The sequence below is a fragment of the Meleagris gallopavo genome, chromosome 1 (genome assembly GCF_905368555.1).
Source record: "Meleagris gallopavo chromosome 1, MGAL_WU_HG_1.1, whole genome shotgun sequence".
Classification (NCBI taxonomy): Eukaryota; Metazoa; Chordata; class Aves; order Galliformes; family Phasianidae; genus Meleagris; species Meleagris gallopavo.
In genome coordinates, this window is record NC_139404.1 from 176696337 (window position 1) to 176840515 (window position 144179).

A 144179-nucleotide genomic window follows, 5' to 3' on the forward strand; every position below is an offset into this window, starting at 1 on the left:
TCTCCATACTCTGCTTCAGTCAACAGTGTTGACATATGCCCACACACTGGAATCTGCTCACTTCAGGATGCTTATCTGCCTTCAGTAGGAGCCCAGTCACACAGGCACCCTGTACAACTGTCTCTGGTCAGATTTTCTGCTATCTGTATGATGGATCTTTTTACATCTTTCCCCTGGAGCAGCTGGTTATGGAGTTGGTCACCTGGGATCTTACACTTCCCTGGAGTTGCAGAATGCATCCATGCTTTAATTACAAATGATTTGTACTAGAAAAATAACAGATTGAAATCTGTGATATGCAAAGGGAACTCGGTTATGCTTACAGCTACGAAGAATAATAACTTTTGGCCACTGGGAGTCCCAGCTGGGCTCCTTACCAGGATTTTTTCTCTTCAGTACTGCAGAGACCTTTCTTCTGCATTGTCACTGGCACCGTGGCTAGCCAGCTGGTCTTTTGCCAACAGTAGACAGTTGAATTTTTGGAGCTTTGTTTTTCAGGCTAATGCCTGAATTTTGCAGGTAAGAAAATGAGATAAAATTCTATCTATAGGTGTCAAACTTGTAATTCCTCTATGGTCTTTAAGTACACATTAGACACGGGTAACCCTGAAGAGTAGAACTAAAGGGTTAAGTCTAAAATGTAGTTTAGTTGCCAAGCAACTCCTTTGCCTTCTGTATACAACACTGTGTTATCATTGCACTGTTCAGAGATAGGCACGAATGGCACAGTGAAGTGGGCCTGAGAAATGTAATCAGTTTCATGTCTTAGTCCTGCAAGCTTGGGTCTGGCAGTGGGAAGGAGTCACCATGCTGTGGACGTGACTCCATCCAGCCCGCAGTGACAGAAACAGTGCTCAGCTCTCAATCTTCCCCTCCTGTGCAGATGTTTACACACCAAAAGCTACTGTCACAAGAGGCAACTTGCTGACAGTGCAAGTTGGGGATGATTTCTGATAGAATGGACTTGCTATAGATGCTGCCCACATACAACATATGTGTGCTGCAACTACAGGTCAGCATGAAAGATAAGATATTAGAATATTAAGAGATACTTAGAGATGTAAGAGCTGATGATGCAAAGACTGAGAGCTGTAAAGGTACTGAGAACTATGACAAAGAGAGGTGCGGAAACAGTGACAAATTGGCTGTCAGCACATGAGGCTGGGAAGTTATGCTGTGCTTACTTTCCAGAAAAGAAGTTTCTGATGTCAGCTTTATTTTGAGTGAAAGGCAGAAAAAAAAATCCCAGTGAGATAAAAACAGGACGCTGTCTTTTATCATTTTTCTTGAGTCTCGTTGAAAATTTCTGATTTAACTACTATTGCCCTCATGCAGGTTCTGAAACACATGCCTAAATCTGTTAGAGGTAAAGCAGGCAATGTCATTAGAGAACTTATCTCAGGCTACCTTTGGCATCTTGAACTTAGTTACACATCAGCATCAGTGCATTTGTGAGAGTAAATCTTACACAGGCTATTTACTTCCACGAAGGTATCATAAAATGGAGCAAGTTATTGCTGTCTTAGATGAAATTATGGCAAAGAAATGAACAAACAAACCAACAAACAATCCCACAGCCCCAGATTTTTGAGAGAAATATACTTGACCTTCTTCTAAAGCACTGATATTTTTCAATTTCACATATCTTTTTTGTCCTATATACTCTATAATAACAACCCTCCAATGAAACCCCAAATTCTTCTTTCGCTTGAAGAAGCATATGAGGCCGTGCACAGCTACAGTAGGATTTCTGTATCTCCATACTGCATTACTGGGTAGAGGCACATAAGAGTCATTTCAACAGCTCTTGAAGCCAGTCAGGATCCTGTAAGGAGGCAGCTACACCTTCAGATCTGCCATGCTCAACCTTTTTTCAATGTAGTCGTTTACATTTAATTTTAAGCCTTGAATATCTCAAGTCTTACCAAATCAGCCTCTTAGAGGTTCAGTTGTTGGTGCCACTAAATCTGATTTACCACAAGTAGAAAAACTAGAGAAAAAGTTCATTTACTAGTATTTGGACTTATATAAAATTTAGAATTTTAATTTGTATAATCCTGTAGTATCTTACAAAACCAATAGAGACAGATAATTGCAGGAGACATTCATTTAGTGTAAAAAAGTCCATGTGATGCAAAGTTCTTGGACTTGATTCTCCTTTCAAAAATTACCTGTATAAGAACAGTGTATTTGAAAACCCAGGGCTTAAAGCTCTTTCCTTTAAGAGTGTAAATGTCTTAATAAAATCACAGAATCACAGAATCATTAAAGTTGGAAAAAGAACACTGAGATCATCTAGTTCAACCATCAGCCCATCCCCACCATGCCCACTAATCACGTCCCTCAGTGTCACATCTCTAAGTTTCTTGAACACTTCCAGGGACAGTGATTCCACCAACTCCATGGGCAGCCTGTGCCAGTGCATTACCATTCTTTCTGAAAAGAACTGTTTCCTGTTACCCAACCTGAACCTCTCCTGGTGCAACAACGTAAGGCCGTTACCTCTTGCCATGCTCAAGAGAAGAATGATTCTCCACAACTTTCAATTTAGGTATTTTTTATGGCTATAAGATTTTTATCAAAGAAAGAAGAGTGGTTCCTAATGAACTTCTCAGTCATTGCTCTGTGCTGGACATAGTTTGCTTCTCAAAATGATACCTTTCATAGGACACTCCTTTATGGGAAGTTCCAAAATTGGCTATAACCATGAGGAAGGCTAGGTTTGAAAACACTGGTGAACTGCATTTAAATGGGAAATATCATACAGTTTATGTGTTTTATCTAGAAGTCTTGAAGGCATTTCTCACATTCCTACAAGCTTGGGCTCAAAGCTAAAGATGACATCCTAAAAGAGTGAAGCTCCTTTTAAAATACAGCTACATTCTATTTCTATCATTTATATTCTGATACTTTATATTTTTTCATATAGTCGCTTTCCTGAAATACTGTGTGCTCTTCTCTCTCCCTACACAGCTGATAACTCCTGCTGCAACTTCTGAAGGAAGCACTTCTAGGGACTGAAGCAAATTAATGCCCATTGAAGAGCAGGGAAGATTGTTTGCAATGAGAAATGCAAGTGCAGAAATAGGAAGAGGCGTTTCTGGTACTCTGCTGGCATAAATTGGTGTCCTAGAATCATATTGTGACTTGGGTTGGAAGGAACTTCTCAGAATTACCTAGACCATCACCTTGCCTTGGGCAGGGACCTCTTTTTCTATACCAGGCTGCCCAAAGCCCAACTCAACCTTGCATACTTCCAGTGATGAGACATCCACAACTTCAGGGGGTTGGACTCAGGCCAAGGGCTCAGTGGGTTTTCCCAAGAGAGAGGCTGAGCATCTTTCTATTGGGAAAGTCTTCCAGTTCTCCAGTGCATGACAAACTCTTTATTTCTCCCATGTTTTCACATGGTGAATGCTTTTGTAAAAAAGCTAGGGAAGAGGAGGGCAGAAAGGTCCTGGGGCTGGTGAGCCATAGGTAGGAAATTCACCCAGCTCCCAGCACATGGATGTGGGACCTTAGCATCTGTCAGAAGGAACAAAGTTCCTTTCTAAGGACACATATACCTAGTTAAATAATAAACTTTTGTTACGTTCTTGCTTGTTGTCATACAGTCATTCCAATTACAGCGCTTTGGATGAGGCTTTATAGGCATCCTGTCTGCCATTTCAGTTATTCATACGGATTTTATTAATTGCTGTTCTATGAAGGTCAGAGGTTGAAAAGATACTGAGGTACATAATAATCCACATTCAACATCAGCAGAATACAGCTGCCAAGAGATGCTGGATCCAGCATGGATGTGGAGGTCATAGCTGTGCTATAGACATACTTGTGAAGTTACCTACGGAACAGTGAGAGGTTTTTCCTCTAAGAACAGTATCTGCCAGTGTGAGAAGACACCAATGTTCAATAATCAGGCCAGTTTTTACAGGTTTCCCAGGGAGTGACTGGGTTTCCGAGCTTCTGATCACATGTAAAATCATAACCCTTGATCTTGGGGAGGTAGCAAGCTGAAATAGCCTGCTGTCCTCTGACATTTTTCTTCCTCCAGCTTCAGAGGGCAACACCCTGCCTTGAACCTTAATTCTCCCGGGAGCTTTAATGGAAGGCAACATCCCGTGCTTATTACCCAGTGAAGAACAAACTGTTGCTGTGATCTGAAAGAATTTTGAATTGCTTAGGGATGTTTTCTGTTGCTGGCAACGAATGCTTCTAATATTGTGCTGCAGTCCCAGACTAAATCCTTTCCAGCATGCTATTCCTTGACTGACTTTCCTTTTAAAATTTCTTTTTAACATTGTTCTTTTAAAACATAAAAAATCTCCATGTTGAAATCTCCATGTTTAGATTTTAGATAATTTACATTGCACTGTATTGCAATGGTCTAGCATTATTGTGTTAGTTCAGCAGTAAATCTGGCAGCTCCAGGATATGGGAAACCATGGACATGATTTCTGATAACACACAGAAGCATTTCTTTCTTGTTGACCTTAATTTCCCTTTCCTTCCAGCAGAGCTGTGTGAAAAGGTTACTGTCATCAGTAAACGAATGCAGAAACTGGGCAAGAAGAGAAAGTGCTGTGGCCACACAGCAGTCTGCAGCTGCCTTTATTGTTTCTCCTATGTGCTTTGTCTTGTTCCTTAAGTGTCAGACATTGTGCTGGACTCTTGCCAGATATTCAGAGACTAAAATAATAACAGAAAGGTGTTCAAATCAGAAAAAAGCCTGTGTGGAAAAACAAGTGATACTAGCAGACATATGAATCTCAATTCATCGCTGCAGTCACCAGACTAGTGTCAGGGCTACAGAAAGTTTTCTGACATACAGCCAAGTCTACATCTGTCTTCTTCAGGAATTCCTGGTTCAACACAGACATTAGCACTATTAGCACTACCCTGTGTCCAGGGTAGACAGTATTTGGGCTCAGAGATTTCGTATGTTAACAGAAGAACTGATGTAATAATTTTCTCTGTGAATTTTGGCATGTGTGATGCTAATTAGATGCAAACTTTGTAAATATATATTTAAAAGATAACTTGATTGTAATCACCATCAGAGACATTCTTCATCAAGAAATTCATATTTTGTGGTTGTGAAACCAGAGAAAAACTAAGACACAGTTTCAGATTTCAGCTTTGCCAGGGATTTCCCATCCAACCTTAGCTGAGTTATTCACCCTCTTTTGCTGCCCCCATGACTTACAACCTCCCCCTGCATTCTGGATTCCCCAGTACAAGAGAAACGTGGACATCTTGGAAAGAGTCCAATAAAGCACCGTAAGGATGATGGAGCGTATTTCCTATAAAGAGAGGCTGAGAGAGCTGGGACTGCTCAGCCTGGAGAAAAAACTTATGAGAATTCCAACAATGCTATGAATACCTGAAGGGAAGGTGCAAAGAGGATGAAGCCAGGCTCTGCTCAGTGCTGCCCAGAGCCAGGACAAGAGGCACAGGAAGTTCTCTCTGAATGTCAGCTGTGCTGTGTGTGTGAGGGAGAACTGGCACAGGCTGCCCAAAGGCTGTGGGTTCTCCTCCTTGAGGATCTTCCAAAGCTGCCTGGACATGGCCCTGGGCACCCTGCTCTGGGTGCCCCTGCTGGAGAAGGGCTTGGGCCAGAGAGATCCAGAGGTCCCTGCCAGCCTCAGCCATCCCATGATGGCTGGTAATTCTGTGAAAATCTGCCATGCAGAGCAAAATACTGTTACAGTTTGTCACTGCAGTGACAAAACATTTTGTTGTGGTCTACCTATTCCAAATTTAAAATTCACATTTCAAAATCTTTCCAAAACATTTTATACCCCAAGTCAGGAAGACTTTTTTGCTACTCGTCGTCTAAATAAATACGTTTTCAATCTGTAAAACCAAGAATGTTCTGTTTCCAAGGTCCCAAAGATAATACAGGGTCATGAGAATTGCTTTACAGCTGGTTTCCAGGACCCTGTCAGTGACACATATCTTTTTAGTAATGTCAAAGTTTGACAATCAAGGTTTGAGGTAACCAAACAGTGCATCATCATAAAATCATAGAACGGTTTGGGTTGAAAGGGATTTTAAAGATCGCCTAGTTCCAATCCCCTGCCATGGACTGCAGGGGACTCTTCCACTATATAAGGCTGCTCAAAGCCCCATTGAAAATGATCTTGAGCACTTCCAGGAATGGGGCATCCACAGCTTCTCTGGGCAACCTGTTTCAGTGCCTCATCAGCTTTAAAGTGAAAAAAGTCTTCATTATATTGAATCTAAATCTACCCTCTTCTACTTTAAAACTGTAATCTTCTATCTCTTCACTTTGTGATGAAGAGTTCTTCCTCATCTTTTCTTGCACACCTCTTTTAGGTACTGGCAGGCCACACTGAGGTCTCCCTGGGCCTTTTCTTCTCCCAGCTGAACAACTCCAGAACTCAGCCTGTCTTCACAGATGAGGTGTTCCAGCTCTCTGATTACCCTTGTGACCCTCCTCTGGACTCCTTCCAATAAGTCTATGTCCTGTTCTGGGGTCTCAGAGCTGAATGCAGTATTGCAGGTGGGGTCTCAAGAGAACAAATTAGAGAGGGAATTACCTCCCTTTCCCTCTCTTTTGATGTAGCCCTGGATACAGCCTGCTTTCTGGGCTGCAAGTGTATAATGCTGTTTCACATTCAGTTTTTTACCCAAAAATACCCAAAGTCCTTCTCCTCAAGGCTACTCTGAATTCTCCCAACTCCCAGCTTGTATTGATGCTTGGGATTGCCCTGACCAGGGTGCAGAATCTTGAACCTGTCCTTGTTAAACTGAATGAAGTTCTCATGGTTCCCCTTCTCAGGAGACAAAGATGTCTTGTGGGAGTGTCAATGTTTTGCACAAGTTCAGGTAGCTGACATCACTTGCTCTTCCCTTACTCGCTGATGCTGCAACATAGAAGGGCGCCAGATTTGTCAGACATGATTTGCTCTTAGTGAAGACACCAGTTCCTTTAGGGCGCTCCGATGCATCTCATCAGATCTTGTGGACATTCAGGTTCCTCAGATGGTCATCCTGTTCCAGAAAACTGAAGAATTAGAGATGCTGTTTAGCCCAGAAAGGCAGCATGATGGCCTGATTTCTAATGGCAGAAGCCACCAGAAAGCCAACAATTCCTTCATTCTCATGTCAATGATTTCCAAGGAATTTAAAATGCAATTCAGAATATGTCCCCAGTTTCACTATTAAACAAGCTTACCTGGCTGCTGGCAGCTCAAGTGATTTCTTCCCTGCTGCTCTCACTAATCCCTGATGACGTTACTGCCCATTCCTTACACTGTGACGTAAACTAGGTAAGGAGTGAGCTCAACTAGTCACATACATCAGAATATATTCAGAGCCAGAGAGGAAGCTTACTGCTCCTACTGAGTCCTTGACAAAAATATGCCTTATGGGTCTGTCAAATTCTGAAGCAGATTTTCCTTGTTGGTGTTCAGAGTTGGTGGTCTCAGGGCAGGCAGGCTGGTACAAGCACAAGATGCACTCTGAGACTCGGTCCCGTCCTTGCAGACAGGGATTCTATGAACTCTCTCAAGCAAACCATGCATTAAACATTTCTCTTGCGGCTTTCCTGACAAGTAGGAGCGCGTGAAGTCGCAGCGATCGTCCAGCCACGCTTCCACCGCTTCCTACTCAGGAGAGGGGGGCAGCTGCGCTCCATGCTCCGCTCCGCGGCCGCTCTGCCTCCTCTCCCGGCCGCCGCCGCTGTCGCCTCCCGCGTGAGCGGGGCCGGGCGTGCGGGGCTCCCTCCCTTCCTCCCTTCCTTCCTCCCTTCCTTCCCCTGCCGCCGGGGCTCTCGGCCTGCCGGGGCCGGCTCCCAGATGCTCGGGCGGCAGGAAGCCCGCGTCCGGCCTGGCCCTGGGGATGGGATGAGTTTCAACAAGACCAAATGCCAGGTCCTGCACTTTGGTCACAAAAACCCCAGGCAACGCTACAGGCTTGGGGCAGAGTGGCTGGAAGACTGTATAAGGGAAATGGACCTGGGAGTATTTATTGATGCTTGTCTGAATATGAGCCAGCAGTGTGCCCAGGTGGCCAAGAAGGCCAGTGGCATCCTGGCTTGCATCAGAAACAGTGTTGCCAGCAGGAACAGGGAAGTGATTGTCCCCTGTACTCAGCTCTGATGAGGCCACACCTCCAGTACTGTGTCCAGTTTTGGGCCCATGGCTGCAAGAAAGACATTGAGGCCCTGGAACGGGTTCAAAGAAGGGCGACAAAGCTGGTGAGGGGTCTGGAGCACAGGCCTTATGAGGAGCGGCTGAAGGAGCTGGGATTGTTCAGTCTGGAGAAGAGGAGGCTCAGGGGAGACTTTATTGCTCTCTATAACTACCTGAAGGGAGGTTGTAGTGAGCTGAGGGGGCCTCTTCTCTCATGTAACTGGTGATAGGACTAGAGGGAATGGCTTCAAGCTGTGCCAGGGGAGATTCAGGCTCGTTAGGAAATACTACTTCCCTGAAAGAGTGGTCAGGCACTGGAATGGACTGCCCAGGGAGGTGGTGGAGTTAGTGACCCTGGAGGCGTTCAAGGAATGTTTGGACATTGTGATGAGGCATATGGTTTAGTGAGAGCTATTCGTGATGTTGTACTGGATGATCTTGAAGGTCTTTTACAACCTTGGTGATTCTATTCAACTCTTGGATCCAAAGAAAAGAGAGATGGCTGGGCAGACTGGCGCCCACATGGGTGTCAGGATTTTAAGTGGTCCCTGCTGTCTCTTCAGGTATCATACCTCTTGATCATCTCAGACACCAGAAATATTTTGTGATATTTTTAACTAGAGGATTTGATGGAGGGTTGGAGACATGTCAAAATTGATGATAGTATTTTCAGAGTTTTTTTTAATACATTTTGGCTTAAAACAAAGTCTTAAGAAAAGGACAAGAAAGCAATAAGTAGAAATAATTTTAGAACATTTTCACATTTGTACATTTTTAATACATGTACATTTGTACATTTTTAATACATTTTGAATAACATATATTGAACTCATTAAATACTTAGTTAATATTTTACCTTATTAATCAACTTCAGTTTCCAACTTGAGTTGAGAGGTGGAGGTGGAAACTGACTGCTCATGCGAGTCATAAAGAGTACTGAGTCCTCATCCTCTGAAAAGATCCATGTTCTAACCGAAACTGGCTGGAAAGACTTGCACTTAGAAAATTTTAACTTCAATTTTTCCTAGCTGTCTAAAAAGATCACACAGTACTTGCTTAAACAAAACATTTGAAAATGCAGTTGTCATCCATTCTATTTCTCCTGCAGCTGAACACTTTGTTTTTTTTATAATGAACGGTGACATTTGTTCATATCATGTGATTAAAAAGGATTCATCGCACATTAGAGCCCATAATCGCAGCCTATAGTCACAGTTTAACATTTCTCACTGGCATATCCTACTTGACCCTGCTTACTGCAGCAGTTCTATTATGCTGTCTAAAAGGACAAGAGGACTGAACTGAAACAAAAATGCAGGGGTGAACATTGCTTTCACACTCACAGCTATGTGTTCAGTACTATTATAGCTCCAGATGAATAGAAGAAATCTGGAGTCCGGCCAACACTGCTTAATAGAAATCTCCATCTTCCAAAAAAAATGTCCTGATGCATTTAAAGTAACTGGAATAACTAAAACAGTGAGCAAGAACCTTCTTTCACAGAAATACAGGACTCCACTCAAGACAACCAGATTTAAAGTGATATCAGCTTTATACTTCCTGCACTGTTTCATGGCATTTATTTTCTTTCTAGGAATGCTGGTAACATGTGCTGAGGATAAATATCAAAAGGTTGAAGAATACTGATTAGGGAGGCTTATCATAGGTAGAGTAGTGCTGGCATATTGCTTAGGAAATAAATCAAGATCAAAAGTTTACCAACATGGTTCAAATTCGTTACATATATTTTGCTGTTAACATCATAAAAATTGCTTTCATATTTCTAATGAGTGACAAAACAAGCCAAAATTCTTTGGTTTATTGTGTTTTTTTTTTTTTTTCCTGTATTCTTAATATTACAAGTTTTGCATATCAGAACAGTGTGAAAGCAAAAGGCAGCAAAGCACTGCCTGAAGATGAGTCAAATGAGAGCAAGCTGTGCTCGAGCTGAGATGCTGACAGGAGTGGGGACGCATCCCTTCCAGCCCTTTGGGCTGGGTGCATGGTGGTGTGGTGCCAGGGTGAGCTTCTCTTGTGTTTTGTCCCAGGGCTGAGGATTTGATGTGGACTGATCTTTTTTTTTAATGTCATCATTTAAGGAGTGCCCTAGAGAGCAGCAAGCCTGAATGAAAGCTCTTGGGTTGGTGCACAGTGTGCTTGGGGCCCCCTTGTCCTTGTAATCCCACTTCTGGGTCCTGCATGCATCTACCTGCACACATCCAAGCTACACACCCATGGCTGAGCTAATTTAATTCATCTCCTTAATTAAAGCTTCTCCAGCTTTGCTGAAACCCAGGTGTGCAATGATGGATTTCTTCTACCCAGCAGCAGCACTTTCTTCCAAGGGGAAAAATAATCCAGAATAATGAAAAAAATATGGATAAAGTGACCTACTTCTCCATTTTTAAACCCTCTTCCACCGTGCTCATAGCTCCTCTGTCAGTTGCTCATGTTGTCCTGTCACACCACAGACTCTGTCTGTTCCAGTGAACAGTTTTCTTCTCAAAATCAAGCTGGACTCAGGCTTTCCCCAGCTCTTCCATAGCCTTCAAACAATTAATGTGTACAAGGTCCTGTGCACAGAAAAACCACAGAACACCCTACAATCCAAAGTATTTTACATTTTCACTAGAAAAAAATTGCTCAGGTTTTCAAAACTTAACAAAATTTTCCCTTCATTCTTTTGAGGCTGATTATTCTGACTGGGCCTTTTTAGACATAAATATATATTTCATTTTATCTTCTAAAGTTCAGATTTTAGGGCTGTTGTACAGTGGATTTCTTTTCTCCCTGCACTGTGGCTGATGATGTACTGGCTTTCCACAGCCATCTGTGTCAACCACTTTCATGGTCCTGTTGCTTCTTGGCTCTCCTCTCTAGGTCTGGCCCCATGGATGTCCATCAGCCACCATTTCTTTCTTCTTGCAGTCATGCTTCTGAGCTCTAACCTGTGAAAAGAGTCTGGTGAGGGAATTGATGTGAGCATTTCTGCAGCTGTCAGTCTCTCTCCCCACAGAATGGGAGCTCTTCCTTATCTCCTCCCACCAAATCATATCATTGTAGAATCATAGGATTGTAGAATCAAAGAATCACAGAATGGCTTGGATTGGAAGGGATCTCAAAGATTGACTAGCTCTAACTCCCTGCCATGGACAGAGCTGCCACGCACCAGATCAGGCTGCCCAGCGACTCATCCAACCTGGCCTTGAACACCTCCGGGAATAGAGCATCCACAGGTTTTCTGAGCAGACTGTGCCAGTGCCTTGCCATCCTATCAGTGAAATTTTTTCCTCTGACATCTAATCTAAATCTCCTTTCTTTTAGTTTAAAACCATCACCCTTTTCCCAATCACTGTCTATCCAAATAAAAAGTTGACTTCTCTCCTGTTTCCTTCATGTGAAGCTTTTCATCTCCCAGGATCCCCAAGTCCTTCCTGTCAGGGCTGCTCTCAAGGTGTTCTTCTCCCAGGCTGTGTATATATCTGAGATTGCCCCAGCCCAAGTGCAACACTTTGCACTTGGTCCTGTTGAACCTCAGTCAGTTCACTCAAGCACACTTCTCAAGCCTGTCTAGGTCCTTCTGAATGACACCCCTTTCTTCTATGGTGTCGACTGCATCACTCAGTTGATGTAATCAACAAACTTGCTGAAGGTGCGCTCAATTCCATCACCTATGTCATTGACAAAGAATTTGAAGAGCACTGGTCCCAAGACAGATCCATGGGGTCATCACTCATCACCAGCCTCCATCTGAATATAGAACCATTAACAACAACCCTCTGCCTGTGACTTTCCAACCAATTCAACGTAGAAGTCCTGGTGATGAAAAATTTAACATGAGTCTGCAGTGTGCATTTGCAGTCTAGAAGACCAATGGTATCCTGGGTTCCACCAGGAAAGGGGTGGCCAGTTGGGTGATGGATGGGATTGTCCCTCTCTACTCTGTCCTTGTGAGGCGCCAGCTGGAGTACTGTGTCCAAGTTTGAGGTCTCCAACACAGGAAGGATGTGGAGTTTTTGGAGAGGGTCCAGAGGAGGGCCATGAGGATGATCCAAGGGCTAGAGTACCCTTCCTATGAAGTCAGGTTGAAAGAACTGGCTTTGTTCTGCCTGGAAAAGAGAAGGTTGCTGGGAGATTTCATTGTGGCCTTCCAGTATTTAAAGGGAGTTTATAAACATGAGGAAAATCAATTTTTTACATGGGTAGATAGTGATAAGCAAGGGGGAATGGTTTCAAATCAGAGGAATAGAGATTTAAATTAGATGTCGGGGGAAGTTCTTTTCTAAGAAAGTGGTGAGGTGCTGGAACAGGATACCCAAAGAAACTGTGGATGCCCCGTCTCTGGAGGTGTTCAAGACCAGGTTAGATGGGGCCCTGAGCAATCTGACCTAGTACTTGATCCAACAGCTGGCAGCTCTACCTGTGGCAGAGGGGTTGGAACTTGATGACCCTTGAGGTCCCTTCCAACCAAAGCCATTCTATGATCATATGTTTACATATTTACAACTTTTATATCTAGAAAACAAAGTACATGAGGCAAAAGAAAGACTTTGAGAGTTATTTGAGTCACTTAAACATGCTGGGAATGGGGATTCAACTCGTTTAAATTTAGACAAGAATAAAAATACGCTGTCTTAAAGTCAGTGGCAAGAGACAGTCGCTTCTGCATGTGTGTAATTCATCTGTTTTCCTTTGTCCCATACTGAGATCTGCGTGAAGAGCTGTACTCTAAAGCTGCTTATTCTCATAGTGAATGAGAAAGTAGCCAAGGAAAGATCCGATAGTAGAATCACAGAATTGGAATGTTCCAAATTGGAAGGGCTACAAAGAGGGTGAAGGGTCTGGAAGGCAAAGAAAAGCACGTAACGGGCAGCTGAGATCTCTGGGCTCGTTCAGCCCAGAGCAGAGGAGGCTGAAGGGAGACTTCATGGTAACCTGCAGCTACTCACAAGGAGGCTACTGCTCTCGGACACAGACTTTTATTTTTGTGTGGTCCTGTGTGGATTCAGGAGCTGGACTCAGTATGGTGGGTAAAGCTGTAATGACATTACTGTGCATCTTTAAGTAAAGAAAAATATCTGTAATCCAAGTATCTGGCTCTTCAGACCTGGAGCAGATGAGACAGAAACTATGTAGTTTGGAGTTTGAGACAATGTTTTTGCTGGAAAGAACCTACTCCTTAGTTTCACTGTGGAGCTCAAGGCACCAAACACCAAACAGCTCCAGGAGGGATCCCAACTGTATGCATGCTATTATTTTTTTGTGATTTTCTTGATGAAAAACACCTCCCAACAAGTCACGTTCTCCATAAATCTTAGAAGGAAACATGGACAGGCATCTGTTGGCCTGCAAATGTTACCTGCCATCAGCTTTCCTTCCTCCTCTCAGGCCCAGCCACCTTTCCCAGACTACCAGGACACAGTGTTGCCTCCCAAAACGTCTCCTTCCATACCAGGGGGAGTCAGCTGTTTCAGTCAGCCCTTCTTCAGGCCTTCTACCCACACAGCAGGATTGCATCTTCTCTCTGTCAGCTGAAAGGCCACAGGACTCCTCTGTTGTCCCAGGAGAGGAAATCCTACCTGTTGTTCTTGGATGGTATCTCAAGGAGGACCCATCGCTCTGATAGTGTGCCTTGCTCTGTGCTGAGCACTCAGAAACCCACGTGCCTGATGGCTACTGCTGGAGCAGGTTTATACTAGCACACCTCAAAGGTATCAGGAAGGCATCAGATTTGTCATCTATTTCTTGCTTCATCTTCCAAGTGCAGAAGATCTGTTGGGTCCCAAGGTGTCAGAGCCACAACAGTGGTACTTTACAACAGGAAACTCCCCAGGAGTGAGTTGCAGCCAGGAAAACAGTGACACTGAACTTACTCATGGCTATATTTTCAGTCTTCAAGTACCATCTGCAGATGGTGATCACAAGAGATGCCAGTCTGCGTTGCTGAAAAGAGGTTTTTTTTCCCTCAGATATTACGACAAGATTGATTTTAGATGTTGATGTCCATGTTTACACAAGAAGTATGGCAGTGAGCCCCAGAAAAAGTGTGGTGTTCCTATGTTTGTTGACTCAAAGCCTCACACAAGTGTGATGCTCTCTCAAGGAAGATACACTCTCCTAAATATCAGGTTGGATGTTAGGAAAAAATTCTTCTCAGTAAGAGTGGAGAGGCACAGGCTGCCCAGGGAGGTGGTGGAGTCACCATTCCTGGAGGCATTTGAGAAAGGTGTGGATAAGGCACTGAGGGACATGGATAGTGGGTGTGGTGTTGAGGGGCTGATAGTTGGACTGGATTATCTCAGTGGTCTTTCCAGCCTTTATGATTCTGAGATTCTATGAAACACATCCATGGGGAGACTTTGGGGAACTGCAATGCAAACCATAGAAGACCAACATCCAAACTCTGTTTTACCTTGAGGAGTTCCCATGCCCCAAGGCCACCAGCCTACGAGATTGCCTGGTGCCACATCTCGGGGAACAGGAGGGAAGACCAGCCTGAAAAGCTCCTGGCCAAGCAGGGGTAGCTCTCTCCTCTCTGGGAGGTGTCCTTGTTGGGCAGATGGCTGAAGGTTGTAATGTTGTGTCTGGAGTTAGTGAGGTCAGCTCAGCAGGTACATATGGGCTAGAAAGGTGGAAACATCTGCACTGAGGGACTTAGGGCAGACAGGGTCTCCTTCTGCACTCTGAAGCCCCACTTCATTTATCTCTGATCCGTCAGATAGGAAAAAAAAAAAGAAATGTGCAGTGTGAAATTCTAAATGTTTATTTTTGTTTGAATTTGTCTGGTTAGCACTGGCTCTTTCATGTCTGCTTCACTGTAGCACATCTGTGTTCCCCAAACCCAGCAGTAACAGCACACTATTCAGTGTACAAAAGAAGAAAGTCCATGCTTCAGTTATGTCAGCTTGGAACTGTTTGGATACATTACATGCTGAAATGGAAACTTGTAAAAAAGAGAGTTGAAACTGAATTACTCTTTCCCCCTTCGTTATTAGAAAAAAGGAATTATGAAATCGTTTGCTTGTTAAAACTAATATGCATTTAGTGTACTTCTTTTCAAGCTAACATGAAACTTTGTGAAACGTACATTGTTAACATGCCTGATTTTTCACAGAGTTAACAGAAATGTGGTTACATCAACCTTTCATTGTATGCGGTCTCAGTTATGCACGGCAGCCTTTGTTATGCACTGACCGTGAGCTCGCTCACGTGACCGTCTCAAACACCTCACACAATGGCATAAAAAGGCTCTCTTCTGGTCAGCAACACCAAATTTGGAGTAAAAAAGAAAGGAAAAGATTTCAAATGATTACCTTCATTTGCAAGAGGATGTATTTTAGTAGAAATAACTCTGATACATCATTTATCATTTTATAGAATCATAGAATCATAGAAGCGTTTGGGTTGGGAAGCATCTTTAAGATCATCTAGTTCCAATCCCCCATTTTATGTAATAATGCAATTTTAACTTAGAAGCTGACAACATCAGGTACTGTTCAAATAAGTGATTTTGATCACCCAAATTCCTACTTCAAAAGAAATCCATCATCAACTTCCACAGACAGTGATCTGCTGTCACTGTTGTAACTGTCACGAGTTAGAGAGATTTCTGTTTATCTGGGAACTTTTACAACACTTAGAAGTCTGAACAGTTGAAAATTATGTTGAAAATGAGTACAGGTAACAAATGAGTATTATATATAAGGTACATGCCTGCTGACACATACTGTTTATTTTCTGAGTATAATTGCTGAAGTTCTTCTGACCTAAGACATATGGAAATCAAACCTGGCAGATACTACAGCAATATATAGTCAATGGTGTTAATGTTCCCACCTGCAGAAAAAAAATGTAACTGATTTGCATCCTGGCTTGTATCTGCAAGAATGCAGCCAGCAGGAGCAGGGAGGGGATCATCCCTCTACAGCTGGCACTGGTGAAGTCACATCTTGAGTACTGTGTTCAGTTTTGGGCTCCTCACTATAAGAAAGACACTGAGGCCCTGTAGGGTGTCCTGAGAAGGGCAGTGAATCTGTGAAGGGTACGGAGAACAAGTCTTATGGGGAGCACTGAGGGAATAGGGATTGTTCAGTCTGGAAGAGGCTCAGGGCAGATACTGCTCTCTGCAACTGCCTGAAAGGAGGTTTTGGTGAGGTGGGGTTTGGCCTCTGCTCCCAGGTAACAGTGATAGGATGAGAAGTAATGGCCTTAAGTTGCACCAGGAGAGTATCAGGTTGGATCTTAGGAAACATTTCTCCTCAGAAAGAGTGGTGAGGCAGTGGCACAGGCTGCCCAGGGGGGTGGTGCAGTCACCATCCCTGCAGCTATTCAAGAAATGTGGAAATGTGGCACTGAGGGATGTGTTCAGTGGGCATGGTGGGGATGGGTTGATGGTTGCAGTAGATGATCTTAGTGGTGTTTGTTTTTTTTCAACTTTAATGATTTTATGATTTTCTAAGTGTTACAGTAACTGAGAAACATTATCACCATTGAGCTGTGCCCCAAAGCTCCCTGAGACCAACATCACCACTTTGATTTTCTGCAGCTACCTTTGGACCTTCCAGCACCTACCAGCAGCAGGTGACACAGCTGCCATGAGATGTCTGCTTGCAAATATTAGAATATGAGTAACATTTTTGTACTAAAGAAATACTGGCTTATATTGGGGGAAAATACAATTATAAGGCAAAATACTTAGTGTTAAAAGAATGTTACCTGTTAAAAAGAAAAGTTACTTGTCTCCAAGCAAGTTACATGTACTCAGAGATCACTAATGAACGTGAACCAATGAGAAATGCTGCTTGTATGACAATTTTCTATTGTGCCTTTTGCTGGATTCATGGATGTGGTCACCATAAACACCCCTTGTAACTAGCAAATGAGCAGAATCATGGCAGGAACAGACTTGTATTTCCTATCTGGCCAAATAAGCAAAGGCAATTTGAGGAATTTGCACTGCAGTTCAAATAAGAGCTCCCTGCTTCTCCCCTGTGGGATGCTTTGTTTTGCCAGGTTTCCAGTACTCTTAATCAAACATTTGGTAACTTACAGAAGGGGTCTGTTTCCTACACCCTTTGTTCATTGGTCTTACTTGAAGGCCTGTCTCTTGCACTGTTGCCACTAGCAGAGGTGAGGATTAGCCATTCCAGACTTAGAGTTGGAAAGCAGATGCATGATGCAGAACTTGGCCCCAGCAGGAGCTGTTTGCTGCTAGCCATGCTTGTGGAACATGTCAAAACTCTAGAAATCACAAAAGGCTATTTGGTTCTTGTATAATTTAAGGCAGCAGCATCACAGATGTTTCTCAAGAGGAGATGTGGGAAGTTTGGGTGGGCTAGAGGAGTGCAGAACATCTCCACAGATGTGCAACTCAGCAGCAGTTGCAAGTGAGCTCAACAAACCTTGGCCCTTGAGGCAGACAAAGCAGCTCAGGTTTTCCATCTGGAAGTCTTGCCATGGTTGACCAGAAAAATGCCAAGAACTGTAACTGTTTCTAATACGGTTTCCTGTCTAATGCTCCTTGCTCTGACTACAGAGGCTTCCTTCTGAGAAAAGCAGTCTTAGTGAGACTTTCCCAGCAAATGAGTATGCACGTGTGTCTGCCCTTGGCAAGGCATGCTCTCATGGTGAGAGCATATATCACAGAATCATTTGGATTGAAAGGGACCCTTGAAGGCCATCTAGCCCACCCCCTGCCATGAACATGGATACCTACAGCTCTATTAGGTGCTCAGAACTACATCCAGCCTGACAGTATCTCCAGGGACAGTGCACCTGCCACCTCTCTGGGTAACCTGTGCCAGTGCCTCACCACCCTTATTATAAAAACTTTTTCTTTAAATCCAGTCTAAATCTCCCCTCTTTTAGTTTGAACCCTTGTCCTATCATAGCAGATCCTTCTAAAGTCAGAATCCCTTCATCACTTCGTGTGTTCATAGGAACTCAAGATCTCTCTTTTGACCAAAAGCAGCTGCTCATGGACTGAAAACAATTTATGAAAAGTGTAATTTCATGCACTTGATCTCCCTTTCTGTACCAAAGGAAGTTTTTTATTCTCAGGTATTAAACACAATGCTGATGATAGCATTGGATTCTCTTTAATTTGACCCAATTATTTGGGTATCCTTGGATGGGCTTGCTCTTTCTACCCTAGCCAATTCTATGTTGTCTTTCTTAATGACAGACAGAAAAAAACCAGACCTTTCACAAAGTCCCAGCGAAGACTTGTTGTAGCCTGTAGTTTATCACAATCTCAATGTATGGAGCTGGTGAGGCTGTTTCAGCCTTTGATACTGTCTAAGCTTCTCTTCCTGAAACAATACGGTTGGATCTATTTATTCTTCTAGCAACAATTCAGCAAAGTGATACTCATGAACCAGAAATGTACTACAAAAGCTCATCTTCAAAATCTCCTCAAAGAAAAGATTCTGTAAGGCAGTTTAAGCCCTTAAAAGATTCCTAGTGCTCTCCTTGGTACCTGCTTTTTCTGATAGAGTTTAGGAACCTAAATGCTGATAGAGAATCACATAAAAATCTAAGTTTTATCAGAGCTTCCAGATCTGCATTCAAACAAGTCAGTTTATGACAAATTCCCTATTTCTCACATCACAGAACAGCAGGGACCTCTGGGTCCCTCTGCCCAACCTTGACCCAGGAAGGACACCCAGAGCAGGGTGCCCAGGGCCACGTCTAGGTGGCTTTGGCAGATCCCTAAGGAGGAGACCCCAGAGCCTCTGGGCAGCCTGTGCCAGTGCTTGTGTGCACTTCAAGGGTCTGCCAAAAACACAGTGGCTGGCAGGTTATGGACTTGCATAGGATGCTCTTTTATTTAGGTGATGTACTGAAGCTTAATTCACAGAGTTGTTTCTTGTGGTTTCTGGGATTTCACTGGTATGAGGAGTTAGCATGCTGCTTTGAGCCTCCTCTTCTCCAAAGAGCTTCCCTTATGGGATTCTCCACTGAAGCTGGAAGAGAAACCATTTTGCTTCACCATGAAGATGACACCAATACGAATGTTGTCCCTGAATATTAGCACTTTTTTTTTTTTAATGTGAAAATGAGTGGTGGACCATGTCTCTGGAGATGGAGTGGGATTTTGGTATAAGAAACAGATGCAAGATGCAATGAGGAGGGAAGGCTTTTAGGAATTATGGTTTTTTCAGAGGCAAAGAGGCCAATAGTTTGGCAGTGGTGGAGGACACCTTCATTTGTCCCAAGCTGGAAAGCTTCTTCTTCAACCAGAAGGGACTGCAGAAATTCTTAAGGCTAGAAATGCAAATACTACACTTACATTGCCTTGCATAATGAATACTGGAAGCAGAAAAGATCATCTTCAAGACTGCAGGGAGTATTTTGTTTACTCTGCAATCACACCAAGAAATAAAGTGTTGCATTGTAAACCAGTAAAGCACTTTGAGTGATTTGACACAAATGAAGTGACTGTGGTTTAAACTATACAGATGATAAGGATGTGCCTGTTCTTTTCTGAGAAAGAACATGGAGGTTTACTGTTTTATAAAACAGAATTTTAGCGCACAAAATAGAGGATTTGGAATTATTTAGCCACAAGTACCCGGGAGAAGGCTCATCCTTGAGGAGCCCTTCTGAGAGGAACTGAACCAGCCTGCTTGTGCTGGCAAGGCGTTCAGGTCAGAATAGGCCACCAAAGCATCATTTGGGTTTTTTCCCCTCCAACAACCTCAGCTCAAAAATGGAGCTGGTTCAGCACTAGGCCTTGTTCTTCTCCGATCTCTCAGACACAAATGCTGGCTGCCCTTTCTGGCATCACTCAGCCTTGTTGTCAGAGGCCTCCACCTCCTGCACACCTGTACCTGGCAGGCCGCAAGGAGGGAGGCCTGCTCTCAGTATTTGCCCTGATCTGATTAAACAATTGAAGTATTGCAGCTTCTCTCTGATATCTGATACACAATCCAATGATTTAAATGCATTGGAAATGTGCTGTGGCAGTTCTGCCACTGGCTTTACGCCATGAAGGCATCAGATTCCTACGAGAGAAAATACAGAAATTTCCTAGATGTATGAAATCAGTAATGGATTTGGAAACACTAAAACAGGTATCCTGAAAATACAACTAGCCATACAAAACACTTAAATATGTGTAATGTTTCCACATTCATTAATGACATACAGTAGAACCTGAGTTAAATCCTTTGAGACAGGCTATGCGGGAAGTATAAGCTTTGAAGGGATTGTCAGAGTAAAAACTAAATTGAACTCGTAAATCCTATTATCTGTTCAAATAGGATACAATCAACCTTTTCTGTTCTTTCTCCGTTTGCTCACTCTCCTTGTGAACTAACAGCTTATCCAGTCACAATTTAAATCCTTGGAGCTCCTCACAACACCAGCATCTCACGCAAATCTTTTCTGCTATTCTGCCTTTTAGAACTGCTTTGGGGAGAATGGAGCCTTTTGCAAACATAACATTAAATTATGCCCTATTGAAGGATAAGGAAGAGGTAGAATTATCATTACAGCTCCTTCTCTGTCCATGCTTCATTCAAAGGATCACAGAATGACTTTGGTTGGAATGGGCCTTAAAGATAATCTAGTCACAACCCCCTGCCATGAGCAGGGCTGCCATCCACCAGACAAGGCTGCCCAGACCCCTGTCCAACCTGTCCTTGAATGCCTCCACAGATGGAACATCCACAAATTCTCTGCTCAACCTGCTCCAGTGCCTCACCATTGAGTAAAGATTTTCCTCCTAACATCTAACCTAAATTTCCCTTCTTTTAGTTTAAAGCCATTTCCCCTTGTCCTATCACTACTAGACCATGTAAAAAGTCCATCCTCCTCCTGCCTAATAGCTTCCTTCCTGGAAGGTCATAGTTAGGTCTCCACATAGCTCTCTCTTCTCTAAGATGAACAAGCTCAACTCCTTCAACCTTCCTTCACAGGAAAGTTGCTCCAGCCCTTTGATGATCTTTGTGGCCTCTTCTGGACCGGCTCCAATAGCTCCACTCCCTTTATGTGTTCGGGGCCCCAGACCTGGATGCAGTACTCCACATGGGGCCTCATGGGGGCAGAGCAGAGGGGGACCTCTATCTCCCTGTTCCCATCTCTCTTTTGATGTATCCCAGGATACTGTTGGTCTTCTGGGCTGCAAGAGCACACTGCTGGCTCATGTCAGGCCAGAACTCCCAGGTCCTACTCCACAGGGCAGCTCTCAAAGAATTCTTCTCCCAGTCTGTAACACATATTTGGGATTATCCCAAATACTTGCACTTGACTTTCCTGAACCTCAGTAAGCTCTCATGGGCCACCTCTCAAGCCTGTTCAGGTCCCTCTGGAGAGCATCCCTTCCTTCTGTGGTGTCAACTGCACCAGTCAGCTTGGTGTCATCAGCAAACTTTCTGATGGTGCACTTGATCCCACTGTCAATGTCATCAATAAAGATGTTGGAAGAACACTGATCCCAAGATGGTCCCCTGGGGCACAACACTCATCACTGGCCCCCACCTGGACATAAAGCCATTGACAACAACTCTTTGGCTGCAAATATCCAACCAATCTTTATCCATTGAATAGTCCAGCTTTCAAACCCACCTCTCTCCAATTCAGTGATAAGAATGTGGTGCAGGACCATGCCAAAGGCCTTGCAGAAGTCCAGGTCGAAGACATCCTTTGTCCACTGATGCTGTCACTCCATCACAGAAGGTCACCAGGTTGGTCAGGAACAATCTGCCCTTGGTGAAGCCATAGTGGTTTTCTCAGATCGCTTCTTCATCTCACGTGTACCTTAACATCTCTTCCAGGAGGACCTGTTCATCATACTCCATCCTGCTTGCAACAGAAAGAACATGGATTTAACTGCCTTTCCTATCAGCAACTGACTGAAACAGGACAGTGAGTATTACAACAAGGAGGAACTTCATATACTAAAACAAAGTCTGCTAAAAAGGAAGTGCAGTGTATGTTTACTTCCACTCATGCCTTTGATCTTCCATCCCAAAGACACGTCTGACACCCTTTTATGATTGCCAGCTTTATGGGACACCTTTCCTGTTTTCCCACCTATTTACACAGCTTCTCAACAAGACAAAGTCATAGATAATAAGAAAACAAATTTTTCTGCATTATAGAATCATAGATTCACATAGTGAGCATTTTCAAGGCAATTAAGATTGTAATTGCCCTACAACCATGACTTTCTTTTCAGTAATTTATTCTTAGTTCAGCAATTACAACACCTAAGCTGCCTTCTTCTCATATACCCAAAATAACTGCACATTTATTTATATGAAAAAAAAACCAAAAAACCACAAATGACTTTTTGGAAGAATGCATGCATTTATCACACCAATCTGTATTTTCTATGCAATTTGCTCACCAATACCTACTCATTTTCCCAGTATCTTGAAGCTGTAACTTCACCTGTGAGTTATTCAACACCAGAGCTCCAACTGAGGAGATGCAGAGCACTTTCCAGGTGTATTTCTCAGTTGAGTTATGCCAGAGGTCTGTTACAGAGATGACCAGAACAGCCACATTGCTCCTGCATACATTCCTCTCAACTTGGAAAATGAAGGTGGGATTCAGATACATATCACTAGCTAGGGAGCTCTATGTAAGGCAGGACATGGCACATTTTTCTGTACAGCAATTTGTCAGGTAGCACCTTACACTCTGGCATGATTCTAGTCCAGCTACTGGCAATTCTCACTATATACATACATATTTGTTCTAATCATTACAAAATTAAATGCCTTTTGTTTTTCTTCTTCCAGAAAGAAGGCTTTTTATTGCATTTTGCATTATTGTTCAAATTTAGGAATTACAGGTATACATTCAGCCTTGACTCATTTTTTACTGCAGTACTTCAGTAGTTTACATTTGGTTGAATCACACTATGCCCAAGAAAAACATTACTGCTGGTGGTGGAATAGCTCCATCTTCTGGAATAAAACTTATTTTCTTGTCAACCATCTTTATGTTTCCAACTTGGATCCATATTTAAAAATTACTTTAAGTTATAACTTAAATATCCACTGATGGAAAGTGAATCCTGGATAGAAAATGTGAGGATTTCACAATAATAGTATGATTTCTAATAAAATTCAGGAATTATTCGTTATTTTCTAACCAAATTGAAAATGTAGATCCATTTTGAGTATACCACACTAAAAACTGATCTTATCATTTAAGGAATAGCCATTATCTGATTCTGAGAACAACAATTTAGTTTCTGTTTAAGACTAAACAATCAACATGCTCACATTTAACTCTAGTTCTGATTCAGGATACTTTAATTTTCACATTAAAAATATGTCATTTTACAAAAGTATGTTTGTGTTTAAACACTGTCCTAAATAGGGAGAGATGTTCCCCGGGGGTTGGTACGGGGGCCTGTCCTGTTCGATATTTTTATTGATGACCTGAACAAGGACACTGAGCGCTCTGTCAGTAAGTTTGCAGATGCCACCAAGTTGGCTGGAAGCGTCGATCTGCCTAGGGGTAGGAAGGCCATACAGAGGGATTTGGACAGGCTGGATAGCTGGGCTGAGGCCAACGGAATGAAGTTCAACAAGATCAAGTGTCAGGTCCCGCACTTTGGCTACAACAACTGCAGGCAACGCTACAGTCTTGGGGCAGAGTGGCTGGAAGACTGCATAGAAGAAATGAATCTCTGGGTAATGGTCAGTGATCAGCTGAACATGAACCAGTAGTGTGTCCAGGTGGCCAACAAAGCCAACAGCATCCTGGCTTGCATCCGAAACAGTGCAGCCAGCAGGAGCAAGGAGGGGATCGTCCATCTGTACTCAGCTCTGGTGAGGCTACACCTCGAGTGCTGCGTTCAGTAGAGAAGGCTTGGCGGATACCTTAATGCTCTCTACAATTACCTGAAAGGTGGTTGTGGTGAGATGGGGGTCGGCCTCTTCTCCCATGCAACTAGCAGTAGGAGCAGAGGGAATGGCCTCAAGTTGTGCCAGGGGAGATTCAGGTGGGATGTTAGGAAATACTTCTCAGAAAGAGTGGTCAGGTGCTGGAATAGGCTGCCCAGGGAGGTGGTGGAGTCACCGACCCTGAAGGTGTTCGAAAGACATTCAGATGTTGTACTAAGGGATGTGGTTTAGTGGGGGATAGTGGTAACAGGTGGACAGTTTGACTGGATGATCTTTTCCAACCTTAGTGATTCTATGATTGAATCTCACACTGAAGTACTTTAAATCTGAACTATGGAAAATACAAGTGATCCTCTCTTTTCATAGCATTTGAATGAAAGATTAAAATAAATATTTCACATTAAGCACAATGCATTTTAGCAGGTAAATGGTTTCTGTACTTAAAACTTAACTTATGATCAAGTCAGGTGTTCAACTGGAGCAGGCAGAACAAAATGGTGATAGTGATTCCTTATTTAACTTATTCTGTGTTACGTGGGCACATTCTATGGCTGTTGCTTCAAAAATAAACAAACAAACACCAAAAAACACCCTTAAGTTCTTATTGCACTCACAAAGGGAAGAGTACTGAAGTCAGAAGTGATCTACTGAGTGTTTCCCTGTGCTACTTCTTGATTTCACAGGAAGGACAAAGCCACCAGAAAGAAATGAAAAATAAAAGATATACATCTCCATCTACTTTTGAAACACTGGTATATCTAAAGTCAATACATATTCATGGACATACAGGAATAGTAAAAATTTAAATGAACTTGCTTTACAAAACAAAGCAACCGAAGCTTTATTTCTCTGTATAGAAAGATGAGTATCCAAGTGCATTCTTCTTAAGCTAAGGAAAACGATAAAGTCATGCAGCCCTTGCAAGAAATCAGCCCTAAGGTGGTATGTGTACACACACACACATATATGCACATATATATATATATGCACATACATACACAGACAGAAAATTTCCCCCTTTCATAAATGATTCTTCTCAACACACTTGAAGTCAGTTAAGAAAGCAAAACTAATGACTACTTTTTGTAGGAGAATATTTTACCACATTTTTTTTTCAGAACAATAGTAAAATCATTGCATGAGCCACCACAATGCTTGCATCAGTTCAACAAAAGCAAGGAACAAAACTTGAGCAGATCTGGAAATCAGATTCCTTATGCAGAATAAGCACAATGAAAGGATACAGAACATATGAAAGGCATTTTCTTCAAAAATTTATCAGCGTTCTGCAACATCTTATGTGTCATATGGCTTTTGTATGGAGGCATTAGTTAAGAGAATTTTCCCAGCCATTGTCAAGTACTGACTGTATTTAAGTACAGCAACACAAGAACAAACAAGTTCAAATTTAGTATACCATATTACTTTATGTAATACAGCATCAAAATTCATTTTGCTAAGGCTACAAAGGACAGATTTACAGTGATATGAGGTACCAGCATTTATGGTCAGAAAAGACAGAAAAGAATTATATAGCATTGTCATCAGACATTTTTCTCTTTTTCTTTTTTCCCCCGCTTTTTCCTTTGGATTTTTTTTTTTCTTTTGTCTCCCTTTTTTAAACAAAATACATGTCATGATGATCACATGCTTTAAGCTTATGTTCATTTATTTATATATGTATATATATATTATTTGTAGGGGCAATTGAGAGAGAGTCACAAATAAGGAAAGGACACTAAGGTTTTAATAAGGGCAACAAAAAAAAAAAGTTTTCACCAGAATAGATTCACATTACAGTACACCAATATTGACAGCATTCTCTTTTGTCTATTTTTGGTACATAAGATGGAATCTCTCTACATAACCTTATAAGGCTTCAGTAACTAAAAAGTAAAAAACCTATTAGTTTACAATTTATTTAAAAATTCTCAAAGACACAGCAAGTTCTAAACTTTAGTAGTGCTACCCATACACAACCATTCGGTTTAAGAACCCATTAAAAGAGAGTGTCCTTTCAAGGGAGCTTGCAACAGCAGAGTTGTGCAATATGGATGTCTCTTACTACGAGAAAAAAAATTACACATGGCACATTCTCATTCATATTTTGCAATGTAAAAAGTTACAAACATACCTAGTCAAATAAATAATAATAAAAAAAAAGAATCTGAAATGTGTTTGTTAGGTATCCTAGCATCACTACGCAGAATAATGGAAACTCACTCACAGACTATTTACATGTTAATACCCAGGTGAGGGTACACAATGCTACAAAACTCATAAAACAAAGGGTAAACTTGAAATGTTCTCCATAATAAAAGTCTAGCAGCATGACTATATCTAATGCTGTTTTTTTCTTGTCTGTTTTTGGAAGTTTGTTTTAATCTATGTCTTCATCCAGTTCATAATTGTCTTTTTCATAAATATCTTTTACTAAAAGAACCCGTACAAGCATATTTTCCAAAGTGTTGCGATCCAGTGAGGTGGAAGTGTACCAGACAGAACTATCTGAGGAGACAGAGCATTCTGGCTGCAAATAGAACATGTCCGTCCTCTGATTCAGATTCTGTGGGCTACAACGGAGAAAAATAAGGGGAATTAGGATAACAGTTTTACAGGATAAATTAATACATTAATATTTCTCGCATACTATGTTAACAAAACTCTACTTTTACCTTGACCTGCTACAAAATGAAGATTACTATGGAGAAATGCTATCTTGTTCATAGAGCTGTGCAGCCAGCCAGTCCTGCACCCTCAGGACTGCCCAAAGCAGATGCCTAGGTGTATGGGAACTGCTGAACCATCGCCTGAACCTCTGATTGATCACCTGAGGTGAGCAATGAGTCAGCCATGGGAACACAGGAGAAGGCAATTCACTTGTGCTGCTGGAAGGGGTGGAGCCTGGCTCTACCTCTCCTACACCCATTTAAGAGCTGACCACCAGTGGGAAAGGATCTCCTCTGGAGATCCCTCCTCTATAGAGTTTTGCAGTGAGCCCAGGACACAGGTAAGCTTTCGATCTGTTCTCTTTTTGTTATTATAATCTGGTTTGCCAAACTCTCTTGTTTATTTCATAATTATAGCATCTTTATATTCATTGACTATACACTAGGACTGAGCAAGAGTATATGAGACTGAAGGCTCTTCCAGTTTTGCAAAACTTTACAACTCTAGGACTTGCTAAAACAGAAAATATTTTCTGTTTCTGAAGACAGAGATTGGGCTTCCTTTGGAAATCAAGGACGGTAGTTCTGAGCTGCATGGAAGTGCAACAAGAAGCTAAACTCCCTCCTCCTCCTTTTATTTGAAGAGTTGGTCACTAAGTCTTAAAATTCCTTAATTCTCAATCCGTTATATCTTGCAGTTCATATACTTGCTAAATCCAACTCAGGCATATCTTCTAACCTACTAACAAATACTTTTATTTTGCCCATTTGGGCAAGAAAATATTTTTCAATCCTGCATACAGGTATTCACTCATGCTGTCTCTTCCATGAATACTGCGGACTTCAGAAATCAACTGTAAGTCATGTTACTTTGTTAAAACTATCAAGGTCATCTTCCCAGATTGGCAGATAAATACACAGGTGCTGCTTTTCACCCACTAGGGCAAATTTTGGTTTCTTCTGCTCTTACGTAAATCAGATTGTCAGATTAGAAGGCAGAATATGATGTCTTATTCTAATATTATTCTATAGTCTATAGAATATTATTCTAATAATAGTTAAACTATATTCAACTCCTTCCTACATTTTGGACAAGCCAGTATTTTTATAGGAACAACCAATGGTGTATTGCGTACAGCTGTGAATGAGAGGACTCTCACATTTCAGCTGCAACTGTCTACTGGTTGGCACATGTACTTCAAACAGCTGGCACTACCTCAAACTTTACAACAGTTCATATATACATACATTCATACATACAACACATTTCAAAATATTAAATACTTTAACAAAATTATTTCAAAGATGCAATGTACACATTGTAGAAGTGGAACCAGAAGAAACAGTCTGCTGCTCTAGGCAGCAGTAGTGACCAGCATCTGTAGGAAAGTGGGACTAGCTGACAAAATTTGCAATTTTTGACAGCTTCAAGGTAAAAATCAACTTATCTGCGCTATGTTTCAAACCCTAACAGGGTTCAAAATAAAAATTAATTTATGGTAAGCTGAAGTTATGGCAAATAGTGGTATGCATTTTGATACATTGGCTAAACACAGCCCTGTGAACAGCAAAAAATATGCAGCTATGCTTTCCATTTTGATACAGGAAATTGAGAACAGGGTTCAAGATTTCTGAAAAAAAATATCAGAAATTATTAGTTTCACAAACCCAAGGTCAAATCTCCCACTACCTTTACATTTTTGTTGCCCTTTTTTATATGTTTTAAAAAAAACCTGCTACTTAAATACATCAGTTATATATTCTATTTGCACCCCAGGTCAATTCCTCTTCACTCAAAGTGACTCAGGGAACAGAGTAAGATATTACTTCCCAGTAAAGGTTGGATCTTATACTTCATTTGATCTATTGTGCTGCATACACAATGTAATTTTTCTTCTCTTGTACCACTTGCCTATGTTCTACTTACACTTACACAGATTAAATTCCACTAAAATCAGTTGATGCAATGGCTGCTCAATATTGACAAAAAGAATATTTAAAAATAATATTTCTCATGAAATCCTGTTCTCAAACACTTACAAAACATTCAGCTGCTAAATTATTTTTTTGCAAGATCTTCCTAAATTTTCTTCTTAATGTATTAATACATTGTTAAATGCATTCATCTCGAAACCAATAGGAAGGAAACAAGCTATTTCTAAATGCAGAGTTAATTATGATTATATTTTTTCTTCTGCAAAATACCTTTAGATATGTTATCAAATTGGTTACCTTAAAAGTATCTATTTTTCAAATTTGTTATGACTTAATATGAAGCAAATCTTTTTCATACAATCAGAGAATTAAGGTTGGGAAAAACTTCTAAGATCATCCAAGTCTAAGTGTTCACCAATCAGTAATATTGCCCACTAGACCATGACCCTAAGTACCATCTACCCTTTCCTTAAACACCTCCAGGGACAATGATGCCACCACCACCTGCCTGAGCAGCCTGTGCCAATGCCTCACCACTCTGAGAGAAAAAAAAAAACGTTTCTAATATCCAACCTGAGCCTCCTCTTGTGCAACTTAACCTCCCGTAATATTCTGTTTCCCAGGAGAAGAGGCCAACCCCACCTTGCCCCAGCCTCCTTTCAGGCAGTTGTAGAGCATGATATGCCCTCCCCTGAGCCTCCTCTTCTCCACACAGAACGTTTCCCATTTCCTCAGCCACTCCCGCTAAGACTTGTGCTCCAGACCCTTCACAGCTTCGTTGCCACTCTTTGGACACATTCCAGGGACCAAATTTTCTCAACAAAACTCTTACTGGAGAGACACAGATGTCACAAACAAAATTCCAGTAGCAAAATCTACCAGATTCCTTGCTGGTAATTCTTAATTGGTAATTCTCTGCAGAATGCTTGGGAATTTTGTGTAAGAAATCATTCCCAGATAAAGCCCTTGACAGTACTCTGCTTCCACACTTTGTGCAGGTGTTGTCCAGTTACAAGACTGGAGATTACAGTGCTTTCATTTAAGAGATATTTTTTAGAAGAATTCAATATTTCCCTTTGCTTGAGCATATTTAATGCACCATCAAAACATTTCCTTTTTGTACCAGGTCTTCTCTAGAACTCTTCCTTTTTACCCAGTATCATACATACCTTTTAGACAGATAGCACTCAAACAGTTTCACAGGGCATCTAGTTGGATCAGATGTGTTTTCAATTTGTTCAAATACAGGTTCATCATCTTCATGTTTCCTTTTCCCAGTAGTAATTTTATCTTTAAGAAGAAAACCAACAACATCTAAGCCATAACAAAGTTACTTCACATTTTTCAGTAAATATCCCAAAGCAGACTGACTAAAATTCAACCTAAGCACTGCAACACAGTCATCACATCTACATTTATCTATGCACTGGAAACGTAACCCATAGCCACATCAGAGTCTCAGCGCGTAGCATGAAGACCAGAGGGCTGAAAGCGATCATTTAAAGCAGAGACACTGCATTCCCAACAATACACTCCCATTAAAGACCCAAGAGCCAAGAACTGAACTTTACGCAACAGCAGACCTCTGGCTCCTGGCAAGCTGCCCAGATGTCCCTCAGATGAGTGAAACGTGGATGTTCCTGCAATACTTATTTTGGAACTGTCATAGTACCTTCACTATCAGCTCTGCACAGGGAAGACACCTGATATCGAAGACAAGCTTTGCTTTCCATTGTTAGAGGATTTTTTTTCCACTGTCTAAAAACAGTGCCAAAAGAAAGTCTTAAGTGCTGTTCCACTGTTTTCAGACCAAAATACTTGGTGTTAAAGTAGAATAGAGTATTCAGAAGAGCAACTGGCGAATGTGATCCTAGCTGTTTGATCCTCCATAGATAATCCTCTTCCACTCGAGAGAATATTGATCCTTCAGAAAAAAATATCAGAGAAAGTATAATGGATTATCCCATAATCTGTCCAGATGTAATAGTAATAAAAGTTTCTGTTTGCTGTAAAATTTAGTAAAATGTTCTTGACAGAAGCCTGTCATATTTAATTATATGCCTATAACCCCTGAAAACCACCCTGTAAAGACACTGGACCCCACAGTTTCAGGAAAAAACAGACAACAGGAGATATGCAATTTCACAGATAACCTATTTCTTACATGCAATTCCCTCACATTATTACATAAAAGCAAATGTTCACGGGCCAATCTCTTAGTCCCTTCACAAAAAGCATATTTTTGAGTTTTCTTTATTCTGCTCAGGCAAGGCCTCTGCATAGGTACACCTTCTTTCTCACTGCTCATGGATATCTCACTTGGAAAGAACTTCCAGGCCATGTGGATGCCCGTAAACAGAATCCTCCTAAGCTATACAGATAAAAGACAATGTCAAGTAGAGAGAAGAAGTGCTGGTAAGGAAGAGCCCTCATTCACAAGTTTATGACAGAAATGGAAGAATGGATTCTGTTGTTTAGTGCCAAAATGGATTGGCTGGAAAAAATTTTCTAGTATACCACACTTCTGTTTTCTCTATGAATTGACAACACTCTTGAGCAAAATGTTCCAAGCAGACACTTCTCCCAGTCCAAGTAAGACTTAATAAGTTGCTCATCGGTCCAGCATTTACCTGGCTTACTCCCATTGGAGACTCAGTTGTGCAAAAATAAACTCAGCTCAGGCAAAATCAAGTAAAAAACCAGCCATTTCTGCTGATTTTCTCTCCTATTGAAGATCAGTAGTCAATTTAAAATAAACAGGTGGTGGCAAAAGTAACTCTTGCTGTGTGGATTACCAAGAAAAAATATTTATAGGTAATTGAACTCTTACATGAAATCTTTATGATGTTTAATCAATTACTACCACAACATATAAAATATTTCTATATAGCTACATGCTTAAGAAAATAAAGCTATTAGGAGATGAAAAACATACATGACCAAAAAGGAAATTACCATCTGGAAGTATGCTTGGTTGCCAACTTCTAAGGATTTTATTTAATTCTTGTTCAAATGTCTGGTAGATTGGATCAATAAATATGTTGTCTTTTCGATTACTTCCATATAAATACTATAGAAAAAAAGTAACAGACAACATTTAAACATCAGATTAGAACAATGTGCTACAGTGTTGTTTTTCAGCACAATCCTACTAAAAGCAGTATTTGAAGATACAATGAAATCCTGCTACTTACTGGAAAAGCTTTTAACTGCAATGCTGTAAATTTCTAACTAGATGTGAATCATAGATTAATTACAATCTAACAATTCTCTTTAAAATATTCCTGTATCCAACACTGTATCAGTGAATGAGGAGTCATTTAAATATAAATGTATATATTAATTTATCTTCTTCTACAGCTAGGTCATCAAAGAAAAGAAACATATAGCAAGAAACTGCCATTTATATGTGAAGACAAAAGCATCTGCAACAAGTCTGAACAAAAAACCCACTCCCATGTATTTGTAGTAATGACATCCAGCAGTGCAAGAAAAACGATAGGTTGATGTGAGGCACCTGCCTACTGTGCAGTCTATTTACCCTCACTCTCTTGACCTTACAGACAAACCTTCCCGAACCAGGAATTAATGGTGGAGGGCTACAATAGTATTTGATGTTATCCTCTCTGGAGACATTTCTAAGAAATGGAGGATTGGCTTCTTAACATTTCCACTTCAGTGTTATCTCTGAGTGAACAAGCCTGTTAGTGAGCACAATAAAAATGACAGACACAAGAAAACGTGCTCAGTTCTGGAAATGGCATCTATTTCTATCCACGTACTTGAAATAACATCACACAGCGCTCATTTTTACTGAACGGTTCAGCACATCTTGATTTTCCTATCTCTGCACTTCAGTTTTAAAAAGAGGAAAATTAATTAATACATTTCCAAGAAGCTTCCAGCACATCTTCACTGGGATGGGGAGCAGGCAGCACAGCTCCAAGCACATTCAAATACCTGATAAGCCCTACTGGCCTGAATTTTCCCAAATCACCCTCGTAATTAGACTCATTATTAAATTACACACTATTGTTTCATTAGCATTTTGCTGAGCATATGGAGGTATAGATTGTGGAGCAAAGGAAAAGGCAAGCAGCTGAAGAGGCTTCAACTCTCCCTCTCCCAGTGCACCCAGATCAATTTTCTTCCACTGCTGCAGACATGACAGACCCTCCCCCTCAATGCAATGTGCAAAAAATCAGCCTGTGCTGGAACAAAGAAGGAAGGCCACGATGCAGCAGGGCTGCCAGACAGGGTAACGCCTTGCTCTAGAGGAACCCTTTCCACTCAATGCTCACCTCATCATGCAACAACCTTTATTTTAGGCATGATATTTTTCAGGAATAGTACTTTGGGTTTACCAAAACCATTACTGAATCAATTCTGGCTGCAAGTGTAACAATTTCAGCTTCAAATGAACCTGAACTGAATATGGCTACTGGTTTCATTTGGGGACTATTTTGCTGAAAAAAGTTTTTTCGCGTGTTTCATTTAAGAAAAGTAATTATTGTACAAAGTCAGAAAGACAGCTTCGGGCTTGAAGGACTTCTGAGCACTTCCTCTGGGCTCTAAACCATGGCACATGCAGGAGGAAACACCTCAGCTTGAGCCAGGGCTTCACCACTGAGAGTGAGTGCAGTCTGATGCAGGAGAGAGCTCTTTTTCAAGTCCACATCTTCCACATTCCATTCCTTTGATTCCTTTGATTTCCTTCTATTTCTTTGACTTATTCATAAGTAAAATATCACTGGTCTTGGCATCATTTGATCTCTGAGCCCCTTTTGAGTTAAACAGAGCCAACACCCTTCATACAGCAACTGGCAATTTATCTCATTTTCAGGAGTACCTACATGGGAGCCGTCAGATGCTAAGAAAGGGTAGGAAAATACTGGAAGGCAATGAAGTTTTGTTGCATGTTGCAAAAACGACATCACATTTAGTGTACCACTATCTTGTTTCAATCTCTTTCCGAAGACACACAGTTTGCCTTTAGCACACAGGAGCTGGCTGCAACCCTTGACAGATCACATGCTTATATGTTTCTGCTCCTCATGCCTCTGTGAAATACAAACTCATCAGAACAGGGAAAATCTTCCTACCAGCCTGAATGCCAAGGCCATGAATGGGCCATCAACAGGCAATGAAATGAGGCCAGTAACACCACCTGAATTAAATACCAGACACTAAATACAAGCAATACTTAAAATAACATGAGTACAAAGTTCTTCCTTTAATGTTTCAGTGTTTGTGTGTGTGTGTTAAGGGTCCTTATATTTGCATAGTACCACACACACTGGTTCTGATGAAGCAAAAAATCAAATTTTATGTACCGTTAGTTTTCATGACAGACAAAATACACAGTGTCAAAGGCATGAAGAAAAAGGTGAAAAGAAAAAAAAATGCTATTAGTTAACGTCCATTTCCTAAATACAGAGCTCTCTCTCTCTGTTTATCAGCTCACTAAGACTGTTTTCAGTTCCACAGAAAGGCACAGAGACAGTAGATCATGCGAGTGCAGTGGCAGAAAGCTAGCTGAATTGAAACATGCTTTGTAGCAATACTGACTAAAATGCCAATGGATGCTCACTTCTCATATTTCAACCATGTGGAAAAATAACAGCCACCTCCTTAATTTTGTATATTCTTAATACAGAAAAGTTATTGGAGGTACTGATTTCTTTTCAAAAAGATTTTCATTAAAAGCAGAGCAGTAGTTTGTGAACATCTGGCTTTCCACATCCCATGCATTTTTTTGTCTTTTAAACAAAATTTTCCATTTGTCAGTTCTGAATATGGTTTATTTTATCTATGACTTTCCTTATGTACCAAAAATTAAAACATCCGCTGCTTAAAAGATAAACTAAAGAAAAGCTTTTTAAAATATCTAATGTTACTGCCTTCACATGCATCTAAACTGACTCCCTTTTGCTTTGAAATATGAAAGAATTGCAATTTGAGGGAGCTGGGGAATGGAAGGCAACAAATACAGCACAGTTTCCTACATTCTGGAAAAGAAAACTGTCTGTCCCCAGTTTTCAGTAAAGTAAGACTCTCAAAACAACACTTTAAATAGCTTGTTTCCACTATCTGCTAAGTAACAGAGTTAGTAAAACCTTTACACCTCATTCCTCATTTCATTCTTCTCTTATGTCAGCAACCAAAATGAAGTAGAGCATGGAAAACATCATTACAGATTACAAATTCCTTCTTTTAACCCAATGACACGCTTAAAATTGTAACAGCATACCAGCTTATATTTCAGTTTTCAAAATGGGTCTGTAAAGTCATCTATTATATAGATTTCTACAATGTCATTTATATAGCAGCCTGAGTTTCAGACCATAGGAGATATTAACAATATCTCCTAGCCTCCTCTCAAACAAATTCGCATTATCTCCATTCTCCCACTGAAATAGATTACACCCAAATCAGCAGCTCCACTTCCCATCTCTACAGCCTCTACTAACCTCCTGAATCCCAAGACACAGATAATAGATGCTGTCAGGTGCATAGTTCTCTCCATTAGGCCTTCGAATTTCGTTGACAAAATGGGCCAACCCATAGTTTAACTCAGCTGAAGTATGTGATAATAGATCTTCCTTTAATTTCACAGACTTTGCTGTAAAATAAAGAAAAAATGCTACATTATACAACAGTATTGTTACACAGCGGGGGTGGGATGGGGTATTTTTGGACTGGAGTGGGGCAAACTGGTTTGACATCCTCTACACTAACCAATGAATGAGTTGAAATGTATGTAATAAGTAGTTCAAATGTTAGGTCTGCATTAAAATAAACAAGGCTACCAGAGTAAAGTCCAATTAACCAAACGCAGACCCACTGCAGAACTTGGATTCATGCACAGCTGAGGATGACACAGAGAAGGCAGTAGCCCAAGATACTGAAGTGAACAGAGTGGCAGAGGGAGACCTTCAGGAAAAATGCAGCTTCCAAAGATCCAACAGCATAACACAATGGTGCTAAGACACACGTGGGAGCTGAAGGAGATCAAGAGTAGCAGAGTCCCTCTTCTTCCCCTCAATGTAAATAACTCTACATACAGAGGAGCTTGGCAGAAAGAGTAGCAAACCCCACAGGAGTGGAAGCCACACTACGCCAGATCTCCAAAGCCACATAATGCCAGACTCTGATGAAGATCTCTTCATCCTACAAAAAGTAGGATGCCTCTCCCTCGCAATTTAGAAGCTCAGAAAAAGTGCAAACTCTGAGAAGAGTTAGGATACAAGGAAAATCAGGATGCAAACAAACAAAAAAATAGAAATAGTCATGAGAAGTCAGAAGAGCTAGAAAAGCTTTGTCCTGGCTTGCACTAGATATAAAAGTCCCAGTGTGTTGAGTAAAGAAAATTCTTTTAGGAAAAAAAGAGCGTTGCAACTCTGTGGTAAAATAATCCTTGTTATTGTGGGAACTAATTTCTAATGTTTATTAGAAATTCTAGCTCAAAATCAGACAAGATCAACAATTCTCACTACCAAATAAAAAAAAAAGGATGCCAGATTTTTAGATATACTTACTTGATTTCAGTTCCTCTAATTCTGGAAGCTCTTCATCTAAATGCCGAGACTTTACCCAGTGCTTCCATGCATTCACACCATACGTGTATTTGAATGGAAAACTACATTCTGAGTTTTCAGAGCTATCATCATGTGATTGGTACTCTGACACTGCTCTCCTCTTCACTCCCTGCCATTGAAACAAAGTGCTTAATGCAACTTTAAGGCACATTCATTCTTAGAAGTTTTAGTATCAGCTTTGTGTCGTACACCAGGAACTCTGTATTTCCTGTTAGTTTTCATTCTAAATGAAAGAATACGGCTAATTTGTTTGCAATGTCTAAACTAAGATTTTTGACTAAAACTCTGGAGAAATTAGAGTCAAATTAAAAAGGACTTTTAAAAATATTTCATACAGCAGGTGCTATAGCTCCATTATAAGCTACAGTGACACCAACATTCTGCTATTTCCCTCTGAAATGAAACTGAGAGTTTTGTTCCGTGTAGAAAGTAGAGAAGCATAACTGAGAGCATAAGAAGTATATAAAACACAGTGGGTAAAATACTTGGGAATAGTTCTACCACTGTGTGTCTTCTATAGCAAAAATGGGATCAGAATTTAGAAACTGCACTCCTATTAAAGCTAACAGTTAACTGCAGCAGATACAGGACTTAACTATTTTAAGTATATCAATTTACAACAAGGAAGATTGGAAACCAGGTACTGGTAAGCAACTAAACATTTTAGAGCAATAAGAGAACTAAGAAAAACTGACATATTTTTGCCCACTTAAAATTTGTGAGATTTTAATAGCTTGATATCATTACCTTCTTTTTTGAACGAGGCCTTGGCTGCTCCTCATATTCTTCTCCAAAAACAGGAGGCAATAAAAACTCATTTTCTGTATCAAGCTCTTCAGTTGCTGAAAATACATTAAAAAAATAATTATTTTTAAACTCCTTTTAAATAATACTGGTTTGACAAAACAATTAATTATATCAGAGTGCATTAATATAAAGATTCTACACAAAAACACACAGATGAAATGTTAATTACAACTGGATTCTGGCAAGAGGGAATAAATGTATTTGTATCTTGAAGGTAAGGCAAAACCAGAGTGCTTTTTCTACATATGTTGCAAAGAATGCAGTGCTGAACATTTTCAAAAACCATCTCACATCACTAAGTCTGCATTTCTTCCCCCAGATCCTTACACAATTATTCCTGTCTGGGCAGGCTTTGATATGAAAATGTTTAAGTTATGGTGAAAATGTAAAGCCATGAATGAAAAAAATACAAAGTAGCTCAAGACAAGTACTTCGTTCATGGAACACCATCACTTGTATTCATTCTTTGTATTTTACACAGCAACTGTTCCTGTTTAAACATGTTGGAGCATCAACTCTTTCAGACAAACTGTTCTTCGTCCATATTTACAAAGGCAGAGGCCTAGCTTGTGACAGATGTTACAGAAATGTAGATAAACAGATAAATGCTATTTTGATATACTGCCATTTAATATTTCAGGCTTAGGATGAAGGACTATTACTTCAGACAACAAAGCAGAACAAAGAGATTTAATTCTCTGAGTTCTAAATTTAATTACTTTACTGAAGATACTTTACCTCTCACGTAACTATCAACGACTTCACTAAAAACAACTAAAAACAACACTCTTCTGAAGATTATTCCAATTTCATCACCTTGCTACTCAACACATCATTCGAAGTACTACCAAGTTTAAGGAGGAAAAATGGTCCGGATAAAATAGAACACATATGCAAAGATTTAAGAACTTAACCCCAGACTACTCACCGGTCTTTCTTTTGCTATCTAATATCAGAAGCACTTCAACAGAATTATCATACAATCACAGAACAGCTTGGGTTGGAAGAGACCTCAAAGATCATTTAGTTCCAACTCCTTGCCACAGGAAGGCACTACCATCAGGCCAGGTTGCCCAGGGCCCCATCCAACCCGGTCTTGAATACCTCAAGGATGGGACATCCACAACTTCTCAGCACCTTACCACTCTCTCAGTGAAAAATTTCCCACTGACATCTAATCTAAACCTGCCCTCCTTTAGTTTAAAATCATTTCCTCTTGTCCTATGCCTATCTAAAAAAACATTGATTTTCTCCCTGCTTATAAGCTTCCTTTAAGTACTGGAAGGCCACAATCTTTATAAACTAATATTGTTTACTATTCCACTTCAACTTCTTCCTTTTTTTTCCCCCACTTCTCATGTACCAAGTCCTGACTATGAAGAGGATTCACGAATACATATCTTGCTAGTAGTCAATCCTTTCTCCTAATCCCAAGAGACAACATTGAAATTAGATATGCAGCAAACTGAGCAACTCAGTCTGAGTGAGTAGTGTGGTTTTCTACAGCACAAGGAGATTTTCAACAGCAGATACAGAAGCTAACCAGGGAAGGTATGAGTTATCCACCTAAGAGAAGCTATGTCAAGAGAGGTTCTAACCATACCTGAGAATTTTTTTGGATCTCAGATTGATTAGGATACACTGAAAGGCAACAAAGACTATTTGCCTGCATTATGTAGAGAGCAGTAGAAACAGCCAAGAAGGGTTTCAAAGTAGGGATTTTCATGATATTTCAAATATTATCTTATTCAAATACGTCATATAATATCTATTTCATAGTATTTCACAATGTTTATTAAAATGACAGAAAAAATACCTCTTGGAAAGTCTATTTCAATATCGAGGTCAGGTTCGTATGGAACATCTGGCAAGCTTGTCTGTGCCTCCGTTTCGGAATTTAGTAGATTGGATTCAGCTATCACACCTGTAAATAAAATTAAATAAATTTAAAAGGAAAAATTCTTGTACTTTAACTAATGTGGAGTAGTAAAAAATGGGCAGATACAGAGAATTATAATCTTAGTGGTTCTAAAACTGCTTTTTCTGCTCATCACCATCCTTGTTTTTGTTGTTTTTAGGATATCAGATTTACTTCTTCAATCTAATTTCCCTAAACAAAAAAGATACTAGCTCATCTCTCCTTCATTAAGATGAATTTCAGCGTACAGAAAATCAAGTACCAGATAATCTGAATCACATCAACCAATCACGAAATACAAATTAGCTTGAAAAACGCAGCTATTTTTCTACATGATTTTGCCAGCAACAGAATGGACTTTTAAGTCTGTGAAACAGATCCTACAAAAGCAAACAAGGAAGGCAGGCTGATGAAAAACAAAAGCTTGACCTCATTACAACTTCTGGCAAGGATAGATTTCCTCAATTCTCTGAAAAAAGCAGGCATATAACTACTTCGACAATGTTGACAAGCAGAGTTGGGAAAGAGGGACAAATAGATGTGTGCACTGCAAAAACAGTTTTATAGGATACGCAGGATTTTTTAATCTTTGGCTGTAAAATTGTCCCAGAGAGAGTTCTCTCTTTTTAGGTGACCTTCTGGAATTAGAAAACTATTCCAACATCACCACCTCACTGATGTATAAGATAGTAATACATTAGCTGAAAGGGAATGACAAATGTAGACAAGGATTAATGAAGAGCCAGAGCAGCACTAGGTAATCTGGTTTTGTTGACCACAGTTCCACTTGTGAAATATATATTCCTCTAAGTTTTAGCAGCCCATGTGCAAAGTAAAATGTGCCCAATAAAGTATTACCACAAAGAGGCTAGGTCCCTGTTGTGCTCAGAGAAAGCTGTGTTCACACTTCTAAGACTCAGTACAGAAAACACTTCCCCTAAAGTTTTGACCGAGTTTCTGGAAGGAAGAGTGGTCTGGCTATGGCTTGTTTTGAGTTACACTCAGGAGAAAATGTGTGACAAGCAAGGAGTATGTTGCAGTTTTAAAAACAAAGCTATGGGTACAGCACATCTGAGTCACTCAGCAGACTTCAGAAAGTTTTCTGTATTTTAACTTTGCTAAAATGCTCTAAAATTACTTAAACAATTAGAATTTCAACTTAATGTAAGAGCTCAGTAATAGCACTGTTGTACAGAAAGAATCTTCCCTAACGTCTGAAAGTATTTCTTCCTATTCACACTCATCTCAGCACTCCAGAGAGCCAAAGACATGGTAACTAACTCACTGGTGGCATCAGAAACTTCTGCTTTTCCTTCATGTTCAGGCACCATCCCTGACAAGGTCAGCAGTTCCGTTTCCAGAGGATTTGAGGGAACTTTCCCCCTCAGGTCTTCTATTGCTGCAAAGATTTTCTCAGTGCTGTCCAGAGTAGTGGGCAAGAAAATGGGAACTGGCACCTGTGCAGACACAGAGGAGAGAATTAGAAAAAGAAATAACAGCTGCAACAAAGAGTCAACTGCAATCAATACAGGAACACTAACTCTACGCTCCTGTTCTAAAAGAGGGTTAAAACAAACTAACAACATAGCACTTCAATATGAGCTCAAAGAACTGATGACAGGTTAAATGATTCAGACCAGAAGGGAGAGCAGTAAAAGACACATAAGAAATACAACAAAATAAAGTGCGCATAGTAAAAGCAAAAAGGACTTTGGAGCTCTCCACCTCGATGTGACTGCAACACCAGACTAACAATCTGGACACATCAACATCCTGTCCTAGACTTGTTTATGAAATATGGAACTTCAGGAACTTAGGGTTTCTTTCTACTGTTTGGATAAGATTTGGTATGTAAAAGATAAAAAAAATCAACTTAAGAGTAATTTTCTCAGCGCAAGATTCTTTTCTTGTTTTTCTTCCTTTATCCTGCTCTGCCATCCCCCTCTAACACAGTTTACCCATTACAAACAAGAACAAACCTTCTTGTTTAATGCTTATACAGAAAACAAAAGCATCACCCAGAATTTTCCCTAACAAGTTCAGCAGCACGAGATTTTTACACTCAAAGAAGATAGAGGATAGATCCTAAAGAGCAATCAGGAAATTATGTGCCACTGTCAGATTTCTGATTCTAATTCAAAAAGCAGTGCAGTGGTATCCTTGCAGTCGTTCAGATGGAGCAGAACAGTCAGCAATACAAAAGCAGTCCCTTGCACGCATATGAATGGTCACCAGCATAAACATAAGGCTGAAGTTTCACTTACAGGAACAGGAATTGAAGTAGGAACAGGAACAGTTTGGCTATACATGTTCATAGGCACCGGGACGTAGATGGGTACAGGAATAGGCACTGGGACATACTCTTTTTTCCAATCATCTTCTATTAAAAGAAAAAAGGAAAAAGTAAACACTGCAGAAACTTAGGAATATTTTATACCTGCAGGTTAGGTGAAAAAGATCACTTATTTGCAATATCTTTCAATAAAGTAACAGTTAGAAAGAAGCCTGCAATGATGAAATTGGTGGTTCGAGCACAAGTCAGGAGTTACCTGTCTGACAGGATTTTGTCTGCATATGAGGTTTACAGTATGTGGCTTTTGTCATTGTCAAAGGCTTGCACAGAACAGCCTTGTTCTTCATCTCCCTGTTAGGGGTTGGGGAAGGTGGTGGTGCTGACCCCTGCAGACAAGCAAATAAGAGAATACGTTGTTGTTGCACTACACTGATTTCAACACAAAGTTTTTTAATTTAATGGATCAGTCGATACTCTCCATGCACAAGATACTAAAGAGGAAGCTCACAGCACTCAGCAGCACTATGTTTCTTTCTTTAATTGCAAGCTATTCTGCATTCTAGCAATGATCTGCCATTACCAGCAGTGTCACATAGCTGTGTTTGCTTAGTCTAGGCTAGCACTTCAATTCCTAGCATTCCAATTCACAACTTCTGCCACTTTTTTTTTTTCCTCAATTCCTTGTCTACATGAAAGTACAACTTAAACTATTTTATAATTTAACAATAACTTTAGCTGCACTATAAATAGCAAAACAAACTTTTGGCTCAAAGTCTGATCTCCTTAGGTAGGCCACGATCCAAAATCACCTACCAAAAAAACCCAGTATTTCTAAATAAAACATTGTTACACTCTTTACTATGCAAAGGATGAATGGCGAGCTCCCCCTGCTGCCTCCACAATAGCATCAACATACTTGAAAATAGCACATAACGCTCAAATGGTGTTCTTACAGTCAACAGGTAAAAATATTTTGCTCCAAATACATTTTTTGACCACCAGTACCAAGCCTGCCACTTTTATTTGATCATTAAGACTAGCCTCACATGTTCTCACACGGAAAGAATGTGAAGTCACAAGAATGGCAGGCAGCACACCTTCTAAAATGTGAACAAATAAAAACTATTTGTGATTCAGTTATCTGATGGCCCACCATTTTTTTTAAAGATATTAATATCATTGGAAGGTATTAAATCTGAAATACTGTTTTTAACATGATGGTGTAACATGCTATTAAATATGTCTCCAGTTACTCAAGCAATCTTATTTTGTGTTTAACATTATAAAATGCCACCAAAATACTTTCACTTAAGTCTAAGATTTAGCTTACAGCCTGTTTTCAGGTGAGACAAATTTTTCCACTGAGAAGTAGCAGCTATTGAGATCTTCTGTGTGAGAAAACAAAGCCAAGTTTTAACAAAAAACACTAAGCTTAATGTTCAAAATTATTACTAATAACGAGATTAGGAAGAAATTCTTTACTGTGGGGGTGGTGATGCACTGGAACAGGTTGCCCAGTGAGGTTGTGAATCCCTCTCCCTGGAGGCATTCAAGGCCAGGCTGGATGGGGCTGTGAGCAAGCTGGTCTACAGGGAGGTGTCTCTGCCTATAGCAGGGTGTTGGAACTAGATGATCTTAAAGGTCCCTTCCAACTCAAACCATTCTATAATTCTGTATTTATGACAAGCTGACAAAAACTGATGGACTCCAAAGGCAAGCTGCTGCCCCACTTAGCCCTCCTCCTGCAAGGAGCTCGCACTTCCCCTCTCAGCCACCAATCCGACCCTGCGCACCTGTATCTAACCGTTCTGCTCTCTGGAACTATAGTTCAAGAACTGAAGCTTTGTTTTCATCCTTTCAAAGCTGCAATACAACTTCATATTCCAACTGGCCAAGGAAATTCCCTTCCCTTTCTACACTCAATAAGCACATCTCATCAGTCTAAAGAAAGGAGATACACACATGGTTTGTGAACTAACTTCTAAGCAGTGGGTTCATGCAGACAGACAAAATACATGGCTGCTTTCTCCAAAAAATGTTGAAAAGAACATATGAACATTTAAAAAGTTAATTTCAGCTATTGATATATAAAGAGTAACAAAACCCAGTTATCAGTATCATTTTAAGATACTAATTTGTGGCATTTTTAATAGCATCACTTGAAGCCACCAGCAGCTCCATTTCAAATGCATCTAATTAGGTTATATACACATATAATATAGATGTACTTACTGTTATTTTTGTTCGGGGAGTTTGACAGCCCTGATCTAAAAATGCAAGAAAACATTTTTTTAGATTTCTTCTCCCTCTTTCAGTATCAGAACAAATGTCAACATGTATCACTGAGTACCATTAATTGAACAGTGCTGCTCAGCACTATCTGGCAGGTGAGAACTGAACTTAACACTTCGCACTCAGGCATACTTCTCACTACTCCAGCACTGATCCTTACACAAAGCCAAAAGTCAAATCAATGCTACAGTCAGCTGTAAGCAAAACTTGATTCAGAAGGCAAATACTAAAATATTCAAATATGAAAACAACCATACAAATAAGCCGTGATAATTAAATGAGAAGTTGATTTACTTGCATGCTAACATGTTATTTAGATTCCATATAAGCACACATTTTTCTCCCACCAGAAAACTAAAGGCACCTCTTGTCAACAAAACAAAAAAGCAACACATCGCCCATGCCTGGACACTTTCATTTTGTTTTATTTATAACTGCACTTATTTCCTTTTAATTCCAGGTGTGTATATCTGCTATCTGTGACCAAAATATGCTTTGAAGAGAAATGTTCCCACAGAGCAACTAATAACAAACTGGAGCACAATGAGAGTGGAAAACACTTGGCATTCCCATGACCAGAATGATGCATAACCTAAAGAGGTTTGCTTTCTATAAAAAGTCATCTTGAAAGAGTTCGATTACAGACAGCATTTCAACTCTCAAAAGAGCAACAAAATAAAGGTTAAGAAATACAGAGCAGATGAGTAAGTTATACCTTATGATCACATAAAAAGGGCGGTCTCTAACGCAAGCAAGTTTGTTACATCGAATAAATAACTGAAGCAGTTTTCAATCTTTGGTTTAAAACAAGTATTTTATTTCCGTTTAGCAGGCACAAAGCAGCACTTACCATATTGTAAGTTCTCCGGTCCTTTTTGGGTTGCCAGATTTGGTTCATTTTGCTGACAGTAGAAACGGAGCAAACAGTGCTGATCACAAAAGTGTTTCATTTCTCCACGCCACTGCACTTTCTCTCTGAGAGTTCCTTGTGACTTACAACAGTCACACCGTGCAGCCTTAATGCAAAAAAAAAAAAAAAAAAGATTTGGACATTTTAAGAAAAGACTTGTAAAAAAATTACATTTACTTTTTGAAAGCTTACGTTTTTAGAAGTACTAAAGCACTGTTACTGCTACACAGTTAATTCTCATTTGTGTAGGCCCTACAATATTTACACGACCCTCTAACCTGTGTAGACCAACACAGTCATCACTTCACTTTCAACTGTTTCCTGGGGCTTAATGCCTACAGTGAGTGTGCTGGTTCCACTTACACATTAAGTCCTTAAAAACTGTTCATTTCTATACGTTCAGAAGAAAAATAAAAATTGTACGCGATTGCTTTCATTAATTCCACTGAAACATTCTGCAAAACAGGAGCAGAAAGTAACTGAGATTCCTTCACGACTTGCTTGAACCCATGACACATGCTGTCTGTCCCCTTACCCCCCCCAGAGTTTTGTAGCTTTTTTTTTTTTGTTCTGCTTACGATTTAAACAGGATAGGACTAGAGGACTAGGACTAAGTAAGACTAGAGGGAATGGCCTCAAGTTGCTCCAGGGGAGTTTCAGGCTGGACGTTAGGAAATACTACTTTTCCGAAACTGTGTTCTTCTGCATTCCTAACTAAACACTGAAGAAATGTATGCTGCACCAGGCTGGAGGATAACTTCATGAGGCATCACTAATAAAGACATTTTTCTATTCAATTGGTTCTACTGAATTTAATCGGCCATGATATAATCTATCTGAACAGCACTAGCCCCATCTTCAGCAGGAAAGGGCTGTTTGCATTGCTCCTCCCCTTCGTATTTGCTTTCAACCTCCATCCCAAAGTGGTCTTTAAAACTAAGTGGAAAAAAATAAATGCTTTATGGATGCTTAGGAATCCAAAATAATTCAATCTAATAGTATAGCCAGGAGAGGAAGAGGGAAATTGTATGCAACACAAAACATTATTATGTAAAACCACAGACAACACTGGAGTTAGGCACATGGCTCTGATGGCTAAAAAAGTGGTCTAACTGTAGTTCTCTCAACTCCAAATGAGTGTCAACAGGCCAATAGCTTCACATTTAAAAACTAATTAAACCTGAATTCCTTCTCTGTACTTGACCAGTTCAGCCCCATTTCCTGGCAATGCGGGAAATTCAGATCTCAGTTGTCATTTTCAAATATTTAAAATGATAAAATGAGAGACTTGTTTCTAACAATATAAGAAGATTCAAGTATATTTCATTTATATATATATAAAATATACTTATTAATACATGTTTATTTGAAGGAAATATGTATGTTTTAATCTGTCTGGCAGCAATTCAAACAAATAAAGCAATTAAAGGTGCCACTGGAAGGGGAGGTGACACTTTTCCCTTTCTGTGGTGCAGGCACCAGCAGTAGTGCTCATGCACCTGCATGGTAGAAGGTCAGAGACCTGCAACACCCCATTCCTCCCTCACTTTGTTACATTTGTCACTTTGACTTTCTGCTGATGCTGAGCAGCAGCAGAATTTTGCAGCATAAGACGTTCTCAGAAGGACAAAAGAGCAAGTAAATTGCACTCATGGAAGTGAGAGTGTAAAGTGTTGCCAGAATATCCTAGGTTTATCAGTTAGGGAAATGGTGAATTTGCACCTTCAGTGCAAATGCATCTTTCCAAAGCCACCAAAAAGCTGAAATACTGGTGGGAAAAAATAAAATTATATAATTTACTTTAAAAAAAAAAAAAAAAAAAAAAACATTTCAAGCCCATCGAACAGTAATCATTAAGAATGACTGCTGACCCACACATGGAAAAGTCCACTTATCCTGAACTGCTGCACACAGCTTCACTAACAAAGCACCACTTCTCTGTTCTCTCTGTCCTATGAAGAAAAAAAGGTGCTAAATAATGTAAAATGCAGGAACTACTTGTAGTTTGTAGCTACTAATTGTTTTCTCCCCCCTCCTTTGTTTGCTCTTTCATTCAAGTTTTTGAATAAGCCAATTACTGTCTCTCAGTGGCTGCAACTATGGTATTTAGCTTCAAGATGGCAAATCACCATTCCTTAGCAAGCCCAATATTCCTCAGTGAGGATACTTTAGTTCTCATCTCTACGTTTAGTATGCTAATTCTAAATATTTACATAATGATTTCTGTAGTCAATACTATGAACTTCTTCATGCACTGAAGTTTCCTATACTATTTGCTTACTCTGTCAACTTCTTCGACAATGAAATTACTGAAAGGAAAACTGAATTCAGGATGTTCTGCTCTTTTCCTTCTATACCCTTTCCATTTCTTTTCATTTAGAACACTGACAACTGTACGTGAACTGAAACTCCCAAAATGCCTACTTTCAAGACCTTCTTTCTGTGCTCTATCCACACTTAACGCCTTCTCCACTCATGTCTGGTTTTTGGTACAATTCTTTCCCGAGGTCTGACTTCAACAAGTTCAAATTACCAGCACCAATCTAAAAATGTATAAATCAACACTGTTTGCCCCAGAGTTGGTTCAAAATCTAACATCTTACATGTAGAGCTCTTTAATTCTTCAGTGACCCATTCCCAATGTTCTCCAGTGACATGGACTGACACTCATTTGACATTATCTTAGCTATCTATTTTGAGCTACTCTGGTTCAATCTACATTAAGCAAGAAGCAAGAGGTGCTTCCAGAGAGTGACTGACTATAAGAGAAAGGAGATCAAGTGATCTAAAAGCGTACCTCATTGAAATTGAGATGCCTAACTATACAATGGTTGAATTTGGACAGGAGGAATTCCACAAGGTTGTCTTGTTGCCTTTACCATTCAGATTAATACTGGCTGCACTATTTCCAATCTTACAACGGTTGCCCATTATGGTATCTGCAGCTCACTAGCTATAATAATTTCGCTTGTGCTCCCCACTTTCACATTTAGTCTCAGGTACAGACCTCTGACCTCTACTGAATATGCAATTATTACCAAACACATTCAAGTCCAATCACTATTCCACTGTAGACCTGAATGATTTACATTTGCACTTCAGCTGTGGTACTTTCAGCAAAACATAAATTTCACAACATAAACTACAAGAAACAGACTTCCGCAGTTCTCTGCATACAGAATATTCTTTTTCAAAGGTACTTTCAGTTCTCTAGTATGAGAAACAACAAATGATCAATATCACCATCAAACAGGCTAAAATATTTATACTGACATCTGAAAAATGACAGAAATTATCATCCTAACTACAGCATGCAATTTGAGTTTACAAGATTAGCTCCCATTGTGATTAGAGCTTCCGGAGGACACCAGAAGTTTTAATTCTATTCTTAGAAGTGCACTGTACGCCATACTACAGAAACTTCCTCAGAATTTGGCACCAACTGATAATTTCAGCTGTCGTTCACCGGATGGTGATGGTTGAACTCTTCTTCAACATTTCAATCACGCAATATTAAGTTGAAGATTACTTCTAGATAAGTCTGATGCGCTTCTACCACTGATAACTTTTTCTAGCCTTCTCTGATGAGAACTTTGTCGCTTAGGGAAGCTCTCACATAACTAATTAAATATTTTCAAAAGTTAAGATGTTTTACAGATAATTATGTGAGAAAAATGTGTCCAGAAAAAAAAAAAATAGACAAAGAAGATGGAGACAAACACTTGTTTAATGAACACAGCGCTAATGTTAAAATATTACTAAGCTATTACTACTTATTTCTCTTCATGTACACATTTATTGCAACTCCAAAATAACACTAGACATTGCATAAATGAGACAAAGCTCATACACAGATATCTATTCTTTTAAGAAGTTAAGACAAAACAGCAAATGAAGTACAAGTTGAGGGAGGGATCTATATCTCATCTGTATTCCTGTATTTTAATCATTATTTACGTATGGTTAGGCAAGAATGTTCACTAACCATGTACTGAAAAACTCAACATATCTGGAGTGACTGTTATAAAAGAGGTGAAAGTTACCCACAAGAATGTAATGGAAAAAAGGACAATTCTAGCAAAATACACATACCAAACCGATTACAGGTCTTCTTTGTGTAGTAAATTCCAAACTCTTATAATCAGAACTGAATTAGGCAAAGACTAAGAAGTATTTGGGAAAAAAAAAATAAAAAATTAACCAACAGTTCCACTAGCAAGCACAAAAACATGTAACACTTCAGTATCCTCTAGAGTACCAAAAGTTAACTGTGCTTAAATTACCTTTCCAGAGCACGTCTGATTTTCCTGTACCAAAGTACCAACAGCATTTCTAAAGCACACTTTAATGGGCCAATTAAATTACTGCTTTATCCCATAGATCTGAAGGATAATTTGAAGTGTTTTCAAAAATCTGAATCACAGTACAAACTTCCATATCAGTTTACAGCATATGAAACTAGTTGGGTACACTCAACCCCAGACTATTATTTGTTGAATCCCTAAGAGATCTCTAAAGCATACAACAGCTTTATTAGATTCTCTATTAGAAGGCACTTTTTAAGCAGGGTCAAATTTTATCCCAAACCTCAAGTTTTAAGGTGTACTGATTAAGTATTATTGCATGGAATGACATTTTAGTACGTCTAAGAACTTTGCAGCCAAGGTTTTCACCCTGTTTTTGCACATGAGAGAGAAGATTCTGGTCTTCAGTAGTTTTCTTTCAGGAATTCCTACAAGGACGCTATGTACATAACTCAAAATGAAGACTTTACAATGTTGGGTGGTAACACTTCTGGAACATGCCATTCCAAAGTATCAGATACGTCTTCAGACTCAGTTCTATCATGGTAGGTAGATCATCTTGAATTACAGGACTAGAATCTAGCCCTCTAACAATTCTAGCTTTTTATTGCCTTTCAGGCTGTGCCAAGAGTCTTGGTAAGGTGATGAATTTTGTATCGTTTCTTTTTGCTACTGCATCCACAAGTGTTGTTCTTGGCTTGATATTATCAGCGTAGCTTTCCAGGATGTTCACACCAGAGATCAAATATTTTATCCACGTTTCTAATCACAGGTTAAATCCAGTCCAATCTCACCCTTCTTTCTTTCAAAAAATAAAACAGAACACTACTTAATGTGAATTCTTTGCTGATTGTGCTTCACAAGGTAATTAAACGTCCAGAGATTTAGAAATAGGTGCCATCACATTTGACTTAAACTTTTATTAGAAATCCATTTGGCCTTGCTTTTCCCCTTGCCATCATTTCCACTGTGAAATAATGTAAAATCAAAGGCCCTGCAGTTCATACTGTGGTAGAAGGGAAAAGGCAAAAGTGGAAACAAAAACAGGAAGACGAAGAACCACCAACCTAGTTTATCATCACTCAACTCAAGTTATCATCCAGCTGCTACTAACATTGTTTTCAACATCCTGAATACACATTTAAATAACTTTGACAAGAAAAATATGGTATCAGTTGAGGGGGAAAAATTGTGACTGTAAAGTACATAGTAGATTTTTTTCTGTACAAGACTTCCTTGCCAAATGAATCAATAAATCAGATGGTAGAAACTCTGCTCTAAGTTCTAACAAAACTCAAATGATGAAATTAATACATCTGCTTTTTGTGTAGCAAATGCTTTGCTGAAGTAAGCCATACTTGCTGCACAAGCCTTGAGATATCCTCACATGTGCATATTTGATTATTTTATTTTATTTTTTTTAACCTTCGGAGCTCTTTTCAAAAATTCTGAGTTACTTGCCTTGTAGTACCAGTCCTGAAATTTTTTACAGCACTCTTCACTGCAGAAATCTCTCACTACACCATCAAGTTCCTTAGTTGCTCCCTTTTTGCACAGCTGTGAGCAGTAATTACAAGTAACACATCTCAGTCCTAACCGTCTTGCAAAGTCTTGTTTATATAGCAGCTTGCAGCCTGAAAACAGATTTTAAACATTAGGAACAAAGTAATTTTGACAGAGAGATATCACAGTTAAGAGTTAAATATTGAAAACAATGGCTAACAATTGGGGCTTTAGAAAAATTCAGGTTGCATAATACACTGTATTTCGAGACATTTTTACCTGAAGATCTTTCCTGCACAACTCTGGTTTCATGTGATATCTGCATCTCTCACAAAACACTATGCTCGAATCTATGCTTATCAAATTCCTGAATAAACAGTCAGAAAAATTACATAATTTGTTTTTCAGACAGACCCCTGCAGAAACATTGTCTTGGAATGAAATTGTTCAGTTACATATTCTCAGAATGCTAGGTATCCAGACAATGACAAGCAGAAATTGTAAGCTAGGCAGCACTATGCACTAAAACATTTCCTATCTTCAAGTATCTTATTTCTATTAATACTTTCATTCATGTTAGCACAACAAACCACTTTGACAACTCATTCGTTTTTAAGAACACAAGATGATGATGTAAGAATTGAAGAGTTTCTTAAAAAAAAAAAAAAAGCAACTAGAAAGTAAACTATTACAAGTTCTGAGACTGTTAAGCTCTAAGTTTACAAATTCAATTTGTGTAAGATCTGTATTCAACGCATCTTACTTTTTGTGCTCACATTAGGCGGGTTGGTTTTTCTCATCTGCATTTGCTACGAAGTTGTAACTCTAAGGTCATCATAATGAGAACTACACTCTTCAATAATCTGATCCTCTCTCAAGCAAATTGGAAAAGATATTCTAAAGTACTAAATGCATTAAAAGATGAATACTGCAGCTATTACATAGCCTATTTGAGAACATAATGTATTGAAACTACCTCAAATCTGGTGTCTGTTCAAGTTGACGCTTAAATCTCCATAATTGTGCTAATGCACAATTGTCCACGCATTTCTAGAATTGTGCTACTTTTGCACAGGAGAACACTATGAGAATATGAAGAAACTGTCTATATTAAACACTGGAGGGACAAGATAACATCTACACAGATTACTAATCTAAGGCACTTCTCCTGTTTTTACGATCTCCCAAATATCAGAGTACCACTGAGACCAGAACTTAAATTTTCCAAGCACTTGCTCTGCTGAGGTATGCTGTCTACCACATGCAAACTTCTGTACTTCTGCTAAATAAGGAAATCCAATAAATAATATGTACTTCCTCTGGTATACAGAATATTGAAATATCATTTGAAATACTACTCAGTAATTTCAATTATCTGTCTTGTGCTGTTGTCTATTAGGGAAGAATTTGGTGTTCTGAATTTCACTGAATCAGATACCAATTTCAAAATCACTAAAAATGTGAATACAAGTGGAAACTGCTGCAGACAGCATTTTTCAAAGCAAAAAGTTACTGAGGAATTTTAACTTGCAATGCTACAAATTCTGCTAAAGAATTGAATTTGCTAGCAATGTCAAAGCAATAAAATTACAGAATACACTGTACATAATAACTGTGTTTTCAGTTGATTTTTTAAAGTTATAACTCAGATCCCACAACAACAGAACAAAGAATATAATTAACACACAATAAGCAGTGCAAAAGCCAAGAGCCAAAGTAAGCAATCATCCTTACAGTGTAACTAATCTGAAAGTTAAATACACTGCTCTGAAGGAAATTGTAATCCTGAAGGTTACCAGCATGTGCAATGACTTCAAAGTACTGGTTAAAACACAGAAAATTTCTTGCTAGTATCTCTGATGGCCGTATTTCTCATTACTGTATGTGGCATCAAAGTCTTACCATACTTTTTTTTTTTTGTCGCAGAGACAGCTCAGCACCACTTCTCTTCAGCTGAGCCTTCCAAGTGCCATTCATTGCAGCATCCACTTTTTAAGACTAAAGCTAGTAAAAGTACTCTACCACCAATCAGGTACACTAGCTGACTATACGGCCTACAAAATGGAAAAAATTTACATTTTTCTTGACTGCTAAATTATGGAGAGTAAAATTGAAGACGACACTGCTGTTACACTAGAGGAAAAAAGAAAATCAGGAAAGAAATTTTCCATTCTACAGTCAAGCATCACCATGACTGATGAAAAAATAATGAGTAGTGAAAACTAAATAGGGAGGGACAAAAGTTCTAAATTCAGCCCTCGAGAATAAAACTCTGAAAAACTTTTATTTATTTTTAAATCACTGACTGCAGGACTTCTTGACGAAGGACGCCTCTACGAAGGATAGAAAATCTATCTTCATAAAACTTCAGATGTTGATAGAAGATCGTTACATCTCTGAAGATTTCTACCACTGAAGCATAGGCTTGTCTTTCTGCATCATCATAAGCAAAATTCTTCAGGAAATTCAGTGCTTTTTTTTTTTGTTTGTTTTGTTTTGTTTTGTTTTGTTTTTGTTAATGTCTTTGTAATACTTAACACAATCCACTTATCAGGAAACTTTTGGTTGCTTCAAGCTCTCGTCGATTCCGACAAAGGGAAAACAAAATGCCTTTTTATAGCAACATAAAAGCTCTTTCTTTAGGACATATTTTAATTAGGCCCTTGGTATTCTGTGCATACCTAGAACGTAACTTTTTATTTTAAGGTTATGGTTCTGATTCAATTGTTAATATTTTCCTTGAATTATGGAAAAAAGTGTTCCCCTTTGGCAAAACAGGCTGAGTTCATTCGAACAACTTAATCTCCACAGTGAACAACAAAATCCCAAACTAACAGAGCGTAGCACCCACGCTACCTTTGAAGATGTGACCAAGAAGTGGGCCTTAACTGACAGACCATTGTGGATGAGAAAACAAAAGACACTAGTTGTCTGATATGTCCAGTATCAACACCAGAATCATACAGGTTTGGCCAACATTCCTGTTCTTGGAACTTGAGGTTCATGAATAAGCACTGCTTAATACAGCTGCTAGCCTCATCATTTTGAATGAAAAGGTACATGTAAATTCTAAACCATTCAGGATTTCTTCTGTAACACCAGGTACACCAGTTCAAACATGACTAGGTGGAAGCCTCTGGAGCTGTAAGCAATTCTAAGAGATTAGCTCTTAGTCATTTTAAGGAAAAATTTTGTGCAGGTCATTTGATTACAGCTATACAGGTAATTGATTATATTCTTCAGCAAGGTTTTAACACAGGACCTAACCTGTGTTAGAGTAACCTGAGACCAATACTCTATGAGAAATCACTTAAACAGCATTTTATGATGTCTCTCCAACTTGGAATTTGAACCAGAAATGAAAGAAGTTGCTAGTGTCTGCTAAATCAACATAAAATCATGGCTGCCAAACAAAATCCAGACCCAAATCCATCCTTTATTTAAACTCTAGACTTCAGTTTTCCACATCCAACTGGAAGGAGAATTAAGCATCTGAGCACGTACACCACAGCTTACTGGCAGGATGATACAGTAGTTCTTCCAAGCCTGCACCTCAGACAAGCTAAATGTCAACAGAGCTTCCTCAGATCTTTCAGATCCAGCCCTACAGAGTTATTCACTGCAGAAACATGCTTCACTGGCCTGCCTGCAGACTAACACAAGCAAGCTACCAATGACCTGGTCTGATTCTGCCAGTGGCAGCTACTTCAATTACTGCAAGTTGAGTACACCCACACATCAAGAAGCTGTGAAATAGAACTACTTCCAGAGTCTCCACCAGCCCCTTGTTATCTCAAAGAATAACATCTTTTATACAATGTAAATGTTCCACCCTAAAAGTAAATAGGTTTTTTTGTTTTGTTTTGTTTTTTACGACGCAAAGGCTGTACTTGATTACCTCTCCCTTCCTTCAAGCAACATAGCAGACTCACTGTTCTCTGCAAGAACTGCAACTGTTATCCATAACCACTTCATCTAGTTATGAACAGCAACAAACTTGCAATACCAGAAGTGAGGCCTCTGAAGCTGTGTTCCATCCATGTCATTATGCTGCCTTCCTCCGCCCCCTTCCTCTTTACTGATTTGTGTTCAATAGCCATCTTTTCCACACTCTTGTTTCTATCACCCCCATTCTCTGATTTCACAATAACCATCACCATCCTTATGAAAAGAGATGCAAAGCATCCAGCCTTGGGTCTTGCTGGAATTACCATTAAAATAGACTCCCTTCTGTCTGTGTAACAGGGAGATTGTGAATCCTGCTTCCTTCCATGTCTTCTGCTGAAGAACCTTTTATTACTTTACCATGCAAATACAGCTTACTTTCTAAATCTTCTAAACTTATCCTACTCAGTATTTCAGATCTTAAGTTCTTTTCTTTCTTCTCCTCCCTACCCCCAATTCAGTTACTCAGTTCCTGCTTGTTCTTAAAGCTTTCTAAATTTATTATTCTCTCAGGTTAATAAGAAGCATATTTATCAGCTTTCCTCCTTTTGTGCTTGTAATTTCAGCACCTTCAGTTGCCATCATCCCGTATTTGCAATAGTCAGTGTAGTCTTTGTATAAAGAATTGTTTGAAACCTCTGCAAAGACATAACAGAGGAATTAATACTGAAGAAAGCAAAGCTAATGAAGACTTGTCAAAGCACAGATAAGGTTTGACATTTCAATTTTATATTATTACCGTGTTAGAAATTAGCCCTACATGAACTAAAAATTTCAGATTCAGCATAACCTGTATGCAAAATTCAAACACTATCAATGTTCTCCTACAGATAGACAGAAGATAAACATAATAACCTCCTCTTTAGTGCATCTCTAGCACTCAACATTTTCAGCTGTAGGAACGCTGTGAGAAGTATCAAAATTCACAGTAATACGTACAGTAATATTCACAGTATTCACAGTAATACATAACTGTAAATACATATCCAGAAGATACATATACAACCAAGCTCTACTTGGAAACTACATCCACACAGCCAGATTCTTCCACTCACAGCATCCCACAAAAACTGACTCTTCAGCTTTTCTGCATGCATTTGTCTGGAAAACATGGATCTGTTTTCCCTCAGCACAGACAACAGCCTTCACTTGATGCTTCTGCAGTGAGACAGCCTATTAAATATTTCATAAGGGACTTTCCTGGTTTTAATATGTTCCTTTCTACCTTAACTTCCCCTTTCCTCCTTTAATCAGTGAAAGAATATCTTACAGTAACAGAAATTGTAATAGTCATCTGCAGCTCAAAAATGTAACACCAGACTACTAAATAAGAAAACGTGGCCTAAACAACTGCACTGTGCCAATCTCAGCTTGTTAACAAAAGCTGTCATAGCTCAATTTGATGTCAGGGACACTCCATAACAAATTTTGTTTGTAACTGTCAAAGCATATTGTACTCTCTCAGGAAAACGCAGGCACTTCAAAATCCCTCTGAAGATGGCTTCCATTTGTACTAACCAACCTGCTTTGTGGAAAAGCACTGTTTTCCCTCATTAGCAACACATCTCCTGTGTTAACAGATTTTTGAGAATGATAAATTCTACAGGATATTTAAGATATCCTGTTCTTTATTTGTTCCATTTTGACATGATATTCCAATTCATCAGTGAATAAATCCTCAAAAGAAAGCCACAAGGAAGCCAACACTTTGGGTTAGTTCCTAGAGAGATTCATCATGCATTGCCAAAGGATGCAGTCAAAAGCAAAAGCAAACTCTAACATAGCTGTCAAAGCTGAAAAGATGCCATATTTTAATACGGTAGGCCACTGTCAGAGCTGCAGTGCAGGAGATAACAGCTCTGTGAAGCACAAACCTGAAAGCTTGTCAAAGAAGATTATTATGCAAAGTAGTTAACTGGGATATAAAATTTTACACATACTAAAAAAATATCACTTTTTTCTGTCAATACAATGTATACTACTTACCAACCTATGATAACTTTATGAGGTCCCTTTGCAAAACAGCATGCAATTAGGAAGTTGCAACTAACAAAAAATGGTCATAAAAACTTGTGCTTTGTTACCAGATTTTCTATGCACAATTTCATACATCAGTATGAAATAAATAGCTGACAATGTAAACTTAATTTTGGTTGTAATTTCTTAACTAGTTATGAGATTTTCATATATAAGCATTTCTAGGTAGTTTAAAGCATCAGTATTTAGGCTCTTTTCAGTATCTGTAGCATTTGCACATAAATGTAAAAATCAACTAAGCATTTAATAACATATTTAACGAACTACTCTGCAGAAATGTCTGAAAAGATGCCAAGCTCAAATCCACAATTCTGTAACTAAGTAAGTATCTTTTCTAGACATACTAAGATTAGAACGCACAATCCTCAAATCCTCAATTTTTTTTCCACTTGTCAGCTCTGCAGTATTTTAAAAAGGGTTATATCCTATTTAGATGAAATGATAAATCTTGCAGAATCCTGGACTTAGATGCACATAATTCCCAGAAACAAAGTAGCATACTATCAACTTTATTGTATTGTTGTTGGTTATCTAGTTGAGCTTTACCTATATTACCCATTTGAAAAGAACTTTGAAGCACTGAATAACTGAGTTACTTGACAGCTTATTGACCCTTATTCAAGAAGCAGACTATTGCATGTGAATCAGCGTTACTAAAATTAATACTATACATTATTGAAATGTCTGTGTTATTTAAATCACAGCACTTAGATCTATGGAGAACATGAATTATATGCCAAATAAGTCTATGAAGAAGAAAGTGAGGGAGACGCTCATTATAAAATATTTCCTTTGCTGGACTGCCAAAGACTGACTTCCTCTTTAAGATCTGTAGAAAGGATCCCATCTTCAATTGCCTATCATGTGACTATACACATACAAAAATTCACAAAGACCTTAGATCATCCTGTTTTGTTTTAGCATATATCTCATTTAATTTAGATAATGCTATTTTGGTACACCTCCCTAATGGCAAAACACTAGGATAATTTAATTCCAAAAAGACAGATTAAACTCTTTCAACAGGTCAGTTCAAGGTTGCTCATCTTCCGCGCAGCATATGAACTTTGGACAGAACCAGAGAAAGTATACTGTCCACCACAGAAGATTAAAAACCACCTTTAGCATGAATAATAGGTTAGCTCTAATTATACCTTATTGCAATGGAAGTTTCAGCTGTTTGCTGCACATATTTTCAAGCATCTCAAAAGATGAATTACGAAACAGAGTTGGAATCAAGCTGCAGAGAAACACTGATCCCAGAGACATCATAGAATCACAGAAACATAGAATGGTCTGGGTTGAAAAGGACCTTAAAGACCACCTAGTTTCAACTCCCCTGCTATGTTGGCAGGGGTTGCCAACCCTGCCTAGAGCCCAGGCTGCCCAGAGCCACATCCAGCCTGGCCTTGAATGCCTCCAAGGATTGGGGCATCCACAACCTCCTTGGGCAACTTGTTACAGTGTGTCACCACCCTCTGAGTGGAAATCTTCCTCCTTATATCTAACCTAAATCTCCCCTGTCTCAGTTTAAAACCATTCCCCCTTGTCCTATCACTATCCATCCTCGTAAACAGCCGTTCCCCCTTCTGTTTATATGCTTCCTTCAAGTACTGGAAGGCCACAGTGAGGTCCCCCTGGAGCCCTCTTCTCCAAGCTAAACAAGCCCAGTTCCCTCAACCTTTCCTCATAGGAGAGGAGCTCCAGCCCTCTGATCATCTTAGTGGCCCTCCTCTGGACCCGCTCCAAGAGCTCCACGTCCTTCCTGTACTGGGGGCCCCAGGCCTGGATGCAGTACTGCAGATGGGGCCTCACAAGAGCTGAGTACAGGACAATCACCTCCCTCTCCTGCTGATCACCCCTTTTTTAATGCAGCCCAGAACACAGTTGGCCTTCTGGGCTGCAACCGCACACTGCTCGCTCATGTCCATTTTCTCATCTACTCGGACCCCCAAGTCCTTCTCTGCAGAGCTGCTCTCCACATCTTGCCCCAATTTGTACAAACACGTGGGATTGCCCCGACCCAAGTGCAGCACCCTGCACTTTGCCTTGTTGAACCTCATTAAGTTCTCATGGGCCCACTCTCCAGCCTGTCCAGGTCTCTCTGGATGGCTTCCCTTCCTCCCAGCTTGATGTCATCTGCAAACTTGCTGAGGGTGGACTCGATGCCATTGTCTATGTCACTGATGAAGATGTTGAAGAGCACTGGTCCCAGGACCAACCCCTGAGGAACACCGCTTGTGACCGGCCTTCCCGACACAGAACCCTTGATCACAACCCTTTGGCTGCGTCCAGCCAGCCAATTCCTAATCCATCAAACAGTCCGTCCTTCAAATCCACACCTTTCCAATTTAGAGAGAAGGATGTGGTGAGGGATCGTGTCAAAGGCCTTGCAGAAGCCCAGGTAGATGACATCCACCACCCTTCCCCCATCTGCCGAAGCCGTCATTCCATCATAGAAGGCTACCAGATTGGTCAGGCATGATCTGCCCTCAATGAAGCCACGCTGGCTGTCCCAAATCACTTCTTTATCTCATACGTGCCTTAACATAGTTCGTAGGAGGATCTGCTCCGTGATCTTCCCAGGCACAGAAGCGAGGTTCACCAGCCTGTAGTTCCCCGGGCAGTTCCCATTCTTAAACTGGAAGTAACGTTTTCCTTTTTCCAGTCACTGGGGACTTCACTGGACAGCCATGATTTTTCAAATATGATAGAGAGTGGCTCGACAACCACATCAGCCATCTCTTTCAGAACCCTAGGATGGATATCATCCGGCCCCATGGACTTACACATGTTCAATTTCATGAGGAGGACTCAGACTTGTTTCAGTGTTACAGTGGGACAGAAACCACTCCCCACACCCTCACCTAGAGGCTCATGGTCCTGGCAGACACAGGAAGCCTGACCACCCGTGCAGACTGAGGCAAAGCACTCATTGAGTACCTCAGCTTTTTCTACATCTGAGGAAGCCAGCTCCCCATTACCTTTTCTCAGAGGGGCAACACTCTCCTTGGCCAGTCTCCTCCTGCCTACGTACCTGTAGAACCTGCTGTTATCTTTCACATTCCTCACCAAGTTCAGCTCCATCTGTGCCCTGGCTTTCCTAATCCTCTCTCTACACAGGTGGACATCAGCCCTGTATTCCTCTCAGGCTACACAATCCTGCTTCTGCTTCTTGTACATTTTGCTCTTTTCTCTCAGTTTAAGCTTGCAGATCCTTGCACAGCCCCAACGGTTGCCTGCCTCCCCTTGTGGGATAAAGAGCTGTTGTGCTCTCAGAAGGATGTGCTCAAAGAACTGCCAGTTCTGTTCTGTACCTATGCCCTTAAGAACAGTTTCCCAGGGGATTGTGGGTTGAATGTGGTGCCAGAGTTTACCCATTTTGTAAGTGCGTAGAAATAAAGAAATGCGTGCATGTGTAAAAAAACCTCAGGTCTGAAAAAATACAAGCAGAGAATGATGGCACTTTCAGCATTCTACTAGGTAGGCATCAGCAGTCAAGTGATATTTGTGGTTTCCCATGAGTTTGCTTGAAGATGAATAAGCACTCTTAAGGGAATTTCAACATCATCTGTTTAGCTTCTTCTGATTTTACTTAGAGGCTTTTCTTCTACAAACATAGGTTTGAAATTGGCCAGAATTTTCCTGTTAAGAGTTTGATTTCTTCAAAAAAGGCAGTATCTTTTGTGACTTTGGTATTTCTTCTCAAATCGTAACACAGCATCTTCTGATGAAGAATAACTATATGCTCACTGAAATCATCTTTGCTGCTGGAGTTTCTTGAACAGTTTGCAATAACAAAACTAGCATGGGCAACCTTTTTCATGACCTCACTAGTCTCTCACTGAAAAATCTCCCCATTATCTAACCTAAATCTCCTATTTTTTGTTTAAAGTCATTCTCCCTTGTCCTGTCACTACCTACTTGTGTAAAAAGTTGGTTTCTCTCCTGTTTATGAGCTCCCTTTAAGTACTGGAAGGCCACAATGAGGTCTCTTCACCTCCCCAGCCTTCTCTTCCCCAGGCTGAACAAGCCCAGCTCCCTCAGCCTGTCTTCATAGGGGAGGTGCCCTAGCCCTCTGATCACCTTTGTGGCCCTCCTCTGGACCTGTTTCAATTGCTCCACAATTTTCTTGTGCTGGGGGCCCCAGATTTGGACACAGTACTCCAGATGAGGCCTCATGAGAGCAGAGTAGATGGGGACAATCCCCTTCCTCTCCCTTCCTGACCACTCCCTTCTGATGCAGCCCAGGATGCTGCTGGCCTTCTGGGCTGCAAGCGCACACCACTGGCTCATGCTCAGCATTTTGTCCACCACAATAACCTAGTTCTTCTCCACAGGGCTGCTCTCAGTAAGTTCTTCTCCGAGTCTGTACACATACCTGGGATTGCTCCAACCCAAGTGCAACAGTCTGCACTTGGCCTTGTCGAATCTCATTAGATTGACATGGGCCCACTTCTCAAGCCTGTCCAGGTCTTTCTGGATGGCTTCCCTTCTTTCTGTTGCATCAACCACACCTCTCAGTTTGGCAATGTCTGCAAATTTTTGAGGGTGCATTAGATCCCATGGTCTGTGTAATTGATAAAGATGTTAAAGAGCACATGCCCCAAACGGACCCCCTGGGGGTGCCACTTGTCACCAGGCTCCACTTGGACATATAGCCACTGACCACCATCCTCTGGTAAATAACTAGTTTTCCTACAGAAATCAGGGTGTACTTAGTGGTGCTTTTTACTACATTATCTCTGTTATTCAGTGGTTCTGATAGCCACACCAAGCCAATAAACTCTGTTTTAATGGTAACATTTGATGTATTTGCCCTCAAAGATCATCTCTGCTCTCCAGATGGTAGTCCACCATATGCAGATTCAGGACCAAGACTAAGTCTTCCAACAATTGACTCCCTGCATCCAGTAACTGTATTTATGCAGAAGAGAATGCGTCATTCCTTCCCCAAATTTTCCAATAGGAAATACAAATCCCTACTCATTCTAAGCCTCCTCATAAAAAAATGTCTCTATAGAAGTAGTAATGTTGTACAGTTTGGCATTATAAATCTTACTGACTTCATTGTGACAGTTGCTGGGATTTCAAATTAGGAATTCCAAAGAGTCCACAGTTATGCTAGTGTATTCTGTAATTTACAGGCTCAAAGAAAGTTGCTCTCATATTTGAGTGTATTCTGTTGAATTGTTATTCACAGAAACAATTTCTAGCTAGGTGTTATTGAGTGTTGCAATATAGTGTGAAACCGGGCCTTTCGTCCTTTTTCCTCTCCAGCTATCACTTTGCAATTCAGAACACAAGAATGTAGTGATGGTGAAGACATCTATGCCACCACCACACTCCATTCAACAGAAACAAAAGATTCCAAAGTCCATAGCTATAATAAATACAGGAAGGAAGATGCCTTCAGCCACAGACTCCACTCCTCTCCAGGCTAACAGGATTCTTCTACAAGTAAATTGGAAGCTTATTAAATGACAGTGAAAACGTTATCATTCCATTTACTTGAAAAAAAAAAATTACTACATCCTCAAGATGTAGTTACAGTCCTAAGATCAGGATTAAATACCAGTTATCAAAGGACAGTTTGCCAAAAGTGGAAAGGTTAAGACCATTTTCTGTTTCTATTAAGGCAGTATTTTGATGCAACTTTAAAAAAAAAATCTATGCAATTTGTGTAGTTTTTTCTTTGTATAGTTTGTTTTCTTTTAGAAAACCCAAATAATTATTCAGGAAAATTACAATGACACTACTCAACCTACATCAACAGGCATCACAGAAAGGTTAATTAAGGAATAATTCCAATGTTAACGCAGAAAGAATTTCCATTGTTGTATTAAATTTAAAAGATGTTAACCAAACAGAAATCTTCATATTACTCAGTGTAGGTAGAATGGGTATAGGCTCTGCTGCACACATTTCAAAAAAAAAAAAACAACAAAAAAACATGCTGTAAATCTTGAAAAATCTCAACAGGTGACCACAAAAGCAGCTCAGATGAATTAATAGGCATATATACAATAATAATGACAAAAGTTTCTGATTCAGCCTCAGTTACAACAGAATGAGCTGGTAACTTACACTTTAACATTAAATACTGGTACAGTAAGTCAACTGCAATAAGACTACAACGACCAATACCTCAGGAAGACATACAAGCCAAAAAAACCCGCATCTTAAATACATACATACCTTCACTACAAAATGGTCTTTTGATGCCAGAGAAATTCACAGTCTCATGCAGTGTTTTCTCCTCTTGACAGTATTCACAGTATGTAACTATGCAGTGCAGTTTCTTATAATCATCAGAACATGCTCTGCTGCAGAACTGATACACTTTATTCTAAACACAAAATTGCAAAGCATTGCAAAGAGAGTTAACATAAAATCTTAAGATCTGCTAAGTAGAATTGCAAATTTTTACATGCTGTGTAAATAAACACGAAAGCATACAGTTAGGGCATGGCTTCTAATGCTAAAAATGAGCAATACTTAAGTGCTACAAGCAGTCATTAATTTATATGAAAATGCTAAACAGAAAAATATAGCAGTCACTCTTGGCATATTCTCTTTAAATTCCACAGATGTGTTTTTATTTGTTACATGAACAAATAATATGGCTAACATGTATCCATATCAAAGTTGAATTACATTCTACAGAACCACAGATTTTATTAATTAAAAGCCTCCACGCTTTATAAAATAGCTATCTAGAAAAACCATATCGCAGTTACAGGTTTAAACTTTTGTAAACATTTCACCATTCTGAAAATGACAGAAAAAAACCTTACCTCCCATTCTAGCACTTCTGGCTTTGAACAAAAAGAACTCTTGCAATAATTGCATTTCAACTGAATATCACCAGGAGACACAAACTGACCATTTGTTGAAGACTGATCGCTGAGAGCCTGAAAAACAAAAACATACAAATATACATCACTAAAATTAAAGTTACTTTCAAAATCTACTATTTGATTAAGCCTACACTGTTTGAAAATCTGTGAGTTTATCTATAAACACAGGAGCATTTCTAGGCAAAAGCACAGCAGGTTAGTCTTGTGCCTTTTTCTCGCCATCTTAGGTTTTCCACACTTGAACCTTTATCCTTGCTTTACCCTTGCATTTTAGGTCATATTTCTTTTATCTTATGCTTCTACTGTCTGTTATTTAAGAAAAAACAAACAAACAAAACAAAACAAAAAAACATCCTCCCCAAACTGAACATCTGTTAATCACAAAATGCTTGCCTTATTTTGGTCAAAGAATTTCAGACCAAGACTTACAAAAATATTTTCAAATCCACACCAGACCAAAGCAGATAATCACTACCTTCCCTAATAATATCACTTTAAAAAAATAATTTTTAAGTAACAGGTCTTTAGTGATAAACCCGTATCTATTCAGATATGACAGAACTAGCTAATATTTCCAGCTGGCTTCAATGACCATGGCTGGAAGACACAATCCTTCAAATAGCCAGGCCCTAAACAATTAGATTGTTTTAGATTGAGAGAAATATCATAGATTTCATATGTAGGAATAAGAATTTAATTTTGTAACTTGATAATTCACTTCGCGCATTTCTGCAGCAGTCAGTAGGTAGAAAACTCTATAGCACTAGTAGTCTTCCAGTAGGTCTTGCGTATACTTCCTACGCAATCTTTTGTACGTCCCTAAATCAACCAACCATGGGCATATTACTCACAGAACATTCAAGACAAGGTTTTTAGTGATCATGTACACCTGAAAAATCCAGAGTACAAATTTCTTATACACATCTTCTCTCAAGTTTTCTCATACCATTCCCAACAAGATAGATCTATTAAAAAAATAAGATCTCAGTACACACATTTGTTACTACCTCTCCACTTCAAACATGAAAGACTTCTGTGAACAGAACACTACGCTTCAGACTGCCATGTTACTAAAACTTCATCTACGCTAAGACAAATAAGAGTGGTTATTGACACATTCTCATGTAATGAGGCCAATACTGCTGAGTGCTACCCAGCATCACACAACAGATGTGCAACTTCTGTATCAGGAGTTTTACAGACACTGAAAACACATCATCTGTTTCCCAACAGTCCATTGTTCCACAGCAACTTTAACAGTCTAATGTACACACACAGCATTGCCAGATTTATCCCTCTATCTCCAGCAAACCTCCCTGCAGCTGAGAGAGGTTTCCTAGATTTTTGCTGCTCTAAATATGTAGCCTAAGAGCTGTACTAACGCAGGAGTCACAAAGGCATTTTGAGGTCAAGGTCCAACCTGTGTATTTGTGCCCTTGCAGGTTTCCTCACAAAGCAAACATCAATCTCAACATAGGCTGCCACGTAGATTACATAATCGCAACGCAAAACCCTGTAAGTTCTGGTTGAAAACAAAGAGAAATCACAAAGCAAATAAACCTACCATATCCAGTTCATGAATGAAGGAAATGTTAAAGAACTAGTAGATGTGACAATCTGTACAAGAATACTGAAGAGAAAGGAAGGAATGAAGATTAAATACAGTAAGTGCTTACAAAAAAAAAAAAAGTAAATGTATTTTTGATGTCTGTAGTTACTATTAAATATGGCACCCCAAAGCCCTACCTAGAGGGCTAAAGCATAAAAAATAAAATAAGGATTTTTGTTATTTTCTGATGTGTGGCACCTCTATCTCCTTTCATTTATTTTCCCAACTGTTTACCGTGGTGAAAATTCAAGCCCTAACCAGTCCAGGGGACTGGCAGTTTAAAAACTAAAGCTGAAGATATGAGAATCATGGAGTTTTAGACTGTCTTAAATATTTTAAAGTTTTTTACATATTTATATAAATAAATATAAAATATAATATAAATGTAGATAAAATCTGAGTGATTAAGTATTAATGATTCTAAAACAAAGTGTGGGCTGGTTTGTTTTGTGTCTTGTTTTTTAATCATAAACACGATTTTTTTTTTTTTTTTTTTAAGAAATCAGAAATCAGTGAAGAACTGAACTCACATCATTAGCAGCTCTTAAAAAAGCAAAAAAAAAAATTGCTAAACCAAGAACTAATCACAACATGATTTAGTACATCTCCTTGAAGTTCCTATTATATTGCTTACAATTAAGGACTGTTTCTGCACAATGTTGCCAGTCAAGATGGAAAGCTTGTAGTATTTTCATCATCTTGTCTTCCCCCTAAATTACAAGATGCTTGGAACAGAGACTATCTTTAGGAATTATCTGGAAGCATTATTACACATACAGAATCACTGAGATAGTAAATTCATTAAAATCTTTTACAGATCCCCCTGAGCAGCAAGACTTCATTGATGTTATGCTTTATCAAATACATACTTGAAATCACATTCAGGTATGTGTGTACATCCCTGAATATACTCTTAAATTCTTGAGCCTGTCCTGAACAAAAAGGCCATGGGAAGAGCCAAGCAAAACTAAAAATCACTGTACAGCCCTTTTCAGGCCTCAATACAACCACCATCAACTGTTGTAAGATGTCATATCACAACTGAACGCTAGGCAGACAATGCGCAGGAGCGTTCTGAGAAGACCAGTGCAGCAGTACAGCTTCTGGCCTGCCCTTGCAGTCACCCCAGCAGTAAGTGATAGAAGGGTTATTCTTGCTTATAACAATGCAAAATCAAACTATGGAAATATTTACGTATGTAAGTGTATACATAGAAGGTACAGCAGGCAATCTAACAGCGGTCATTTTCTTTCTCTAGTTCAAGTAAAAAAACTTTAGAAGAATCAAACTGTTCATTAACATGAAAGAGAAGCAAATATATACAAGAAATCTTTTATGCAGAAGCATAATGTCACACATCAGGACTACATACAAGCAAAATTAGATACTAGAAGTTAAATAGGGAAGGAACCAAACATCCTCCTTACCCTCACACACATGATCCTTCCAAGCTTAGCATGGAACCCTCAATTATTTTTATCACGATCAGATGTGGAACATTATTTACCTAACATGCATGCCAAGCATCAGCTACATGCTTCCACTTCAACAAATTCTTTTTTGAGAGAGAGTAAGAGTGAGAGAGATATAAGGAGTGCAAGGAAGAACACTTGCAGACATCACCATGATGGTAATAGAGAGCACGGCCAACTATGAAAATAGAGTAAGCAACCAGCTACAAAAGTACTTTTAACTTTTACACATACTGGTTCTACAATTCTTCAAATATATCCACTAACTGAAAAATAAAAGTTTTAGCAAGAATCTTCTGAAAACTTCCTAAGTTTTGACAAGATAGTTTTTTTTCCAAGGCATTTATACTTCTTTTGTAAGGCATTTGTACTAAGCCTCCATGTTCACAAGACGTAAGTTAGCAGTGTTATGCTTCCTTAAGAGACAAGTTCAGTACAGGACGTTGAACTGATCCAGTAAAGTTACTGATAGCAAAACTGAGTTAAAACAATACAGCTTTGGAGCAGTTCTGCCCTTGCTTTCCAACACCATCCTCCAATAGGAGCACAAAAGAACAAGATACAGTCACACTATTCTACTGCCAACTCCTTAACAGCAATCACATCAATCAGACTATTTTCCCTTTCTTTACACTCTTTATTACAGGAATGAATGCATGCTACTGCAAACTATCTGCATGGAAGAAACACAGATATGGATATAAGCTGCACAACAAGCAATTTGGCTGAATCTACAAGTATTTTAATAGATTAAAGCAACAATTAGCTAAAATCATAAGGTTATATATAAAATAACCAACCCTAAAACACTGCAACCAAAATTAGGAATTTAAACATTCCAATCCATCCGTAAACCAAAAGGACTAAAAGTCTTTGCAGAAGGGAGGTACAGACCTTGAATAGCAATTATTTTGCTTTGAGAAGAACTCCTAACACATTGAAGACTATAGGAAAAAATAGCACAGTAAGAAAAATGGATTAATATAGTACCAGAAATGTAAAACAAAAGTTATACACATTAGTAAACAATGAAATGTATGGAGAATCATCATATATCAGTTATTTTTTCAAAAGATCATTGCAGAAAGTATTCCAGCATGACTGAATGGAATAAACTAAATTTAGATTCAGCCCCTAGTGTGTCTGATACTTACGTATCAGACTTGCCATGAGCACACACATGCTATACAATTCCCTTTACATCTAAATACTAAATGAACAGAAGAAGCTCTTCCCATATGATCAATTCTTACCTAATGGTAAATACATTTTGTTCTTCTAGACATTGGATACATGGCAATTATCAAAAGTTAGAATCTGATAGACCATCTTTCTGTACCTGTCTTACTGAGAACTTACTGACACAATATTAGAGAGACAACACATAGAGCTGAAACCACATCAGAAGCATTACCAAGGTCTCAGTAAGATCAAGAACCCACAATAGAGATCTACAGTTATATTAAAAATTATTGCGAGACACTGATCTCTCTGCAGATCTAAGAAGGCCCAGGCTGCATTTGCTATTCACTACCTTTATTTTTCTCATTCAAATAACACAAAGTTTTCATTCTGAGAGCTCTTTGGGCTGCAATCAATTGTAAAACCACACAGAATGGAACAGAGGTTGAATGAGTTTGCAAGTAAAACTAATTTGTCTTTACATCCTAGGAATATAAGCACAGTGCTCCATGATGGAAGTTAAGGAAGCAGTTAAGAGATTGGTTTACAGAAAACTCCAAAATTTAATGACAAGTGGGAAACCTCTGTATGGGTGTAACCATCTCTTCACAAGCTGAACAATTATCAATCACACACCATACACTGTTTTTTTACATACAGAAGATTAAAACAGTGTCTTTGAATTGTTCATTGATATCCTAGACATTAATCATTACAATGCATTGTTACATATGCTTTAAATCATATTTACATAGGACACTTTGAAAAAGCTCAACAGCCTCTTACAGTGTGCTTACCATTAGGCTTGCAACACTCTGGTTTCTGGACATCATTTAAACAGCTAGTTCCATCCACGGAAGTTCTAATGACTTAGATCCTACCTTCCATTTCAGAGAGTCACTATTCCTGATGTCACACACCTTTGTTAGTATATATATATTGTTCAACATGAGATCTCATTTTGTGACTGCAGTTAGCAGAAACGAGATGAAATGTGTTAATTATCAATGCACAATAGCAAAACAACCTCCAATAGAGGTTGGAGTGGGAAAAATAAGGTGGGCAGTGGTACTGGGTTGTGTTCTCTTATAGCATCAAGGAGAAATGCATTATTATCTTTTAGGATATTAGCCAGTGTTATCATGAAGCAGTAATTTCAAAAGAAATTGTTAAGAGCCATAAGCATCTATGTTAATCAAAAGTCATAAACATGTATATAAAAGCAAATTAGTTTAATGTGCAAATACTTAACACAAACACAGGTACACAAATATTAAGGGAGGAAAATATTTAACACAACAGCTAACCTGAAATTTAGCTACACAACTGGAACTGCAAAAGTTGTACAGTTTTCCATCAGGCATTGTGGCTTGATACTGAGGTAAAGAGTTTCGTTTACAAAAGTGGCAAATAATTTCCATACCTAAAAGAAAAACGTAATTTACAAACAAAATTAATACAAAATAGTAATGCAAGAAACCCTGGGTTACAGATCAGCTTTTCAATGCCAAAAGCTAATTTTCTGTTTTCCAGCCAGCTTCTAAGTCACGTAACACAAAAAATCTTGGAGAGTTTTTTTTTTTTTGCTGAATTCTTCCATTAAAGCTCAGCACTAAATGTGAAGCAGTACCACCTTCTACAAAACTCAGTAGAGCATTGTGAACTTAAGAGTCTGATGAACCAAGATTAGGTCTCCTTTGTGTACTGAAGAACACAGGTTTTGAACTTACTTATCCATTTCTTTCACCCAGGTTGAATATCTTTCTTGAGAATATCTATACACATTATAACTACTTCCATCCTTCACCAAAAGACAAAATTTATCAACAACTGCTTGAGGAGATAAAATAGAGTGACTCCAAGTCAAGAAAATATTAATTAACAAGCATGGTAGATGCACTGTCATTCTGTGGCAGACCAGAATACATTGTGTCTCAACCTTTTTCTATCTAAGATTTAAACCTGCTGAAGAGTTCCAGAAATCATGCAACAAGGTTAAAGAGAAGTATCTTTCACGGGTTCCTCTACCCTCTCTTAAATATAACACCATCTTTTTTATAAAATCTACATTTAAAACCTAAAGTCACTGAGCATCTTCATAGAATCATTCTAAAACAAGAAACCCACTCCCAGTGTTCAAACAGCAACAAAAATCCAGTCTACACTTATCAGTGATGAAAATCTATCATCCTTGTCACTTACTTCGTGATTCTGCATATTTTGATTTGTGTGTGTTCATGCATGCAGTTGAGCAGTATGGCTCCAAATATCCATTAGGTCCTATGCACTGAGTCATGTCAAAAAACCTGCACTGAGCTCTGCAGCCAGTACAAGATGTTAATTTGCCATATTTCTAAAACATAAAACAAAGCAAAACAATTCATTAGTTAAAACTATGTTTGGCTTTTAGTTTTACATTTTAGTATAACAAACACAGAGGAAAACTTATTTACTTCTGCAGTTCTCTCCCCCATCAGAACCTTCCTATATTAACTGACTCTCACAGTCATCTTCTCAAGTGCAGATGGCACTACAGTTGAGTCTTTCCCTTCCGGAGGGAAAATGGTTAAATTTCCGTGTAAAAACAAAAAACAAACACACGAAGTCTGAAAAAATAAAATAATAGAATAACCACCCACCACCTACAAACTGCAAACTGTGACAGGAGAGTACAAGTTCTGATGAGCTAGAGAGTTTGAAACAACAGTTTCTCTCTCCTTGCTGGTGGGACAATGATTGTATGACAAGAAATAGCAGTTTGGCATGACGTAAATAATAGTGATAAACCCGGGGAAAAAGCATTCTATTCTTCACCCAAACACCCTAATATCACTGAGTACAAGTAAGTTGAAGAGGCTGCTTAATAAAAGCTCTCACTGGAGAATTTCTCTAGCTTCTAAAGTCTTTCAGTTCTGGTCTGCCACACAGAAAATAAACACTACAGAGTCGCTGTGCTCCTCATCTGACCAATGAGGAACTGCAACTCCTCACACCCCACAATACATTGAATTCTGGCGTCTCTCAAAAAGTTCTCCACAGAAAAGAACAAATCCTTTATAAAAAGCAAAGAAAAATACTACAAGCAGAAATACCAATGGTAAAGTAGGAAGACAAAACTCAGTAATTCTAACCTGCCACTTGCACTATTTACCTATCATTGAAGTATGCATCTCATGCACCATAAAGAAATATCTAAACAGCTTCCTTGGTCAGAGAACTCCTAATTTAAACTATGATGAGTCATATCAGACAAACAGACACCTTATTGATATTAGAAAACGCTCTACTGACACTTCTTTCACAGAGTGGGTGTAGCACCTTGCAGAGAACAACAAAATTCCAAGATACTACAGTAACTTCAACATTTGCACAAGCCACTAAAATGAAACCTTTACTGTGGATTTCCTCCACAGGAGTCTGTGTCCAGATATCAAGCTTCTCCCTATGGGAGAGTATTTTACACAGCTCCAGTATTCTGCCTTCACATCTTGCTTTATTTTTTGTCTTTAGAAATATAGCCAGTATCTGATAATCCTCCTCACCAGCAACAATACTGGAAAAATTCATACCAGGTACCAAGATCAAAATGCAGCCATGGACCTATGAATTGAAGCTACTCTCCCAATACATTTTTTATCTTCTCTAGCATGCTGAAGTGACAAAGCTGGAAGTTAAGAATACTTTAAGTTATGTCAGTGAGAATACAGGTGATCACACTTTACATTGAACTTCACTTATTTGAAAAAGTTCAGTGAAAAATGACCATCAGAAACCTATGTGCATGTATGATACTTCTAGAACAACACAAAATACAAATCTAGAAGTCCTGGTGGAAATATGATGATACAGCTTAACAAACAGCATTCAGGAATATAACCAAAAAAGAACACAGAGTTAAGTGGAACTTTCACAAGTTCTTAGTCTGAAATAAAAATCAGACTATAAAAGATGGCAAGATAAAAATATTTTAAAGAAGAAATTATGGTAAGCTGCTCAGTGCTTACTATACTTACTTTGGAAGCAATTGCTTCCAAAGACTTGCCATCATCTCGTTTAAGCTGAAATTTGCGTATTTTTATTACTATTGACAGCATTCCCCAAATTTCTAAATTTGAATATTAAAATTATTCAAAAAACAAATAGATCAATGCTGTTAAAGAGATTCAAGTGCATCTGAAGCTGTTAATTGATCAGCATTATATAGCTGCACTGAAAATATATTTTAACAGTTCTACACAAAGGCTTCCCATTTACTTCTCATGATTCTCAGATACCATTACATTTGTACTCTCACATTCATCACAACAGGTTGCCTTTCACCTCTGAGAATCTGCAGCTATAATTTCATGCTCTAGGACTAAAATTTGAGAACCCTTTCTCTAAAAGTATTCTCAAAGCTCCAGTAAGCAGACAATTCACTAAAACTAAGAAGAATCACATAAGCACATAGGATAGAAGAAGATCCCTGAGGCATGTTTCTGGCCCAGAAGCAAGACAAATGATAATGACAAATGTACAGTATCAAGAGTAGTATATTGAAGGGCATTACAAATCAACTGTTGTCTTTTTTAAGATAAGAATTCACTTGACGTTCAACAGAAAGATGCTGAAGACAAATAAAAGGGGGTGGCTCTTCATGTACCAAGGTCATCACTTCTTACTGAAGAGTGTCATGGATGCTAACACTGTGAGTGTATTTACTGGGAGTCCTACAAGCACTCAAAAGATTCACTAAAAAGAGGAAACAGCATCCTTTCTTCTTGAAAATCAGAAACTCAGGAGAAAATATCATCAGCACACCTGTCCTGTTCTCACTCTTCCCTGAATGCCCACTTCCATGCCCTGCAGCTGTCACGATTCCTGATGTGAATCAATACACCCCTTCTCATTCTCTTACTATGGAATATTTTTCTTTCTAATTGACCTTGAATAGTTTTTGCCATACACAAGGAAAAGGAAGTTTAGAAAAGAAAACTAAGAAAAACAAAGCTGTATCAGCATTGTTAATATTTCATGGACAAAAAAACTCTATTAGTAGAGATAGTAAGAGAACAAGGAATAGTGAAATCTTCATTATTGACTGAGTAAGGAGGGAAAGAAACAAAACTCAAAACTTCCTGATTTCATTATAAACATCACTGCTTTGTTCCTTACTTCAGAAGTACAGAATCACAGAAAGGACTTCCAGAGATCTCCAGAGGTCAACTGCAATGCCCTGTTCAATGCAAGTCCAAAGCTAGTTGCTCAGGTCTTGTTCAGACAAGTTAATCATCTCCAAGGACAGGTATTCCAAAATCTCTTCAAAAAAAAAAAACCAAAAAAAAAAAACCCTCTCTGAAGTATTTCATCAACCTCACAGATTAAAAACAAATGACAAACAAAAAACCACCACTTTTCCTTGTATCTAATCAAACGCCCCTATGTTTTAAAATAGTGTCTGCCATCTCTCAACCTTCCACTGTGCACTGTTACACTTCTATGTAATCACCCTCACCTCCCTTTAGCCTTTTCAAACCTGAACTCATATCTCAAAGCTTGTCATCCCTGGCCTTTGAGAACATCTTGGTAGCTTTCCATTGGACCTTGTTTAATATGCCAGTATTTTTCATTATGGAGAATCCAAAACTGAATACTTTGCTCCAGAATCAGTCTCTGAACTGTAGATAAAGGGGGAAAAATAAGTTCCCTTGACTTGTTCATCATCCTCTTGCTAATACAGTAACAAGTTGTCTACAGAGGCTGTGAAGTTTCCATTCCCTGAGATACTTAAAACGAATGCTTTGGTTCTTGCAACCTGCCTCTAGGTGGCCTGCACTGAACAGAGGGATGGACACAGATCTCCAGAGGTGTATTCCAACTTCAATCATTCTGTGATTTTGTGGTATTGAATCATAGGATGGCCTGGGTTGAAAAGGACCACAACAACCACCTAGTTTCAACCCCCCTTGCTACGTGCAGGACTGCCAACCACTAGACCAGGCTGCCCAGGTATTGCCCAGGACACAGTTGAAAGACTTTACTGTAAAGGCATACTGTTAACTTCTGTACAGCCTGTCCATCACAATACCCAAATCTTTTTCTCCAAAGCTGCCTTCTTGGCAGTCATCTCTCGTTCTAGAAGAGAGACTGACTTCACCTGGCTCTCTCCATCATACCTCAACAGTGGTAAAAAATGTGTAAAATATATGCATTTCAAATTGGTCTCAAAGCTTAAAGATGGAAAGAACTTGGTATCAATCATCACGATAGAGTACTAAGCATTTGCCTTCCATGTACAACTTCCCACAAATTCAAAAAGCTCCACCTCCTTGCTATGCCTATGAGTTTTCACAGTAACCTATGAAAAATATAAAATTACCATCCTTAAACGTGCTTAAGAAAATTTAAGTAAAAACACTGTTACCAAGTTAGTAAAGAAAATAGTATCTATTAGACTGTTAAGCAGAAAAAGATAAGCTAATAGGCAAGATTTCTAGAAAATGGTAATGACACCCTGAGGGGAAAACTGATGCCCAAGTACACCTCTCTCTCACTCATCCACCTAGATTTTAGTTAAATCTCATTAGTTTTTGGCCTCTCACAAAGCATGAAGTTTAAATACCGAAATAAACATTCTTATTTTCATACTTTCATTACACGTTTGTAAACATCAGACTTATTAGACTTCTAGATCTATTCTACATTATAGAAATCAGGTCTATTTCATGATGTGTATCTCATGGTTGGTAATTTCAGGAAAAAAAATATGAAAAAAACATTTCACACAGTTTCCCATTCTTAGATTCATTACTTCAGCATACATTTAAAATCTTCATTCTGTCAGCTAGGATAGCATTCCACTCAAATTGGCAGCTACAAAAGTCTATCGAGACAAAAAAGAGAGTAACTGGATATACTCCAGAAATAAAGGTATACTGCTACAGCAGAAATGCAAATTTCTGGAAATAAAATTCATTTGGGAGGTGTGTAATTTATGTTCCTGCCATTATTAGCAATAATCCTTTCGAAGTAGTCTTCCTTAATATCATACTGAGAGGTTCAGGTTTTGAGCTCTTCTCACATACGTCCCCCTTAAAGAAACATCAAGCCCAAGAATAAGTATCAGAATAACATTACAATCTCACAGCACTTTAAAAGTAAGCCTCACTTCTGTTTACAACTAAAAATAATTGAAGTCTCCTTTATTGGCCTTTTCAGCTGCAAGAGCATCTCAATAAAGGATATTAGTGCCTAAGATCTAGGCACCTGTGCTACAAGCTATTATTCTCCATTAAGAGCAGTATTATCTCCTTTACATTCCTTCAGAAGGATGAAGAAAAGCTGCAATGTAATAGAGTGTTCTTGTCATAATCACTCCCATGTGAGGGCCAGGAGACTGAGAACACTAGAAGACCAGTTGATTGCTAGACTGCTATACAGCAGCACAAAGATTTGTTTAGAGACAGAGGAAGTGCTCTACAATTGATCTCATAGGTCCACATAAGAAAGATCTGTACATACTGTAGCTTTATGAAGTAACAGTTAAGTATTAGAAATAAGATTAAAAACAGGGAAAGCTTCTAGAAAATATTCTGGTGCAGAAACAGAGTCAACTTGTGTTCAAACAGAATGGTAAAGGATGGAGAAGAGAAAAATTATTTAAGTAGAACAGTATAGATATTCACTACATGGAATTCTAGGGTAACAGATATGTATTAGTAAGGCAACCAAGGAAGCAGCAGCTAAACTGCTTCAGATTTATTCAAAAGAAAGATGGTCCAGATGGATCCAGAAGCAGCATACACATCTAAGAAAAGAACCAGATGTCAGCAGAATCTGTAACAGCAAAGAAACAAGGACTATATTATATATTCAGTCTTTTGTAATGCCACACTTAAACTATCTAACAAGAACAGCTGTAAACTCTTCCCTGCTCCAACTGAAGACTTCAAGATTACTAGCACCTCAAAAGCATTCACACAAGCCTGAAGAGCAAAGGTTGAAGTACTTGCTTTTGTGGCCCTTGAACACCAAGCAATTTGTGTTTCAGCTGAACAAGATGAACAACCAAGTGAACAGCGTGTGCAGTAACTCTTCTCTGGCACTGCTGGTGCTTCCCTCTCTTTTTGTCAATTTCATTTCCACTCTCCAAACGTTTAGGGAAATCAGAGCTGAAAATCCCTTCTTCCCTCACTTCAAAAAGTTACTGTGTGAAAACTTCTCATTTCAGCTTTGTGGTTTGCCTTTTCTCAACCTTCTTCAACAATCCCAGGTGCTGCAGCACACTGATGTGGCTATTCCCATTCTAACATCAATACCTAGACACACCACCTCCTTGCTTCTTCTCCATAATAGCTTCTTGTGCCGCCCTGCAGAGCACATCTCAAAATTCTGTTGGAAGTACTTCTCTTCAAAAACATACTTCTGATGTTCCTACTTCACTTTATTTACAATACACGGGAGAGGGGAGAAATATTCTGAGCACTTACTACCAATATATCTATGTAGAGTGCTTTGTTTTGGTTTTTAATTGAAGAGCAACAGACTTCGCATTTGAAGAAAGACATTTGAAATGGTAAAATAAAGGGTATTAGAATAGGATACCTTCCAGAGCAACTCGATTTGTATCAGAGACACAAGAAACTGGAGGTGTAAAAACCAAGTGGCCTCAGAAAACTATCCAACAAAAAGCCCACAAGAAAAACAAAATCTGAGCAGGAAGGAAGTGGAAATGACATTAGTCTTTATTTGTCAAGAAATGGCCATCTAAACTATGGGAGATGAGATAGAAAACCATCCGGTTATTTCCAATTGTAGAGGCATAGACAGTATCAGATTTGAGATTATTTAAGTTGAGTGATAAATCAAGCAGATTACTTAATACCAGACGAAGTATTACTTTAACTTTAGACATTGGGAAAAGTTTTTCCACTGAGGGGGTGGTGCGGTGCTGGAACAGGCTGCCTAGAAAAGCTGTGGATGCCCTGTCCCTGGAGGTGTTTAAGGCCAGGTTGGATGGAGCCCTAGGCAATCTATTCTAGTACTTGATCAAGCAACTGGCAACCCTGCCTGTGACAGGGGGATGGAAGTTGATGATCCTTGAAGTTTCCTCCAACCCAAGCCATTCTACGATTCTACAGTCAAACAGAAGTAGTTCGCAACCTGAGAAAGAGAGTCTACCATTAAATCAGTTTGACTGAAATGGCTGAAACCACAACACTGTCTCTTTGAAGAGACCAGAAATAAGTGGGGGGGAAAAAAAAAACACCAAAAAAAAAAAAAAAAAAACCACCCTGAGAAATCAGTATTTCTAGGGGCTGCTCAACTCCCACAGCTACTAGTTTTACCAGTTGTACTTGCTGAAGCACAGCCATTTGTAACAAGAGGTTAAAGAGCAGTGACAACTGCAGGAAACAAATTATATAACTATTTGTACCACCAAAAAAAAAAAATCCACCAAAACAGAAAACCACCCAACCAAACCCCCCCCCCCCCCAAAAAAAAAAAAAAGAAGTACAGATCAGTCTTAACACCCAAGAAATATGGAAAAATTACAGATGATGCATGGAACAAGTTAAAAACTCTAAACACTTGACTATAATACTATGCAAAAAGACATTTTAGCAAAGCACTGAATACACTTTAAACTAGTAGATATCAGTACCTTCTGTGAGAGTAAATATGAACTTTAATAATAATACTGCGTTGCAGAACAGGTATGTATGTAATAGCCTACACTGAAGGCTCCTAAACCTCTGTACACTTAAAGCAGATGGAACAAGTTTTAAGGAGACTTTCACAGAACAAATTGTTAGGCAAAGAATAGAGTCAAAGTAAGAAAACACAGCTGTCTAGGTTGGGCTTTTCCTATTGTTTTTCTGTAAGTGAATAGATAGCTTGAAAGGAGGCACAGCTTGGTTAGTCTTGAAGCCCATTCAGGAAGCCTTCATCTAAACAAGCAAGACAACCCAGTATACTTTCATTCAGTGCTGAAGGAAAATTTTCACTAGTTAAAAGATACTGCAAAGCTATTTTTCCTGACAGCACATGAAGACCACTACTTTTAAGAGGCACCCAAAGCAACAAAGTCCAATGATATTTTAACAAGAATTTTAGTTACGGAAACAAGAAAAGCAAGCACCAAAGAAAGGAAAAGGTAAAGAAACATTAGCAAAGCATCAAATGCCTTTCACACCAGAAGCAAGAGCACTGTACTAGGCCAGTAAGCAAAGCAGTTAAAGAATGCAGCCAAAGTCAGAAGTTGTAGCTGGTAGCACAAGCCAAGTCATGGAATTCACTTGTTCCTTAGAACAAGGTTGTCAGATCCATACCTGCTCCAACAAACGAGGGCATAAACAAGATTGAAACTACCTTGAAAATGAAAGTGATTATTTTTCTTGGTACAGAGTATTACAGTATTATCTGGAGTAGAACCACTGGAACAGTGTATGTAACTGCTTTGGTTAATGTCTTCATTGCAAGCGTATTAGGTCTCTTTCAATTTGTTGCACGTACACTGATTTTCAAAATGGGTCATTTCTTGTTTTAATGATGGGGCACTTACTCAAAGACATCAAAGTATTTCAGCATTTGCACAGTTTTGTAGGCAATATAGTCATTCCCTTGCCAGATACTAATCTCATTCATCTCCAGGTTGTTTTTTGTTTTCTTTTTTGCATCTTTAAGTCCTTGTCACCCTAGATGTGAAAAGCCAGAACCTCAGCTCAATAGCTCAGCTCAATACAATTAAGTAGTAGTAGTTGTTTTCAGGTTTACAAAATAATAATAATAATTAATAAATTCCAGTACGGATTTTCTCTTGACATCACTTTATCTAAACTATCATAGTGACTGTGTCTTTAGGAGGAAGGATTTTAATGTCATTTTCTCTCTCTTTTTTTTTTTCTTTTTTTCTTTTTTAAAATTAAACAGCTTGACTTGCTGTTTCCATGAATTGCTACTTTACTATCAGGAAACTATCTTGTTCTTGCATATAGTCAGTGATCGGTAGTTAGGCTATGACTATCTAGGTTTTTCTCCCTTGAGAGCACAATATTTTCCATAGTAAAAGAAACTTCAGCTCTGCAACTTCATCAGCTGTAGGCAAGAAAAGAGCCATCTCCTATCAGGAAAGCAGAAAACAGCACATAGTATTCAAGATCATTTGTCTCACAGTTTTAAAGCAGATTCTGAAATAGTACATAGGAAGCTACAGGCATCCATGGCTTTTAAACATGATTCAGGCACTTCAGAGAAAGACCTACTCCCCATGGCAGGAAATACTCTTATTTCCCTGCCTCCCACCAATGCAGTCTAAAGTAAAGGAAAGAAACTCTTCATGAACAATGGATCACTTGAGCTCAGTGGCTATTCCAATAGCCACAGTAATTTTTATTATGCACATCTTAGAAAAGAAGAAAAACTGTCCATGATAAGTTGATAAAAATCGATTGTTCAAATCAGTGTAATATTTATTCAAAAAATAGGGATGAGGTATATAGATAGGTACAAGTAATAAAAACCAGTTTTCGTTTATTGCTGCTACAAAAGTAAAGCATAGTGATAGTCTTATGACATTTACAATATAAACTGCTTAACACAAAGCTCATACCAGCAAAACCTATTTATTTTACAGTAACGTAAGAAAACATTTGCTGAAACTTATGTGACACACAGTAACAAGTTGTATAGCACAACGCTGTAATCAAATGACATCAACTTTTCCTACATTATTGACTCCAGTGTTTATTTCAGTACAGCAACTCTCCCATATTCTCTCCTTCCTTAACAGCCAGATCTGAATCAAAAATTTCCAAGAAAATACTGTTACTACTGAATAAAGAAATCTATAGTTTACCCATCATGGCCCAATGAGTTTTCAGTGACATTTTCCAAAATCTAAATTCCTTTTCAAAAACAGAATTCCTTGAATACATTCAGTTCAAAAACCTTAATGAAAATGGAAGCTTAAATGAACCTCACTAGACAACTAGTTACTTTGAAATTCTAACTGCTGTACCCTGAGCAACTTTGGCACCTACAACAACATAATAACAAAGCTCCTAATTCAAAATTAGTTTCCTTAAAAACAGCCCCAAACTCTCATGCTCCATGAGCATTTGAAATCTACCAGTGATTAATTACATTTAATCACCAGTCCAAACAAGATGTACATAAGCACTAGAGTTAAGCTTCGCACAGCCTGTTACAGTTTCCCAGCACCAAGAAAAAAATATTAAGAACTTGTTTGAATAAAGCCTCCTGTCAGAACTGAATGCACCAAAACAAAGTGTGTTTCTGAATTTTAAAAGCTTCTCTTAAGGATCTGGACAATAATATGCAATATCCACCACTACTTATGAAGATTCCAATGTTCTGCAAACTGTTCCTCCTCCCCAAATCAAACTAGAATATGTGACTTGCTACCCACACCCTTCTCATTCTCAAATACACATCTAAACACAATGTAAAAAAAAGCATCTGAACAGAGTACAGTCTGTAATGGAAGTACAGATTTATCATTCAACCTCTCAAAATTCCACGTTCATTTCTTAATTCCATATGCAGTGCATGTTATACTGGTTGTGTGGGAATGTCTCAAGTTCAAAGATAATCTCATGCCTTTTTGTTTCTTCGAGAGAGAGTATTCAACGTTTCTTCAAGTCTTCCCATGGCTTCTGGGCATATGCCTATGTTTTTAGTATCTTGGAAACCTATCCTGTCCCTTTTGGATTAGCTGTGACAAAAGAACAATGCTCATGTTATGTTTTCAGTTACGCTATTCACATATGCATGTTTCCAGTATTGCTGTTTGCAATTTCATATACATAAGAACAGACAACCTCAAAAGTAGCAAAACTGAATGTCCTAACAGAAAATACAAACATACATGATGCAACATTATGGAACTTATAAACATCCAGTGCTGGTTTCTTGTTTCTCTTGGGTCACTGGTTTCTTAAAAACGGAAGGAGATGAAGAACGAACCTCAAAGCAACGTGCAGCACTGGGGCCGCTCACATAGTCAAGTGTATAGTGTAAGCTTAAAACCAGGTAAAGAAATTAATTCCTAGTAAAACAGTAATTTCAGATTTCACAGCACTATTACTAGGAACTCATAGCAGTATAGATTGAGAAAAAAAAAGATAACAATCTCCAAATTGCACATAATCCCCCGAAGTATTTAATATTTCAAATATTGTGATTATCATTTAAACCTTCCAACCCATATTAGCACTGGTTCAGAGCTAAGTTGGCTCTGTAAAATGCAAAGTGCATCACTACTCACCATCAGATTTCTTGATTTGGAATTATTTTTAAGCATAAGAGTAAATGAAACCCAAACCAAGTAGAAATGAAAACAGAAAATTTAGCACACAGAATAACGAAAGTAACTATCAATTTAAAAATCTTATGCTGTACAGTGAAGGAGATTAGACATAGTATAGGTATACAGTCAACGTGTTAAGACTATTCTCACAGCAACATCCAACCTACGTGCCCCGTGTATTTTTCAAAGTTTCAATTGCATACAAGCCAGCTTTTCTGTCCAGAAAAGAACACTGCTTGGGGACTAATAAGCTTGCATGACAGGCTTGTTATTAATACACTCCTAAATGATGCATCCATTAGAAAGAAAGAAATTAAGAGAAGGGTTAATTGCAACGATATCTGGTTTATAACAAACAGGTACTGTTATTACAGTAACATCAAAAGAAAGTCTATAGTAAAAGATCCACTGGGGTTAGTTTGTCCCTATTTGTATTCTTGCACTCATTTCATTCTTAGAAATTTTTGTTACTTAAGACTTGAAGATTAAAAAAACATGTTACAAATAACAGCATACATTTAATGAGTATTAATGCTTGTTTCACTTAAATTTATAGGTTAAGAAATAATTACCTGCTTGTATTCACCAACGCAGTTCTGACAGCAGAATCTTTTCTGCTGACCATCAATAGTAAGAGTATTGTTTCCAGCTCCTTTACTGGGCAAATACTCTCCACAATGTTCACAGCAATTCATTATTAAACCATTTGCCATCCTGTATCTATTGAAGCAGTGGTCACTGCACAGCTTATGAGTCATATTTTTAAAGCTAACTTCATGACGAATCTAAAAAACAAAAATAAAAGCACTCCATCATCACACAAGCACAAAGTTGCCTCAGAAAAGCCAGAAATCTCACATTCAAGCACAATAACTAAAAACAGATTTTATTAGCTCACAGAATAATTTAAGGACAGATCATATAATACTGAAATAGGAATTTTCTTTCTGAAGTTGTAGAAAAAAACACTTTGACACATTTGTTCTTAGTGCCTACTAAGCAAAGATGAGAGAAGAATGTAATAATTGGATGTCTAGAAGAATTACAATTTTATAAAATATTCCTATAGAGAATGGTTTAAAAGTTGTGTATATTAGTAATCTGAACTACAGTGGGTCCAGTAATGGCATCAAGGAAAAAAAATACATTATTAAGAATTTAAAACTGAGTATATGGTATATGGTATTTACTCCAAAGTAACTGCATAATATTTCAAAATACAGGGTAAAAAAATTCATCTGTATATCCTGACTTCTAAAACGACAATTCTATTTGCCACCCTGGTCGCAACTGCAAGGCTCAATGACTCATAAAACTGTTGAAAGTAACCACTTCATTTTTCTTACAAGTCCAACAAAGTCAACAAGAGTAATTTTAATCTGAACTGTTCTCTCCCTTCATTCTCTCTTCATGAATGTTAAGCCTATCTCATTGCATATGAATACACTGAATCATATCTTGCACCTCATTATTTTCAATTCTCTCGTTTGTAAACTGGTATTATTAAAACTATTAAAACTATCCTCAGTAATAACTGAAGATAAGAATAGAATCAAACAAAAGCAATCAGACCTCAGTTAGTTTACCACAGATAGTGCATCTTGATTTATTCAAAGCTCCTTTTGAAGGATTCTGTTTATCTTCATAGAAGGATAAACATGACGTACTGCAGAACTCCTGGAAAGACTCACTTGAATCAACTTGAGCAACGATGGTACCTTTCATTGTTGTTATATCTCTGAAAGACAAAAAATCCTCTAGAGTGTACATATATAAACATGTATGTCCAAACAAGAACCCTTTACCGCTTGTAACATTCATTCTTTCTTTTAATGCTTTCATTTCAAACCAGTTTTGTGGGTGTAGAGTTGTTAGTCACATGCCAAACAAATATCTTCTGTTAACTAAAATGATTAAAACTCTACCACAAGCTTGCCCAGAAGCCTTCTCACTTGAAATTTCAAGAACAGTTAATAATACCACTGAAGTTCCAAATCATTTGAACAGTTCAGCTGTCCATAAAGCTGCACCTATTTAATGCATTAAACCAAACACATAACCATCAGTAATATTAATCTGAAATACACAACACAAATCCTCTTCTCCTCTCTTCCCACCAAAGTTAATTTCAAACTTTGATTTTCCACTGTGTGCTGCACATGTAACAAGCACCACATTCATCAGCCAGCCTTTCTATTCAGATCTCTCAGCTTTGTAAGGCCATCCCACTGGTAGTTTCACTCTTAATTCTAAACTATCATATTCTATGAATTAGAAGTAAGGAAAAGAAACAGATGTCTTCTCCTGTGCCCACTAATCCAAAGAAATATTTTATTGTTGTACAGAAGTGCTACTAGGTAGAGAAAATAAAATGTGGACTGGCTAAGTTTGGCTCTGTATTATAAGTGATCAAGAGCTGCAAAAGACATGCTCCACTCATACGTAGGAGCTCTAAAAGTAGGATGAGTGAGAAAAATGCTGTACGCCTCCCTAAACAGACTCCTCTGAAAACAGGCCTACAAGAAAGCTGGAAATGGACTCTATCTGGAATTGGAATGGCAGGACAAGGGGGAACAGCTTTAAACTAAAAGAGGAGAGATTTAAATCAGATATCAGGAAGAAATTATTTAATCAGAAAGTGGTGAGACACTGGCCCTGCTGCCCAATGGATGCCCCATTCCCTGAGGCACTCAAGGTCAGGCTGGATGGGGCTCCGGGCATCCTCAGCTGGTGGGTAGCAATCCAGCCCATGACAGGCAGTTGGAACCCAATGGGCTTTAAGGTCACTTCCAACCCAAACCACTTCATGATTTATGCAAATATACTCATACCATCCTCTCAGCATTACCACTTGCAAGTCTGTCTCCCACTGAAGAAAACTCAGCAGCTTTTGGTTTGCCTTTCAGCGAGCTAGAAGAGATTCAAGTTAGGGAGCGACACACTTCTGATCTGCAAAAGAAAGCCAAGGCTCCTGCCCTGAGGATCTCAGAGTTTTTGGCAGGATTCTATAAAGATTTATAAACACGATTAGCTCTCATCAAAGTAAATGAGTCTGAGATCAAAAAGCAGTATTTAAGGGCGTTTTAAACTGCATAAAAGGAAAAAAGTTTTGTTGTTGTTGTTTTTTTTTTTTTTTTTTTTTTTTTTTTTTTTTTTTTTTTTTTTTTTTTTTTTTTACAATAAGGGTAGTGAAGTAATGAAACACATTGCCCAGCGATGTGGTAGTTGCACAGTCCCTGGAAATACTCAAGGTCAGGCTTGAAAGATACCAGGTTTGTTAGCTTGGAGAAGTTCCTCACTTGAAAAGTGAAGAACAACATCACCTCAAGAAGCGTCTAAGTGTGACTTCACAGAGGTTCCTTAGAAATCAAACAACTACGCAAACTATTTTAAACAATGCAAAGAAGCTAGGAATCTTATTTTCCCATGATTCATAAATAAAGCATTTTCATTTGCATGTTGCTGCTTACAGCGCACTGGTAAGTATATCCAAAGAACAATTCTCAAGAGAGCACTAACTTAGCCATGAGTTTTCAAGATTTCAGTCAGAAATAAAAAGATTATTCTTCAGCTTTATCTATAATCAATGGCGGAATATTTACTATACAAAAGGTGCATAAAAAAGCAATCAGTGTACAAATCATCAGAAAGAGTACAGTACTCTTAATTAGCTCCGTAGATGTAACTGCTCAGAACTGAGGCTTTTACATCTATTTTAGAAGAGCTAAAATGTTAGATGAGATATTAAAGTGTACCAAGGTATGAAAACAAAGAGTATAAATACTTCCTATATTTTGATACTGTCTCATGAAAAATGAATACAGACAGATCTGAATGAATACAAGCCATGAATCCATCTCAATGCATATTAATATAAAGCTTCCACTAGTTTGAATACATGATTCTGTGATTAAGCTACAATCATCTTCTCCAAAACATACATTAATAAAGGCAGTTCTTACTAGAAGCCTTCTTTAGTTTGGTAAGAATTAATCATTCAATTAGCATCAGCGCAGGGCATACTAAACTGAGATTTTACTGGAAAAGATACAGAAAAGTATGAGTACCTCAGAACTGGTATATCAACAGAACAAAACAGTACAGCTAGTACACTCAGCACTAGGAAAATAAAATCACAGAATCACAGTATGGTTTGGGTTAAAACGGACCTTTAGTTCCAACTCCCCTGCTATAGGCAGGGACATCTCTCTAGACCAGGTTGTTCAAAGCCCCATCCAGCCTGGCCTTGAACACCTCCAAAGAGGGGGCATCCACAACCTTTCTGGACAACCTGTTCCAGTGTCTCACTGTACTTACAGTAAAGAATTTCTTCCTAACATGTAGGCCAAATCTACCCTCTTCCAGTTTAAAGCCTTTAGGCTTCATCCCATCACTACCTGTCCTTATAAAAAGTCCCTCCCCAGCTTTCCTGTAGGCCCCTTCAGATACTGCTATCTTGGAATTCTCCTTCGGCAATTTTGAGCTATGAAAACAGTTGAAAAATTACAAGTCAAACCTATCCAGTAATTCAGAATAAGCCACTTTGAAGTATGCTTGTCACCCTTTCTACTATCCACTTCAGTTATAACTTGAAAAGTCGTCATTGTTGCACATACTTTACGGGACAAGCCCAAAGCTTCTCTTCCTCTACATACACGGTCAACACTGAAAGACTTCAGTTTTCAGTTTCTACTTTTTTTAGACCTCTTGACTTTGTATCTTCTACTTTCAAAATGAATGGTTTCTGCGCAAAAGGTCTACTCTTTTCATGAGAATTTTTTTATCTAAAGAATATATTCTGCCACAGGATATAAATCAGACAATTTTCACCTCCCTGCCCCCTTTTCAACACCCTCGAAATCCCCAGTTTGTGTTTGTCTTCCAGGGAAATAACCTGCCATACTCTGAATTCAAACTTATTTTGTTCTTGTGTAAACAGTGAATTCAACATTTCCAAATGACATTAAACTGACAGTATATAAAGTACTTGTGTAGTCAAATTTTATATCATTAACAATACAATTATCATGAATACACGAGAATCTCAAGTATTACTGGATTTAGCTGCTAAATAAAAAAAAATCCCTTACTTTCTGCACATGACACAAAGTTTCTTTGGAGTGGGTTTGTGTGAGAATGATGAGAGGCAGGTAGTAGAACAAAAAAGATGAGCTGATCCTTTCCGTTGATAAGCAGTCTGTCCCTTTTGCAAAGGCTTTTTGCAGTTTGCACATGTAACTTTAACCTGTTTAGAAGGCGGTGGCTGCTGAGTAGAAGGCTGGAAGATCTGTTTGGGTAGTGATGCTACTGGTGACAAAGAATCCACACCTGGTTGCTTTTGATTCCTAGGGAATGAAGCTGACTGGGATATCCAAGAATCTTCAATAAAGAAAAGAAAAAGTTAAGTGAGCAAACATGAGCATATACAGAGAAATATATGGTCATATATTTTTTTTCCTGGAACTAACAATTATAGTGGCATTTTAGAAATTCAGATTCAAAATTCACTTTCACAGCACCACTCTCCACTGCTGAAAAAAGCTTCAGAACACAAACAAGACTCAGAATGGTCCCATTATACACCTCATGACAAGTTTTGCAGACCTCAATTGACTTGCACTGTGTTTGCAAACAGGTAATTCTATCTCCAAACCAACAGAACGGCAACTACCAAGGTTCAAGACACAAGCTTTCCAAATTTATCAACACGAATGAATGAAACCTTAAGATTTGTATTAGTTATTTTATTCTCAAGTGAGCTTTAACACACAACTGATAAAGTTACTTAGTCCTGCCTCTGTAGCAAATCATAGAGTTGAGGTCTTCCATGGTAGTCTCTTGGTCTAGCTTGCAGTCAAAGAATTGTACTGTGATTTCCATCTATGTCACTGCTTATTGTAGTTTGCTTCTAACATGACAGTCTTCTCAACGCAACAAATAACACTTAATCTGCAAACTAGCATAGCCATGAGAGTTTCAAGTTTTTTTCAGTAGAAATCTATGCCCCTAGAAAATAACATTCCATTAAGTCCTGGCAGTAAACAGTTCCATGTCCTTCTACTCTAACCTCACCAGTCTTTCAACTGTATTTTTGGACAAGAAACTGTTATGGAACTATGCCACTTTTCGCTCATCTTTTATAGTGTGACATTTTACAGAATAATATGCATATCTGCTGGGTAGAAAATTTTACTCGAGTTCTTTTTACGCACCTGGAAATGCTGCATGCTTCTGGTTAAATTACATCATGAGTATCTTGGTTTGAATCAAAAAACACAGCTTGGACAAGAAAAATATACAGTTTTGTCCTCCAAAAAAATTTGAATTCTAGGCTTTTCAACAGAATGTAAGCTTTCATTTTAATAACTATCACGACAGTTCAGGAACTTTGAGCTTCTAAAGGATGCCAAGAATGATACATTACTTGAGTATAAAACAAAACATGAATAGGAACTTCTTTTCACTGTAACAAAGCATTTACAAACATTTTCAATAGCCTGTGTCAGCCACCCCAAGTACTCTCACAGAACTTGGGACTTACCTTTCAAGCCTGTGATTCCATTTATTTAGACAGGTATTTCACTTCTGCATACTATTTCACACACATAACTACCACTCTATTTGGCAGTAGCTCTGCTACTATTTTTAAGTTTGAACAGAATTTACTGAAACTAAATAGAAATACTTAAGTCTTCAATATCCTATTCAGTAGATTCCTGGGATGTTAAACTAGCAACATTTTTTACCTCATGACTTTTCTTCACATCTAACTTGTTAACTACATTAACTCCTCCAGCTTATATGCTCTACAAAAGACCTCTAAAATTGGCTTTTCCTGTCCTTGAACTGAGACAATATATCACACATCCTTAGCTGCTTTCTGATCAGTTTCCATGCCCCAGTGCCCTTATGTCTTCATCCTTCAAGTTTCTATTTCCAGTTCTTCCCTCTAATGGTAAAGTTTATGAGGCCATGCAGTTTCATGTTCAACTTCTTCTTAACTATAATGGCTATTCTACTTTTTTTTAAATTCATTCTTACTCTAAATTGCTACAAAATTATTCCTTACTCCCACTTGCATCAATGCATTCATTTGTAGCACCATCTCACACACAAAAAAAAAAAGCTCAAAGAAATGATGCCTTTCAAATTTATTTTCTTAAATTTATTTTACAAAGCAGAAGAAACTACCAGCATAACTTAGGGCAGAAGTTTTGTAGAGGTACACAGCCCTTGAAACATACTCAAGTACATCTGCATTAATAACTTACTTCACATTTAATTTACCAATCTTTTATTCTGTTCTTGGAGTAGTTCTGATGCACAAAAATTAGATTCCAGTCAGAACAGCAAGACCTGAGTTCCATTCCAAAAGCACCTGAAATACATGCCTCAGAGCTTACTAGGGGCATTAAGTACTGAAATAATATGTAGGGCATAAGGTTCTGTATTACACACCTACCTCCTCCCATACAGTGGAGGCTTTTAGCCCAAGGAAACAACACCAATTCAGTATAAATCTTACTAACCATGCACAATGGATTTGTGCCCACATAAAATGGACTTCTCAAGAGCAACAGTATCAACAACTCTGATCTACTGTTTTTCTAATATGTAGATGTCACATGTCCTAGCTCCTTTATTAACAGGATCAGGAAAACAATATTCTATGTTTGCATCTTCAAGGCTTCAAATTCTCCAAAAAGGAAGCAAACAAACCACGGAAGCACAGAACCATTGAGGTTGGCAGGGACCTCAGGGTCCCTCCACTTAACCCTTGCTCCAGCAGGGACACCCAGAGCAGGGTACCCAGGACCACCTCCAGGTGGCTTCAACAGATCACCAGGGAGGAGATCCGACAGCCCCCAGGCAGCCTGCGCCCATGCTCTGTCATCTGCACAGTACAGCAGCACTCCTAGTGTTCAGAGGGAACCTCCTGCATTCCAGCTTGTGCCCACTGTCTCTTATTCTGGCACTAGACATGACTGAAAAGAACCTGGCTCCATTCTCTGTGCATCCCTCTTTTAGATATTTGTACACATCACTACTTTCGCTGAGAAGCACATACAAGTCTCTAGAAGAAAAAGGAAGGAACTTCTGAAGGAAAAAATAAAATGCAAATATATATCTCGAAAATCTTTCCTGTTTAACATCTTTATCAGTGACACTGAGAAGGGGAACGAGTGCCCCCCTCTGCAAGTTTGCTGATGACACCCAAGCTGTGTGATGTGGCTGACACACCCAAAGAACAAAATGCCATCCAGAGACCTGGACAGGTTAAAGCAGTGGGCCCAGGTGAACCTTATAAGACTCAACAAGTCTAAATGGATAACCCCCACCCACTATCACTGCAAGCTGGGGGATGTAAGGATAGAGCACAGCTCTGACTAAAAGGATCTGGGGGTACTTGGGGAAGGCAAGCAAGACATGAGCCAGAAGTGTGCCTTGACAGCCCAGAATACCAGCTGTATCCTGGAATGCATGAAAAGCAGTGAGATCAGCATGGTGAGGGAGTGATCCTGCCCTTCTGCTCTGTGCTGGTGAGACCTCACCTGGAGTACTGCAACCGGATGCGGAGTCCTCAGTACATGAGAGAGACAGACCAGCTGGAATGTGTCTAGAAGAAGGCCACAAAAATGACCCAAGGGATGAAGCATCCACCAAAGGACAGGCTGAGAGAGCTGAGGCTGTTCAGCATGGAGAAGAGAAGGCTCTGAAGTAACCTGAAAGTAGCTTTTCAGGTATCTAAAGGGAGCTATAAAAAGGAAGGGGACAGACTCTTTAGTAGGGTCTGTTGTGGTAGGACAACGGGAAACAGCTTTAAACTAAAAGAGGGGAGATTTAGATTGGATATAGGGAAAGAGTTTCTTACAATAAAGGTGCTAAAGCATTAGAACAGGCTGCCCTGAGAGGCGGTGGATGCCCCATCCCTGGAAACACTTAAGGTCAGGCTCTCAGAAACCTGATCAAGCTCTAAGTGTTCCTGTTCACTGCAGGGAGTTGGAATACATGGCCTTTACAGATCCCTTCCAGCCCAAATGATTCTATGAATTTATGTACAAAAATCTGCAAATGATCCAAACCTACATTTTTCAGGGTTTTTTTCTGCATTAAAAACTATTCCTACTATAGTTGTCTTTTCTCCAGTTACTTTTTCCTTTATGTTCTTGATCATTTTTCTCCTTTCTCTCCTTCAAAAGGTATTTTGAAGGTATTTTCCTTCTTCCCTTTCACTTGTGGCAGTCCTTTGTTTCCTTTGGAGCCTACTGCTCTTTAGTTTTTGCATATGAAGACCACAGGCATAAAAAAAAAAAAATCCTGCGTTTGCATACCTGAAAATAAATTTCTCATATCCATTTGCAAACTTACATTTTCCTCCCTTCTTCATACCTGAAAAATTTCTGTTCAGCCTCTGTCAATCACACCAAAAACACAAGTTCAGTCTTTTCAGGGAATGCACATGCTGATTTTCTTATTAAGAAAAACAAAGGCACCATTTGAGGTAATGAATACTTTAAGTTGTCATCCACGACTACATCACTATCTGTGATGACACAATAACTGTCGTTCCACATCTGAGGAATCAACTACCAATAGTGAGAACATAAGATCTACAAGACTCATTTCTGAATTTAAGGTAACCACTGAAACATCCAGACAATAAAGTTCCCAAACTTCAACTTCAGATGTCAAATTTTGATATTAAATTTAACATGAATACAACAAAAAGAACACAAGATAACATCTGACTTGAAGGCTTATCTTCACACTGCCTTTCCAAAGTAGAATATGGAAGATACTAATACTTTGGCAAAAGTACATTAGGTGTCATGACTAAAATGAAGAGCTTCACTATTTAAATATTTCTTGAAAAGTACATAGAAAATCCATGCATTTTAATCAGTATATTACTGATTAAAGTTAAGCAACATAAACACTAAGTGTCTACTGCACTTGGATTCTAACTTAAAATAATTTTTTTTTAAAGTACACTAACTAGTCTGAAGCTAGTTATCACAGAAGTGATCATTCTTGTTTTTTTCCCCCCACACTTCTTCCCCAACTGGGCAGCAGAATATCCATATACAAATTCAAAATATTTTGAATTACTTTTGCTATTCTACAGAATTTAAGCTTTCACATTTCAAGACCACTGACAACTGTCCCATTTTATTTTAGTAAGACTTGCTTACAAGACACAGTATACTGCTATTTACACAGAAATAACAAAATCATATAATGAGGTCTTCCTGTGTCAGCTACAAGAAGTTTCACGCTCACAGGCTCTCATCCTGATGGGGGTTTCAACCACCCAGACATCCTCTGGCAAGACAACACAACGAGCTGTAAGCAATCCAGGAGCCCCCTAGAGTCCACTGACAGTAACTTTCTGGTTCAAGTAGTGGACAGACCAACCAGAGGTGAAGTATTGCTGGACCTGGTGTTCACCAATGCAGAGTTGCTCCTTAAAGATATTAAGACTGGAGGCAGCCTGGGCTGCAGTGACTACCCTCTAGCTTAGTTTGTGATCTTGAGGAATGTGGGCCTGGCACTGAGTAGAGTCAGGACCCTGAATTTTAAGAGAGCAAACTTCAGTTTGTTCAAGGAGTTGTTGAATGAGATCTCCTGGGAAGAAGTTCTTAAAGACAACAGAGTGGAACAAAGCTGGCTACCACTTTAAGGATGCCTTTCTGAGGGTGCAAGAGCTCTCTATCCCTCAGAATATAAAGCAGGCAGGGGAAGTGTGAAAACAGCATGGCTTGGCAAGGACCTGTTGGTCAAACTGAGGAAAAAGAAGGACGCATTATCTGGGGAGAATACGGGATGCTGTCTGGACTCACAGAAATGGGATTAGGAAAGCCAAAGCACAGAGAGAACTGAACTTAACAAGAGAAATTAAAAACAAGGAGGAGTTTTATGGGTACATAGGTCAGAAGAGACAGAACAAAGACAGCATTATCTCCCTTGCTAAATGAGAAAGGAGAACTGGCTACAACAGATATGGAGAAGGCTGAGGTACACAATAAGTTCTCTACCTCAGTCTTCACTGGCAGCCAGGATTCTCACATCTCTGAACATGAACCTCTAGGCGGGAACCAGGGGAGCAAACTCCCCTCCACTGTAATGACAGAGAAAGTCCAAGATTGACTCATGAGACTAAACACGTGCAAGTCCATGGGGCCAGGTGATTTGCATCCCAGGCTCCTAAGGGAGATGGCTGAGGTGGTTGCTGAGTCACTCTCCATCATGTTTGAAAAGTGGCTGTCAGGAGAAGAACTCAGGGACTGGAAAAAGGGAAACATCACTCTCATTTGCAAGAAAGGGAGAAAGGAGGATCTGGTCAGTGAACTACAGGTCAGTGAGCCTCATATCTATGCCTCGGAAGATCATGGAACAGATCCTCCTGAAAGACATTCTAAGGTACATGAGGGAAAAGTGGGTGATCCTAGAAAGCAAGCATGGCTTCACCAAGGGAAGAATGTGCCTGACCAATCTGGTGGCCTTCTCTGATGGAGTGGCAGCACTGGTGGACAAAGGGAAGGCAAGTAATATCATCTACCTGGACTTCTGCAAGGCCTTTGACATGGTCCCTCCACCCACCACATCCTGTCTCTAAATTGGAAAGATATGAATTTGAAGGGTGGACTATTCGGTGGAAAAGGAATTAGTTGGACGGTCACAGCCAGAGGGCTATGGTCAATGGTTCTATGTCCTGGTGGAGGCCAGTAACAAGTGGTGTCCCCCACAGGTCCATCTTGGGTCTGGTACTCTTTACCATCTTTATTAATGACACAGACAATGAGGTTGAGTGCACCCTCAGCAAGTCTGCTGATGAAACGAAGCTGAGCAGTGCATTTGATAAAGCAGAAGGACCCTGATCAACTCAGAAGGTAGGCCCCTGTAAATCTAATGAGGTTCAACAAAGCAAAGTGCTTTGTTTCCTTTGCTACTCCATGAGGGTAGTCCTGCTGAGAAGGACTCGGGGGTTCTGGCTGAAGAAAAATTTAACATGAACCAGCAGTGTGCTCTTGGAGAAGACTAATGGTATCCATCCATTCATCCTCAGAGTACGCTGACATGAAATCTCAGATGGGGAGCTGTGTAAACTTCCCCGCAATTCATATGGAAATACTTAAAAGAGCTACTACACCACTTGGACTGCCACAAGCCCATGGGGCTGGATGGAATCCACTGAAGGGTGTGGGCAGTTGATAGCCAAACCACTTTCTATCATTTATCAGCACTCCTGGTCAATATGAGAGGGCCCAGAGGGCTGGAGGCTTGCCAACATTACTTCCATCTACAAGAATGGTTGTAAGAGTTGATCTGGGAACTACAGGCCTGTCAGTCTGACTTCAATGCAAGGCAACATTATTGAGCAGATCATCTTGAGGGAGATCATAGGGCATGTGTGGGACAACTGGGGAATGAGGCCTAGCCAGCACGGGTTTGTGACAGGCAGATCCTGCTTGACCAACCTGATCTACTTCTGTGTTCAAGTTAGCCACCTGGTGGATAAGGAAAAGGCTGCTGACACAGTCTACTTCAGCAAAGCCTTCAACACTGTCTCCGAGTACTCTTCTGGAGAAGCTGGCAGCGCACAGCTTGAACAGATGCACTCCTTGCTGGGTAAAGAACTGGCTGGATGGCTAGGCTCAGAGTAGTGCTGAATGGAGTTAAATCTTCAGTTGGAGAACAGTCATGAATGGTATTCCCAGGGCACGGCACTGGGGCCTGTCCAGTTCAGTATCTTTACTGATGACCTGGGTGAAGACATTGAGTGCACCCTCAGTTTGCAGATGACACCAAGTTGGCAGGAAGTGTCGATCTGCCCGGGGTTAGGAAGGCCCTACAGAGGGACCTGTATAGGTTGGATCACTGGGGCCAATGGGATGAAATTCAACAAGACCAAGTGCTGGATCCTGCACTTTGGCCACAACCACATGCAACGCTACAGGCTTGGAGCAGAGTGGATGGAAGAGTGTGTAGAGGAAATGGATCTAGGAGGATCTTGGTCAATGCTTGGCTAAACGTGATAGAAACAGCGTTGCTAATAGGAGCGGAGAAGTGGTCATCCCTCTGCACTCAGCCTTGCACCCCGAATACCGAGTTCAGTTTTGGGCCCCTCACTACAAGAAAGACATTGAGGCCCTGGAGCATGTTCAGAGAAGAGCAGTGAAGCTGGTGAGGGATCTGGGGCACAAGCCTTATGACGAGCAGCTGAGGAAACTGGGATTGTTTAGTCTGGAGAAGAGGAGGCTTGGGGGTCCCATTTTCACTCTCTACAATTGCCTGAAGGGAGGCTGTGGTGAGGTGGGGGTTGGCCTCTTCTCCCATGTAAATAGTGATAGGACTAGAGGGAATGGCCTCACATTATGCCAAGGGAGATTCAGGTTGGACATTTGGAAATGCTTCCTCTCCGAGCTGCCCAGGGAGGTGGTGGAGTTACTGACTCCGAAGTTGTTCCAAGAAACGCTTTGTTGTTGCACTGAGGGACATGGTTTAGTGGGAAATATTGATGATAGGTGGATGGTTAGACTGGATGATTTAAGAGGTCTTTTCCAACTTTGGTGATTCTGTGATTCACCATTCTTTGTATGAATAAAGGAGTACACTCAAGTCATAAATAAAACTCTGCTCTTTAGATAGAAATACTTGTCTGAAAACACCTGAAGCATTACTTCACAATGAACTGGGATATCTTACCTATCCAAGGCATCAAGTCATTGAAGAATTTTTTGTTCTAGAGTTTAGAATGTTGTGATAGAAAGCTGTGATAAGGATGAAGAGAATCAAGACCTTCTACAAGAATTAAACTTACAAACTAAAGCAGTTCAACTGCCTCCCCAAAAAATTATCAAACAATTTTAAGGAAATGATCAGAATTCTAACTTACCAGGATTATGATGAGTCACAGATTCTCCATTTTGAAATACATCTCCAGCCACATTCATTCTACCAGGATTGAAAGGTCCTACACCAGTCTTGGTCTGTGAAGTTAAAGATGGGGTGTATGTTTGCATATTAACACCAAAATTACTTGACTGCAGTCCGTTAGATACATCTCCCAAGTTGGCATTCTGCAATGATGTTACATGCGTGATCATTAAGTTCATGTCACGCCCTTCAGCATTTTCTACATGACCATCACTCACAGAGCTCATAGCACCTGTTTCTAATGTAGTTACATTAGCAATCTGAATGTCAGAGTCTGGTTCTGTGGATATACCACTATTAGCAATTCCTGAATTTACCTTACTTCTTGAAAAACTGGAAGCAGAGAAATCCATATCGTTGGCTCTGTTTTTACACTCTGGAAGTCTTCGCTCATTAAAACTGGAAGCATTCTTCTCTTGTCCTTGATTTGTTTCAATATCTTCTTCATCATCAATGATAATAGTTTCACTTATACTCCCCTTTTGAGAATTCAAGTCTTTCGGAGGAGGAAGCATTTTGCAATCATCTCCTTGAAGTTCATCATTTTTTGACAATGCAAATGCAGTATTCCTTTGTTCTGCTATCAGTGATGTAGAATTTTGTGGCGTTTGAACAGGTTCAATAAAAACTACATCATCGTCGTCTTCTACAGTAGAGTTCTGGAATTTACTTGGTCTAGAAACTAAAGAACTTGGTGGACCAGCAAATGTATTTCCTACATTTGCAAGACCGGCTGCCATGGTGGTATTTGCTAGTAGGTCAGGAGTACGTCCAGACAGTTCTAATCCTCCCAGAGAACTTGTGTCCATTCCAGACCTGCTGTTTGAATAAAAACAAAGCAACAACAACAACAAACAAATGTCAGAGTAAGACATAACTTTCCAGTAACGGTTCCTAAAAATAACTACACAGATTCACAGAGTTGGTTGGAAGGGACCTCTCAAGATCATCTATTTCAACACCCAGCTATAAAAATCATAGTTTTAATTTTTATTTGGTTTTCTTCTTATCTCGGATAATACACCAAGAAAACCCACATAGTTTCTCTATTTTCTCTATGCTCTTATTTGAATATCTTAACATTAATTTCATTTCTAAACCTGTATAAGGAAGAGAAATGGCCAATACCAACAATTCCCACTAACAGGTATATAAATCAGTGTCTAGCAAAAAACACATCAGAAACTTTATTTTTGTTGGTACTCATTACAATATCTTCATTTCTCAGTTCCTCTCCTGAGGGACTCCCTCCACCCACGGACACAATGAGCCCTTAACACTTCTTTTGCTAGACTGCAAAGCAAAGTCAAGATTTAGACAATCAGAATAAAAAAACTGAATTCCTATTAAATCTCATTGCTATTAGAAACATTACCAACTTTCAACATCAACAGATTTATACAAAGACTGAAGTTATCAATGCACATCATTTTTGTCTAGCAAAAAAAGCTAAATCATTTTGCATATGTAACTTTGAAGTTCAACTGATATTCCCACACTCCCACGAAGGCAAACCTCCTTATGTGGTCCCAGTATAACTGAGGCAGAGAAGCAAAGGAGATAGGGAAACGCCACGTGCATTGAGAATACACACACTATCACAAGTGCATAGCAACTTCGCATTCCTAGCCATCCTGACTTCTTCATGTTCCACTGCAGCTTTCAACAGCTTTGATCTCTTTTCTAACAGCAAGCAATGCTTCTTCAGGCTCCCTCACAACAGCTACTTTGCTTGTAGGTTTCAGTTTGCATTTAGTTCAGTTTGGTCAAATCTCCTTTTTATAACTACATCATAATGAATTAAATACTGATAAGAGGCAAGCAGAATATGTAACTTCTGTACCTCTTCTTACCTTCTGCAATTCCAAACAATCATATGATTGTTGTTAAGAGAATTAAATTTCTGAAAAGAATATTTGTACTAAAAACAGTGAATTAAGCTGACCTTGATACGTACAACAGGAAATACATACTTTAGGGTATGTCCAAGTACACACTGAAATGTGACATCACTGAGCATTTATCAAAAGCTACAAGTAGCTTTCTATGCATTCTTATATATTCTTTATTAAAGGAAGCTGAATAGATGAAGTTGAAATATCCCACTCATAAATACTTACCCATCCAGAAATCCACTGCAATCTGTTTACCTTAGTAAGTTGCTCCAAGACCTTTTATTTTCCTTCCTGTGGGGAGCCTGCTTTTCTTGAAGCAACTTGCTACCTTCTGCAAAAGCTGTTCTGAAACAGGGTTAAAACAAACACTAAATACCTGAAAGGGAGCATACCTGAAAACAGCTAGAACCTCTTGCACCAACTCAGCTCATGAAAATGACTTTTCGGAACTTAAACTATAAGTTTAAACCTGATTTTCAGCACAGTTGTCCTACACTAATCGGAAAAATGTTGGTCTATACCATTGTTGCCACAAGAAAAGCAGCAACAGTGCTGTTTATTCTCAATTTTCTACTGTTACATTCCATTTCCAGGATTCTTTGTTTGTGGCTTTATAGGTAGATGGAAGAAGTACAGCGTTAAGACACAGGTAATTGCAATTATGAAATCAAATACTAGAATTAAAGAAGTCTGTTTATAATAGAACGTAAAGAAAATAAATGATTTAAGCAAACTGAACTATTGACAAAAGAAATCTTATCAGTTAAGTTTCCTTGCTTTATATGGCGTCAACCTCCACAATGCCTGTGGCAGAACATGCAAGGTTAAATTCACAACATGACTAAAGAAAAATTACAGAACACACATCACACATCAGGCTTACCTTACATTGCTAATCATTTTCAGATTGTATATATGCACTGCAGTAGTACTTAGCACAGGTTCAGACATCCATAGCTTATATTAACACACAACACAAGAGACTGAAAATGCTCAAAGCTCAAGTCTGTATTCATTCCTCAGGTTTTGCAACAGTCATTAGGTTTACCAGGCTTGGCAGCATTTTTACAATAGGGTATCAACGTGTGTAGTTATCTACTCTTTGAAGATAGGCCTTAAAATCCTCATGCAGTAAAGAGGCCCAAAGAAATAAAGCGCAAATATTCTTCTAAGCGTTTAGAATATTATTCAAGCCTTCATGTCCATTAACTGGAGCTGGCAGGGGAGGGGGGGAGCGGGAGGCGGAACACAAACAGCAAGGCTGTGAACCAGATTAATCCCAGAAGAGAAGCAACCACCTTTTAATACCTTCATACATTGTTAGCCTTACAGCCAAATGCCATTATGTAAGACCATCTGAAATGTAATGAAGGTAACATTCAATTGGAATGAAGAATTTTCTTTCAAAAGAACCATTATCATCAAAACAGCTGGCTTGTACCTTCCTGGAAATCAGTCAGTCACACTGAAGATTAATTTAATCCAATATTCTCTTTTACCTATCATTTTTCCTCTCAAGGGCTGATTAATTCAAAGTTAGATTTCCCTACATCTCAGCTTTTACTGATAAGAATGTATTCAGTTCATTGATTCTCAGAAGTTTCCCAGTTTTATTCCATATATTTTCTTTCTCAACAAGGAGAAAAGCATCACAAGCACATAAAGCTTTTAATGAAGTTTTAAATATACCTGAACAGATGGGAGCAAAGAGGAAATGAGAATATGCCAAGACTACACCACAGACCTGAATCAAACCTTTGCTATTTCTGTTTTTAAAGATTCTCACTAAAAATATAGATGGAGTTATTACTTTTGCTACAAATTATGTGCACGTATTATAATAAACGGGAAGATATCTTTTTACCTATGCATATTTATTTTTCTCCATATAGGCTCCTAGGAGGTTTTAGTGACCTGTGTTAGGTATGCCATAACAAGAAAAACTCATGTGCTTAACTGCTGGTACCCAGTAATATCTGCTGATATTTCCACACAGATATCAGCTTCTAACTCTGCAAAACTCAGCAACAAAATACAATTTTTAATTTTGTTTCTTTTCAAAAACAAAAGCAATTTGCAAAATGACACAGGAAGTTTTCTAAAAATGCTAATACTGAAAAGAGACCCAAAAACTACAGACAATTTTGTACTCAATATTTCTAAATGAAAACTAACAACAACAAAAGAAATAACTTACAAGTATAGGTTTACAATAGGAAACTAAGAAAAACTCTATCCTCATAGCTTATTAAGCATATTTTACTGCTACCATAGAAACATGATTACCAGAACCCTCTAAAATTCATTAGCCTGGATGAATTGTTAAAACTCTGGATTAAAAAAAAAAAATCCAAAGCCCAAAAAGCCACAGACTGGCAAAATCAATTCTGCAGAGAATTTATTGTCAATACTGTTGCTAAATGAGCTCAAGGTTTCGTGGTACCACACCGGCACTAAGATTACGGCCAGATGGAAACACAGGCACTACCAATACACATCAGCCCTTCCTGAACCAAGTTATGTTCTCCTTTTAAATTAGGTTGTACCACTGATGTGTAAAAGTCTTCAAGCTAAAATAAATCACCACCTCATATCTACATTCGGGTTTTAATTGCCGAAGAAATAAAGGGCGAAATCCACATGTCTCTGGAAAAATGACAAATACAACAGCTTTAAGGCAGCCAGCTAGGCAATGCTTCATAAGCCAAGTCTTTATAGTTGAAAAATAGAATACTTTTAAATTTATTAGAAATTGAAGAAATTTGGGAATGAGAGAACATACCTAAAAATAATCAACAAAAAGCTGGATTTTCCAAGCCAAATTCTCTACTAAATGCCATTAGTAACACCTGGGATGAAGGTAACATATGGAAAAGCACAGTCATGGTTATGCACCCTTGGAGCAAAGTCGTAAGGATAAAAAGGAGTCACTGAAATCTCACCAAAACCACAGTTTCATCAGAACACTTGAAACAGAAATTCAAACTAAGACCAGCACGTGCAAATGCTTCCATATAAAGACTTAAAAAAAGGAAAAGTGGACTGGTTTTGAGAGAACACAAAATTAAGACATCTTGAAAACTAAAGGGATTAATAAAGTTCTGGAGACAGTGTAATACAGTGGAACAGACAACACAGAAACAAAAAAGACCCATTGATTTGTCTCCTAAAAGAAATGCTTTCTATTAAGAAAGCGCATTATCCTAACTAAATTATTTAAGTTAACAGGTACTATGCTACATTTAATTTCATATCCAAAAGAGGAGAAATAACATATTAATGTCATAACGCAGTGACAGCACAGATGAGGTAAGAGGAAGAAGAGACTGCAAATGCCGGACATGCAGTAAACTGAAGATTTCAAGAACGTTGTACAGACCAAGACAGACAAAAAAACAAACAAGCAAACAAACAAATCACAGCCACCTACAACCAGAAAGACCCATCAACAGAAGGAAAAGCAACACTTGGTAATTCTGAGCCATGCAACATGGTTCAAGATGCAATTATCCAGACGGCTCTCCAGAATAGCATATTTAATCCCAAGGGAATGAATGAGAAAACAATTCATTACTTTAACTTGTGAATTTTAAAGGAAGAACAGAAGTACGAGGAACCAAGTTAAAAGGAAATGAAATGGAGCAGCCAGAAGAACAAAATGCTTTTTGAAAGCCTGAAGGCCATTTAAAGACTCATCACAAAAAGCATACAACTAACCTAAACTCCCCGAAAAGTAAAAAGGCTACTACCAAAAGTCTCTGAACTAACAAGAATCATGGAATTACATGTGTGACAGAAGACATGCATTTATTTGTCCCATTCTTTATCCTTTGCTAGGCGTAGATGTGCCTATCTTGAGCTATGTCAGAGCAAAGGTTTGTATAACATACCTATTGTACAACAGTACAGTTTTCCAGAAGACACAGCACTCAAGAAACACGAACCACAGCAGAGAAAACAGAGCAAGATGTTTGCACTGATGTTCAGTAAGGAAAAGATCAGGGAGGAACACATCAAAGCTCTCTTTTTAGGGGTTAAGAATGAGAAATATCCTATCGAAGTGCTAATAAAAGAGGATTTTAGAACAAACCACCAGGACCACATGACTTTCGCTTAGACTTCTAAAGGCCGTAACTTTATATTACAGTTTCTGTAATCAATTACTTAAACAGAAAGTGATAATTAACCAAGTAATTACAATTACCGTCCTGTAGCCATCACTAAAAAGACTGATAGAAACTACAGCTGAATAAATATACTATGGAAAGATACAATAAATGGGGAAAGAATTACATAAATTTTGCAAAGGAAGGACAACGTATCACAGTATTCCTATAGAGGTAATTGAGGGGTTCACATACTCATTGACCACAGAATCACCAAGGTTGGAAAAGACCCACAAGATCATTCAGTCCAGCCATCCACCCATCACCAATAGCTCTCACTAAATCACGTCCCTCGACACAACACCCAAATGTTCCTTGAACACCTCCAGGGTCAGTGACTCCACCACCTCCCTGGGCAGCCCATTAATCTGACCAATGCTGATTAAACTGGTACAGAGCACTCAAGATTTCCAAAAGACATTCAAACGTGTTCCTAACTAAACACTACAGTGAAAATCATCCATAATTAGATTTGAGCAAGGGTCCTCTTGAGGGTCCGCATTATTTGGAGAGATGACTATCATGCATTGTTAACTCTTATTTCAATAAAGAGAAGCAATCAATGGGGTCCCCCAAAATAAAGTGATACAGGTCAACATTTACAAAGCATCACAGAATCACAGAATGGCCAGGGTTGGAAAGGACCTCAAGGATCATGAATCTCCAACATCCCTGCTGCATGCAGGGCCATCAACCTCCCCATTTAATACTAGACCAGGCTGCCCAGGGCCCCATCTAACCTGGCCTTGAACACCTCCAGGGACGGGGCATCCACAACCTCCCTGGGCAGCCTGTTCCAGTACCTCACTACTCTCTTGTAAAGAACTTCCCCCTGACATCCAACCTAAATCTTCCCTCCCTCAACTTAAAATCATTTCCCCTTGTCCTGCTGTTATCTACCTTTTCAAAGAGTTGATTCCCCTCCTGTCTGTAGGCTCCCTTAAGGTACTGAAAGGCTGCAATGAGGTCACCTCACAGCCTTCTTTTCTCCAGGCTGAACAAGCCCAGCTCCCTCAGCCTGTCTTACTAGGGGAGGTGCTCCAGCCCCTCATCATCTTTGTGGCTCTCCTCTGGACCCTCTCCAACAGCTCCCTGTTTTTCTTGTACTGGGGGCTCCAGACCTGGACACAGTACTCCAGATGGGGCCTCACAAGAGCAGAGTAGAGGGGGACAATCACCTCCCTGTCCCTGCCAGCCACCCTTGATCAATCCTGAGACTGACATTACCGAAGTGAGTTTCCAAAATGTGCAAAGTTATTCACAATAGCTGAACACAAAGATTGACTGTGAAGAACTACAGAAGAGTATCACAATGCTACATGTAGACAGCATAATAAGTGAAACTCACTTGTGATAAGCACAAGACAGTTACCCATTTCTAGCTGTTCACTACATACACGGAGATTCCTCTGAAGTGGAAGTTAAAAGACCACAACTGCAACCCTTTCAAACCAAATCTACTCAACCATCAACCACCACCACTGGTGATAATGGTAAGAATCACCATCATGGAATGCCAGAAATACAAACAAAAGCAATTGGATAAACTTTGAAATAAATATACTGATAACCATTAATCACAGCAGTTCAAAGGCAACTCTACAAAGTAAATACTTACCCAGCCAGATGCTGAACACAACATCATTTCAATTCCTTGATTCACCTACTTTCAAGACTTTGTACCCTTCCTTAATGATTTTTATTTCATTAGACTTTTCAGAAGTCTAATTATCAAAAACTCAGTCTATTGTAAAGACAAATTGATACAGCTATCAAGAAGCTGTTTCCCTAGCTTAACAGCTTGCTGTTACTTCTTGCTATAACTCATGAATGTTATACTCTCTACACACAGACATGTAACACACATACCACAGCTTTCTCAGGCTTGAACCACCAACTGACCCCCACTGGCTGACCAAAAGTATGTCACAAGCCACCACTACACTTCAACTGACAGTCAAATAGCCCAACTGTATTCATTCACGAAGACTGCAAAGAAGTAATCCAACATTTTTCAAAGGCTGTAATTTATATGAGCTTTAAGATTAAGTCTGAATGCTGCTACTGCAGGCCAGTTTCAATCTGTGCACTGAATAATATACACTGCGTATGGACAGACGCCCATCTATGCAAGTAGAGAAGAGGGAAGAAAAGATTAAAAGCTGTTCTGGGTCATCAGATATAAAAACTTGATTACTACAGGCAACCACATAATAAAATCATTCTCACTAGCCATCCTTACTGTAAACATTCAGCATATTTGTGTTTCCTCCTTACATCCTTCCTGAGGGATACCCCTCATCAACTCTAAGCATTTTTGGCAACCTCATATTAGGCAGCTCTGATCTATGGCCAACTTTTACAGGTTTGACCTTACCAACAGTTCTAATGCTATAGAAGAGCCACCTAGTTATTCAGTCCACAGGTTTGCTTTATTAAACAACCATGCAGCACAGCTGTTTCTGCAGCCACACTCATAACCAAACAGAAGTTGTTCCAGCTGACATAGACTTTCTGACTCCTTTCCAGACAGACCAGTTCCCTAAAACAAGTTATCTGTCCAACACTAACAGCTGTGCCTAAATATAACAGGGTTGGTGCCACAGCTTAGAACTTCAGCAACAAGACCATTTTAGTGGACGTGACAAGCCAATACCTGCAGAATGACCTGCACGGATGACAGCAAACACAACACTTACTGCGTAAAACACCTGCTCAAAAATGCACACGACAGCTGACAATTAAGCAAGCAGCAACAAAGTGATTATTAAAACACACACTATTTGATTGTGATCAGTGAATAGAACAGAAACTTATAAGACATCAAGCAAACCTAATATACTACACTGAGGCTGCAATGACAGCTATTTAATCAGTTAACCAGCTTAACACACAGACTGTGCTCCTGAGTTCAATGTAAGTACTTCCATAATTTGGGCTAAACTCAACTGCAAGTACTTACAGCACCAAAGTAAAAAAAAAAGTCTGCCTTAAAACATTATGTAACTTAACTATAAACATGTAGGTTGCTCTGCAATAATGCCTCCTATTTATTTCCACAGGAACTGTAACAGATACAAAGAGCACAGTAACACTGTTTGATAGACCAAACTCTCAGTTGTGTTGAATAACTATTTTTCAGCAAACTCACTATCACAAGCTATGCATTTTTGGCAGTGATGAACAAGAGATGGCATGCAGCACTTGTAAAAAAAAAAAAAATCTGTACCAGCACAGGTGACCCACTGTCACTGTCACCACAGCTGAAGCATACTTCCATATACCTACCACCTCACTGTGCTCACATCCACTCTTTGGTCTCCATAAACGTTCAGTCGGTGCCAATGAACATCAGTGGGCGCCAGTATTTGCGCGTAGAGGAATTCAAACCTTTGCTTCATGCTCACTTCCATGTCAGACACCATTGTGTCAGACTGCTCTTCTGCTGCCATCTGTCACACAGCAACAAAATACAATGGAATATTGGTGGGAAGGCTCAACCTGTACTGCCTTACCACCAACATCTGCCTCTGATTAAATAGGAGGCATTACTTTTGGAGTAGCCCTCTTGCCACAAGTAAGAATTTTCAGGAACAAGATATCTGTTGATAGATTTATGAACATATTGTCCAATATCACCATCACGAAAAGCCCGAAATCTTATTACTTCAGCCTAAAGATGCTATTTCAGAAGAATTTGTTTTCCACTAGGCTTGGATCTGCTTCAAAATTTGTTATTTCCCCACAATTTCAAATCTGTAAGAAGAAAACATCTTACTAAAATTTATTATAGCACTCAAGATGTGCTTGTCACAGATTTCAAGAAATTGAAAAGAACATGCACGCAAAGACCTGCATGCCAGAAACCTAGCTAAAAAGAATAGGAAAGCAAAAACTAAGCAGTGAAAGAGCCATTTTGAAGCAGTTGAATCAGCAAGTTGCTTTTTATTCAGTAGATAAATTATTTAGACACAAACTAAGCCTGAATGAAAAGTGAGAGATAGGGAAATGGAAACTTCACTGTCTCCTGAGTATGCCAACAGTACTGCAGCCATCCATGACATGTGTGACTACTGATGTCTGGTTTCCAGCCAACACTTCCAAGAACATCTGAATGTCTTTCTTTAACACAGCCTCCTCCATTGGTCTTCCTAATCAACCTGTGCTGAGAATTACTCCTTTATATCCATGAACAGAATGAAAATTCAGGGTCAATCTCAAACTTGATTCTTTTCAGGGTCAATTATGAATTCAGGAGTATCTAACACATCATGTATTTTCAAGATTACTCACAAAGGGATAAGTAGTACTTGGCGTAACTGTTCATGGCAAATCAAAATCATAATGTTGACTAACTATGAAGTTTCAAGACAGTCATACTGACATGTATTTGCCCCCGCCTTAAACATGCACTTTCAGTACATTTCATGGCTGCTCAATCATGAAAACATGCAGATCAGCAAGAACCCAGCACTACTTCTAGCCTTTAAAGTCATTATATATAATGTGGTAGACAGTAAATTATTTCTCTCTACTATTCAAGCAGCACTGTGCTACTTCAGGATATACGTTATCACAAAAGAATAGAAAGATAGACAGAGAACCCAAGGACCCACAAAAGAAGCCGTATCTAAGTGTTTATCTATTAGTTATATTCAAATACGTATCTATTTTCAGGAAAGTAGGTAACACTAAACCACAGCAACAGGCTTGAAATATGACCTTGGTCAAAAGAGAACATTACAGTAACAGAAGAAATACACTCTGCTAAAGATACAAAATAGGAAAAGGACAAGTAAAGAACAGGGAAAAAATGGAAAAATTGAACACAAGTAGACTTAATAAAACTCAAAAAGATCAAACTGTCAATCAACATAAACCAACTAAGAAATACGCATTGCACATATGGGAAATACGTATATATGTATGTACATTCAATTGATAGATGATGAACAGTCTAGGGAATAGTAAAATTATTTAGGTATCTGGACTAAGTAACGGAACACAGGCCACTGATAAAAAAAGGCTCTGTGGACCACAGAACACATTTCAAAAACACTCCTTACACACACTCCACAAGGATCAATAAAGATTATAAATTCAGAATTCAAATCTCTGAAGTCCCTAGCTTTTGCCAGTACTCAAGAAGATAAACTGAGATAGTAACACACTGTCAACAGTTTCCAGGCTGGTTTGGCCTGGTTCTGTGACTAGCGGGGCAAAGGGATTTCATGAATCCTCGCCTCCAGAAAAGGGAAATAGGGAACCCCAAAATAATTAACAACAGCGGCAACGATCTGAGGAGAAACTAACTAATTTACTAAATATGGTATTGGAATGCAAGATAACACACTATAATACAATGTATTTAGAATTAATAAATATAATGAGAGGGTCCGAAAGGTGGATAGGCCTCACCATAACACTGAGGTGAGATGCACAGTCTGGTTGAGAAGGAGAGCCTGATGAAGAAGGGCGGCCAGATGAACTACCAAGACCTTATATCTCTTCCCCTGAGCAGAAATGATAACAACACAGTGAACAGTCTTCTGGGGAATGTAGTTCTTCTCTTCTGGGACAGCTACCCAGAATTGAAGCATTAACATTTTAACTTTTAGTGCACTACATGATTTTATAATCTGGAATACCAATAACCAAAAATCATAAAACCATGACACAGACAAAGTGTATAATCCCTTCAATACATCATTTAGTTATTACGGGTTTGAGGAAGCACCAATTTGCAAGTACTCAGGGCATAGATGCAATTGTAGCAAATGCTACAAATTTAAATACAGATTTAATGGTACAGATACTAATGAAAAAAAGACTAGAGCAATTAGACAGAATGCTAACTAATCAAATAATCTATTACTGTATCTTTCGTAAGAGTTAGAGTTGATTTGGCTATACTTTTGATACAACTATACTATAATCATAGTGACTATACTGATCTATAATTACATACTAAACACATACAGTGGGCTTTCTTCACTGTATCACAGAAAAGCCCAAATTGGGAGGAATCCACAGGGATCAACAAGTCCATCTCTTGGTTCCATACAGGACCACCCAACATTCAAAACCAATGTCTGAGAGTGCTGTCCAAACTCTCCCTGAGCTCTGGCACTCGGGGCCGTGCCCACTGCCCTGGGCAGGCTGTTCCATGCCCACCGCCCTCTGGTGCAGACCCTTTCCCTCACCCCCAGCTGCCCTCCCCTGACGCAGCTCCATGCCGTCCCCTCGGGCCCTGTCGCTGTCACGCAGAGCAGAACTCAGCGCTGCCCCTCCCCTCCCTGTGAGGAGCTGCAGCCGCCATCAGGCCTCCCCTCAGCTTGCTCTGCTTTGGGCTGAGCACACCAAGGGCCTCAGCTGCCCCTCACACACCACTCCCTCCAGATCTCTTAGCATCTTTGTAGCCCTCCCTTGGACACTCCCTAAGAGTTTTATGCCCTTCTTATATTACAGGCCCAAGCCCACACCCAGCACAGGAGGTGAAGCCACACAGTGCAGAGCAGACCACCTCTCCCCTCACCCAGAGGCAGCACTGGGCCTGGGGCACCCCAGAACACACTGCTGACTCACATTCAACTTACTGTAAAACCACCGGAACCCCCAGATCCCCTTTCACAGGGCCATTCTCCAGCTTCTCATCCCCAAGTCTGCACACATAGCCAGGATTACACCATCCCAAGTGCAGAATCTGGCACTTGCTCATCTTAATCTCATCTGCCTGCTGATTGCACAGGCCTTTGATTTGTCAAGATCTCTCTGCGAGGCTCTTCTGCTCTCAAGGGAGTCAACAGCTCTTCTTAATTTAGTACAATCCGCAATTTTACTTGGTATGCATTTCAGTCCCACATCCAGATCATTTACAAAAATCACAAGAGACGAGCAAGTTTGTAATGTTACCAGAAAACCTGGTACATCCAATCATGTATAAACCACTCAAATCTGGAAAATCAAGCAGGGACAGAAAATGTGAAAAGAAATCCTTAGTGAGAAAGGATGAGATCGACTAGATATAAATTGGTCTGTTTTTTAATATATAGTCATGTAGGACCAATTTACTGGCAAGAACAATGTTACTTCTGAAAGAAATTAAAAAAAAATGTATTTCATCGGGAAAGTTAATTCAGTATGTGTAAGGTAATTTTAAGGAGTTTAAGCTATGCGTCATACACTTACATTTTATTAATTACAGATTTTATCTAAATAGTATGCTTTATTTTTGTGCTACAGGAAAAGTGAATGTCCAATATGACTTACAATAAAGCACTGCTTATCAATAGAGAGCATCTTCTTGGTCAATAAATGATATCAGACATAGCTTAAAATGCTGCAAATTTAATAGAATAGCTTATTTTGAAAGTGACTTCCAAATGTCATCTTGGCAAATCCACCCCAGCTCCGAGGAATGTCAAATCAGAAACAAGACCAATGGCAGAAGTCAGGTTTTTCAGCTTTCATTCAACTGAGTTTTGAGTATCTAAAAGGATACAGATTTCCCAACATCTCTAGGATACTCTCTTCCAGCATCAGTTATCTTCACTATTAGGAATCCTCCTTGTTGCAACCTCTTACCTGCCATCCTATCAGAGTGCATCTCTAAGAAAAGCCTGGCTTCATCTTCTCTATGCCTTCCCATTAAAGGACAAATAACATGTCCCTCTAGCCTTCTCAAAGCCTAATACACCCACCCCTCTCAGCCTCTGTTTGTTACACACTCCAGCTCTCTAAGCATTCTGGTGTCCCTGCAGTGGACTCCTTCCAGTACGTCAGTATCTTCATTATACTGAGGTCAAACCAAAAACAGACTGATCACTCTAGATGGGGACTCAGCAATCAGTATAACAATCATACTTCCCTCAAACTGCTGGCTAGTCTTGCTTCATTCAGACAAGTATGCTGTTCATCTTCACCCCTACAAGAGCACATTGCTCACATCCAAGGTATCGTCCCCCAGAACTCCCAAGACCCTTTCTACAAAGCTGCTGTCTATCTACCCTATTAGTGCCCAGCCTGTACTATTCCCATACAATTTATAGAAGATGTTATTAGTTGCCAAAAAGGACTTTTAATACTATCCTTGATTGGCACTTCCTTTTGGTTTTTCACTCTTAATTATTTTAATTCAACATGCAATATACATTTCAGTACATATTGCCCATGATACAAATAAATCTGCATGGACAACTGATAGACATAAATCCTACTACCTTGCTAGGTTTATCAGATACTGAAATCACAAACCCTTTTTAATAGTGCTTTTAAAATTAAATTCTGTTCTTCTGATTTTTGTATGTGCTTAGGGGAAAAAAGTATCATTCCCTGACACAATAAGTGAACAAGAAGTTTGTAGATAGTTCATTTTCCTCTTTTCTTTAACAGTAACTAACATCAACAAGCAATCTTAACCAGATTTTTTTCCATCTGAGGAGTACCCAAGCTCAGCTAACAACTTACTATTTTTGATTGAGCATGGACAAGCTACTTGAACACAATTTACCTTCAGCAATCAGCATTCAATCCATCTACTAATTCAAAATGAAGAAAAACTGAATTTGAGAGTATGTGAAAGCATGTACTAGATACAGTTAAGAAACTCACGCAGACTACAGCCAAACAACCAATGAAGCCACCAACAAAGGAAATAAAATCTTAACATCAAATGGGATTTAAAATAAAGGAGGGTAAAACCACCACCAGAACAGTTCAAGTCTATGATAAGGTAAGATGGACAGGAAATGGGATCCAAGACAAGAATGGATACAGTCAGCATGACAAGTGTGACAGGTTTTCTCAACTGCTCTCCTTGACTGGCCGTGAGTTACAGTATGCAATCAAAACCCCTGTTCATTGAATAGAACAATTCAACTGACCTCAAAAAGTAAAGGTAACTATCTGAAGATGACCATATTTCTAAGATCTGCCAATCTTTTCCACTGGTCCATAAGTCATTCTTGCAGGTCTTCTCTAAACCCTCCAGTTCTTTTCTATTAAAAATTCTGAACTTCATTCAGACCATAATTGCTGTCCTACACACTATATTAGGTAGAAAAACTCAGTGTTTCTAGTTGTTAATTCTTTGGGCATAAGCACACAATGATGACCAAAACCAGCGAAAATTTTAACAACTTCATAATATATCCAATAAATTAAAACAACAGCTCACCACCAACAAAAAGGCCTTTATTGCATTCTCCATTTCCTGTCATTTCCAAATAACCTTTTTCACGCATGTGTGTGTACATGAACTACAGATTACTTCCTATCTGACCTTTCTGGTAATATTTGGCTTCTTTAATGAGGAACCACCTAACACAATAAAACTTCATCTTACGAATGAATATTAACATAAATAAACATCACAAACACAGACATACTGATTAGTTATTCAAGAGATGCCTGGTAAATCTGTCCAGCTTAGAAGCAGTTCCCAATCATCGAGAAGTTAATTTATTAGTACAGGCCTTCTTTCCCTATCTGGAAGAAGAAAAAAAAAAAAGAAAAAAAAAAAAGGAAGACAGCCACTGATATCACACCCATCTATATATTACAACTCGTCGTACACTGCTAGGAGCTGAAGTTACAGACCACATTATGTTAGCCACTGTACCAAAACAGAATATGAACGTCTGTTCAAAGAGCAAACAACCTAAACATAAGGGACAACAGATGGAGAGAGAAAAAAGAGAATACAAGGAAAAAGCACTACAAGCAACAATGGTTAGAATTCTTGTTCCAAGGATGGTGTGCTTAGGTCTCAAGAGTAACAAGAAAGGTATTCATTTAGCTGTCAGTTGGCTTTGTTTCCTAAATTTTGCTTCTTCTGCATTAATAAGTTGCATTTGCTCCAGAAAGTGCACATACAAAAGCCCCCCCAAACATGAGGATCATCACAGGAGAAGGGACAGAAGGGTTGAACTGCCCATGATGTCACTTTCCAGAGAGCACTTAAAACCTCACTAACAACAAAATAAGACTGTAATACTATCCACAGCTAAACCGCAAGCTTAAATTAAAGGCAGGTAACCCGTTACTTTTACATTCATAAAATATAACATACAGAAAGACCAGGCAGACAAAACAGAATAAGTGTTACTACAAGATAGAGAGAACAAAGACAAGGTATGAGATGTAGTTACATGATCCATTTAAGTAGCTAAATAATAAATATTTTACTGTTTGTTAGCAATTAAGATACAGCTTACTACCTGTTAGAAGAATAGCATACTGTGTACCTAAAACAATAGCTAGATCATGGGCTTAAGACAATGCCATCTACAAGAGATAGATAGCATGGAGAGCTTTCCTTCTGTGGAGAAAGGACTGCCTTTGGGATAGCAGCCTGAGCTAAAGGTCAGGTATCTACAAAAACATGCCAGAAGCACACACTGAGATATAGCTGGAAGAGAGGGAAAGTCTGGAAGAGACATTTGAAAATCATCCATATAAAGTTGACAGCTGATGTTATAAATTATATTAGAGAAATGTGGTGTAGTACTGCAGGCAAAAACCAACCTGAAGAGCTCTTACAGGCATCTAAACAAATGAACCCCAGGAAGAAGAAAATTCTTCAGCAAGCTTTTATTTTCGGGAAAAAATAGATAGCTGCATCACAAATGGGCCTGTTTAGAGCTCAGTATACCTACGAGAGCTGCTCTGAAAGTAATGCCTTCTATTTTATTATGTTGGCCCACAACATCAAAGGCAGACACTGGTATTGCAGCAGAGGTTGAACCTTCCCACCAATATTCTGTTACATGTTGTTGCAACAGATGGCAGCAGAGGGACAGTCTGACAAATTGGCATCTGACGTGGAAGCATGCATGAAGCAAAGGTCTGAATTTCTCCATGCAGAAAAAAAGAACACCACAGACATTCCTTGATGCTTGCTGAATGTTCATGGAGACTAAACAGCAGATGTGAGCACAGTGAGGTGGTGGGTGGTGCATTTCAGCAGTGGCAACAGCAATGTGAAAGACAGTGGATGTTGTCTTTTGGATGGCCATGGCAGATTTTTACAAGGTCAGCATGCATGCTCTTGTTCATCACTGGCTGTAATGCATCACTAATGGTGGTGACAAAAACTCTATTTTTCAACATAACTGAGAATTTGCTCCAATAGTGTTGTTGTGCTCTCTGTACCAGTTGTAGTTTCCAAGGAAATAAAGAGGAGGCATTACTTTTGGGATAACCTATGTATATCGCACAAAAAAGCCTGAAGAAGCAGAATATGGCAATATACCTACTAAAAAGTCTGTGGTGCAGAAAAATAGGTACACATTTCCCAGAATGACTGAGCCACAACTAGACTAAATCAGAAAATCCTGTGTATACTGCTCTTCTATGGGTTATGTTGTTTTTGACCATCTTTTCCCAAACAAAAAAAAAACAAACGAGGACACCATGTAGAAACCCACATGAGCAATTCCATGGTGCCACAGTTACCTGAGTGGATGACAAACATATCCCTTATTGCCACCTCCATATCAGACAGATTAGTGAGCTACCTAATCAGTTGATAGTGCCAACATCTAAACAGTTGATGTCTATCCAGCATACCCCAGTGAATATCATAGAATCATATCACAGATTCATTAAACGGCCTGGGTTGAAAAGAACCTCAAAGATATCTAGTTTCAACCCCCTTGCTGTGGACACGGTCACCAACCACCAGACCAGGCTGCTCAGAGCCACATCCAGCCTGGCCTTGAATGTCTCCAGGGATGGAGCATCCACATGCCCTCCTTGGGCAACCTGTTCCAGTGTGTCACCACCCTCTGAGTGGAAATATTCCTCCTAATATCTAACCTAAACCTCCCCTGTCTCAGTTTAAGATCATTCCCCCTTGTCCCATCAATATCCACCCTAGTAAACAGCCATTCCCCCTCCTGTTTATATGCTCCCTTCAAGTACTGGAAGGCCACTATGAGGTCTCCCCAGAGCCTTCTCCAAGCTAAATAAGCCCAGTTCCCTCAACCTTTCTTCATAGGAGAGGAGCTCCAGCCCTCTGATCATCATAGTGGCCCTTTAACACAGTATATTAAACACGGGAAAAGATGGAATTAAAATGACTTCCTACTTAGCATTTGTCAGTAAGAAATAAAACTTACAAGTAGGAACTGTGAGGGTGCCAAGACACTAACAGGTTGCCCAGAGAGGTTGTGAATTCCCCCTCCCTGGAGGCACTCAAGGCCAGGCTGGATGGGACTTTGAGCAGTCTGGTCCAGAGGGAGGTGTCCCTGTCTATACCAGGGCGGTTGGAACTAGATGATCTCGAAGGTCCCTTCAAACCCAAACTATTCTATGAGAGGATAAATTATGCCTCAGTACTTTTCTACAGCATAATACACAAATTCAGGCATTTGGAAGCCAGGCTAACAAAAACTAAAAGACTCCGATAACTTTTGTAAGAGTTAAAGAGTTTATGGATCTTGATGCACAGTTTACTACAGAATGTCTTATTTATTTTAGGTGAAGTGATAACATTTTAAGTATTAAATATTCCAAAGATCCAAAACTACCCTTTCTTCACAACAGCAATGCATGTTAATTAATCACATCACAGAACATCTTAACCCACAATCTTCTTGTGTTACTGACACTCGATATGACTGAGAAGCACACCAATCACGTCCATTTCAAGACACTACTGTAGCCATCCTGTTTGAAGAGCCGAACACTTGCTCCTGTGTCCCTGCCTCAGCACCACCCAGTCAACTGCCCTGCAGGTTATTCTCCAGTGGCCAATAGCAGAAGCAGCACAGAAGTTACAGTGAAGTTGACTCCAAAACACTTGGGAAGTGCATAGAGGGAGAACTTAAGCATTAGGACAAACTTACAAAGCATCAATACCCTTCAAACAGAGAAATTTCAAAAATGCAGTGGTGGCAGCCCTATCTCTTGCAACTCCCATTTGACCACAAAATTGAATAATTTCTGGTCATTATATTTACATTGGACTAAAAATCTGCATTCGTTGTCTGTGTTATAATAACTGACTATAGTAAACTTGCTCTCATCACACACAAGAGTCAGAAAACAACTTTAACCACTGTCACATCCAATTAATGAAATACTTCAGGTGAAGATGTGAGCATTCCTCAATACAAAGTTATGATCTAATCCATCTAATAAAGGACAGATGTGGATCCCTATTAAACCGTTGATGTTCTCATCCATATAGATTCATCATCAATTTTTGCATTCATGAATCCAATGGAATTCTTGTGGAACAGAATTAGATAGAATAATTATGGCTTTGTCTTAAAGTTGATGATTTCCAGAAGCTCAGAAAGGTAAATCTGAAACTGCCAAAACAACAGAAGTGCAAATAAGCAGAGTTGAAGTCAACACAGTCAAAGCATCAACTGAAGACGACATACAATGCAACTGCATTTCAGATTTCTCACACAGCTCTCCTCTATCCAAAATTTCTCCTACAAGTACAAAACACTGACAAGTTCACTCATGTTGCTCCAAAATGAGTTTTAATACCAGCAACTAAATTGAGCAGATCATTTTACCATGGCTTGCATAGGTAACCTAAGAGGTTAGACATAAGGAATGCTTGACTACCAGGGTGGGACCCTTCCAACTCAAACCATTCTATGATTCATACACCAGGTTAACACTTCCTGACAGCCATGTTTGCCAACAGCACACAGTAGTCTATAAGCATAGAAGAAAAGCTAAGTTTCCTCTGAACTCTAACCTCGCAGAAATCCAGATATCTTTCTAAAACAGCCACCTAATAAAATCAAATCACTTAAATGATGTTTAAAGTTAAAAGCAGTTGCAAAAAAAAAAAAAAGCTTCTGTCTGTTAAAAAAGCCAACAACTTCTGCAGACAACAGAATTTCTACAGCATACAAGGCTGTAGCAACCTCCTGAGATAAATATTACCTCAAACTTTTCAGAAGGGACATCTAACTCATCTCATCAGGCTCCTGAACTTCCTTTCCCAGTCTCTTCCTATAGCTAGGCAAATTTCATTATTATTTGTGATGTGCACATCTTCCAGAATGAAAGAAGCAGTTCTCCATACACAGTGGATTTTTCCATCAGTAGTAACACTTTGTACAAATTCTTCACAGAATTCGTCATTCTGATTTTATTGCCGAGTTTACTGATTGGTTGTGAATTCTAGCACAAACAGAACTTCAGCAATTCTCTGTTTAGTCCTAGAAACCAAAATAAAAACTCCCTTAGCAGTGTAAGAGTGTCCGTGAAGCTGCTGGACAAAAACATAAAGGAAGCAAGCAGAAGACTCCAAGAGTTTGTATCAGTTTAGGTCCCACACCCCTCTGCAAACTTGGACAAGCTCTGCAGAAGACCAAGAAGCTTACTTTCACTTATTCACTGGCATTTGTGTACTCTTGCTGATGTAAATCCTTCTTAGCACATTATTCCAGAGTACGCAACAGTAGAACGCAATCATATTCAGGGTCAAAGTAGATCAGTAGCAAAAATCTACCAAGTTTAGTAGATATTCAAATTAAAACAATCTTACTTTTAAAAAGTGATTTGGTCTAACTACATCTTGATGCCTCATCACCATCTTCATTTCACAAATTACAGCTGAGGAGTTTGGAGTGCCCATGCAGTAGTGAGCACAGAATATACGCCTGTCATACATGACAGCACGGCCACACGATATACTTTTTCCTCCAGTCACATCCCTGAGAAGAGACCCTATCACCATGACCACAGTTGGTGGAAGACCATGTGCCATCCAGTAGGATGCCCTTGTGCAATACACTGGTATAACTCACAGACCAGCTGGCAATTACACAGAGGTTTGCTGAATCTTTGTCCTACAGCTGTTCGCGGCAGCAGTCTCGCTTCTCAGAGGCAGCCACACAAAGCTGAAGGATATTATTCAGGGCAGCTCCAGTCTTCAAGACTTTCCTGCTCTCTTCCAACAGACTTCCTCCACTCAAAGCACTACTTGCCCTGACCCATGTCAGAAGTTACTTTTTTAACATGAAACACCAGAAAAAGCTGAACAGCTGTTACATTGGAAGGTACAATGAATCAGAAAGCATGGCAGCCTCACATCCAAGGCATGGTAACAATTATAAAAAGAATAGCCCTCCTACTGATGCTAACAAGCCATACAAACTCTCAATGCCTTTCACAAGGTTGATGATTTCAGAAACTCAGAATTAATTCAGATCTGATGCCTTCCTCCTAAGCAGAGATGTTTCTATAGTGAAATACCATGCTCTCTAGATGTAAGCCACCAAGAAGTGACCAAGCAGCAGCCTATGCAGACCTGGGGAATCCACCAGGTACAAAGGTAAGGGGAGGACAAAAAGCTGCCCAGACACACGCAGTAGACAGGGCTGCACCCTGTGCTCATCCCGCACTCAGCCCCGAGCACAGCACGGCGTTGTTTGTTTTGTTCTCCACATGGCAGCAGCCACATCCCAACAGCTCCCACCGCCTCCATCCACACACACACACACACACACACACACACACACACAGTTACTTTCTCCTCCGCTGCGCTACTTTGTAATTTCAGAAGCTCCCTTTTACACAGCGTGCAGCAAAAGAAGGTTATGAAACGGGAACGGACTAGGTTTAACCCACAGCCCGGCCCTCCAGGGAACTGCAATCAGCCTTCCCTTGGCCTGACACCCAACAGAGCAGCACTTGGGGAGTACAACACGACAGCCACCGGCAGGAAACAGCAAGTCGCTCTACCGCCCCCCAGCCTCAAGGCACGAAAGATACAGGATTGAGGAAAAAAAAAAAAAAAAAAAAACCACACAAAAAAACAAACAAAGATGGCAGAGGGTGCCTGGCCGTGGAGTTCAGTGCCCGCTTCACGCCTCCAGAGGGCACCCGCGAGGTGCCCCCCCCTCCCACCGAGCCGGGCGGAGCGGAGCGGCCCGTCTGCCTCCGGAGCGGCTCCGCAGGACCGTCCGCAGCAGCGCCCACCGCGGGGAAGTGCCGCCCGCCCCACGGCCACTCCGGGGCAGCAGCTGCCGGGCCCAGGAATGTCCCCACCCCGCCCCGAGGCCCCTCCTTTTACCCCTACCCCTGGAGAACAACGAGCAGGTCTGGCGGGGGCAGAAATAGGTACGGAAATAGCACTCACAATGGAGCTCCCTCTCCTTGCCGCTCTCCGCCAAGGCTGCGCCAAACCGGGCCGGAGCCTGAGGGGAAGACACGGGGTTATCGCGGGGCACCGCGCAGCGCCCCGGGCACGGCTCTCCCTCGCCCCGCAGGGCCGGCACCGCCCGCCTCGCCCACCGCCTCCCGAGCGATAAACGCGGGCCCCCGGGGGAAATAAATAAAGCGGCAGCGCTGCCCCCGGGGCCGCGGCACGGCCACACCGCCCCCGAGGGGCCGAGGCACCGGGGCGGGGAGGGCACGTTCCGCACTAACTCGCCTCGCCGAGCCCCGAACCGGCGGCGCGGGGCAGCGGACGCGCAGCCCTCCTCCCCCTCCCCCCGCACGGCGCCGCCGATCTGCCCCCGGCCTCGGGTTTGCCCCCCTGCAGTCGGCCCGCGGCACTGCCGCCTCCCGGCCGCCATTAGCGAGCCCCGGCCGAACAATACGGGGGGGAGCGCGGCGGCGGGAGGAGCGCGGCGCCGCGCCGGGCAGCGGGGGAGGCGGGAGGGAGGGAGGCAGCCGCCGGGAGGAGGGGAGCGGGGGGGGTGGGGGAGGCACCGGGGCAGAACAACGGCCGTGGGCCCGGCGGGAAAAGCGGGGGGAGTTCGGTGAGAGGCGCTACGCCGACGCCGGCCCTTCCCCAAACGCCTCGGCCCTCCACCCCAAGAACTGCCCCCGGGCCGCCTCCCGCCGCCCACCTCCGGGCAGCGATCGGCGGAGCTGCCCCCGGCTCCGCTTCGCCGCCAGAGGGCCGCCAGAGGGCCGCCCGGCCCGGCAGGGCGCCGCGAGGCTCCTCCATCCCCACCCTGGGGACAGCTCCGCGCCGCCGCCCGCGCGCCCGTCCCCAGCCCCCGCCTCACCCGAGGGCTCCCCGCAGGCACCGAACCCCCCGCAGGGGACGCACGCACTCTGCCTTACTCCTCCGGCGTCTCAACTCTAACTCGGTCCAGTCCCGGGCTCAGCGCAGCTGCTAACGAAGGGGAGGAGAAACCGGGCCAACGGAGCTGAGCAGGGCCCGCCCCCGCCCAGCCATTGGCTGTCCCCGGGGACGGGCTCTCGCGCCGGGCCAGCTGATTGGACGCACCGCCCGCCCGTCAGAGCCGCCCGCAGCCGGTTGACCCTATGAACTGCCAATCTCCCCGCTGGCCATGCCCCGAGTGCTTCCCACTTTGAGCTATCAGGTTTGAGGAGCCCCAGTCGTAGCCCACCGGTACGGTGTCCGCTCTAGGCATCACCAGTGGCGCGCCCGGCCCCGGCCGCCCGACAATTTGCACAAGTTGGGCGCGCTGCGCTCCCCCAGCCTCCTTTAGCTGTGAGGAAGCAGCGCGCCCACCCCAGCAGCGCGCCTACCCCAGCAGCGCTCACGATCCTTGCGGGCACCACACCGCGAAGCTCGGGATGCCCTTCCCTCCGCGCCCCGACGTGGGGCTACTGGTTCTTATGGCGCCCCCCTCCGGTCCCGCCTCGCAGCCTCTCCCTGAGCGGCGGGGAACTCGGGGCCACCTTCAGGAGGGACGGCGCGTGCATAATGGCAGCGCTCTCAGCGAGGACGGTGCCCGTGTAAGAGCCTCCTCTGGGCACCGCATCTGCCCTGCTGAGCAGCGCCTCCCCGTTGCGGGCGCTCTCCTGCCCCCACCCACTGAGGAGGAGGGCGCCATGTCGGCCGCCATGGTTCCTAGAGGAGTGCTGGTGGTTGTGCTGGTGGTGCTGGTGGTGTCCTCCATTTTGTCGGAAGCCGCTGCGGGGAGGTTGGGGCCACTACGACCCAACGTGGGGCGGCCATGCGAGGCGCCCCGGTCCGGCCCCCGGCGGGAAGAGGGGCCAGGAGCCCCTAGCAGCGCCGCGAGGCGGGAGCAGCGCTCCGGGCGGCGACGGGAGCCCAGCGCCGGGAGCCAACTCCCCGCCCGCCCTCTGCCAAAATGGAGGATGCGCACTTCCTTTGCGCGCAGCCGTCCCTCTTTCTGGCCATGGCACCCACGCCTGTTTCGTCGAGGACCTGGACAGCTCAGCTTCCCGTGTGGCGCTCCGGCCCCTCTCTGCCCCATCCCTTCATCCCCTTCTGCTCCGAAGAAGGAGAAAGAGAGGGCAAGCCCCCTCCCCGTCCTTCCTAGCCGGTATCGGTTCTCGTCAACCACGTGGCGCGGTGTGCCCTGGAGAGAGCCTCTCGTATGTCTAAGGAGCGCTCCGGGCTGCCGGCGCCGCTGCCATGCCGCTGCCGGGACCTCCGGCACGGCCCCGCAGAGGAGGGAGCTCTCCCAGGTTATGGAAAGGTGGCTCTTCGCCACCAGTCGTGGTGTGCTTGGCGAACAATATTCTTGTGTGGGAGAGACCAGAACATTTCTGCCGTCTGTTGTCACAACAACACAACCCGGGGACACACGGAAGTCAATGGCTGAAGCCAAACACCCAACACTACTCCTGTTGTTGACTGACATTAATGCCTTTTTCACACGACCCAACCTGTCTGATGGGATTCTGAGGGCTGCTTGATGTTGGGGTAGCAAATAGTGCTCATTTCTGAAAGTGGGGAGCTGCTGGGAGAAAAAAATCTAACAAAACATCTGCTAAGGAGAAAAAATGCCAAGGAGAGGTGTCACTACCTACGTTGGAGGTCTCTTCATTTCATAAGCTGTGTTCCATGTTATAGCACTGTCCAAATAATCATGGTAGCCATACGGCTGTTGAAATTTCAACACTAAATCTTGTAAGTTCTGCCAAGTCAGTGGTTCCTGACCATGTCTCCTTTATTAGCCTTGAACACCTTGTAGGTTGTAATGTCAAAGCTGTGTTTAGTCATCTTTCACATTACGTATTTTCCTGCCTTTCCAGTTGCATGTAGCAGGAAGACATCTTTATTCTATGATAATGCCTCTGCATAAATGTTGTGATGAAGTTCAGAAATTCAAGAAGACCTAAGTGCCAGTTTTTGAGAGCTTTCATGCACAAAGATAGGTGGTAAAATATTAGTTCTTTTCTCATTCAGAACACATTAAGTACTACCTATCATTCTTAGTTACTCAAATAAAGTAATTGAAGAGCACTTTCCTTTTACTATTGCCCTAGCAATAAACATTACAGAAAGAAAGTTATATAGCGATGTAGACCCTTTCCATTGATGTTTTGTATTATGCCATTTGAATGGAATTTTTAATGGTTTTCTTGCTATTTTGGAACTGTACTGAAATATATTTCTATATAAAAGTCTATAACTTTGGAGAATCCTAGTCTCCCTATAGACATATAATCCTATTTTTGAATTTATATGTTCAAAAGTAGACACAAATAGCGAAATGCAGCATGTATTTTTTTCAATTAATTTTTCAAATGACATTAGGAGAAAGGAGGAAAAAGTCCAGACAGTAAGTTCTCCCTCATCTGTAAAATCATGTCAATTATTTTGAAGAACAAACCAAATCGAGTTATTCTATTTTATGTTTTGAAAATTAACATTAGCTCAAATACTAAGCAATAAAATCTCTTCATGAATGCCACAGATCCAAAATGGATGTATTTATAGGCTCCACACCACTGTCTCCATGGAAAGGCCTAATGTCAGCAAGCTCACTAAAAACTTCATACATATTGACTGGCAGTAGATAAATTCAACAAGGCTGAACTAACAGTATGCTCTATGACTTATGAGAAGAATAACATCCTTCTCTCTGTCACAGAGTAAAACTGTCGCAAAAAGCAGTCAACTGTATTTGAACTGATCTTTAAGGTCCCTTCCAACCTTAGTCATTCCGTATGATTCTGTGGTGGTATTTTAAAGTGTTGGTGTTTGAGCTGTAGTCTTAGGAAGACCACCAAGCCAGCTTCCAAGTGATGTGCAGTAAATAGGATCAGAATGCACATAAAGCTATGTCCTTCCATCAGCAATGTTTATTTATGATTTAAAATAATGGGTTTTATACCAGAAGTAGGAGTAAACGTATTTTATTTCCTAAAGGACTTATTCAGCCTGAGTGCTGCTTTGGTTTGCATCAATATAATTGTCTCAGTGTCTAGAATGGAGTTCTGAGCACTAAAAATACTTGAACAAGACGTCTTTCACTATTCCATGTAACACTCCAAAGGCAGTGGTTCCTGGAACCCTTCAGAATATAGATTGTTACAGCTGATTTGAAGATCTGCTTGGAAAAAGCTCATGTTTTGAAGGTAAATAAAATGTTAGTTTATAAAAATGTGTGTTTCCAGCACGTGGAAGTGAAAGCAAAGTCAAATCCTTTGTAAAATGTGTGACCCCAACATTTCTTCTATGTCACTGTTTTCTTCTATACTGTCCTGTCCCACAAACCTTATTCTTTCTGTCTTAAACAGTTTTATTTATTCACTATCATATTATTTTCTCTACTTATCCCCCTACCATTTCTTATGGTATTTACTTTCTTTCCATTCGTGTCCCTTGTCTCACTTATTTTCCTCTACTTCTTTGACCATCAGAAAGAAAGATGAGGAAAAACTTTAGTTGGTGGTGGAACATGGCATGTTTTCATGTTCATGGCATAGTGGAGTTCTGCTCTACCAGTCAATTCACCAACACAACCTCAAGAAGTAGCAGCAGAAGGATAAAGATGGGAAAAAAAACAACAACAACCAAACAAAACCAGACAAATTCTTTTAAAACACCTGTGATCAGTAACATCTTGATCTTTCTGGATATTTTTCTATAATATTACCTGTATTGCTGTTTTTGATATTATTTGGTATTTCAGCTATTCTTTATAGACTAAGCTCTTAAGATAAAGACCATGCATATGTACCTGTTTGTACAGTACATAGCAGACCTCAGACTATTAGAAAAAAATGAAAAGAATAATTGTTTTCTACAAAACGTTACCTGTGGTTTTCATTATGTTTTTTGAGCTATGTATGCTTTTCATAATATTTATAAACATGTGTAAACCAGTTGCAATCAGCTGCTTAATTTGCAACGTAACCAAAAGTGATCTTTCAAAAAGTCAGATTGTGAGACAGTATCCTATAAGATTATTATTCATTGCATGATATACTATGTCTTGAAATGTCCCTTATGCCACGTTTCAGTCTTGAAAAAATAAAGAGCAGCTGGGCAACTTCCTCACAGAAGTCATACCCATACAGTAAAGACGAAGCATGTAATACCTATTAAGGTGTTGTTTATCCTTTTCTTTAACTTATCCTATCACTTTTAGTGAGTTCTGCAATAATCAACATTATTTTTATTTGCAAATTATTTTTACTCACTTGTAAACAAATGAGGATTTTAGTTGGACAAATATCTTGTCTTTATGGCTAAGAAATGACACTGTATGGAGAGAAGAATACAGGACCTTAAGACTGGAAGAGATGTCCTAAGTCAGTGAGTCCAGTTCTTTGCTATTACAGGAAACTGTGTCATATAATCCCTTCCAGAAACTGTTCAAGCTCCATCTTAATGGTAGCTTGATATGTTTACCCCCTACTTCTGTTGCAAATCTGTTCCAGAATTTCATTGTTCTGATGGTTAGAAACCTTCTTCTAATTTCCCAGCTAAATTTATTCAACAGTCCATTTGTTTTTGTGCCAGTATTTGTCTTCTGGTTTAAATAGCTCTTCTCCCTCCCCAGTGTTTACCCCCGATATATTTATAGACAGTAATCATATCCCCTCTCAGCCTCCCTTTTGCTAGTCCAAACAAAAATCCTTTAGTCTCTTCTTGCTCAACAGATCTTCATTCCCCCACTAGTCTTTTCCCCTCTCCCAACCAGAACTCATCTATCTTAAGCATGGGTTTAAATGTCCATAAAGTTGCATTTTAAATTGAAGTTGTACATTGTGAAATACAGTAATATTTCTAGACCTCCAGAAAATCTCTCAGCGTTTTGTGTGTACTTGCCTTTTTGCGCAACTACATTAGGTAACCATCATCTAGTCTAGTAACACCTATGTTTTTTTCTCCCATGCTCATTTATTGGGAAATTTCTCAGTTAACAGCAATGTTTTTATTATTCTCCAGGTGTGTGACCTTGCATTTGGTGTTGTGGCAGTTTTTGTTTCCGTTAGTTCAGTCATCAAGGTCTTTCATTGTTTTTCCATGTCATCCCTCTGCATTTCTGCAGTTGCCTAACTCTGTGAAACCAGCCAATGCAATGAGCTTGTTTTCTCTTCCTTAACCAAACAGTAAGATCAATCCCAAGAATAAATATGCTAGCAGACACTCTCTAGTCTGACAATCTGCTATTCTGTACTACCTGTTGCCATTTCCTTCATTCCGCTCTGGCAAATGCTGTCCTACCTTTGTGCTTCTGGATGTGTAGCTAAGCAAACCAGTCTTTTTTTCTTTTTTTTTTTAAATCCCATTTAAAGCTGTCTATTTAGTCTCAACTATGCCGCTTGAAGTAACAGTAAGCCTTTTCAATTTCAAACCTTTGACCTCCTCAGCCCAGTTGGCTTGATTATCTAGCTTCCTTAGTTTACTAAAATTTGCCTTACGAAACTGAGAGGTTTAGATACAGACTTGCTTCTGTTTACTTTGCATTAATTTTACACTGTATCAATTTCAGGATAATCTACAACTTGCTTTTTTGTACCGTCCTCAAAATGTAAGTCCATCCAACTCCAAAATAGCACTATTCCATGCTGGTTTAGTGACATTTGACATTTTGTTGAGAGAAGCTGCTAGTCTGACATTCAGCTGTAGTTGGGGTCCTGCTGTCGTTGTGAGTAACATTTATTCTCCAACCTACTAAACCAGTCAGGGACAAAACAATGTGAATAGCGTCTTGTCACCTTAGTAAGTCGAAGTGAGTCTATGTCAGGTGCCAAAGCTTCAAGAGAGCCTGCACAGGAGGCAGTGCAGCCTGAAGAAGGTGGGGTTACTTCATTTCAGCAAGAGGAGTTGTTACATGACCCCAGCCTCTCATCTTACCACAACCTAACTTTGGAGTGGCGTCTATGTATGTGTAGCCATCATAAAGAAAATTATTTTCTCTTTCTAAATAAATTTCTTTCTAGGTTTCCATTAATGGAGTTCAAATATTATTTGATGACAATTATAAATCAAGTACTGGATTAGGTAAATCGAACTTTTAGATGAAAGTCTCCTAAACAAGAGCTTTCTACAAGCAGGGTGAAGGTCTCCTGTGGTATCTGTAAGAGCAGTGTTGAAAGGGGAGATGTCAGTACATAGGAACCTTCAACTCTGTTTCTTCTCATTAGATCTAGCATATACTTTTCCTTTTGTTTTCCTATCATTTGTAAAACTAAAGAGCTTGAGTGAGATCAGGCTTCATGAGGCTTAGCCTGCAGCTTTACCAGGCAAGTTGCTGCATGATAAAGCTGTTGCCAGAAGTAGCAGTCTTGTTCTGTCCTCTGTGGTTGGCTATACATTTTTGTCACCTTTCTATGCAGATGCAAATATTCATGTGGCTAAAAATTTCCAGTTTTCAGTGGGATGTGCACATTGATCTCGCTTACTGTGGAACCAGGCAAGTGATACTGCCAAGTAGGAGAGTGCCTGTCCCATCCATGTAACTGCACAGCTAGCCTGTGCAAATGAAAAGGAGTGAGTAGTCTTTGACTAGTGATCTGGCTTTTATTTTGTCTCAGCAGGACCCATAGTTAAGTTTTTAATTAGTTGTTAATATTGTTTAGAGCTAGCTTGGGGAAAAATGCAAAATATGGAATTATGATGCTAATTATGTATCATAAGACTTAAAATGTGTAGGTTATTAAAATATTTAAAATTTATGGTAGGAAATCTAATTAAAAATTAAAATAATTAAAAATCATTAAAAATTTCCTGGTACAAATCATTGTGACGGTGGTTTTGACAGTATTTTTACATATATTTCATAGAGAAAGTCTGGAAAACTGGTTATTTTTTGTAAACCTTCTTATTTTCACAGCAAAGCCATTGTTCTTCAGTTTCATTCAAAGTGTCTAGGCCTGTTATAGCAGTGAACAGTGTTGCTTTTTTTGGCAACTTGTCCTTTCCTTTTGGATGAGAACCGTGCCATGGTCATTGGCACCTTCAGATTAGATTAATGCATTTCTGTTTGATAGACTAAATGGCCATTTGGAAAAATCAGCTAGGGCAAGACGTAGCCTGGAAATTTACCACAGAATATTTCCACCAGTGTTTCACTGGTGGAACTACAAGGTGAATGAGCAAGTATGCTCAATGGTCACTCATTTGTCATGAGACGCAAAACACGTGCCACATATAGCCTTGCAAGTAGGTTGGATCCAAGCCTGTTTTCCACAAAAGGCTATACTGTGTGGTAGTCCTTGAGGCTGTAAAAGACCTCTAAGATCATGCAGTCCAACCATCAGCTCATCCCCACCATGCCCACTAACCATGTCCTTCAGTGCCACATCTCCACATTTCTTGAACACCTCCAGGGACGGTGACTGCACCACCTCCCTGGGCAGCCTGTGCCACTGCCTCACCACTCTTTCTGGGAAGAAATTTTTCCTAATATCCAACTGAACCTCCCCTGTTGCATCTTAAAGGCCGTTACTTCTCATCCATCCTAGTCTCTTGTTAGACTTTTTACTGACCATACCATTTCTTCTTGTAGAATGACTATAAAATGAGACTTCCACTTTTGTCCAGAAAATTATTAATCTTTAAATATCTGTCATCAAACCCTCTTTTTCCACATATACGAAAGTTTTCTTTCTTGTTTTTTTGCACCAACTGATGCTCAATTCTCATGTTTAGTCCCATCACTGGTGATATTTCCCCCATTCTCAGTTTCAAATTCTGAATCTGTTGAGTTTTCTCTTTACTTTTGAGGTCCTTCAATGTTCCATCATTCCCTTTCAATTTTCTAGTATCTCTTAAATTATCTTCCCTTCAATACCTTGCTCTTACTCTGTTAATCTTTCACAAACCTTTTATCATTTTCATCTCTAAAATATTATTGTGCTCGTTATTGTAAGTAAATATTTATTATACCTAAAAAAGTAAATAAAGGAATAGTGAGTTTGCAAAGTTAAATGCTTACAGGTTTGGAGATGCAACTACCTGAAAGGAGGCTGTGGAAAAGTGGTAGTCAGCTTTTTCTCCCAGGTAACAAAAGTCAAACAAGAAGGAATGGACTGAAGTTGCACCAGGGGAGGTTCAGGTTGGATATTATGAAAAATTTCTCCTCGGAAGAACTGGTGAGAAATTGGAACAGGCTGCTCAGTGAGGTGGTGGAGTCACCATCCCTGGAGATGTTCAAGAAAGGCGGAGATGTGGTACTAAGGAAGATGGTTTAGAGGGCTACGTTGGTGGTAGGTGGACAGTTGGAGTAGATGATGTTAGAAATCTTTTCAAACCTTAATGATTCTATGATTCTATGATCCCCTGCTTGCCCGTGAAACTTCAATTTAGTTAATAAAGCCAGTGTAAAAATAACAGCCAATTCCTGAAATGGCCTGTAAGAACTGCCTCCTGTACCCTCCACTCCCTGGAGCTGCTGTCCCCCGTCCTTGAGTCACACTGCCCATATTCAGCTCAATGAGCAGCTCCTCCTCGCAGTCCGTCAGCTTATGCTGAGTCAGACAAAAAAGCACCACTCTCAGAACTTCTCCTGTGCTTTCCACACCTTGCATTAGTTACTAATCAGCAATGCACATTTGAGCATACACATTGTGTTGTATTCTCTAATTGCAGCAATACTCCATCACCTTTGCCTCGTTCAGTACATGAGGTGAGTGACATTGATTAATGCTCTTTAACATTTTGTGTTATTCTTGTGTTTGGGTATTCAGTTCATATTTTATTTAAGAAACACAACCAGATGCTCTAAATGATTTTCTTTTTTTGCCTGTCACTGGCAGATGAGAGCTTAACAAATATTATTAGTTCATTTAACACTATTTACACACAGAGAACTGAGGTAAAGTTAGATTAGTGTCAAACATTTGTTAGTTCTTTGTGCCTGCTTTGTCTGCCTACTTTTTTTAAGGATGTAGTACTTATTTTTACACTTATTTGGCAGTCACATCTGACACTGACTTCGATTTCAGAAGTAAATAGAGAAGATAGTAGATAGAGAAGTCTCTAGAGCATGAGGCTGGGCACCTAGGAGCTGAAAAATACACTCCCCTATTCCAAATATGAATTAAATGAGTTGCAACCTCATCCAAGACTCATTGAAGGATAGAGTCCAGCTACACAGGAGACGTTCACTCTGCTGCCCAAAGCAAAAGATCAACTTTTTCTTCTTGAAATTTCTGTCTCAGTCTCTGTACCGTTTGGTTTCTGTAGTTTCTGTACTAGATGAGCTCAGGATCATACAAACACCAGGCTACTTCATGACTTCATACTTTGTACACTAGGTATCCTCTGTACTGAAGGAAGGAATGCCCTGTGGTAAAAATAGTATGTGATCTCACCATTGAAGGACTATAGTATGGTACATATATTCCAGGAGTTTGAATTGATTTTTTGCAAGCAGCTTGAGCTCTAGCGCTCTCTACTTTTTGAATGTTCTAGCTTTTTGTAATCTTAATATTCTCCAAATTACTTTAAGAAGTAGTATCCTAAAAGGCAATCCAGAAAGCCACCAGCAGAAATTCTATTTTGTAGAAGCAAGTTGGCATATCTGGGGTTCATCCAAAAAGTTCAAAATGCAGGAATTCACACAACAAATTCTCTTGACATGAGCTAACAGCAAATGCAAGCAGCAGAAAGCTATCATCTGTGAGTTCTGTGGAACCCAATCATTAGGTTTAGATAAACTAAGATTTTATGTTGTCTCATTGCCAAGTAACACATGAATCCTCGATCCTAATCTGCATTTGAAAGGACCATGCATTCTGAGAGACATGTGGGAGAAGAAGCTTACAAGATCATCTACAGGAGAATGTTTAATCTGAACGTAAGATATACTTTTTTATAAATCCCTTTACAACACAGTTGAAGGCCATACATTATAACTTTTTATACTTTACAGACCTTTAATTTAATGGGAAAGTATAAACAGAGAAACTTTACAGATTGAGGAAATAGAGTATTTTACTCTAGTTATGTTGGTAAAACAGAAGTATGGAAGAGGGGTAAAACTATGATGATATCTGTGAGGAAAAATCATGGGATTGAAATTTTGCTCTACAAAGTAAGTTTTTAACATACAGAATTTGAAAAGTCTAGAGATAATGAGAGAATGATGTCCATTAAGCATATGACTAGGGCAGCAGAGGAGGAAATCGTGTAAGGAATCTGTGGATTGAAAAGGGATGAGTATCAAAGAGTTTTCTTACTCTATACCTATTAGGTCACTTACAATAACAAAACTCATACTGATGGCATAAGTTAGAGGAACTGTAGCACAATGTGATCCAATAATACGTTTTCTATCAGTAATGTATATTTGCAGGTCCATTCCAACTGAACTACTCTATTTATAAAATGTAATGGGGAGTCTTCTTCGTTTTCTGACTATAAACTAGTTGATTAATACAGTTAATCTGTAAGGACATGTTACATAGAGAATGATATGATTGCTTAGTAAGGGGGTACAAGGAAGAAATATGCTTTTTAGTATTTTACTTGCAAGCTTATCAGTCTGGTGGAAATGTGAGTCTTTCAGAGGCCAGGTGGCTCTGTGCTGTCCAGTGCTAACTGGGCCACAGGGAAGTGTGATCCTTCAGCATGCTTTTGTAGGCAAGAGGACCACTATAATCCTCAAACATATGAGTAAAATAATGGTAACAGATTGTAGTGTAGTTATATTACACTTGTGCAAAGTACTGATTGTACTGTAGAATGTGGTCCAAAACATGAGGAAAAATTAGAGAATATTAGTGAGAAGATTGTAGAGAGCAAATAAAAGAATGGAGAACTGTCCTTACAACGTGGTTTTTATCTCACAGAACTGCAGTATCCCATAGACAGTACAGTATTTCAGCATCCACATTTCTCTCACCATTGAGTCTAGAGGTAGTTGTGACACTTAGTTGTTCTAAATGCCAAACTTGTAAATGTCTGAAGTAGCAAATCCAATCTGCTGTGGGATACAACATTGTACTGGGAAGCTCAGCTGGCTCTTGCTTCATACGGATTCTAACTTTGATGATTTCCTATGGGAAACTTATATTTGGTAGTGCCAGAGCTCCTTGTGTATTGCTTAGACAATGAAGTAAGACTTATTAGAGCAAAATAAGGTATATGTTGCACTGGAAGTACTTATCGAGGTTTGTTGTGGATTCTTCATCACTACAAATCTGTGCTTTAATCACAATTATATTTTTTCCCCTAAATATTCTAACACAGCTCACACAGAAGTTAATTCGGACAAAGTCTTTTGGTCTGTGTTGAGTAGGCAGCCAAGAGTCTATTCTGGAACCAATCAGCAGAAGGGATGCAACAGTTCATTCTGGCTTTCTGGTCAAGGAAGACATCATGAATTATCTTTTTCTCATTAGAACTGGGCCCAAGTAGTGTAACTAGAATCAGGAGTTAGGAAGAAAAGCAGAAAAATGTCCTGTGACACCTAAGCCACATGTGGTCTAATCAGTTTGTCAGAGGAAGACTTATGAGTTTCTTATTACTATTCATTTAGATGTGAGTATACATATGGAGATGTCACACCAAGGAACTGCAGATCAAAGGATTTAGAATGTAGAAACTACTAGAAAAGGGTTACCATCATTTTCTTTTTCTTCTCTTATGGAAGATAGAATTGTTTTTATGTTAATCAGAATATGTATTTTTTTTTATTTCTTTGGAAGTATGTGGGATTTCATCAAGAAGTAACTGACTCAGTTATCAGTTTTTCTTCTGGAAGGAAACAAATCAAGACTCAAGCTTGGGTTAACTGCTGAAACTTAATAATGATATTGTGTTTTCACTCAATAGGTTTCTGTTGACTAGTTTCTAAGAATTACTCATTTTGGTGACAGGTCTTGCTTCAAGGGTGGTTAAATTCCAAAATAAGCACATTTATAAAGAATGGTTCATAATATTTGTCAAGTTTTGTTTTGTTTTCCAGAAGATTATCCTGGAAGTTATTTAAAAACACTTCAAAGACAATGCAGTCATTGGTCAAAGACAATGTGAGTTCATGAAGGGAAAGTCATGCCTTACTAACTTAATATCCTTTTATGACGAGGTTACCCTCTAATTAAATGAAGGAAAGATGGGGTTTTGGACTTTCGGAAATCTTTTGATATATCTTCCCATGGAATCTTGAATAAACTTCCAGCATACAGCTGGACATATACAGAATATGATATATGAACGGTTTCTTGAACAGTATGGCTAAATGTTTGGCTTGAAAGAGTTGCAGTAAATGCAATAGCAACAGTCTGACTGCTAATCAGCCGTAAAGGCCACCTAGTCCAACTCCCTGCAATGAACAGGAACACCTACAGAAAGAGAGCCCCATCCAGCCTGACTTTGAGTGTCTCCAGGGATGAGGCACCCACCCCCTCTATGGGTAACCTGTGCCAGTGCCTCACCTTACTGAAAACAACTTTCTCCTTATATCCAATCTAAATCTCCCTCTTTTACTTTGAAACCATTTCTCCTTGTCTCATCCCAACAGGCTCTGCTAAAGACTTTGCTATAGAGTCTGTCCCCTTCTTTCCTACAGCCCCCTGTTAGATACTGAAAAGCTGCTTTCAGGTCTCCCTGGAACCTTCTCTTCTCCAGGCTGGACAGCCCCAGCTCTCAGTCTCTCCTCAGAGGGAAGTGTTCCTTCTCTTGGATCATTTTTGTGGCCCTCCTCTAAACACTCTCCAGAGCCATAAAAGAATAAAAGGTTCCAGAGCAGTACAGAAGTATTTAACCTTTTAGAAAAGATGACTGTGATTTTCTTCTGCGTGGCACAGGATTTTTAAACACAGGAATGCAGTACTGCTTGAACAAAGCTAAACCAGTACATTTTGTGTCATAGAGAAAGAGACATAAAATTTAATCTCTTGCAGCGTTCTTGATTTATATCCAAGGTTAACTAATACTGTCTTGCGATCAACCCTCTTTACCCAAAATGCTGCATAAATTTGACTTACAAGCTGTTGACAAGCGTTATTCTATCTTCAGTCTAGCTCAAGTGGATAAAAGTAGCATTTTGAAATTAAAACCATATATATGTTAATAACTGTGCGTATTATTTCTCAACAAGCAATAGACCATGTAAAGTAGACCACAGCAAAAACCACAGAGTTTCATTGTAAATGAAGAAGCAGATGCTGAACTCAGGAAGCCAGAACTGTCAAAGGATTTGTCAAACTAAGGAGTCAGTTATGAGTTTGTCTGCTGACAAAGATAAAAAGAAGCAAAGAAAGCTGCAGTGTGTGCAGGGAGCAGGAATGATATGGTCAAAAACAAGTGGCAGTCCTAGAGTAGGAGGAGAAAGAACATTAGACAGAAAGCAGATCTCAAGAATATAATCAGTAAGGACTCAAAAGCAGAAGTCAGAGCCTGATTGCAGCTGAAGTACACTTAAAACAGCAAAGAACAAGTAGTAGAACTCCAGCACACGTGGAATGTATGGGGGAGATCTTGAAATGCAGGGGACAAAGCTTCAGGGCCAGCTTTTACCTTGTCAGCTTGTCAGCAGTGATCATCCACAGAGTTCTCAGTCCACAAGGCGAGTCCCAGAGTAATCTGACAGCAGGGCACAACAGGATGTAATTCTTAACTACTGATGCTATTTGGACCTTTACTCCTCAGTGGCACAAATGAGAAACAGCACTTCTCAACTCCAAAATGTGTTTTGAAGTGCTCTGAGGATGGTCTTACAGCAAACAAAGCAAAAGGCTTCAAATAAAACAAAAGTTCCACCGTGGACTGTGGCAAAACCGCTGATGAGTTCCTTTGGGGAGAAGCTGTCTTCAGTCATTTTGACTGTATAGTATGATTTGTTTCAGTTCATTTCTGGGAATTACAGTCATTGCAGCAGTTCCATTACTTAACACTGAGACAGACTAGGTAAATTCAAATGAAATAAACAATTGAGAAAAAATCAGTTGGGCTCAGCAGACCAAAGTTTTCAATTATCATTACACTTCTGTAATCCAAAATGATCCTTTCGTATCTTACTAAATATTTGCATATACGTTGTCCTTGTCCTCTGGAAACAGGATAAGCAGTATTTTTGTACATGGGTCACTCCAAAATACCTCCTATTTACTTCCATGGGAACTACAACAGATACAAAGAACACAATAACTCTATTTGATATTATGAAATGTTATTTTGCAACACAGTTGCTAACGATAATTGTCCATTTTTGCTAGCAGTGAACATGCCCCTGTGCTGCAAAAGTAAAAAAAAAAGCTTGTAAACATCAGCACCAGAAGTGACCCACAGTCGCTGTCACCACTGCTGAAATGCACGACCCACCGCCTCACAGTGCTCACAGTCATGCTTTGATCTCTACAAACATTCAGTGGGTGACAATATTTCTACATAGAGGAATTCAAACCTTTGCTTCATGCTCACTTCCATGTCAGACACCATTGTGTCAGACTGCCCCTCTGCTGCCATCTGTCACACAACACTAACATGTAATGAAATACTGGTGGGAAGGTTCAATCGCTACTGCCGTACCGTCAACATCTGCCTCCAACGTTGTGGGCCAACATAATAAAATAGGAGGCATTACTTCTGAAGCAGCCCTTGTATATCTGAAGATGATGCTGAAAATGTTTATACTTTTACTTCTAAATTTATTTCTGTTTCTACAGAAAACAGTCAAGTTTGCAATGGCAAATTCTGAGAACTGGAAGACTGATTCAGGAAGCAACTTGCTGCATCTGTAGGTAATGTCTACAGGTTTTGGTTTTCATGGCTAGTGACAGCTCCTGTGATGAATGGGAGCTGTATCCATGTCCCTCTTTTATATGCCACATGATAGAAAGAGTGTAGCTCAGCTACTGAGGCGCTGGGAGGGATGCAGGGAAGGATGCAGCTTGGACCTTCCTCCCTGATGTGTAATCCAAAGGAGAAGTTCCTAGAGTGGCAGATGTACCATTAGAGGAACAAGTGATGGTTTTGGACACTTAATGATAAAGATACAGAGACCAGAAGTAACAACCAGCAGAGTAATGTGGTCTTACCACATTTTCCATCAGTGATGGCACATTGGACTATCAGGACACACAATTGGAAGCATCTCATCATCTGTTGCATCTGGCACAGACTGAATCCTATGGGAACAGTGAGATGAAACGTGAAACCAATATGTGCCAACGTTGGCTAACATGTATGGTGTTACAGTAAGAAAAAGGGCGCAACAGAAGTGAACAGAACCAAATCCAACTTTATTTGCATATAACTGATAATTTAGTATAAACCAAAGAAGAACCAGAACAGTTATTCCTGGGAAAACTATTTTTGGGAAATTTATCACCAGGAGAGGTAAAAATGGCAGTTGTTGTCATAAGCACGGTGTAGTATGTTCCACAAATAAGAAGAAGTGATAGAATCAAGGAGAATGACGGCCGTAAGACATGCACAATAAGTTGTGTTGCACCTTTGGGAATAGCTAATTACTCTGTAGCAGCCTGTGCACAGTGAGGGATCAGAATGGGTCAGTGTGTGACAATATGCCGCACCGGCTCTTTTTAGAACATCAAACACAAATCTTGGCACTTTCCAGATACTCACTGGCGAACGAACAATTGATTCAGTTTCAGCTACTGTGCTGAATCTTCATATGCAAAAGGTGCCAAAAGTAGTCGTAAGTATTTCATGCAAATTCAGACATTGAACTGGAAATAGGAAAGTAATAAGGCCTAAGAACAAGAATTCCCTGAACAGACTGTAAGTGACAATGGCTCAGCTCAAATACGAGGAGTTCCAGCTGCTTTTCAAGGAAACGGTATCAAAGTGACACATCAGGCTCTTACCCTCCTGCCATGAATGGATTAGTGAAATGATTCGTTCAGTCATTTGAGAAGGCAATCTGTGCTCCATGCCTGTGTGTTATTAGGCTTCTAGCTCAAGCTAGTTACAAGACAGTCATCTTCTGTAGGAACACATGCTTGTACTACTGCTTATAGGACTTAATTTATGGCCTCACCAGGATGTCCTAATCCTTCATCTACAGAAGGATACTGAAAATAAATATTATGACTGACTTGTCACAGCTAAAAGACATCTGAGCAAGCAGTTTTCATGTGGAAAAAAAAATATATATATATATATTCCAAAGCAATTTCAAAAACTGGAATAATTAGGACAGAGACTGGAGCTCTGCTTTACCAGGCTGAAATCTCATAGCACTAATTAAATTGCAGAGAAAACAAGGAACACTTAGGCTGAAAGGGCTCTCAGGGTCATGCAGTCCATCACTCCAGCCCAATGCAAAATTATTTATATCTTTATCATTCCTGAACTGCTCTTTAAAACTTGTCAGCTTGATTTTAAACAACCTCTGCAACCTTATAAGTTCAGAAGTTTTCCCTGACATCCAATTTGAATCTTTCTTGCTGAAAATCAAGACTATTTATGTCTCACCTTGTAAAAATGGAACTTGGAGTACTACCTTCCTCCAAATATTGCCCATTGATCTGTTTGAAATCTTATGACATATATCTTTCTCAAAACAAATCTCTCCAAACTGTATTCCTAATTTCTTTCATACCATGTTTTCTGCACCTACTTGTTCTTTAGTGTCCTCTAGACACTTGCTAATTGACGTATGACTTTGCTGAGTGCCCAGAACTGTACACAGTATCCAGCTAAAGAGTCTTTAGAGCCACGTAAGATGGGGTTGTTTCATGTGTCTTGTAGACTGTATTCCTGCTGATCTATCTCAGTATCAGGTGGCTTTTGTTTTTTCTTTTGTTGGTGTTTTTTGGTGGTGGTGGTTTTTGTTTTGCAATGTCACTATATATGGATAATGAATCAGGAGTCTTACATTCTTCTTTGTAGAACAATCGTCTGAGCACATCATTGTTCTCCATACTATGATGACTTTTGTCCATAGGTAGCAGTTTACACTTCTCCTATTGGATTATATCCTTTCTTTTCCTGCAGGTTACTTCTATAATTTACAAGCACTCTTAAAATTATAAACCTGACTAAACATAGTTAAAATCTGTTCAATTTTGTGTTGCAAATTTATATTTTCTCTTTAACCACTCAGGTGTTTTTTGAAACAGTGAGCCATGCCAGCTCAGCTCCTGCAAATCTCCAGTCAATGCACTCTGCACTCACCCACTTGGACAGAGAACAGTCAATAACAACTCTATTAGTACAGTTTTGCATTACAGTAGTTTCATCTAAGCCATAGTTCTGTAGGTTATTTATTAGAATTTCACTTACAGGATTATAAAAAACATTGAAGTCAACATAGAAAACTTTGACTGCTTCTTTGTCTGTAAGAACAATTAACCAGATATAGGAAGAAATTAAATTATTTTGGTATGGTTTGCTTTACTGGTATGATTTGGCTGTTACTTTTGTTCTTTCTTGTTCTTGTGGGTTGCTTGTTCCAATGTTTTTACGCAAAATGCATTAGGCTGGTTGGTTTAGAATTCCCTGATTTATCTTTTTTCTTATTTTTTGCAAATGTAAATACAGTTTTTCCATTTCAATCTCTCATTACTTTTCACAAATTGTCAAAGATAACTTTAAGTATTCTAGATTGAAATTTCTCAGGCATAGACAATTTGAGAATCCACAATTTAAAATATTTTTCTGATCCATTCTTTCTAATTTTAGGCTGAGTACTTATCCGTAAACTACAGCACTGTGCCACCATCTGACTCAATAAACCGTGGTGGTAGAAACTGATGAAAGAAAGGCATTAACTGTTAGATCTGTTGATCATTTTCTTCTGTATTGCTTAGTGAGCTAATGCTTCTCTTGATATTTGTGTTACTACTGATACAGTTATGTAGACACGTACTATTCCTCGATGTTCTTAGTTAGTTCATTATCTCTTGTTGTTGTTGTTGTTGTATGTATGTCTTGGCCTCTCTTATTTTTGTATGTATATACTTATGCTATATATTTTTATTTCATCCCTGGTAATTAGATCTTTTCAGCACTTTCTCTGTCTTTCTTTCTTTTTTGGGAAGAATCATGATTTAACCAGCTTTGTCTCTTTGTACACTCACTATCTTTCCTATATAATGAAACAGCCCACATTTGAGTATGTAAAATATTTGTTTTAAGAACTGGCAGCTTGTCTCCAATTTCTGCTTCTTTTTTTTTTTTTTTCCTAAAGATCTTGGATTCCTACTTTCAAGGTTCTCTTTCCCAAGTGTTCTCCTAACCTCCCACTTTCAACCAGTTCCTCACTGTTGGTTAATGATCTGTCTTATAGAAGCTTCCTTTAAGATGCTTTCCCCTTCTATATCAAAGTGTTTTCATCAAAGGGTAGCCTGTGTCCTACTGTACTTGTTCTCAACAAATAAACCTAATTAATAATCACTGTTACTATTAAATGGTTGCTCTGAACCACTTGACTTCTTGCCACCGGTTAATCACAACTTTTGGCTTGCTAATCTGTAGTAGTTTCCCACCATGGTAAAACCCATACATACTTCATTTATTCTTTGTCCAGAGGTCTGTAGCAGCAGATGTCCACCTGCAGCTCATGACAAAGGTAAATCTTTGCTTATTTCCTTATCTGTCCTTCTGCAACAGGTTTTACCCCATTAGCATTATAGTTTCCTGCACAACTGTACAATCTGTCATGCCAATTTGATCAGAACTCAAATCATATGTTAAGACTTCCAGGTCTTTAAACGCAGTCACTTAGGAATTATTTGTAGTTAGGTGGAGAGGTTCATCTTCTAAGCACCACCTGAAGGTTGAAGATTAATTCTTGCCCATGCTAAGCATGAACACTCACTGGGGCTTCTGGTTATTTTAAGATCTTCACATAATCCTGTAAGTTCCCATGTTGTGAGAACCCAAAAGCTTCCCTATATTCTTTCTTCTTCTACATTAAGGTCAGATAGTTCCTAAAAGACTTGTCTGACAAATCCTAGTTGTATTATTCATACATTTTTGAGAAAAGGAGGCTCTCCACTGCTCACACTGCTCTCCACAACTACCTGAAAGGAGGTTGCAATGAGGGTGTCTGTCTCTTTTCTCAGGTGACAAGTGATAGGACACAACAAAACCGTCTAAAGTTGCACTAAAGGAGGCTTAGATTGGATATCAGCAAGGATTTTATCATAGAAAAAGTGGTTAGGCACTGGAATGGGCTGCCTGGAGGTATTTAAGAGATATATGGATGTGGTGCTGAGGAATGTGTGTTAGTGTTGTACTTGGTAGAGATACGTGTTGGTGGGATTTGAGCTTAAGGGTCTTTTCCAACCTAAATGATGCTGTGATTTTGGAAGCATCTTCTCCTAGCCTTTGAAGTAGCCTATGGACTCAGTATAGTGTGATACAGGTTTCCAGTAGCTTCACTGGCTCACAAGCTTGGCAAGAACAGTGGCATAAGCTGTTATCTCCTCTCAGACAAGCCCCAGGGGATGCCTTCTCTCTGGAACAACACAGTGACTGCAGGAATCCATTTCCCTACAGAAAAGCAGGTGTAGAACTTCTCTGCAGCCCTGCTATGTGTGTCTCTGAGTGTGAAAGAAGCCATCTGTGACTTCTTTTGTCTATTCAGAGTTCTTTTTGTAAGTGTTGGTTGTGGCTCACATTTCTTATTTAGGTTAGGAAATAAAACACCCTCAACCAGTCATACCTAACTCATGATTTTGATATTATTTTCTTCACAAATACAAGACTGAAAACTTGCTTTGTAAGTTTTAAATACAGCATTTACACTGCTACCGGAGGTAGACAGCAGACACTGGGGTCTAGTTTCTATGTTTAATCTCAGTCCAGATAAATTTAGCTCTTGGTATCTTAAAAAACTTTAGAATGCATTATTCAAATCAGATAGATTTTCTATCATGCTATTTGGTAGACTAACAGTAAAATAGTGAGATAGACGTTGTATTTTCAAAAGTGACACGCTCCTGGCAGTTTCTAATGCACTTAATGGGAGCTGTTGATTCAAACTACATATATGAAAACATATTTAGAAACTGAAATATATTGGACATAAGATACTAATTTCAGATTTCCATTAGAAACCTGTCATATTTTAAGGATCTATAATATGACTATACAATCAGTTTCCAGCATACCAAAGAACTTCCATGCCCTGAGATTAAAAAATGGCCTTTGCATGTGGCACATCCTGTTATGAGAATGAAAATTCACTTGAAAATATCCCTGTTTACTTTCTCAATACATAAGCTCAGAATCATTCTTTCTAATAAACTTCATAGAGTTCTGCTGAAATTGCTATTTAGGTGCTTTAATTTAAAATAATATCCTGTAGCTGATTTCTGAAGATGGTCTTCCTCTGATTGACTCATAGAAACAGACTATAAGGCCGTAGTTTCACAAGGCAGTCAATCTCATTCCAGGAAACCTAATAGTATAGGATTAAAAGCATTGCAGATGCATTATGCAAAATCCCGAATTCACACAAACTCACCATGCAACTTCAAATGAACGTAAAATATGTGAGGATTAACTTGGTCCTAGAGGATTTGATACTGGAGCAGGTAGCTCACCAGGCTACTTTTGACTTCATGCTGAATCAAACATCTTTTGACCTGCTGTAGACAGTGTAAAAAAGGATGGCTAATAGAAAGGTACCACAAACACTGTAGCAAGCGCTCTTGTAATATGATAGAAATGCTGTGCTGTATTAATGCTTGCCCTACAATAAATTTGTACTGTAGGGTGATCCGATATAAATTTGGTATTCCAGTAAATGACTGGCTACTTAACTGCTCTTGAAATACACTCATCGTGATTATTTATAGTTTTACAACAACTGTTTACATGGGTGGATAGCGATAGGACAAGGGGGAATGGTTTTAAACTGAGACAGGGGAGGTTTAGGTTAGATATTAGGAGGAAGTTTTCACATAGAGGGTGGTGACACACTGGAACAGGTTGCCTCAAGAGGTTGTGGATGCCCCATCCCTGGAGGCATTCAAGGCCAGGCTGGATGTGGCTCTGGGCAGCCTGGTCTGATGGTTGGTGTCCCTGCACATAGCAGGGGGTTGAAACTAGATGATCATTGTGGTCCTTTCCAAACCAGTCCATTCTATAATTATGATTATGATTCTATGATTACTTAACTACAACCTCTGTTCAAGCAAAACATTCCATCCATTATTTTTTGGAAATTTTAGGAGTGGAAGGTAAGGTAAGGTAGAAAATAATCTTTTCAAATTAAGGGATTGTCATGGTTTCATGATTTTTGGTTATCAGTATTCCACATCATAACATCATGTAATGCACTGGGGGTTTGACTGCTGATGCTCAATTTCCGGGTGCCTGTCCAGAGGAGAAGAGCTACATTTCCCCAGGGGGCTTTGCGGTCAGCGAGGAGATGTAACTCCCGGCAAGGTCACCTGATGTTCTCTTCTCTGCCTACGCTGCTTCGCTCGTGCTTCTCTGCCTGCACTTCTCATCTCAGCGTTGTGGTAAGGCCGATCCACCATCAATTTCACACTCTCTCTCTCTCTCTCCTTATAAAATTCTGCTGATACCATACTTAGTAAATTACTTTGTTTCACCTCAGATTGTTGCCGCTGTTTTCAATTATTTCGGGGTCCCCTATTTTCTTTTTCCGGGGGCGCGGATCCGTGGATCCCTCCACCCTTCTAGTCACGGAACCGGGCCGAGCCAGCCCGTAAACTGTTGACAGGGATGTTAAGGTCCAATCTTGTAAGGTATTTGCCTATAAAACTGCATTTTAATATCTTCAATATTTTGGATCAAAGCAAGTTTACACACATGTCAATACTGTGCTGTACCAGGATTTCTTCTCCATCATTTAGAACTCAGAGCTAGTCAGTCAAACTTTTCTGACCAAACATACACTAAATAAAACACTGCAGGACAAAAGACAAAATTTAGACAGAACCTTAAGAGTACTGACAACAATTCTAAAACTGGGTTGCACATTTCTCTACAGTAAAAGAAAAACGTACTGTAGTGAAATAGATAGGAGAATGGGAGACCCATCCTAGCTTCAGATGATTAAATGGAGGTACAGTGTTCTACCTCCTAACAATCAGTTAAGTAACCACAGTTTCTTCTTACTATATGGTTACCACCAAACAGTCTCTGACAGTTTTATCTGAGAGGTGAACAGAAATTGATTTGTATTTGCATCTAAAAAAAATGCATACCTTTGAAAACCACGTTGTCTAGAATACCTGGCATGTGGGATACCAGGTGTATCTTTGTAGGTGAATAGCTTCATGACCAGATCCCAAAGAGACCCATACCAATCTTTAAATTGGACTAGATGACCTTTGAGAATCTCTTCCAACTCAAATAGTTCCATAATTAAATCCACTAAATGGAGAAAAATGCAAAGACAGAACGTATAGTCCTATAAAAATGTAGACTGGCAGCAGCTCTAGCCTCCAAGAGTGGCATCTAAGTGGCCTAATGGATGCTCTTCATTTATTCACTGTGTAGCTCAGGTAGCTGACTGAGTAGTGATGATCACTCAGCCACTTTTTGCTACAGTTTGTTATTCTACATAAAACAACTTTGCATATCAAGAAGACCTTTATAATCTTTGAATTTGTTTCTTCTCTGAGACTGCATTCAATCTTAATCCCTCTATGTCATTCATCCATTTATTTAACTTCCTGGAAAGTAAGTTTTGCAATTCATAGAATCATAAAATCATAAAGTCACAGAATGGCTTGAGTTGGAAGAGACCTTGAAGCCCAGCGAGTTCAACCCTCTGCTGTGGGCAGGGCTGCCACCCACCAGCTGGGGCTGCCCAAGGCTCCATCCAACCTGGCCTTGTGCACCTCCAGAGATGGGGCACCCACAGCTCTCTGGGCAGCCCTCTGAGTAAAAAAATTCCTCCTAATATCTAATTTAAATATCTCCTCTTTTAGTTTAAAGCCATTCTCCCCTGTCCTATTACAATCATATCATGTAAAATGTCAGTCTCCTTCCTATTTCTAGGTTCCCTTCAAGTACTGGAAGGAGTTTTAATCTCTTTTCACAATTTCAGAAAAAGAATACTTGCTGCCTTTGAGAGCCTTATGGCATTCCTTCGTATAATGTGACCCTGCTCAGAACTTCCACAGTGTATTCAGTTTTCTTTTCTTTTGTGCTGTTTGTTCTTCTGATCCTTAAACATTTCTGTTGTGAGAAGTAACTCTTGATTAACTAAAACTTTTGTCACACTCTCAAAACAATCTGCATCTGAGGATATTGGAATTGACTTCCCTGAATTGATTTTGAAATACACGAAGAGTGTATTATAACAATAAATACAGTGCTTCTCACAGGCAGCTCTTCCTTAGGTTAAACATTCTCACTGTCTGGATGGACTGCAGTTTGTGTTCACAGATTTAAGCTTATTTTTCAAATGCGGCATCACCCATTTTGCACAGTATGGTCTTCTGAAAGTTCATTTGGTAAGAAACAGTTCTTACTAAGTATAAAGTGTGAAATCTGGCAGTAAAGTTTTAAATTAAACCCAGCTTTTTTTTCATATTACATCCTGGCAACTGCCGTCTCACTAAAAAGTAGCAATTAGTAACCAGTGTTATGTATAGAGTATAAGAATGTACAACTGAGTGCTCATCCTTCTACATTTAATGCAATTTTATTTCATAAATTATAAGGTCTTACAATGCAATATTCAGTATACTTGTACTGGTAACAAGATGAACCCAATGGTATAAAGATATACTTAAATGTTCTATGTGATTTGACAGATTTTAAAAATGAGTTTGTGATATAATAATTTTTTTGAGAGACTTAATGTTTGAGGGACTTATTTTTATCTCTGCCTTATTTCAAAACATCACCCCAATCTGTCTCATTAACTAAAAACTAATTAAATAGTAAGCATATAGTGCATTACAATTTATATGATCTTTGAAATTTCTGAAGTTTGAGTAGCTTTTCTTATCTTCTATCTTTAAAATTATTGTAGAGTTTACACAAGTATGTAGACAAGTGGTAGGAATATCAGTACATGCCCTTTGTTAGGTGAGATCCATCAGCCACAACCTGAAATCTGTAGCAGTTGGAAGTCCAGATTGTAAGTGCTTTATGAAGCTTGATATAATACACTTTCCTTTAAAAGTTATTTTGATGAGTAGCACTTAAAAAAACGTGTGGTGCAAGAGCTGATATTGAATGAATAAAAGCCAATTGTTTCATCCTTCTACACCCCATGTACAAGATGCACTGAACGTGCAGCACCATAAAAATGAGCTCACAGCTCCTGCCTCACTCCCATTCTCCTGTAGGGACAATGCTGTCGGGTCGCTGGCTTGCTGGGCACTTGGCATTGCATCCACTTCTTCAAGTCAGTGTACCCAGATTCAGTCTGTGCTGTGCACAAGGAAGAAGGAAATAGGCCTGGACTGCCTGCAGCCCTCTCTTGAAGGCACTGTGAATGTTCTCCAGAAAAATATGTTAAATGGTAAAGGAATCTGTAAAATAACTTTATTATCTTTCATTGCCTGTTGCAAAAGCAACCGATTCTCTCAGCTGTATCTTGCAAGTCTAAGCACACAAAAGGACAAGGCATCACTAAGTCCAATGAAACTCAGCACTGACAGCTGATTGGATTCTGTGCCAGGAAATGGCCATTGGCCCCAAGCTTGCCCTGAGTTACCAGCATGGTCGCTGCTTTACTGCCCCAAAACAGAGAATATATTTCTGAAGACTTCAGTGCTTTCTTCTTGAGTACAAAGTCAATTATAAAATCATGTAAACCAAGCCTAGCAGTTAAAATTAATTGTATTAAATTTTCTATACCGTGCGTACACTTACTCTCCTAAATTTTACCCTCTTATGAAAATAACGTGGATTCCAGTGTTGTTGAAATCTGCAACCTATGCCAGTTTTAAGATGGTGGCTGGTGCCCATCCCTCCCAGCAGGAGGGAAGCTGCCATCACCCGCGGGCCGCCATGTTGAGAGCAGGGGTGGGCGGTGACCTCAGCCCAGAGAACAAAGGCGCGGGTGGCTGTCCTGGAAAGAACGCTGTCAGCCTGTGAGCTCAGCCTGCTGAGATGAATGGAGGCGTTGGCATTGCGGAAGGGATCAATAATTCATGAGGATCCTTACAAGACCTTGTGTGCCAGCAGCTGTTACGGATAAGCCTGCAGCTACAGGGGGGAAAAGTCATAATTAGAAAATAAATTGGACCATCAGCACAAAATAAGTATTTTAAAAGACAACTTATGGTAGTACATCTGCTAAAAGGATGATAAGAGATGTGTGATGCTATAGAAGGTTGTGCAGTTGTAGAATAACAGTGAGAATTAGTTAAACCTTCTGTCTTTTATGTAAGTGTTTAATTGTTTCTGGGAAAGAGGGTAGTGTGATACAACCCATGCCAGGCAAAATAGTGTCTGCCCTCAACGTAGTTTGATATTTTGACAAACCACCTCCTTGTCCCTCAAGCGGCCTGTCTTCAGAATAGTCCAGTCTCAGCAGCAAGACAAAGAGGTAAGAGTGCTGTTCCCTTGCTGTCATATGTAATACTTCCATCCTCCTTCTGTACATGTTGGTCCTCAGCATCGTTCATGCACCCTTCCAAATCAGGGCAGATTACAGTGCATTTGGTTCTTTATCATCACTGTCCTCCAGATGGCCCCTATTTGTCTTGACAGGTGAGCTGGATGCCACCACTTATTTTCCATTTTGTCATTATTATTGACCTGTGTAGCTCCCTCTTACAATTCATATGACAGTGCAGTTTGGAAAGTTCCTGTTTGCCACTTTTAAATGCAACAAAGTGATGGCTGGCCTCATCAGATGCTCAGCACTGTGTAGTAACATCAGGTCTTTGTCTCTGATCATAGCAGAAAGTCTACTCTGCCTTATCTTCCTAATTCAAACATATTATTTATGGTTCTTTTGTTGTTCTTCCTGAAAATAGAGAAACACTTTTTTAGCCTACTGATTACCAAATTTTTAGTCCCTGAAAGGATGCATATCAATGGTTCGAAACCACCAAACTAATGTTCCATTTCTCCACCTAGCTTTCAATATTGCCTTGCAGTTTATTTATGGCCAGTTTTGCATATACTCTGATTACGTTCCGTGCAAATGCATTTAGAGTCTGCTGCAGTGGCTGGGAGAGCATGCTTTTCCTTAGTGTTGCCCTTCTGGGCCTGGCCACCAGCCAGAATGAGGTAACCTTGTCTAGGGCTAGGTTACATAAAGATTTCATTTGGTCACTTCAGAAAGCAAAAGGAAAACCAGTAATAATCTTAAAAGAACATGATTTCTTACTTTCTTCTGAGCCATGCCAAATACTGAAGTAGAAAACATTTTCACCACAGAGAACTCAAGCAAGAGTCATCAAGTTATCCGTAGCCAAATAAAGCAACCTTCTCTCACTAGCTCTATTGTCCCTCTGCAGCTTTAGAAAGCAGTATTC

The 144179-nt window shown here is 39.7% G+C and overlaps 1 protein-coding gene across 15 annotated transcripts; it reads right to left on the minus strand.

The window, feature by feature from the left end:
* Positions 1-25373: 25373 nt before the first annotated feature.
* Positions 25374-117837, minus strand: ZMYM2 (zinc finger MYM-type containing 2). 15 transcript variants are annotated; one of them, XM_085216212.1, is made up of 26 exons: positions 117076-117165; positions 116782-116839; positions 96757-96846; positions 94924-95425; positions 94566-94659; positions 85759-86047; positions 82241-82406; positions 81241-81453; positions 69562-69712; positions 68667-68782; positions 63034-63150; positions 62435-62585; positions 50213-50385; positions 44388-44553; positions 43478-43512; positions 41502-41631; positions 41217-41332; positions 40238-40409; positions 38851-38958; positions 36975-37069; positions 36168-36336; positions 35100-35251; positions 31585-31699; positions 30302-30553; positions 29799-29919; positions 25374-26598 (listed from the first exon to the last, which is right to left on the minus strand). In XM_085216212.1, exons 4-26 carry the CDS (start codon positions 95413-95415, stop codon positions 26406-26408), a joined length of 3786 nt encoding a protein of 1261 aa, XP_085072338.1. In that variant the 5' UTR covers positions 95416-95425; positions 96757-96846; positions 116782-116839; positions 117076-117165; the 3' UTR covers positions 25374-26405. The 15 variants fall into 15 exon arrangements, 14 of the variants coding, with proteins under 14 accessions (XP_085072338.1, XP_085072345.1, XP_085072346.1 ...); XM_085216219.1 differs by lacking the exon at positions 117076-117165 and adding an exon at positions 117707-117837 and having other exon boundaries at positions 94566-95425; positions 96727-96841; XM_085216220.1 differs by lacking the exon at positions 117076-117165 and adding an exon at positions 117707-117837 and having other exon boundaries at positions 94566-95422; positions 96727-96846.
* Between the last annotated feature and the right edge of the window lie 26342 nt (positions 117838-144179).

Coding starts and splice junctions, on each gene's coding strand:
- ZMYM2 (XM_085216210.1), bottom strand. CDS start 117,220: ATGGCGGCCGGGAGGCGGCAGTGCCGCGGGCCGACTGCAGGGGGGCAA. Junction 86,048..94,565: donor TGTGACTCATCATAATCCTG/GTAAGTTAGAAT, acceptor TCTTTATTGAAG/ATTCTTGGATATCCCAGTCA. Junction 63,151..68,666: donor GTTGTGTAGCTAAATTTCAG/GTTAGCTGTTGT, acceptor TTTGTTTTTCAG/GCTCTCAGCGATCAGTCTTC.